Source organism: Ascidiella aspersa, chromosome 5 (assembly GCF_963924565.1).
Source record: "Ascidiella aspersa chromosome 5, kaAscAspe10.2, whole genome shotgun sequence".
NCBI classification, from domain to species: Eukaryota; Metazoa; Chordata; class Ascidiacea; order Phlebobranchia; family Ascidiidae; genus Ascidiella; species Ascidiella aspersa.
The window spans coordinates 21,818,643-21,962,821 of NC_139451.1; the positions used below are offsets into that span (position 1 = coordinate 21,818,643).

The 144,179-nt window shown below is 38.4% G+C and overlaps 6 protein-coding genes across 6 annotated transcripts; 2 read left to right on the forward strand and 4 right to left on the reverse strand.

Annotated features, from left to right (window-relative positions):
* Positions 1 to 1,428: 1,428 nt before the first annotated feature.
* On the forward strand, positions 1,429 to 29,384 carry LOC146145400 (uncharacterized). The gene is made up of 27 exons (XM_083389889.1): positions 1,429 to 1,608; positions 3,186 to 3,396; positions 3,753 to 3,846; positions 4,087 to 4,156; positions 4,274 to 4,386; positions 4,515 to 4,638; positions 4,969 to 5,075; positions 5,556 to 5,660; positions 6,010 to 6,118; positions 7,165 to 7,240; positions 7,798 to 7,878; positions 9,127 to 9,283; positions 9,882 to 10,004; positions 12,792 to 12,860; positions 13,760 to 13,899; positions 15,853 to 16,019; positions 16,242 to 16,315; positions 17,465 to 17,553; positions 18,260 to 18,435; positions 19,239 to 19,312; positions 19,675 to 19,784; positions 20,633 to 20,921; positions 21,130 to 21,209; positions 23,987 to 24,226; positions 24,851 to 24,974; positions 26,211 to 26,363; positions 27,622 to 29,384. The coding sequence occupies exons 1-27, from the start codon at positions 1,483 to 1,485 to the stop codon at positions 27,677 to 27,679; spliced, it is 3,339 nt and encodes a 1,112-aa protein (XP_083246015.1). The 5' UTR covers positions 1,429 to 1,482; the 3' UTR covers positions 27,680 to 29,384.
* A 402-nt stretch (positions 29,385 to 29,786) lies between these two features.
* Positions 29,787 to 34,600, reverse strand: LOC146145401 (uncharacterized). The gene is made up of 5 exons (XM_083390263.1): positions 34,296 to 34,600; positions 33,366 to 33,551; positions 32,219 to 32,547; positions 31,491 to 31,592; positions 29,787 to 30,569 (listed from the first exon to the last, which is right to left on the reverse strand). Exons 1-5 carry the CDS (start codon positions 34,558 to 34,560, stop codon positions 30,393 to 30,395), a joined length of 1,059 nt encoding a protein of 352 aa, XP_083246389.1. The 5' UTR covers positions 34,561 to 34,600; the 3' UTR covers positions 29,787 to 30,392.
* A 3,668-nt stretch (positions 34,601 to 38,268) lies between these two features.
* On the reverse strand, positions 38,269 to 44,215 carry LOC146145402 (uncharacterized). The gene is made up of 5 exons (XM_083389794.1): positions 43,820 to 44,215; positions 42,897 to 43,082; positions 41,744 to 42,072; positions 41,039 to 41,140; positions 38,269 to 40,107 (listed from the first exon to the last, which is right to left on the reverse strand). The coding sequence occupies exons 1-5, from the start codon at positions 44,082 to 44,084 to the stop codon at positions 39,880 to 39,882; spliced, it is 1,110 nt and encodes a 369-aa protein (XP_083245920.1). The 5' UTR covers positions 44,085 to 44,215; the 3' UTR covers positions 38,269 to 39,879.
* A 9,202-nt stretch (positions 44,216 to 53,417) lies between these two features.
* LOC146145403 (uncharacterized) lies at positions 53,418 to 56,768 on the reverse strand. The gene is made up of 2 exons (XM_083390287.1): positions 56,169 to 56,768; positions 53,418 to 54,502 (listed from the first exon to the last, which is right to left on the reverse strand). The coding sequence occupies exons 1-2, from the start codon at positions 56,682 to 56,684 to the stop codon at positions 53,945 to 53,947; spliced, it is 1,074 nt and encodes a 357-aa protein (XP_083246413.1). The 5' UTR covers positions 56,685 to 56,768; the 3' UTR covers positions 53,418 to 53,944.
* Positions 56,769 to 83,160: 26,392 nt separating this feature from the next.
* LOC146145404 (uncharacterized) lies at positions 83,161 to 87,143 on the forward strand. The gene is made up of 3 exons (XM_083390551.1): positions 83,161 to 83,481; positions 84,201 to 84,453; positions 86,650 to 87,143. The coding sequence occupies exons 1-3, from the start codon at positions 83,161 to 83,163 to the stop codon at positions 87,141 to 87,143; spliced, it is 1,068 nt and encodes a 355-aa protein (XP_083246677.1).
* A 39,454-nt stretch (positions 87,144 to 126,597) lies between these two features.
* On the reverse strand, positions 126,598 to 131,533 carry LOC146145405 (uncharacterized). The gene is made up of 2 exons (XM_083389989.1): positions 131,301 to 131,533; positions 126,598 to 128,425 (listed from the first exon to the last, which is right to left on the reverse strand). The coding sequence occupies exons 1-2, from the start codon at positions 131,479 to 131,481 to the stop codon at positions 127,575 to 127,577; spliced, it is 1,032 nt and encodes a 343-aa protein (XP_083246115.1). The 5' UTR covers positions 131,482 to 131,533; the 3' UTR covers positions 126,598 to 127,574.
* Between the last annotated feature and the right edge of the window lie 12,646 nt (positions 131,534 to 144,179).

The window sequence follows — 144,179 nt, forward strand, 5'->3', positions numbered from 1 at the left end:
TTTACTTTTGTAAAAAGACTGTTTCAAGATTTGGCAGAATGTCCGGATTTACGCCATAAGCATGCACAAGTACTGCATTAGTTAATGGATTTTTGCGTCACAAGGACTTTTTTATCGCAATTAAGGAGAGGGGTTGGTAGCCGAGGTCGCATATACGGGCGTTTATGTCGGGCGGTTGTTGGTCAATTAAGAAAAACAAGTTGTGCGCTTACAACGTAACAATGGCAAATTGTTTTTCTGTAAACTCGCAATGAAACTTAAACAAAACAACAAATGACCACCGTTCATGCATTCAATGAAATTTAAAAAAATTGGAAGAAGTTACTTCTCTTCCAGGGGATTTTGATTCGCATAAAGTTGTACCGGACAAAATGTTACCATGTTGGACAGCAAAATGCGCGAACATAACAAAAGCCGATGTATGAAAGTCGGTTTGTAGCCATTTAGGTCTTTAATAGCGTGAAAAATTGAGCTCGTTTCGTGTGCGGACTTCCTGGTTTTAAAGTTGGGTCGCTCTCTTTACGAAAGGAAACTCTCGCGGAATCAAAAGCGCTTTCCATTCTGCCAGAGGATCCCCTGCTGTTCCTGCAGCAAATAGCGTACTTTTCAACGATTTCAACTTGATACAATGCCTTTTTCCCAAACGCAGGGAGCGAACGTAGTTACCACCTACCTATAAGACGCACTACACTTGCACATGTCATGCACTGACTACTACAGTTGATGTTGCCAATCTACAGACTTGGTGCATGTGCAGGTTTAGCGAATTTGTAGGTTTAGTTTAAATCTCATGCGCACCTGTTAACAGCTACGTCACTGTATTTCGTGTAGTGTCACCTGAAAATGTAATTTCAGTCGACTAAAAACTTCTTGCAGATTTTAAAAGCTCTGAATAAAATGAGCTGTGACGTTGAACAGCACGACGACAGCACGTGTAAGTGCACCTCCCGTTAGGTGATTCCCCAGTAAATTTCCAATTATTCACTTTATTGTGACTGTGTTGTGACTCGAATTTCATTTTCCCAAGTTCCCGTTGCCAAGCAAGTTGATCTAATGAAACGAGAAATGCAGAACCTCTGCTTTAGCTAAAACGCAGATGAACCTTTGCTAGTGTGTCTTGCAGGTTACTGTTTGGCACTGGCCTAATATCCTATCACGGCGTTGAAACAATTAATTAGGCAAGGCACAAAATTTTGGTTAGGTTGTTGGTTAGTGTTTGGATGAGGATGGGTCAAGTATTATTATTTAATAATATTGCTCAACTTACTCAAAACCAAACGCTAACCAGCACCCTAACCCAAATAATGTTCACTGTGGTAGGATTCTAGACCAGCGCCTACTGTTTTATTAGTGCAACTATATAAGTATGTATATCTTGCTCATGTTGCAATAACCGCTTTAATATTATTATTTTTTTCAAAAGCCTATTGATACAATCGTTCTTAAACGCATTTAAGTGTTTTTCAACCTGCTGTCCAAAAGATGGAGAATGAAATTGTTGAAATCGTGGTTGCAAGACTTCAGCGAGAGAGAGACCGATCCATTCGTCTAAATTCTCTGGGAAGTTTTGTCAATAATCTAAGCAAAAACAAAAAGAAGTTAATTAAGGTGAGCAAATTTCTGTGTAATGTGGAAAAATGGGTAATTTTCTGTTGAAATATAACTAATTGTGATTTGTGTACCACTTTAATTACCTCTAAATTTGTATGCTTCCTGCCTTAATTGCATATATTTTGTGACCGCTAAACATTTGTTTAACAAATATTTTTTTTGGCCAAGTCTAACCCATAGTTCTGTCATAAAAGCTCAAAAAAAAGGCTATTTTTAATTGTAAATTGAATAATAGGGCAACCTTTATGTCATTATGCTTTTAAAAAGCTATTTTTCATTGTTCATTGAATGAGCCAAACATATTTTACACTACACAAGCAGGGTTTTGGATAAGATTCAGTGCCAAAGATGTTTTTACAAAGAAAATTGGATTGTAATCGGACTTCATGCTTTTTTTGGTACTACTTGTTAATTTGGGTGTGTCGCTTTAAATTTGCAGGTTTGCAGTGTGTGCAATCAAGACTTTATGCACCACTATAAGTCGGTCTGCATTTCATGGCTCTTCATGCCAAGATTGCCAAGATCAGGTGTTCAGAACCAAATTTCATTATGCTTTTATGCACACCTTAGGTTAGAAATCCTGCCACAATTTAGCTTTTTTTTTTCTAAATTTAAGTGCGCAACCAATTCAAGTGTGCACATGAATTAAAAATATATTAGATGTGCACCTGCCACGGAATGCAGACTGGCCTATTGGGTTGTAAATCGTACATCCTAACACATGTAAACTAAGTTTAAATTTTTGGAAATTTAGTTACGTAATAAACTGATTGCACACAAAAAATTAATGTGCACCTGCCACAGAAGCAGATTTGGTTGTTTCCCAGTCTGCATTCGGTGGCACCGGGAACCCCCAAGTTTTTTTTGACAACATAAATGCACAAATAAATTTGTCCTCAATTTAGGAAAAAAAGTTAAGGTGTTCTAACATTTTAAAAGAACATGGTGTGCGGCAAAACATGGTTGCACACATGCACACCTGAAAACGTGGCGCTGCACATGGAAGATGTAAAAAATGCCATGAAATGCAAGCTGGGTTGTTTCTACAAAAAATTAGAATTTTTTAAAATATTTTTTGCAATGTCCAAAAATAGCCCTACTTAAGTTTAAATTTTGTGCTGTTAATTTATATCTCTTGACAGGATTTTTACTTCATGTCTAATACAAATACTTCTAAACTATGTCTTGAATTGAGCTTATTGTCGGGCTCTAAAGTTATATACCTGTTTTTTTGTATTTATTAAATGGAAAACCATTCCTAATTAGCAGTTTTGTTTTATAGTGTTGTAGGATTTAATATTGGGTTAATTAGGCTGTGAACTTTGATATTGATAAGCTTTACTTTTCAACCATGCATACTCTATCAATTATAAATTTTTAAGCAAGGTGTTAACATCAAAACAAGACTTCTTTTTGAAGTCCTGAAGAAATAACACTATTTTTTGTTTTGTTTATACTTGTGAGGAACACAACAATTACTTTGAGTTGATAATAAAATTATAACCTTAGATCTAAACCAATATATGAATTTTAAAATATGCACCAAACTAAGACTTTAATTTATACTTGAACAGAGAATCGGGTTTGAGAAATTTATAAACAAGTATCCGGATAAGTTTGCTATCATAGACGACAATGTAGTCCTTCTGGAAACTGCAGATATACCAATCCATATTAGCCGAGGTCATTCTAGTCATACTCCGGTTGATCTGCCTCTTGGGTCAATAATTGAACATACTTCATGCAAGCCGAAAGAGCCACCGGAGTCTGCTGTTATAAGTAGAAGTATGGATTTGTTGCTATAGAATCTATAATTTTTTTATAAAAAAAATGGTTAAAGTAATAAGTACCTAAAGCTTTGTATCCCTTACAATGTGTGATTTTTGGGTAAATGCTTCATTATTCACATACGTACCTTGATAAGAAAAAATATTTACAACAACTTTTTTCTTCCAACAGTCTTCAGTTGACATTTGTTTATCCGTAGTATACAACAATCAAACTATACAATAATTAACATTTTTATTATATTCATCTGATTTATTGTAATTATCTCTCAGTGTAAGTTTGGTTTAAAATACCTTTTATAACAGCATTTCTCCTTTTTGCAACGATTTGAACTAATTTTTTGTTGTACACAGTACAAGAACTAGAAATCACCAAGTCCTGTATGATTTGTGCTGATATTATAGAGGTATTTTCTTATGGAAAATGCTTTCATCCTATATGCTTTAGGTAAGTAAACTTCTAAACACTTTCGGCAGATAAAAATGCTTATAGGACCAATGCAAGGTTGATCATATTGCACTGTATTGTTTTCTTTAATTTGCCTATATATATATATTTAAAAAAAACTATATGACCATAATATTTATTAGCACTCGAGTTAGTATGTCCTCCAGGTAGATTATAAGTGAATGGTGTTGGTTTGTGATATATGTTAAACCATTCAACATTAATTTTGTTGTTTTGCAGATGTTGTACTAAGCTACGAGTTCTATGCTTAGATCGCAATTGTCCTGCATGCAGGGCCGAACTAACTGAAGTAAGTAGGCCTTCCTTGTTTGTAGCTGTTACCTATTTTGTAATACTTACTGTATCTAATTGCAAAATACAAAAAGAGTAACCATACAGTATAAAATCATTCTTAATAATTTTTTAGGTAGTGTATACATCAGTTCTAAGACCATTTAGTAAATTAGACCTTGGAACTTATATCAAAGAGCAACAATATGGAATATACTTTGAAACTCGTAGAATAAATAAACTAAACAGGTAAGTAAAAAACATTTCTTACTATATATTTCAATTTATCAGGTGAAATGTTAGCATTTAAATAATTTAATTTGATTTTAATTAGCTGGAAAATTCACAGAATTCTATACACGTTAATTTTTTTTCAGAGAATTATTAGAGCACAAATGTTGCCACTGTCCGTCTTGTTTCGATAACTTCGACCGACTTAAGAAACATCTTAAAGAGAGACATGGAGAATATTTTTGTGAAATATGCGTTCAGCATGTAAAGGTACCACTCACACATTTAAATCATTAGGGTACATTTTAAAACTTACAAGCACCTTTTAAATACCTTGATATTTGTTTAAAGGTTTCTCTTGCCAGTTAGGCGAGTTACTGTCAATCAGAACTCGCCCCGAGCGAATTTTACTAGCATTAGCGAGTGAGGAGTACAAAATCTTAATCCTTAAAATGCAAAATCGACTTTTTAATTTAAGAAGGATTTTATTATCTTTTTTAACTCTAACCTATTTTGTCTACTTTCGGCATTGATGGACTATTTATGCACATAGCACAGATGCATGATGTATCATATTTTCATCTAGTCATGCTTTGGCAGATATTCACTAGTCATCGTGAAACGTTTACAACCGAGAAACTAGAGGAACATAAGGGCGAGGGAGATGACTGCCATAACCCGGCTTACAAAGGCCATCCATTATGCAGGTTATAAGTTTAAACTAGCTTTATGTGTGGCAAACTGTTTCATCCATGTATACATATATCTTGGTTTCGGAGTATTTTGGACACAAAATCTAAAATCTCGTTTAAATATCACAGTTGTCTCATTTTTGTTTTTTAATGTTCACTCCATACTAATACTAACATTAATAATGGAAATGCTCTATTGTCCAAGCAGCCATACTGAAATTCAATAATGACTAAACTTTTCTTCTCCTGATTTACACACGAGAAATATAATGTAAACGCAACCCATAATTTATGCAGAAAAATTTGGAAATCTTTTGTGCATGTTTTTTGCATTAATTAAAAAAAATGTTTGGTAAAATGTACGACTTGCTTTTTTGCATTCGTATGTCTCATATTAGACCAGTGTCCAAGAGTCGATTTTTTTGCAATATTTTACATTAATACCCCCATGTCGGAAATTTAGAGGCTGAATTTTAGCGGAGAGTTTTGTTGCAGATTTTGCGACACTAGGTTCTTGGATCGCGATGAGCTATTTCGTCACCTTACTATGAACCACATCACATGTAAGCTGTGCGAGGACGCCGAGGGAATATTCTACGCGTGAGTTAAAGAGTTGTCCTTCCTTGGTGAGGTGTATTGCTGAAAAACACATTTTGGCTGTCGTCTGCTTAAAAGGATTACTTTTTCTTATTGTTTTTTAGCGGGGTACGGATATATTTGACTTTCTTAAAAATTGAACATAGAAAATAGCATTTTTCACCAGTCAAGGCAAGACTTGAATGTTTTTTTACATACAACATTCTCCCAGTTTAGCTTGATTTTTAACAGAAAATTCATTTTTTACATTAATTTCTGTGTTTTTGTATATAAGCGAGAAAAAAATTTCAAAAACGGAACGAAAAACTAACCAGATCTTTCCAGAAAACAAGTAATGCTGTTTTGTTTGAAGTGACGTGGAAAACCTGTGGCAGCACTTTCTAGATATGCACCACGCGTGCGACGAACCGGAATGTAGACTAGACATGAACGCTGCCTTTCGCGATCCAATGGACTTGCAGGTATCAGTCAAAAAAATTTGAACTTTTTGTCATTGTGTTGACAATGGAGTTGATACTGTTATTGTTTTTAACTATATTCAAAACACGTTTCATGATGTAAGTTCAGGACTTTCAAAAATCGTTAGATTTTTCTTAGAAAGGTCTTTCAATGTCTTTGAATTTATTTTATAAAAATGTGTGGCAACCCTGTAAAACACAACATGTGACGATTTGTTCCAATGAACTTGCAGGTATTAGTCGGTCAAATAATAGCTTTAACACCTTGATTTTCATGGGAGTCTCGTCACATAAAAAATCTTCACCTCACTGAATATTTAAAGATGTTTTGTAAAAAACAATGTAACAAAACAGGAATCAGTGCCGAGACAAAACAGGGACTTATGCTTTAAGTTTTAAACAAGTCTCCTAGTTATTCGAAATAGCTGCAAGTGTTGTAACCAAGTCAATATAAATAACTTAAGTCAAAGTTCAGTCTTTTTTAATAAATAACAAGTCAATTCTTTTAAAACTGGTAAAATCGTCCCATTTTGAGCAATAACTCCAGTAGAAAATAGCATTAACGCAACATATAGCAAGCAAATTGTTTTATGGGCACATTAAAGTTAAAAATACCCCAGTTTTATAAAAAAAAGCCTAGTCATTTGTCCAAAAGACTTGAGTCAAGTCAAGTCATTGAAAAACAGTGACTTATGTGCACTTGAGTCAAGTCATTTCTACAATGTAAATTTGGTAAATCTAACTTACTTTTTGTAACATCGCAAAAGAGAGAATTTGCATTACCAATAGGCATACACGCAAGCTTTTTAGAATTAAATACGCACTATTCATTACAAATTAATAATTTTGAGACATTTATAGTATGTCTTGTGTTAACGCTGAATTGTAAAATTACTCTATTGCTGTACTGTTAACAGTGTGTCGCGAAGTGGTTAAGATTTTTTTAGAGTGCTGTGAGCCAAAAGAGTTTGGGAACCACTGCGTTAGACAATAGTAGATGTGCACAAAATTAAGCAGTCCCTCTTAAACTGTTTTATTTGCGCATGCAGAGCCACCACGTTCAAAGGCACCCGAACATGAGAAACAAAGCTAAACGGAAGGAAGACCGTCGCGTCAAGTTACAAGGTTAGGTTTTTTACATTCAGCCAGCTTTCAGCTGTAGATGAAAAACGATGTAGCGCCTTTTAAATCAACCGTTTCTATTTTCCGAAAGTAAGAGACGCAATTTCATTAATGTTGCTTGTAAACACAAATCTGTTTAGAAATCGTCAAATTTCGGTCTAATGCCGGGGTCCACCTAGAGCAGGGGTGGGTAATTGTTTTTTTCAGTGGGCGCATGAGAAACAGAACATGTCTAGGCGTGCAGGATTTGAAATACACATATTACAATGTGTTATTCATTTTAATAAAATCTCTCAATATCCTTGTTTTGACAAGCTGGTAAGATTAGGAATGTGTGAGGATACCTTACAACAGTATCATTTTTCCCACAAAAGTTTATTCGCAAATGAGCGGGCTTTAGTTTGCCCAGGTCTGAATTGGAGTTTTGTCAAAAAATGACAGTTTAAAATTACGCGAGACAAGCTAATCGCATGCAGCGCTTTCGCCACCGCCCAGCTTCGCGAAGCAAAATCCAGCGAAAAATATAATGCCGACTCACTCGTTTTGTTTTGCCTTGGCAGATTTTTCATTCAGGTCACCGCCGAGGGAAGTGCACGGCTCCGACTTTCAACGGCAAGCAGACGGCTCGGTGTTGTGCTATGGTAATAACAAGTTTCGGTTTGTTGGCGTTAAGTCGTGTGTTTGTGCTAGACTTGGATTTCGATAACGTGAATTGCTTGTGTACTTTTACTTTTTAGTTTTAATCTAAGTTCCGTGTTCCCCCAATTACCCACTTTGTTTAACGTCATTTTTCAGTTTCTCTTTTTTATATTTACTTGTCTCTGAGAAAACATTGGAATTTTGTCAAAAATGATTGTGATTTGTTTAAAGGTAATTCTTGTTCAGAATTTAGATTAATTTATAGTTTTCGCGAAATGAGAAATTCTAATCTATATTCATTTTAAATTGTAAAATATCTTCGCCCTTGATTAAGAGTTATTATAATGAAATGCTGAAAAATTGCGCGTTTTAACAACAAAACAGATTTCTTACGGTCTGTCGAGACCTTTCCGATTTAGGCACAACTAAACAAAGGTTTGCCTGCGGCTAGCTGTTGAATCAAGGTTTTTTTTTATATATCTTCAGACTTTAATAAAATCGTAAAATTCTATAAAAACGTAAGTTTCTGTAAAATCGTTTATTTGGTAACGCTGCGACAGTAAACAGCCAAAATTAAATCATTCGCTCAACTAAGTTAGAATATATTTGTTTTGATCAGAGTCTTCGCATTGCTTGGAAGTTTTTTAAATTTCAAAGAAATTTTGCTTGAAACTTTTCTAAAAAAATACCATGTGAACTACTGCAATCTGCAACCTAAACAAGTCTAACGACGATCCAATTGGGGTATAGGTTAAAAAACCATAGGTTAAAAACTGCACTATGGTAATACGCGGCCAGACAAGGTTGAGAAAAGGAACACACAATGAGGCCTAAACAGCAACAATATACCTAAAGCAAAAAAACCTTTAAAGCCATAGTATTAAGACGAACGACAAGCTAAATACGCAGTAATATCCACGACCGAATAATGACTTAATCGTCTGAATAAGATATAAACATGTCGGAATAAATCCTAAATTCATCGGAATATGGCCTAAATGGCCAAAATGACCAAAATGGCCAAAATAACGTTTTGGCTCTGGAGTTTTTGGCCCTGCTTGGGGTTAGTGGTTGGTAATGGGTGGGGTTAGAAAATGGAGTACAGTTGAAATTATTAGGGGAGTTAGTGATGTTCTTTAGGTAAAGTATTGTATAGGCCCGATTCTTGCCATTTTAGTGTTTTATTCCGACGTTGATGTTGTTCTTATTTCGGTCTTATGGCTGTAGTCTAACAAGTCGTACTTTGACAGGCACGGTCTTGCGGCAGCACTTGCACTCCTACTACGGATTTATTCAGCCCGACAGCGCCGACGACTTCAACGAGAATATATTCTTCAACCAGCTAAGCTTGATCGGGTTCGGCGACGACAATGATGACCTACGCTCGGTGTTCATGCACGGCGACAGGTACTTTTCTTGGTTATAGTTTTGGTCGTTGTGTGTTTTTTTAATAATTTTGAGATAAGATCCGGTCATTAAAATTGTGTTTCCCAAGTTCGTCCGCAAGTATTACATCTCACGTTTTTTTTCTAATTTACCGACGTTATACCCCGACTGGAATTTTCGTAAAGTATTTCACTGAAATTTTTCTATAAATGGAACTGGAACAACACAATAAACTTTAAACATGTAGGAAAATGTCATTTTGATATAATAGATCTCTAATCACCGAAAAAATAGTTCTATCAAGATGCTTACCAACTAAGCAAAAATCAGATTCTTAAAAAAATCTCAAACATCTCTCGGCACCCTTGAGGATTGGAAATGGCACCCCGGTGGAGAACAACTGCTCTAATGCTTCACGTCTCGTGATATAAGTTTAGGTCCTTCGAAAATTCGTTGAAAGGTCTTTCAATGAATTTATTTCATAAAATAATTGTGACAATCCTGTGAATAAAAACAAAACATGTGATGAAAGGTGTTTTTTAATGATATCAAATTTTGTAATTTTGAAAACCTCAAAAATTAAACTTCAAGCAATTGGTATCCTCCCATGCTTCACCAGGGTCAGAGTTCGCGCCCAGAATGACACCCGCGGCACCAGATCGAGGTGGCGCGCCCTCACCGTGGAAAGGACAGAAGAACATCGCTCACGCTTTCACACCACTTCCGAATCTTCCGACATGTCGTAAGTCTATTAACTATCTAACTCACGAGTCGGGAACCAGCCAAATATTCTTGGTTGTATTTCCATGAGAGCCATATATACTTTTTTAACATTTAGCAAAACCTAGTAAACCGAGCAGGGCCGTCTATTTTGTTCCCATTTAAAGGACAGTACATGCTATGCAACAAAATTGAATTAGCTAAGTTTGTACAACTTTGGTTACTAAGTTTCGTTGAAAGAATAGGGGACAAAACTAACAGGATTCGCGCGAAGCGCCAAAAATTTGCCACCACATTTAATAAAAAGGCAATATAAGGTTAGAAAATCGGCCGTGGCCCCGTACAGTTTTAGTTGAGATGCTAAGAAATGATAGCTTAGTATTTTCTGCAAGCAAAATTTCTTCACCAAAACAGCCATAGGTTCCCGACCGCTGGTCTAACTGGTGCAATTTTGTGTCGCAGTCAGTTTTTCCCTACGCCAAAGCTAAGTAGTAAGGACTGTTTGTTTTTTTACTCGTGATTTAAACAGGAATACTCGTGCTAGGACAGTGGTTCTCAAACTGGGGTCCCATGACCCCTAGGGGTCCGTGGGGAGGTTTAAAGAGGTACGCAGACTCCGCATAGCATCTCTTTTTTTATAGGCTAATTAATTCTATCAGGCGCGACAACATTGTTTTAAATGAATTTTATTAATAATAAATCTTTTCGCAGTTTGTTTGCAGTAACCAATAACCATAGTGAGCATTGAAGTGAATGTTATAGTAATTGTTGTGCCGTAGCATTTCATTTTTCGCTGCTTTAAACCTTAAGGGATCCGCCATTATTTCATTGGAGCGTAATGGGCCGCAAAGTAAAAAGGTTTGAGAACGATTGTGCTAGTTAGACCCGGGGTACCTACTGTGTTGTACTTAAACTGAATCAAATCAGCACTTTATAATCATTATTTCTGAATTACTTGAATCGAAATATTTTGTATAAATGACTTGACCGGGACGATTTGGCAAAGGACTTATATAATCAAGTGTTTAAATTAATTTTTTTTTTAAATAGAGAAAAATAGAAATATACATCATTTTATTTGCGCTTAACAGTTGGCTTGCTGTTTTTTTGTAAGCGTTACGTAAAATAACGCTTGAGATAGTTTAAAACATGTCATTTTGATGCTAATGACGTTGGTCAAATAACAAAAAGGAGAATTGTAATACCGAAATGTGAGTTATACCTGTGCTCAGGTGTGGGAATAACTACACCGAGGGTTAAAGCCGTTAACTCTTTCCCACTTTAGGTTCGTGGTGCAAGTCGTAAATACAGCTTTTGCGCCACTAAATCAAACATAGTGTGCGAAACCATGTTTACAAGTACCTGCTATTGCTGTAGTGTAAATAGAAGTAACTCCATTGTTACAAAGCGAGCGACGAGTTTCGGTTCCTCTTTTCTTGGATGGCGCAATGCATCTCCTAGCAAACGTCACCAACCCAACAGTTGTATACACTCGGTTGCGCCAACTTTTGTACTTCTTTGTCACTTGCCTAAATCATTTTAGTCAGCAGCCCACGCATACCTTTTGTGGTTTGGGTTTTCGTTTAGGTGAATCAGCCTCAATAGTTCTATGGTATTGGCGGAATAATACGCTTAGTATAGGCGTAGAGTTGCCGACGGCTCTCGATGTGTAGGATAGGGCTGCCGACTCATGACCCCTTCAAGGTCGTCTGACGTCAAGCCGTGTTCCGCTTCCAAAATCGAAACTAACTTTTGCCCTGCTGTGACATAGTGCGACGGCGACCTTACGCGGGTTCTGATTCGTCGTAGAGGACAATTTGCGGCGACAATGCTTTTTCCTTTTTGCTCGTTTGCGTTCTATAAATACAACCATTGTTTTAATTAGGAATTTGTGAATAAGCATTTTTTTCTGTATATTTTTTCTGAATAGCATTAATAATTTTCACTGATTGGTATTGACACTGTTGATTTTACGTCTTGTTTGTATTTGTATTTTCCCGCAAGTTTATTTTTGGTTGAACAAGCGTTCCTACCCTGGTATAAATTTTAAGCTCTACATGTGTTGCCTAACGTTGATGAAATGAAAAATCAATGTCTTTAAAACCGACGCGATTGTAGGATTGCTTTGTGCTACATGATAATTCTAATTATTCATTTTTTTAAACGGAAAAGCAGTGGTAGAATAAGTCCGAAGGCATTAGTTCGATTCTTACTCGATTAACATTGAACACCTATTAATAAAAGATATTCACGAACATATCAGGCGACGTTGACTGTACTATTAGTATACCTGGACTAATAGGAACTTACAAATCAATCTATATACAAACGATAAAAACACCACTTAGATTATTCGGTTGTATTAACGGACAATGTCAGGCCAGGTCATTTTTGCTAAGCATGCTGATGTCTTTACAAATAATATTAACCTTTGCTGGCGATTGGGTCTTTGAGAAGATTTAATTTAGTCGCAAAACATAGGATTAGCGCGAATATTAACAGCAAAAAAGTTCTACAGCAAAACTTTTCATGTTATCAAACGAATTTGGCAGAAGCACACGCTGTAACAAATGTTTTTTTTTCTGTATAGTTTAAACATTAGTGAATAACTATACATATATTTGGTAAAGCACTTATTCTTTTCCTAAAAAAATTGGTTATAGAAATATAATGGTCAAATTGTAACCCGCGTACCAGTGGATTGCCATCCTTGGCCTGGGATATAACAATTACCAACTTCACAGGCCGATGCTACCTCGTCGAAAAATGCTACGGCGATATTTTCAAATTAAATCTATTTTCTCCCCAGGTCTGCGTCGCTGGTTGCCTCCGAGTTCCCAGCCTTGGAATCTTCCTCTATGCCAAACCCTGGGACATCGTAAGTTTGACGCAATTTCTGTTGGTCTGCGTAAAAATCTTCAATAGAGTTAGCTTTTTCTCATGCCGCGCAATGTCGGATTTTATATGTAGCGTCGATCGAGTGTTAAGGTGAATGCGTCCGACACGTTCAACGCGGAAAAGTACATAGATTTTTCTAAACACGTTCAGTAAAAAACTGAATCGGGGTTGCCACTTGTCACACTGCCTTTGATTGTCTTTGAGATGATTTAAGTTATTTGTTACTGTGTTGACAATTGCTTTTATACTATGTTTTCAAATTATAGTTAAATCATATTAAGTGATTTAGTTTTAGGCGTTTGTTAACTTATACATTTTTTTATGAAATTGTTTTTTTTTGCTTTTTTTATGTAAATATGACCCTGCGAATGCAGTTTTCAACAAATGCAATTCATATATGTTTAACAGCGAACAAGTTTCTCATACTTGAAACAAAAGTCAAACTTTGCAAACCCTGCTTTAGGAATAAATCTTGCCAAAAAAAGGATAAAAAATAGTTTTCTCTCGGTAGTTGTCGCAGACTGGTTAGTATAAGGCATAAACACATGAACATCAAGTGCTCGCATTAGGCTACAACTTGTCGTTGTCCAAGCGGTTCTCGAAATGCGTTAGATCCATTCGGCATACGACGCTAAACAACGGAGTATAAAAAGCGTTAAAATCTCGGCGCTGCGTTGCATTAGGTTACGCAAGTCAACACAACGTTATCTTTAGGGAATTTGAAGTCGGCGGGTGACTGTTTTGATATTTCGGTTTACGTGGTCAAACGCTTTTCTCAAAAGTTTCGGCATAGAGGGAAACGATTATTATATTTGTGCCTATAAGCATGATTTAAAAGCAAGTATCTTGCCCTATCACTCTTCATGCGTAATGCTTTAGAACCTGGACGTCTCTAAGTTCGAGCGGAAAAGCCAAGCCCGTCTACAAATCCAGCATTGTGCCGGCCGCTTCTGCTTCTGCTTCTGCTGTTCCTACGACTCCAACTAAACAGAAGAAAAAAACGGCCGAATGCCCGAATGGTAAGTTTGGGGTCGCCCAGCGCTATTTTGTGTTTTAGGTCCATGCCTTAACAGGTAAATGTGCCTTCTATTAGGAAATCAGAACTGTATGGGATTTGATACTCGTCTTTAATTTCGCTAAATACGTAAACAATTTCAACTAGCTTTAACTTCTGTTACGTTCTTTAATTCCAGCTTTGCAGCGCAGACACAAGTGGTGCTTTTAGAGAACTATATATATTTTTCCTTTATTAAACAACTTCTTTTGGCAAAATGTATGCTTGAAGGGTAGTCGTAAGTTAGCGCACTTTAACGTTTAAAAACACGCGTAAGATTAAATATTTGTCGAGTTGTGTAGGGTTAGTGTAAAGCGAGCCTTCGTTATGTGAACAAGTTTAGTTAAATACAAAAATAATTTTATTTGGCCGCCATCATCTAGAATAAAACGTCAGCCTGTAGTTGTTAGTTCGAATCTCGCATCACTGTTTTGTTTTAGGCGAAATAGTTTTATTAAGCAGAGGCAGATGTCGGCATTTAATTCCCCGTGCAGGCTAATATTCTGCTTTCAGTACCCTTTAAATAGAAATATTTTTTTAGAATTGATTTATTCCTATATAATTCGTATGTTTTTAGACCTTAGATATTATGTTGATTGTTGTCTCAATTTGAGCTACCCGGCATTAATTATTAAGCATTAGGCTAAACTACGGAAAATTTGGTATCTTTTTTTTTTTTAGTTTTTTTAACCTACGTTGTCCGAGTTAATATTGGTATTTAGAATTCGCACAGACGGACTTCATTTTTAATAAATATTAACTTTAAATAATAAAAAAAATGTGTTTTATCGGTGATAAAGGTACGGTTCGCAGCGTATGACATAAATTAGAAAAAAATCATCAGCCGTGTTGTATTTAGTTTCCGCGGAGCACAACGCAAAGAATAAGAAGCAGTTAGATGTGGAAGAAATCTGGAAAAATATTGAAAACTGTCGAGCCAGCAGCCCCCTGTTTGAAACAGGTTGTCAGGAAAGGCTAAACTAACATTCAGCTGTAAATATATTAACGAGTGAAAGTATGTTACAAGCTTCGATGAGAAAAATAGCGGTGCAACTGTAAACGATCATGCTTATATTGGATTTTAACAGAGGTGATAGCACAGAAATATATTAACTAAACAGAAGGCAGTGCCAGAAATTACTTCTTTGATTGAAAAAAGGAAGAATAGCCAGTAGATTACAGTTAATTACCATTATCGTTTAACAATCCTAATTGACGTCTTACTTAATTCATAACCTCAGTTAAATCAAAGTAGGTCGTAGTAAACTAATTGGAAAATGTTGTCCAGGGCAGTTTAGTTTAAGTTTAATGTATACATTTATTGAAGGCAATGAAGTAGTTGATATTTTGAGCTGGTGTTGTGGTAAATGAATGATTACCATAAATAGTGTTGGGGTCTGTTTTCAAAACGTCAGTCAAGAGGAAAACATGAATATTGCATAATCGTTAGACACCAGGACTTATTTATAATATTGTTTTATCCGCGGTTATTAATCGAGGTTCAAAATCCTCGTCATAGAAAATTGAGACCGTGTTGATTAAATTGTTTTGTCGCTGGGCGATTTTAGATTAACCAAACAACAAAACAACAATTTCGTTGTTTATGTATTAAAACTTTTTCTATAGGTCGTGCTTTCGTGGTATGGTGTTTTCGTTTTTTCCGGATTTCTTTTTGAAGAGCACTTAAATTTACCATACGAACTCGAAACTTGTCGTTTTTTTCACATTTTGAAGTTGGTGCTATCATAATTGTTTGGCAAGTTTTGAATAGTAATCTCTCAGAATTGTCCCTCAAAATATTTTTTCCCGCCTTTAAAGAGAGACCCTATCTGATGCTACACACACGCGTCAAAGCGGCGGAAATTAGTCCAACACAGATTTTAAATTACCTTTTTTATATTCTTTGGCATTTTTGAAGAGGGTCAGGGTGTTATTCACGGCAACCTGATGAAGGACTTCGGCTTCATTCAGTGGGATGGTGCCGAGGACTTTCGCGATAACATCTACTTCTCCAGGAGCGTTTACGTTACGAAGAACGGACTGAGTTGCCAGAATCTGCTGGCAGACCTGAAAGTCGGAACCAGGGTGAGAGGAAAACGAACGTTTTGTTTTGTTTTCTTTAATGATACGTTTTGCCTATTTCAATGGAATATTTTTAGCCCGAAGGCGCTGTTAGAAAGTTACACTATGCTAAATGTTTTTTTTTAGTCTTTTATCTCAAATATGTCACTTTATTTTAGTGATTAATAATCGTTTTTGTATTCTGGTAAATGATGTTTTCTTCTATTTATGTTTTCTCTTGGACAGGTTGGATTTAAGTTGGAAGCCTTCGCCCCTAAACAGGGGATTAAATCCAAATACCGCGCCTATAAAGTTTGGATGTAAGTAGCACACTTTTCGTATGTTTAGCAATTTTTTCTTTTAAACTTGATTTGCAATTATCATACTATTTTGACAATATCGTAGTCGTTTGTTAATTTTTCTTACCTTGTATTTCAACTAAACTGTTTACTTAACCATGTTTCAAAAATAACCTGCGTCTTGTTTTTCTTTGGCATTTTTATACATTTTGGCTTTTTGATATGCCAAAACTATCAACTAAGCATTTTTAAAAGACTTTCTTTTTAAACCACCCTGATTTGTGTTCAACCGGTCTTCGGTAAATCACCAAAAACGAGTGACTAACGAGCAACCACGCCAATTCACTACACTAATGCAGTACTGTATACAACAAAGCGTTGTTGAATAAAACTTTTTCCTAAAACTTGAAATTTAAAAAAAAATAGGCCAAAATACCTCACTTTTTAGAACACTACACTAATGCAGTACTTTATACAACAAAGCGTTGTTGAATCAAACCTTTTCCTAATAGTTTAAAACTTTGTAAAAAAAAAAATTAAGGTCAAAATACCTCACTTTTTAGGTAAAATAATAATCGCCCTATTTTTTGACCAAAAAAATAAGAAATTTTGACCTAAAAAAATTAAAATTTTAACAAATTTTGACATAAAAATAAATTATTTTGACAAAATTTTGACCTGTTAGAAATACATCGATTTAAACAACATATTTTTGTTTGAAGTACTGCATATAGTGTCTTGGCGTCGTCAACCATACGTTTTTGATGTTTTACTGAGTACAAATCGAACACAAAAATCAGTTATTTTTTTTTGGATTAATGCAAAACTCGTGAAAAGAAATTTATTATTTCAAAAAGACAAAAAAAAACAACTATAAAAATGCCAAATTAAAAAAATGTGCTGTAAACGCTTGAAAGGCAACGTAAAAATAATTTAAAAAAAATTAACAGAGACCTAGTTTATGTGCTTTTTATTCGATTCTGACGTGAAACAATCTTGACAAATTTTGACCTAACGTGTAATTTTTGACAACATTTTGACTTTTTTTTTAAAGTCAAAAAATAATCGCCCTACTTATTAGATAAACAGCCTCAACCTAAAACACCAAAGAAGTGTTTTAAGTGCTTTAAAATACTCCGATATTCTTACTTACGGCCACGTTTTTTTCAGCATCCCAGAAAAAAATGCGTCGATTGTTGCTCCAAGCACATCGAACGCCGCCGCAACTAATTCTGCGAAAGTAAAGAGTCCTCCGTTGGGTATGCAGTGTGTCGCATGACGTAATAGTATATAAAGAGTCTACTAATGTACACATTTTAATCAATTATAAATTTGTACTTCCGGCAGATATGTTGTGCTGGATTATTTCAGTAAAGAATATCGTGTTTAGCTTAAATTGAAAAAAAAATGAGAAAGTAATATCAGACTTTTTCTAAGTATAGAACTGCCACTTGAAATTTACATTATCAGCAACAAATGTCGAATTCAGTTGAACTTTTTTTTTACTTTTACTTTCTAAGCCGCAGGGTTTCCAACTATATATAGCCTTCGACAACCCCTAAGGGGCAATGAGCATATATTTTTTAAAAAGTTATTCAACGGTTTGTGTTTTTGTTAACGGACAAACCCAAATTGTGACGTTTCATGGGAAAAGGTGGCACCAATCATCGTGGTTTAGAATGTGTACATTGTGCAAAAATTTTGCCCTAAAGAAGGTTGTCCAAATAGGAGGTGGAAAACGTTGGTACTTTAATAAAATTTTGCCGAAAGAACAATTTTACAATTTAAACCTGACCGCAACAGTATATTTACTCATTTGCGAACCTTTGTCCTAAACAACGCAACTAAAAAAACACACTTGAATTGATGGTTACGAACAAATTGCAATCGCTCATATCACGTGATTTCACGTGTCGCGTCCAGAGCATTGTATGACGTCACTCAAATGCTTTTTTTTGCCACCAGAGGGCGTAGGCAGGGTTCATCAAAAGCTGTTTTCCCAACACGGCTTCATAGAGTGGGACGGCTCGGTGAAAGTTGAGCAGGCCATTTACTTCAGTAAGGCAGCTCTTCTTAAGGGCGAAGGAAAGACTACAAAGGAAGTCAAGGACCTTTTTTGCGTCGTTTCGCCAGGAACCAAGGTACAGTACTCTACTCGAGTTATAAGAAAAAACTGTTTTGTTATTTACAACCTACTGAGCTGCGTTTGTCAACTTTTAGGATAATTTTTCAAATCTATAAAATAGTTTGCCAACAAGTGATCGTTAACTTTCTCTGGGATCATTTTCCAAATCTGTGAGATAATTTGCCAGCAGGTATTCGTTACTTTCTCTAAATTCATTTTTCAAATCTATAAGATAGTTTGCCAACAGGTATTCGTCACTTTCTCTAAAATAATTTTCCAATTCTATGAGATAGTTTGCCATAATCGTTAACTTCCTCTAGGATAATTTTGTTTGAACTCAACCTAATTATTCAATCAACAAGTGAGATTTCAAAGTCTTAACGCGAGTTAACATCACGATTTTAAAGTACCCACAGGAAATGCTTTAAAAAAAAGATTCTTTCAGTTGGAAAGTAATCAATTGTCTTAGGACTTTATTTCACTGCATATAGTATTTACAACTTTTACCATAAACACGCCAGATAAGGTTCAAACTGTAAGAATCAGGCCAATTAATTTTGGTGAAAGCTTTTCCGGAGTGACCCGGTATTGAGTATGCCGTTTAGGCATTACAACTGCAGAAATGTTAAACCTCAGTAATTATCAACATGAATTCCATGGCTTAGTTCCTGTACCAAAACTTATTTTATGTCCCCCACCCCACACACACACACCAAAAAATATACATATATCCGCCGCGCTGGTATTTGTGTCTTTGGCACAGAAATTTCGTTTATTTAATTATCGTGTATTTACAGACGGTATATGTTTATATAACAGGTTCGTTACACGCTGGAGACCAATTCAGCTTCAAACCCTACTTCTGCAAAGTATCAAGCAAAAGAAGTTCAATTGTAAGAAGTCGTTCCAATTTCGCAGACCGTAACTTAACGGTTGAAAAATGTAGTGTAAATCGATAAATGCGGACTACAAAAATCTATTACAAATGACATCTTTAATTAATAATATTGCTTAACATTTGATTGTATGTTACTGTGTTCTAGCTTTGCTTTTATGCAATATCGATAAATTATACCACGATAGTCATGAATATGTTGAAAGTGTTTTTTAATATAACACAGTTTCCTACTAGTCAAAACATTTTTTTGACCGTTTCTTTGTTGATTTAACGACAACCATAGAACAGTCGCGCCCAGTGTCTATCTGGCTGCCGTTAACAAAGACTAAAAACACACTGAAATCCATTTTTTTCAAGGATCCGTAAGCAACCTTCGCCCAGCAAATCTAAGAAACGCAAGTCGGCTGGAGCATCGAACGCTGCCTCAAGCAGCAGCAACACCAGCAGCCCAAGGCCAAACTCTGCAGGTTTGTAACGTGATGTTTTTGAACAAGGGCGCCGCCGTGCAAAACAACAGTAACACTGGCGCTCTGCATCAATTTTTTATTAGAGCAGTGCTTCTTAAACGTTTTACCAGGCAGACCATGCTTGCATCCTTGAACTCACAAATGATCTCATATATCCCACAACAAGCAAAAAAATTAAAAATTATTTTTAAAATTTACCCCCAAAGTTAAAAACTACTGGAAAGCTTTTCTTCTATTTAAATCCGTTGTTTACACTAAGGTAGAAGACAACTTATGGCTCGATATATAACAACAAAAATAATATTTTTTTTGTTTTTAATTTACTAACTTTACCAAGGGTGGAATGGTAAATTATGATATAAAGTTTCCATCAGCGCTGACTGACAATGTAATTTAGACGATACCTTCTTTTATATCAGCAGTAATTTCAACGAATTTGTATTCGTCCGAAATATTTTGTACCCGGCATAAAAGTTAGTTTACAAGTTATGTAAAATTGTGCGCTTTAATTCCACCTAATTACAGTGACCGTGGTATGCAATCCTTGTTGTACGCTACTTTGTGTTAAATTTAACTCAACTTCAGGTTTTAAATACATGTAATTATGTATACATGATTTTTATGAAGTCCATTTGTTTAAACTCTAGTATAGACCAATGGCTCACCCTGACATCAACTAATTATTAAAATAACTTATGTTTGTGGTCCCTGAAGGGGCGAGGGCTGCGCTTAAGAAACGCTGCTCTAGTCTTTCGTGTGTTTTTTACTTCAGGCATTTGGTTTTACGTCTATAGGTTTAAATTTCATCATTTGGTTTAATACCTCTAACCCCGTTCCCACTATTTTAGAGAACAAAGAAAATGTAGACTCTATGCCAGATCAGAAACGGGCCGTTGTTCAGAAATCGATTTTACCCCAAACACCCAACAGCAAGGCCGAAGCCAAAGTAAAGAATCCAGCTCCTATCACCCAAAACAAGGATGCGCCATTATCCTCTGGCGCCACCAACCAGGGGAGCACCGACTCTTTCAACGGCCACATGATGGGGCTAAAGCACGTCCGCCGTGTTGGATCCTCGCTGAGCTCCGGCACATCTTCGAGTGACTCCAACGCCGACCACCGCTTGCACGAAAACAAGTGCGTTGTTTTATTATGCGGGTGGCGTATTACCACATTTGGTGTTTCCGTATATTTTTTTAACTCGAGCCCGTAATGCGAAAAGTGTTTCCGAATTTTTCCTTCTAATTTTGCTGTGAAAGCTTCGTTTGTGCTGCGAAAATTGCTACATACATTTTTTTTGAGAAATAAGTGACAAACACCGAAACACCGATTTTTTTTATTCTAGTACCGATCAAGAAAACGATGCGGATTATATCTACGACTCGTCTGACGAAGATTATGATTATGAATATGAAGACGAAGAAGGTAATGACCAAATTTTTGCCGCGGATAAAAAGTAGAAACTTAAATTCGTTTAATTCTACTCTGGACTTTTTTATAGCAAAATGGCTAAGTCAATGGGGCTGCTGCCTGAGTTCTAATCATTTTAAGAGATAATTGAATCAGAGATAATTTTGCCAAATTACCAGTTACTAACAGGAGGTCACTTCATATAAATCCATAGAGAACCCAATACTATAGTACCGTCGATAGTGTCATGCGTATATAAAGTCATGTTTGCACAAAAAATAAAAAATCAGCCTTGAACCTCAAATACCAATATTTCCATTAATTAAAAAAAAAATTTAAAAGACCATTCAAGGGAAAAAAAGAATATTTACACAAATATTGAAAAAATAAAGAAATGCAACTTTGATAAAGTCTTACTCAACTTGGTTTAGCAAAGGCCCACATACTAAAGTACACATTTTTTTGATCCAGGCAAGTTGCTTACAGTTTAAAAAGTGTGCGATTGCAACATATCTCGGAGCGCAAGGCGTTTTATTGTGAAACTCCTGAAACAATCTTTCATTTTAAGCTAAAATACGGCAGTTGAATCGTAACAATTAGTTAATCCTTTTTCAGTAAACCGGGCATTTGTCTACGTTAACATTCAACAGTTTAAAGCACTTATCGCTATGTATGTCACTAGGACTGACCAGCTGTTTCATATTGTCAATTTTACCGTATTCGATGTTGCGTCCAAAAGCTAAAAATGCATATCTACGCAAGGAAATAAAGATGCGGTAAGGAAACAAAAGTTAACAACTGCCCTATTTCATTAGGTCCTGGTATATTATCGTCTGTCTATTAACTTTGTTTAATAAAAATGTTCCCCATTAACACTCAAACAACACCCAATAAATTTAGAGTTAGCTCCACTAGGCAACATATGAATAGATAGAAATCGCTCTTCTGGTGTAAACTCAAGTATAAAACGTCGTTTCGGCAGCAGATAGGCCGCATCAGGATTGACCGCATCAGGATTAATAAAATTTGTCCTAATTTTTGCCGAAAAAAACACCCAATAAACTTTGTCTTAAATTTTACCAAAAAAAACTTGCAACAAAGTTTCAGAACCACAATACTTTGTTTGCAGGCCATTAAACTTAATAAATTAGCAAATTATCACTCAAAATTTTCCCTGACAGACTCGGAAAACTATATAATTCCAGTTTTCTGATTTAATGAATTAGAGAAAAATGCGAGTAATTCTAGTTCTATAATTTAATTTGTGAATTGCTTGTGTGCTGTTCTATATGTAGGTGATGTTTAGAGTCGGAAAAGCATATTGTTTGCTTTACGATCCCTGTCGCGACGTCTTCCAACCTAACAACCTGGAGCCAGACTTGAACAACTAGATCAGGGGTCGGGAGCCTTTTTAGCTAAGGGAGCCATAAAAGCCAAATATTCTTGGTTTTGTTTCCACGAGAGCCATAGAATAGTTTTTTAACATCTAGTTATAGCTTGGAAAAAAATTGTAAATTGAGCTGGGCCGATTATTTTGTTCTCATTTGAAGGACATAACATGCTATGCACCAAAAATTAATTAGCTTAGTTTGCGCAACTTTGATTACGTGGTTCCGTTGAAAGAATAGGGCCTTTTGGATGTTAAGAGATTCCTTCAAACGGGATAACAGTCTCGAAATGTAATAGGATTTGCGCGAAACGCTAAAAATTTGCTATTATGTGTGGTGAAAAAGTAAAATTAAAGTTAGGAAAGCGGTCGTGGCCGCGTGCAGTTTTATTTAAGACCATGCTGAGAAATGATAGCTTAGATTTTTCTGCACGCCAAATTGTTTCACCAAAAGAGCCATGGCTCGCGGGCCATAGGTTCCCGACTCCTGAACTAGATTTATTTTAGCTTTTTAAAATTAGATTAGAATTAAAATTAGAGCATTTCAGTTTTTCCAAATTAGATTAAAATTAGAATTAGATCATTTTGAGTTTTCTCAACTTAAATTCTTAAAAGAACTATCTTGAACTAGAATTGGAACTAGAATTACATTTGATTATTCACAACCAATTTCATTTAAATCGAGAAGTATTCTACTAAGAATGTTAATGGTAAATATATGTGTGCTAATTTTGATGTATTTTAGCATATAGCATATGTTTTTCAGACTGTGAGTTTGAATTCAAACTTTTTGTTTTGACTAAGAGACTAAAAATGCTGTTGGACAAAGTACCATTTTTGGTAAAATCCGAATTAGATTAGAACTAGAATTAGAGCACACAAACAATTCATAAATTAGAATTAGAATTAGTCGCATTTTGCTCTAATTCATTGAACTGGAAAACTAAAATTATCTAGTTCAGTGCCTTTCAACCCGTGGGAAGGTACGCACTTGTGCGGATAAAACAAATTGTAATGCGGATGACTAACGTCGTGCGGAAAATGTGCGGATGAAAATGGCACATAATTATTTATCATTATGTGTAATAAAGTAATCAAACAAGCTGGTGAGCCCACTTATTCGTTACAGGTACCTAATACAGGTACGTTACAGGTAGTAATAGACTCTCTGGTTCATTGCAGCTTAAGCTATCGATTTTATACTGGTCAAGACTTACACAAACCCTTTTATTGTTATTTCGGAAACAAAACTAAAGGATGCGAACTTACTGGGCTTATTTATGGCGGATGGAAATTTTCCGAAATAAAAAAGTGCGGATGGAGATTTTAAAGGTTGAAACGCACTGATCTATAGTTGCCCAAGTCTGCCTGGAGCTAGCTAAATCGTTTTTCTTCCGTTTTATAGAGTCCATACAGTCGTCGGCGGAAGCTGGACAAAGACAGTTAGAGGGAATCCAATGTGACGACAACGCCGTCATTTACTCGGGCGTACTGCCAACCGCTTACCATGAAGGGACGTCACACGAAACCGGCTATTACGACACGTCGCATGACGTCAGTTGCGGTGACGCGCCCTACAATGACGTCATCGATAGCGCGGCGCAAGCTTCGGACGAGGCCGACGCTTCGTTTGCGAGTCTTTTAAGTGAGTTTTTGGTATTCGATTTTTTTGTATTATAAGAAAGTGTAATCTGACTGCCCTTCAAAAATACATTTTTAACAGGTATTTGGTATAAATACCTCACATAAAAAAATCATTTTTTTTGTTTTTTTTTATGTCTTTTATAACTTTAAGCAGTGCTTCTTAACCGGTGGGTCCATTTGATGGGTCGCGAAGCATTCCTAAATATTACAGTTTTCTATTAGATCGGGAATTTTTTGCAATATCATTACGTAACATTTATGCAACAATGTAACAAAAGACGTAACAATTAGATGTGTTTTGTCGCATTAACTATTTCTATTTCAGTACGTGCGCCAGTAGTAAAGATGCAGGTTTTATGTAACGGTTAATCGTATTTCCAATTAGTTGCGTTTTAAATTGTTGCTAAACAATTTGGTCATATCTCCTTATGGGTCGCACAATATAGGACTTGCGTTAAATGTGGGTCGCGAACTAAAAACGTGAAAGCACTGACCTAAAGGCAATTTTTCTGCATTGACTGCGTCAAACTTTTGAAATAATTTAAGTTTCTTGACACAAGTAAGGACGTATTTGAAACTTAACAGTTTTCAAATCTTTAGTTTAAACAATTTGACTTTTTTTAAGGTGACATCTGCCCGAACACGGACAAGGTGCTAGCGGCCCTTGAGGACATCGCCTCACCCAACGGTGCCTATTTCGGGAACGTTTTCTTCATAAAAATGTCGCACAAGGAACCAACCATTGTTTAGTAAGCTCGTTTAAATATATATATATTTGCGATTTTTTTAAGTTAAGTATTTCGCGTTAATGTCTAACCTTGCAGTGTCTTGCGGATTTTTTAAAAAAGTGACTTAAAAGTAATTTTGCTGCAACGAAAGCCGTTAAATTTTGGCATATTTGTTTTAGTGCATCCCGGCATTTTTATTATTATTATTATTTTAACAAAACGGCGCATTTTTTTCGACCGCTGTTTTTGGATAATTTTTTTCTGTTTTGGATGACGTAAAAGTCGAATTAGAACGCATACATTATAACATGTTTTTAAAATATTGTTCCGAAATATTTCACTGATTGTTGTACAAACGCCTTTTTTCTAATTTACAAAGTGACTATTTTTCAAGACAATGCATTAGAAACGTGTTTTTAACCATATTTAATAACACTGTTTAAACCGGACTAAAATTTGCGCTTTTTTATCATGACACTTTGTTTGCGAAGCGGTCTTACCAAATCGAAGACGCTCTTTTGAAATGCTCGATTTGCAGCAATTTCAATACACTATTTCAGGGGTTCTTAAACTTTTTTTACCGCGGAACCCTTAAATTTTCTTTGATCTCGCGTGGACCACTGTAGGCAAAAAAAATTAACAAATGACTTCATAAATTGACGTCATAATATAAATAGACTTCATAAATTCGCTGATTTTGGTCCAAAAATATGAAAGTGAATTGAAGTATAAAAACATTCAGTGCAAAACCGTTATTTTTGATGAAATTATTTTCTTTAATAATCTGATTACTTCTTAAATATACACTAATATTTTAATTATTCCTTCATGGACCCCCTAAAACTAGTTTACGGACCCCCAAGGGGTCCATGGACCCCAGTTTAAGAACCCCTGCACTATTTGTTTTAGTGCATTTGCGATTTATTGAGCGGCATTTTTTGCCGATTTTTTTTCTAGATTTAAAGTTGCAAAAGTCGGTTTAAAGTTAATGTAACATTTTTTAAATATTATTTTTGGCGAAAATTTCACTAATTGTTGTACGTTTTATTCAACTGACAATTTTTAAAGGCAAAGAAGTGGAAATGTCTATTTACTTATACTTAATAACGCTGCTTATTCATCAGACTAAAATTTGCGCTTTTTTATTATGACCATTTTGACTAAATCGAAGACACGCTTTTTAAATGCTTGCTTTGTAGCAATTTGAATACATTTACGAAAGCAGAAACGTTTAAACTTAAAGTAAAATTCTCGTAGCGCAATGGGCCCTGCTGAACAGCGAACCACCGAGATCCGGTGCGATTGCCAGGGACTCGATGAAAACGCTGTCGGCGGCCTCATCATTAAAGGCAGAGTGACGTCAGTGACCCGGAACTTTCTTCACGCCATCGGCTCCGGACACTACATCATGTGAGTCGCGCCTGAGATCAGATTCAGATTCAATTTATTTTTGTGCATCCTCGCTAACTTTGAAAAAACAAAATAACATAAAGAATAACACAAGGGCAGCGAAAGGTAGATAACAATTATTTAGATTTTAACGTTTTAAAATAAATTAAAAAAAATATATATCAAAAAAAACGAATAAGATTGTACTACACGAGGGTTACGTACTGCAGGTTTTTTTTTAATCTGTGCGGCTGGCAATTATTAGTAATAAAATTATTGGTTTTATTGGAAAAATTGAACGGAAATTGTAGCTTAGGGAGAAAAATCGAATTTTGCGGTGTTGCTTGAGATATCTCTGAACTAAGAAAAGTCATTGCCATCAAAAATATTGGTGAAACAATTTTTTAACTGCTGAACTTCTAGTATCTAAACTTTCGCAAAATTTTCATATCAAACAGCCGAACTTACTTGCACAAAATTAAGAACATTTAAACTATGGAAAAGGTTAAGTCATTTGCATTTGTACTTTATGTATGGTCATTTAGCACCAAGACGTAAGTTAAGGTATTTGAAAACCAGACCTGCATTTGCCGCTTTATTGATTTAGTTATGTCAACAAAACACTAATACACGATTTATATTGATTTAATCAAATGTTAGATGAACTCCGATATGACACGGTGTTGGATTACTCGAATATAATGCTAAAAACTCTTCGGCTGAGAATGTGATTTGAGAAAATAGTAGGAAAATTTACTAGATAAAAACTACTACAGATCTGTTAGTCGCAAAATTAACTTGTGCTTACGTGACGTTATGGTCTAAACTTAAAGCAGTGATTTGCAACATTTTTGGCTTGCGGAACCCTACAGAAATTATAGATAGTTCGCGGCAGTCTTGCTCGTATTTTGTTGAGTGGTTAACTGTAGCGTTACATAAACGAGATTAAAACAACACATCAACTGTGCAAGAATGTTGAAAAAACCTGTTTATTTTTTGAAAAAATTTGGAATATTTCTAGGCAACCTTGAGCGTTAAAAAGGCATCCTAGAATGCCGCGGCACCCCGGTTGAGAACCACTGATCTAAAGCGACCTAAAAATAAAAATAAAATAATCAATCACCCGTCGACTCTTTCGATAACTGCGTTTCTTCATTTAGTTTTAGGGTAACAAGGGTACTATTTACACTTATTTTTTTACATTTATTAGCTAAACCAGTTGTTCATTTTCATTAGAAAAAACTATATAGTTTTAGATCTTTTGTATTGTTTTTTACAGGCTTCACCGAAATCCCAAAGGCGCCGTTCAGTCTCTCACTCTTCACTACCGCAAGTGACGTCATTATTTTGTGTCAGGTAACGTCACGTTTTTCCCACGCGACGTCCCGCGCTTTTTTTTAATTTTTCAACGGCGGAATAGCATTTGTTTAAATCCATTTTTTTCAACATTCTGTCTTTTTATATCCTAAAATAAACACTCCTGCTTTTGGTTCTTCTAGTTTTGTTTTACTGGTCATTCATCCTTCATGATAACTTGGTGCGGCTAGTTTGCGATTCAAGTTTTATCGTTTTTTTACCAATTTCTCAACTTTGTCTTTCATTGGAAGCTTTTGTGTTGTTCGTGTGTCATTCTCGACTTATCCGTGTTGCAAGATTTTTGCTTTTATGGGAACAGTAGAATATGGCTTGCTCTGTGTTTAACCCCGTTTGCATTTCGGCCTTACAATCCTCAAAAAATCCTGCTGTTTTTGCTTAAACTTCACTTCCACTCGTTTTGTTTTCTTTAAACAACATACACTTTGTACAAAAATCAACCCTTTTTCCGTGTTTCTATACGCTTTGCAAACTGCGTTTTTTCACGGTAAAATTATTTTGTCACGCCCAACGACACGCCTTTCGTTTCAAAATAGAAATTCCCGATGCATTTGACGAAAAATTTTTGCCGATTTTCAAGCTTCGTTAAATTTCTATTTTTATTGTTCTGTTTTTTCTACAAAACTTTGTACATAATCCCACTTTTCTGTTTTTCCACACGCTCGGTTTTCACAAATTTACAAGACAATTGCCTAGCCACGTCTTTTTACAACTCGTTCTGTTCGTTACTGGCTGTTTTCCTATACATACAACTCGACGCAAGCGAGATTTAGCGTCTTCTGTAAAGTGTACTCTTCCAAGCGTGTACTGGCGAGGTTCGAACCCTGTAAAAGTTTAATTTTGGTTTCTCTAGATTGGGATTCGCTGTTTGGCTTCAGGTTTGTAGGTTTGTCTCTTTCTTAGCAAAATTTGCCGTTGCAGGGTGTACAGAGGTGTGCTTTCATTGCCCTAATATCTTTCCTGACGACCGGCTGGTAAACTTTTACTCTTTTTTGTGCCAATAAATCTAGTTATTCGTAAAAATGCGGTTTATTTTTCTCGGTCAACCAATGGAAACAAATATAACTTTAGTTTGTTCATACTTCAGCCATCGAAACGAAAAACAAGTGCGTGTTTTTTTCAAGGAAAATACAGCAACAGCACAGAAAAACGAAATCCTGTCAGTTGCAAGCGGTAAAATCACACGTGGACGTAAAGAGTTGAAGAAAAGATGCCGTTTTTTTCTTTGGCTGAAGTTTACATCATTTACTATTACTTAAATAAAATGTACAGCAATAAATTTGATCCTTAAATTGCACATACTGTCGACATACATCAATTTTATTGTACGAAATAGTTCTTGAATGGAAATATCTTTGGCTTTTCGACACAATAAAAAAATTGGCGGAATATAAAACTTTCAGGCAATATATAAAAACGTTTAATGATAAATGCAGTACGTTTAGTGCATATCGGAGTAGATGTTCGTAGTGTGTTAATTTATCGTGGTACATTTATTACTCCTAGTATGCTCCATTGCTTCACGCTTATAGTACAAATATAATGCGTTAATATGCACATGTACAACTTAGCATAAAAATAATACAATAACAGCAAAAACGCAGAGATATATGGACATTTAAACATAAAAATAATATTCTTACACATAAAAAAGCTCGAAGATATTGAAAGGATAGTACGAATATCGGCTAATGCGTGATATGCACAGTTATAGTCCAAACTGACCATGAAATACACCTTAAAAACTGTAAAACATTGGCGGAAAATAGAACGTTCAATATAGTACGTTTAACGATAAACCTAGTACGTTCAACTGCTCGTATCGCGGTAGATGATCTTATCAAACTTAGTGGGTTAAATAATCGTTTTTTTTTATTTGATCATCGGGGGCCGGACTGTTAGGATTTACGATTGCGGGCCGGCATAACATTTTTGTCCAACTTTATTACCTTGATTATCCTTAAACGAAGAAAGTAAAAAAAAACTATAGTGAGCCCTAATAAAATGTCCTACAATTTAAATTTTTTATGAAAATTTAGTTTAGAATTGAACTTGACAATATTTCTGTAGGACACTTTCATCATTAACTAAGAAAATATGCCAAACTTATTGAACCGGGGGGCCTGATCTGGCCTGCTGGCCGTAGTTTGGTGACCCCTACTTCATGCTAATAGTAAATATGTTACGATATGCACAGTTGCAGTCCCAAATAACCCAGTCAAACTGGTCCCAAACAGCTCACCTCCTCCATGTATTCAATAAAACATGCACATATAGTTTGTTAACAACTGAGATCAAGCCCTTCTGAAGATGTTTATCTATGGTACTGTGGATCCCCTTCAATCTGAAGTTGCTTGTACTAACAGATTGAGCAAGCATTGGTTGTTTATCGACTCGTACCTCTTTGAGCCTGTATAGCCCAGTTGGTAGAGCGACGGTCAGGTTTGACTGAATGTCGTGAGTTCGAACCTCACTGCAGGCTAGTTGTTTTTCTAGCCTGCCCTGCTTGCATCATAGATCAACAGATTCAGTGAGTCTACAATGGCTTTCGGTGTACTCATGCACTCCGGATATTTGCACGAAAACAAAGGAGGGACACATCTCCTTTCAACCTTGAAAACTGGCCGTATCAAACCACGGAGCCGCGGGCGGTGCGAGTCGACTTGGTCGAAACCTTCATATAGTTGCCTTATTTGAAGAGACGGTGGAGCGGGGTCCGCGCTGTTGAAACCGTGTCGACTCGAGGCAGAAGGGAAACAAGCGCTCGCGCCAGTCGGCGAACGACAGTAGCAGCGCAAAGAGGTTAACCAGCATGTTGCTGCCGTACACCACGTGACGTACGTAGACAATGACCTGGAAAAAATATGCCGATGCTGCAGTTTTGCTGTATCTATAAACAAAGTGACGAGCTCGCACCAAGAGCATTTCCGCGTGTGATAGATTTGCTGATTTGCCCAACCAGTGATGTACTACCGGTACTTCCAGCGAGGGACAATTAATATTACAACAGAGACCCCTTGAATGTGTCTACAACAGGGCTGCGGAGTCAAAGCCGGACTCGGGACTCGGGATTCCAGTGAGACAACGTACAACTACTAGAGTCCGACGTGCGCATGCGCAGTGGCAAGTTCAAAACCTACAGAGCTGCCAACTGTAACAGTAAAGGTGGACACATTTTTAAGCGGTCGGATAATTTGTATAACACCCAAGAATGTAATTCTGTGGTATACCTTATTTGGTTACGTAAATGAGTGTAAAACAGGCTGCAAAGTTGGAGCCGGATTTGGGACTCGATGGATTTGACGAATATGTCGGAATCAGGGTGTTTTTAACCGACTATGCAGTTCTGATCTACAGTACTTTCCTGTCGTTTGAAACGCTCGATAATAAAGCTGTTATCCTACAATATGAAATTTATCCGACTATGCCCTGTGGAAGTTCATTAACTTAAAATAAGAGAAAACGCAATTGTATTAACTAAGTTAATATTAAAACAGACTATGTCCCGCGTTTATTTAAAAAGCAAATTTAAAATTTGTAAACATATCTTTAAGCTTTTCGTTAAAAATTTCCTCGGCGGACAGACGTTGAATTAATTTCAGTTATGTTTAAAGATTAAGCGCTTTCTATTTACATCCCAACTTTTTCATTGCAGTCATTCTTATCACGTCATGGATTAGCAAACGCCCAATTGTCCAACCTGAAGCCTTGTGTTTCCATTAGTGCTACATTATCGCTCAAAATTGAACAAACAAATATGATTTGGGGCAATACCTGTTTGTTGGTAAGCGCGTAAACTGCGTTCGTTGTGTCGGAGAGCATGCAGATCACTGCCGTAATGGCGGCACGACGAACCAGCGGCATGATGGAGCGACCCTGAGTTAAACACAGTAAATTTTTAGCTACCCAGGCAAATAAACAGATGAATGTGCAACACAAAAACACAAACATGCAAGAACAGGCGTAATTAAACATACACGGGCAGTCGAGCACACAAGAACATTAGAAAGTAAACACAGGAACGCACAAACGTACAAGAGAACCCAAAACTAGGACGGAAACGCAGACAGCATAGACACGCAAAAACAAATATAAACACGGAGAACACAATCCAATAACTAAAGCACACGAAAATAGAAGCGCTGAATCTTTGAAGCAGTGGTTCTTAAACTTTTTGAGACATACCCCCCTTTTACAATTTTAACAAAACTCGCGCCCCACCTTATTTAAAAATCAAAAAAACAAAAAGCAGAACAGCAATTTATTTCCAGGTAAGTTGCATTAATTCTAAGGATGTAACTGTTTTTTAGATACAAAATGTTTAATTCGAGTATTACTAGCAGGGACATATCACTTTTTTTCTTAATGTTTAGTCATAATTCTACAGAGTTTGCCATTTTCTCGCGCCCTGCTTGTGAAACTCACACGTCCCCTAAGGGGGCGCGTCCCCCAGTTTAAAAACCACTGCTTTAAAGCATAAAACCACAAACACAAAATCGCACCTGCATTCCGCGCTGTCCCATCTTTCTCTGGTGCGAGCATAGCGGGTAAATAAGCGAGAAGAGAAGAAGGATCTGGAAGGCCAGGGTGCTGCTGACCAGCAGGCCCCACTTCAGCTTCGCGTCGCTGCGACTCTGCACCTTCAGGCACCCGACCGCGGTCGTGACGTACGTTGGTGACGTCAGAAAGGCACCCACGTTGGCGGCCGCCATGAGTACGAGCAGAGCGGGCGTGAGCTTGTTGAAAGTCTGCGCCACGCCACTTACGTTCTTGCGCAGCAACGGGTTGAGGTAGAAGACGTTGTTGACGCGGTACCACAGCGTGAAGTATACTGCGAATCGTTTAGTAATTGTTGTAAACTGATCTGCTGGTGATTCTATTAGCCAAATTGTTTCTTTTTGATTTTGTATGACCGTATTTGAATTGTAATACTTTAATATATTTAAAAATATTATCTGTTAACTTTGCTGGAAAGTCATTCTGTATCGATTTTGTTTAAGTTTTCTTCATCGACTTCATTAATAAAGAACCTTGATGTGGATACATAAAAATCGTTTTAGTCGACAGAGTTTGAAAGACATTCTGTATCGACTTGTTTGAAAAGTTTTCGTCGATTGTAAGTAACTAAAACGCACCACACAAAAGGTCTCCGTCCACGATACTGATACATGCTATATATCTGTAAGTTACATTGATGGTGTTATTCAACAGCCTATACCTTAACCCAACAGTGAACAGGCTGAATATTTTACAAGCAATATAAAAACAATCTTGCCTTGAAACTGTATTTTATGTTAGGGCGCAACCTGATATGCAATACGCATAACCTCTCCCTTTTATTAAGCACAATGTATTGCAAACCTTCAAAGTTATTTAGGAGTGGCGATGGCGGCCCTGAGGCTGTGAACTACATTGTAGCCTTTAAAACTACTTTCTATAATATTACGTTGTGATTTAATGTTCCAAACTCAATATTCATTTAAATTAGTCTCTAAACTAAAATCTAAAATGAGAAAAAAATAACTGCAAACTACTGACCTGCGGACGCAAAATAAATAAATATAAACAAACATGAGGAAACGATTACATGTCTGTTAGGTCTCACATTTTTACTGAGCCATAGACAGAGTAGGAAAAAAGCTTAATCACCTGTGAAAAGTCCAAAAGCGGTGCAAATAATTTTAGTGCGGAGGTACCAGTTGCAGTAGGGCGGTTGCATCACCCAATATAGCGGTATCTCGATGGCCATGTAAATCAGCACTGACAACGCCGTCAGGATGGTCAGGGCCTGCAGCAAGGCCTGGTCGTTGCTCTTCGATGTTCCCGGCGGCCCAGCTACACAAATGTCGGCAAATTTTTAAGCTAATTTAAGCGGAGATTGCAAGTAACTTGCAGTATACCACAACATAATTTGTAAGTGTGACCTAAATTTCAAGTTTGCAATAAGCTCCCTCTCCTCTATTACAGGTGTTCTTAGAATTTTTTCTACTGTGGACCCCTAAAGTTTTTTGCTTTGCGTGGACCACCGCAGGCCAAAACATTTCAAAAATAACGCCATAAATTGACGTCACAGACTTCAGAAATCCTGTCAGTGCTGTTGAAAGTCGAGAAATTGCCGTAGCAACGTTGTCTGCGACATACTATTCGTAAAACTGGCCTGTGACGAGGTTCGAACTCACGAACTCGGCCATACCGGTACAACAAAATTTAAAATTTTATAAATCGACTAGTCGTAAAAGTATTTCATAAACTAATCGACCTTTTTAAATGTGCCCAGCGTAAAAATGAATCTATCTTTTTCCAAAGTTCACCAATAATATTGAGTATACAGTTGGCTTGTAAAGCATTTTTTAGCTTTTACTTAAATATTACTTAAACGCTCAAATTTTTGAAGGGGATTTTTTACAGCGTATAGACTGAGGCGAAAGACAGCGTAGACTGAGGCGAATTGCAGGTATTTTTTGCGTGATTGGCATTTCAGCGGCAGCTTAAGGAATTTCGACCATCTTGCAATATTTGGATGATTCCGCTCCTTAGCGTAAGGCGAATAACTAAAAACTCTGCGTTGTATAAGAATACCTCTCGCGCAAAGACACAGGCGATTCTTTGCCGCAAAGAAAACCAAAGCGATGATCACGTATGACGTCAGAGCTGCTGAGGCCCAAGAGAAAGAGACGGAAATCATTTGCTGCACTTCAACTTCGCCAAGGTCCCACTCATAGCTTGTCCAGTTTTCCGCGGCTGTTGTGTATTGAGTTTCATTGAGTGACCCATTGCTCGTGTAGAAAGGAACTGAAGTGTTGAGTATTGACACGCTCGTGGATTCCGACGTCATTTTGTTCATTTTAACTTTCTCGTCAGGCTGAAATATTGTAAAATCTCTAGACTGCGCCTGTACAATTGCAAGATCTTAAGGTTAATTTACAGGAGATTGCTGCGTGAAAAGTACTGCATACAACTTTTTGGCAGATATTTTATTAACATTAGATATTTTTTTCAGCAATTGGTCGCTACGTGCCATATACACAGCAATAAACTACCTTAAATGTACTGAAATGTTTTCGTGCCTAAACTAACAATTTAAGTAAAATACCTTAAACGATGCCCCTTAAAAAGGTTGCTATTTTCGGCATTCATATGATTTTATCCACTGCAACTAAATTGCAAAGCAGTTAACAAATCGTCTCTCATAATGGTTGGTTAATAGCTTATCAAATTAATATCTAAGTCCGATAGGTCTTTATGCTTGTTTAACTGGCCTACCAATTACATAGTGCTGTAAAAGTATAGCTTTTTGGGAGCCTTTAAACACATAAAACCTGCGGACACTTAGCAATAGACTGAGCAGCCACTAGGTTGCAAAGTACAACTATTTGGCCAAGCCACATATTGGGATCAAATATATTCGTCGACTAGACAAATAAACACCGAGTTTCGCTTTTACACAATAGCACCACAACGAGTCACGTAGACTTAGGGAGTTTTGCCGGTGAGATTTGCTGACGACCACTTCCTAGAGTTGCGCAAGCGCTTTACTGTATGTTGCTTTCTGATGATCGCAGAACTTTCGGGCTAAAACACGCGCAGAATTTCCCCGCGGTTTTGTCGGCAAGGCAGTTTATTCGAAAAAAAAAAAACAAAAAAACACGTTGCCGTTGTAAACAATGTTTCAAGGTGGGGGGGGGGGGGGGGGGTGCCTTCATCGAAACTGCACGCGTCGCGAGTGGTCAATAGAAAATTTGTTATAACCAGTAATCACCTCATTGATTAATAGAAAAAACTTCTAAAGCGTACCTTGTGTAGTTCAACTCTGGGCAACAAGCCTCATCATTAAAGGCAGAGTGGCGTCAGTGACCCGGAACTTTCTTCACGCCATCGGCTCCGGACACTACATCATGTGAGTCGCGCCTCAGATCAGATTCAGATTCAATTTATTTTTGTGCATCCTCGCTAACTTTGAAAAAAACAAAATAACATAAAGAATAACACAAGGGCAGCGAAAGGTAGATAACAATTGTTTAGATTTTAACGTTTTAAAATAAATTAAAAAAATATATATATATAAAAAACGAATAAGATTGTACTACACGAGGGTTACGTACTGCAGGTTTTGGTTTTAATCTGTGCGGCTGGCAATTATTAGTAATAAAATTATTGGTTTTATTGGAAAAATTGAACGGAAATTGTGGCTTAGGGAGAAAAATCGAATTTTGCGGTGTTGCTTGAGATTCTCTGAACTAAGAAAAGTCATTGCCATCAAAAATATTGGTGAAACAATTTTTTAACTGCTGAACTTCTAGTTTCTAAACTTTCGCAAAATTTTCATATCAAACAGCCGAACTTACTTGCACAAAATTAAGAACATTTAAACTATGGCAAAGGTTAAGTCATTTGCATTTGTACTTTATGTATGGTCATTTAGCACCAAGACGTAAGTTAAGGTATTTGAAAAGACCCTGCATTTGCCGCTTTATTGATTTAGTTATGTCAACAAAACACTAATACACGATTTATATTGATTTAATCAAATGTTAGATGAACTCCGATATGACACGGTGTTGGATTACTCGAATATAATGCTAAAAACTATTCGGCTGAGAATGTGATTTGAGAAAATAGTAGGAAAATTTACTAGATAAAAACTACTACAGATCTGTTTGTCGCAAAATTAACTTGTGCTTACGAGACGTTATGGTCTAAACCAGGGATGTCCAACCTGCGGCCCGTCTGAAATTTTTGTGCGGCCCGCTAGTCATTTTCATTCCCAAGTAGTATTTTAAACGTTCAATATTAGCCTAATTAAAATGTTCCAGTCAGCTTTTAGGGGCGCACTAATAGTATAGTATGGGTAAAAATATATACATAACTCTGGCCCGTTATAACTCTAAAGAGCAATACTTTTTCTTGAAACGTAATAGGTTCTGCGGGCCATTAAATTATTTCAATTGTCAATGCGGCCCACTATAATAAAATGTTGGACATCCCTGGTCTAAACTTAAAGCAGTGTTTTGCAACATTTTTGGCTTGCGGAACCCTACAGAAATTATAGATAGTTCGCGGCAGTCGTATTTTGTTGAGTGGTTAACTGTAGCGTTACATAAACGAGATTAAAACAACACATCAACTGTGCAAGAAGGTTGAAAAAACCTGTTTATTTTTTGAAAAAAATTGGAATATTTCTAGGCAACCTTGAGCGTTAAAAAGGCATCTTAGAATGCCGCGGCACCCCGGTTGAGAACCACTGATCTAAAGCGACCTAAAAATAAAAATAAAATAATCAATCACCCGTCGACTCTTTCGATAACTGCGTTTCTTCATTTAGTTTTAGGGTAACAAGGGTACTATTTACACTTATTTTTTACATTTATTAGCTAAACCAGTTGTTCATTTTCATTAGAAAAAAATATATAGTTTTAGATCTTTTGTATTGTTTTTTACAGGCTTCACCGAAATCCCAAAGGCGCCGTTCAGTCTCTCACCCTTCACTACCGCAAGTGACGTCATTATTTTGTGTCAGGTAACGTCACGTTTTTCCCACGCGACGTCCCGCGCTTTTTTTAATTTTCCAACGGCGGAATAGCATTTGTTTAAATCCATTTTTTTCAACATTCTGTCTTTTTATATCCTAAAATAAACACTCCTGCTTTTTGGTTCTTCTAGTTTTGTTTTACTGGTCATTCATCCTTCATGATAACTTGGTGCGGCTAGTTTGCGATTCAAGTTTTATCGTTTTTTTACCAATTTCTCAACTTTGTCTTTCATTGGAAGCTTTTGTGTTGTTCGTGTGTCATTCTCGACTTATCCGTGTTGCGAGATTTTCGCTTTTACGGGAACAGTAGAATATGGCTTGCTCTGTGTTTAACCCCGTTTGCATTTCGGCCTTACAATCCTCAAAAAATCCTGCTGTTTTTGCTTAAACTTCACTTCCACTCGTTTTGTTTTCTTTAAACAACATGCACTTTGTACAAAAATCAACCCTTTTTCCGTGTTTCTATACGCTTTGCAAACTGCGTTTTTTTCACGGTAAAATTATTTTGTCACGCCCAACGACACGCCTTTCGTTTCAAAATAGAAATTCCCGATGCATTTGACAAAAAATTTTTGCCGATTTTCAAGCTTCGTTAAATTTCTGTTTTTTACTGTTCTGTTTTTTCTACAAAACTTTGTACATAATCCCACTTTTCTGTTTTTCCACACGCTCGGTTTTTACAAATTTACAAGACAATTGCCTAGCCACGTCTTTTTACAACTCGTTCTGTTCGTTACTGGCTGTTTTCCTATACATACAACTCGACGCAAGCGAGATTTAACGTCTTCTGTAAAGTGTACTCTTCCAAGCGTGTACTGGCGAGGTTCGAACCCTGTAAAGTTCAATTTTGGTTTCTCTAGATTGGGATTCGCTGTTTGGCTTCAGGTTTGTAGGTTTGTCTCTTTCTTAGCAAAATTTGCCATTGCAGGGTGTACAGAGGTGTGCTTTCATTGCCCTAATATCTTTCCTGACGACCGGCTGGTAAACTTTTACTCTTTTTTGGGCCAATAAATCCAGTTATTCGTAAAAATGCGGTTTATTTTTCTCGGTCAACCAATGGAAACAAATATAACTTTAGTTTGTTCATACTTCAGCCATCGAAACGAAAAACAAGTGCGTGTATTTTCAAGGAAAATACAGCAATAGCACAGAAAAACGAAATCCTGTCAGTTGCAAGCGGTAAAATCACACGTGCACGTAAAGAGTTGAAGAAAAGATGCCGTTTTTTTCTTTGGCTGAAGTTTACATCATTTACTATTACTTAAATGAAATGTACAGCAATAAATTCGATCCTTAAATTGCACATACTGTCGACATACATCAATTTTATTGTACGAAATAGTTCTTGAATGGAAATATCTTTGGCTTTTCGACACAATAAAAAAATTGGCGGAATATAAAACTTTCAGGCAATATATAAAAACGTTTAATGATAGATGCAGTACGTTTAGTGCATATCGGAGTAGATGTTCGTAGTGTGTTAATTTATTGTGGTGCATTTATTACTCCTAGTATGCTCCATTGCTTCACGCTTATAGTACAAATATAATGCGTTAATATGCACATGTACAACTTAGCATAAAAATAATACAATAACAGCAAAAACGCAGAGATATATGGACATTTAAACATAAAAATAATATTTTTACACATAAAAAAGCTCGAAGAGATTGAAAGGATAGTGCGAATATAGGCTAATGCGTGATATGCACAGTTACACTCCAAACTCACCATAAAATAAACCTGAAAAACTGTAAAACATTGGCGGAAAATAGAACGTTCAATATAGTACGTTTAATGATAAACCTAGTACGTTCAAATGCTTGTATCGCGGTAGATGATCTTAGCAAACTTAGTGGGTTAATATATTGTTTTTTTTATTTGATCATCGGGGGCCGGACTGTTAGGATTTACGATTGCGGGCCGGGCATAACATTTTTGTCCAACTTTATTACCTTGATCATCCTTAAACGAAGAAAGTAAAAAAAACTATAGTGAGCCCTAATAAAATGTCCTACAATTTAAATTTTTTATGAAAATTTAGTTTAGAATTGAACTTGACAATATTTCTGTAGGACACTTTCATCATTAACTAAGAAAATATGCCAAACTTATTGAACCGGGGGGCCTGATCTGGCCTGCTGGCCGTAGTTTGGTGACCCCTACTTTATGCTAATGGTAAATATGTTACGATATGCACAGTTGCAGTCCCAAATAACCCAGTCAAACTGGTCCCAAACAGCTCACCTCCTCCATGCATTCAATAAAACATGCACATATAGTTTGTTAACAACTGAGATCAAGCCCTTCTGAAGCTGTTTATCTATGGTACTGTGGATCCACTTCAATCTGAAGTTGCTTGTACTAACAGATTTAGCAAGCATTGGTTGTTTATCGACTCGTACCTCTTTGAGCCTGTATAGCCCAGTTGGTAGAGCGACGGTCAGGTTTGACTGAATGTCGTGAGTTCGAACCTCACTGCAGGCTAGTTGTTTTTCTAGCCTGCCCTGCTTGCATCATAGATCAACAGATTCAGTGAGTCTACAATGGCTTTCGGTGTACTCATGCACTCCGGATATTCGCACGAAAACAAAGGAGGGACACATCTCCTTTCAACCTAGAAAACTGGCCGTATCAAACCACGGAGCCGCGGGCGGTGCGAGTCGACTTGGTCGAAACCTTCATCCTTATAGTTGCCTTATTTGAAGAGACGCTGGAGCGGGGTCCGCGCTGTTGAAGCCGTGTCGACTCGAGGCAGAAGGGAAACAAGCGCTCGCGCCAGTCGGCGAACGACAGCAGCAGCGCAAAGAGGTTAACCAGCATGTTGCTGCCGTACACCACGTGACGTACGTAGACAATGACCTGGAAAAAATATGCCGATGCTGCAGTTTTGCTGTATCTATAAACAAAGTGACGAGCTCGCACCAAGAGCATTTCCGCGTGTGATAGATTTGCTGATTTGCCCGACCAGTGATGTACTACCGGTACATCCAGCGAGGGACAATTAATATTACAACAGAGACCCCTTGAATGTGTCTACAACAGGGCTGCGGAGTCAAAGCCGGACTCGGGACTCGGGATTCCGGTGAGACAACGTACAACTACTAAAGTCCGACGTGCGCATGGGCAGTGGCAAGTTCAAAACCTACAGAGCTGCCAACTGTAACAGTAAAGGTGGACACATTTTTAAGCGGTCGGATAATTTGTATAACACCCAAGAATGTAATTCTGTGGTATACCTTATTTGGTTACGTAAATGAGTGTAAAACAGGCTGCAAAGTCGGAGCCGGATTTGGGACTCGATGGATTTGACGAATATGTCGGAATCGGGGTGTTTTTAACCGACTATGCAGTTCTGGTCTACAGTAGGCTACTTTCCTGTCATTTGAAACGCTCGATAATAAAGCTGTTATCCTACAATATGAAATTTATCCGACTATGCACTGTGGAAGTTCATCAACTTAAAATAAGAGAAAACGCAATTGTATCAACTAAATTAATATTAAAACAGCCTATGTCCCGCGTTTATTAAAATAGCAAATTTACAGTTTGTAAACATATCTTTAAGCTTTTCGTTAAAAATCTCCTCGGCGGACAGACGTCGAATTAATTTCAGTTATGTTTAAAGATTAAGCGCTTTCTATTAACATCCCAACTTTTTCATTGCAGTCATTCTTATCATGTCATGGATTAGCAAACGCCCAATTGTCCAACCTGAAGCCTTGTATTTCCATTAGTGCTACATTATCGCTCAAAATTAAACAAACAAATATGATTTTGGGCAATAGCTTACTTGTTTGTTGGTGAGCGCGTAAACTGCGTTCGTTGTGTCGGAGAGCATGCAGATCACTGCCGTAATGGCGGCACGACGAACCAGCGGCATGATGGAGCGACCCTGAGTTAAACACAGTACATTTTTAGATACCCAGGCAAATAGACAGATGAATGTACAACACAAAAACACTAACATGCAAGAACAGGCGTAATTAAACATGCACGGGCAGTCGTGCACACAAGAACATTAGAAAGTAAACACAGGAACGCACAAACGTACAAGAGAACACAAACACAAGGACGGAAACACGGACAGGATAGACACGCACAAACAACTATAAACACGGAGGACACAATCCAACAAGCACACGAAAATAGAAGCGTTGAATCTTTAAAGCAGTGGTTCTTAAACTTTTTGAGACATACCCCCCTTTTACAATTTTAACAAAGCTCGCATCCCACATTATTTAAAAATCAAAAAAACATAAAGCAGAACAGCAATTTATTTCTAGGTAAGTTGCATTATTGCTAAGGATGTAACTGTTTTTTAGATACCAAATCCTTAATTCGAGTATTACTAGCAGGGACATATCACTTTTTTTTTAATGTTTAGTCATAATTCTACAGAGTTTGTCATTTTCTCGCGCCCTGCTTGTGAAACTCACACTTCCCCAGTTTAAGAACCACTGCTTTAAAGCATAAAACCACAAACACAAAATCGCACCTGCATTCCGCGCTGTCCCATCTTTCTCTGGTGCGAGCATAGCGGGTAAATAAGCGAGAAGAGAAGAAGGATCTGGAAGGCCAGGGTGGTGCTGACCAGCAGGCCCCACTTCAGCTTCGCGTCGCTGCGGCTCTGCACCTTCAGGCACCCGACCGCGGTCGTGACGTACATTGGTGACGTCAAAAAGGCACCCACGTTGGCGGCCGCCATGAGTAGGAGCAGAGCGGGCGTGAGCTTGTTGAAAGTCTGCGCCACGCCACTTACGTTCTTGCGCAGCAACGGGTTGAGGTAGAAGACGGTGTTGACGCGGTACCACAGTGTGAAGTAGACTGCGAATCGTTTAGTAATTGTTGTAAACTGATCTGCTGGTGATTCTATTAGCCAAATTGTTTCTTTTTGATTTTGTATGACCCTATTTGAATTGTAATACTTTAACATATTTAAAAATATTATCTGTTAACTTTGCTGGAAAGTCATTCTGTATCGATTTTGTTTAAGTTTTCTTCATCGACTTCATTAATAAAGAACCTTGATGTGGATACATAAAAATCGTTTTAGTCGACAGAGTTTGAAAGACATTCTGTATCGACTTGTTTGAAAAGTTTTCGTCGATTGTAAGCAACTAAAACTAAAACGCACCACACAAAAGGTCTCCGTCCACGATACTGATACATGCTATATATCTGTAAGTTACATTGATGGTGTGATTTAACAGCCTATACCTTAACCCAACAGTGAACAGGCTGAATATTTTACAAGCAATATAAAAACAATCTTGCCTTGAAACTGTATTTTATGTTAGGGCGCAACCTGATATGCAATACGCATAACCTCTCCCTTTTATTAAGCACAATGTATTGCAAACCTTCAAAGTTATATAGGAGTGGCGATGGCGGCCTTGAGGCTGTGAACTACATTGTAGCCTTTAAAACTACTTTCTATAATATTACGTTGTGATTTAATGTTCCAAACTCAATATTCATTTAAATTAGTCTCTAAACTAAAATCTAAAATGAGAAAAAAATAACTGCAAACTACTGACCTGCGGACGCAAAATAAATAAATATAAACAAACATGAGGAAACGATTACATGTCTGTTAGGTCTCACATTTTCACTGAGCCAAAGACAGAGTAGGAAAAAAGCTTAATCACCTGTGAAAAGTCCAAAAGCGGTGCAAATAATTTTAGTGCGGTGGTACCAGTTGCAGTAGGGCGGTTGCATCACCCAATATAGCGGTATCTCGATGGCCATGTAAATCAGCACTGACAACGCCGTCAGGATGGTCAGGGCCTGCAGCAAGGCCTGGTCGTTGCTCTTCGATGTTCCCGGCGGCCCAGCTACACAAATGTCGGCAAATTTTTAAGCTAATTTAAGCGGAGATTGCAAGTAACTTGCAGTATACCACAACATAATTTGTAAGTGTGACCTAAATTTCAAGTTTGCAATAAGCTCCCTCTCCTCTATTACAGGTGTTCTTAGAATTTTTTCTACCGTGGACCCCTAAAGTTTTTTGCTTTGCGTGGACCACCGCAGGCCAAAACATTTAACGCCATAAATTGACGTCACAGACTTCAGAAATCCTGTCAGTGCTGTTGAAAGTCGAGAAATTGCCGTAGCAACGTTGTCTGCAGCATACTATTCGTAAAACTGGCCTGTGACGAGGTTCGAACTCACGAACTCGGCCATTCCGGTACAACAAAATTTAAAATTTTATAAATCGACTAGTCGTAAAAGTATTTCATAAACTAATCGACCTTTTTAAATGTGCCCAGCGTAAAAATGAATCTATCTTTTTCCAAAGTTCACCAATAATATTGAGTATACAGTTGGCTTGTAAAACATTTTTTAGCTTTTACTTAAATATTACTTAAACGCTCAAATTTTTGAAGGGGATTTTTTACAGCGTATAGACTAAGGCGAAAGACAGCGTAGACTGAGGCGAATTGCAGGTATTTTTTGCGTGATTGGCATTTCAGCGGCAGCTTAAGGAATTTCGACCATCTTGCAATATGTGGATGATTCCGCTCCTTAGCGTAAGGCGAATAACTAAAAACTCTGCGTTGTATAAGAATACCTCTCGCGCAAAGACACAGGCGATTTTTTGCCGCAAAGAAAACCAAAGCGATGATCACGTATGACGTCAGAGCTGCTGAGGCCCAAGAGAAAGAGACGGAAATCATTTGCTGCACTTCAACTTCGCCAAGGTCCCAGTCATAGCTTGTCCAGTTTTCCGCGGTTGTTGTGTATTGGGTGTAATTGAGTGACCCATTGCTGGTGTAGAAAGGAACTGAAGTGTTGAGTATTGACACGCTCGAGGATTCCGATGGCATTTTGTTCATTTCAACTTTCTCGTCAGGCTGAAATATTGTTAAATCTCTAGACTGCGCCTGTACAATTGTGCGATCTTGAAATTAATTTAAAGAAGATTGCTGCTTCAAAAGTACTGTATAAAACCTTTTGACCGATATTTTAATAACTTAAGGTATTTTTTCAGCAATTGGACGTCACTTGTCATATACACCCCAATAGACTACTTTAAATGGACTAATGGTAAGTAAAATACCTTAAACGATGCCTAATAACAACTAAATTGCAAAGCAGCTAACAAATCTTCTCTAACATTGGTAAGTTAATAGCTTATTAAATTAATAACTGAGCCCGATAGGACCGTATGTCTGTTTAACTGGCCTACCAATTACATAGTGCTGTAATAGTATAGCTTTTTGGGAGCCTTTAAACACATAAAACCTGCGGACACTTAGCAATAGACTGAGCAGCCACTAGGTTGCAAAGTACAACTATTTGGCCAAGCCACATATTGGGTTTAAATATATTCGTCGACTAGACAAATAAACACCGAGTTTCGCTTTTACACAATAGCACCACAACGAGTCACGTAGACTTGGGGAGATTTGCCGGTGAGATTTGCTGACGACCACTTCCTAGAGTTGCGCAAGCGCTTTACTGTATGTTGCTTTCAGATGATCGCAGAACTTTCGGGCTAAATCACGCGCAGAATTTCCCCGCGGTTTTGTCGGCAAGGCAGTTTATTCGAAAAACAAAAACAAAAAAAAACACGTTGCTGTTGTAAACAATGTTTCAAGGTGGGGGGGGGGGGGAGCCTTCATCGAAACTGCACGCGTCGCGAGTGGTCAATAGAAAATAGAAAATTTGTTATAACCAGTAATCACCTCATTGATTAATAGAAAAAACTTCTAAAGCGAAAAGTAATTACCTTGTGTAGTTCAACTCTGGGCAACAAGCGTAACTTTCGACAAACATTCCGTTTCTAAAGATCTATTGATAAATAACCTAAGTTTAACCTCTTATGACAGCGACCTTTAAATTGCGCCATATATTCACCAGATTTCAATTTGAATTATTGTATACGTAATTCCTAAATAGGTGACATGGTTTTCAGCTGGGTAAATTAAAGAACCAATTTTATTACATTGCATATATTTAGTCTAAAAGTCCTGCTCTGTCCATTATTATGTTGCCTTCTTTTGTTATTTCTACTTCGATTTTGCAGTCTAACAATGTCATTTGCGTTCCACTCGTCTAACTAGAGGCCAGAGAAAGCTGGAAATTTGTACTCAAATAGCACCAAGCCCTTAACTTATGTCAGCAAAACTTTTTTTCTATTTATTGTGTAAACAGTCTTTCATTTTTTTTATAATTGAGTCAGTGTTTGCCAACCTATTGGGCGCTTAAAAGCACGAGACTCGTAAAAGCTGTATCTCCCGCTGTGAAATTTTATACAACACAGCCCTTACCTCACCGTAGGCTTTGTCAAAAGACTGGGAAATTTAATAGAAAAGCTGTACAAGTAGTCGAAGTTGTAAACAGCTTTGTGAATTGGGAGTGTGGTAGACATATGGGCCGAAAAGTGGATTATAATAGCAAACGCACAACACAAAACACGTGAATAGTAAAAACTATGTATCCCAATAAAGGTTTTGCCAGTCTATCGTAAAAGTGATTAGGTATGTTTACCTAGTTACTGTTTTAGGCCTTAAGTTAACACAAGTTTTCTGTTTTTACCATATTTGGAAATAATTTACAGGGCCCGTTTACTATGACTCATTGTCAGACGCGGTTTTATTTTGTTTTTTTCATGGTTTTTGTTTGGGGGAGGGAATGAAAAATTTTTGAGCGTGACGTAACAATGGTACGACATAACATGACGTAACGAAGTTACTTAAAAACGAAACTTCACAAAGTTACATCTTTGCGTGACGTCATAAAAACTTAAGAAAAGTGAACTCCAAGAACACGAAATAGTTCGTTTACTTTGTTAAAGTTGAATATTGCAGAGGTGATACTTTTAATACAAAATCTACGTTTATAAAGATGTTATCGATTCGCGCAAAGCGAAAAAACGCATTTTTATCCTTTAAACAAGACTTTAATTTCTTCAAGGGTGCGATGAGTTGCACAAACCCTTTAGGCTGAATCTAATTTACAAAATACGTAAACTTAATAGAAATATAATTCCCAAAGTTGCGCGAAGAGCCAATTTTTTTAAGTAGTTAATATAGGCAAAAACACAAGTTTTGCTGGGGACATGCCCCCCCTCATTCGTAAAAAAATATTTAAAATTTTAGGTGTAACTTTTTCAGTAATATATTGACATTTAGAATTAATCAAACATTTCAATGCTATTGATGTCATCAAATAGAATATATATTTAAACAAGCAACATTGTAGTGCTAAAATCACGATTTGCCAGCTGTGACTTAAATGCCTTTCATTTTCCGATATTGTATGAATAATAATATATATTATGTCAAAATAAGCTTTTTTATCGATGGTATAACTTTAGTTAATGTTAATATGTCCATAATATCTGTTACGAATCTTTACATTAACCCTAAAGTTTAGCGCCTTTAGTTTGGCTGATTTTGGCCTTGCTGATTTTGGACATAGCAATTGCATGTAACTAGTAACAGTGAGTTCGCACCTACTTTATAAGTTTGCACAAACTGTCCAGTGCCCAGGTTTTAGTTGCGAACTTTACTGTGATATAACAGCAGTATAGGTTGATACAAGTTTGCTTGGGACTATTTTCCTCGACCAGCACTCGTATTAAAAAAATATTATTTAAAATGGTTCTCAAAAATACGCACATTTATTTAGCATCAAAGCTAGATAGATAATTGTAAACGGCCCTCGGCAGATTAACGTAATAAAGATAAATAAAGTTGAAACCCTGTGGAATGTAACTCCGAACAATTAAACAAACTTTTAAACTGTACGATATTTTATAAGTTATCCGGACTTAGTATAGTGGCCCTTGTTACACTTTTCCGGCCTTAATATGGTGGGTTAAATAATACCGCTGGCACTTTTAATCACAAATGCGTTAAACTGCAAAACGTTTTGAATGACAGCTATCTAAAAATTACAAAACTTAAGGAGTAATATTAATTTTCTTGCGAAAAAATAATGGTAATCGCATGCAATGCAAGGATATAGGCGAAAATTTCATAACACAAGACAACTCAAAGCAAGATAAGAAACTCTAAATAAGGTCAAAAAGCGTTGATTGATTAAGCGCAGAAAATGTGGAACGAGCTTTTGTGGCGTTTGTGATGTAAGAGGGCGACAAAATAGTAGGCTATACAGCTGTTTGCTAAATAGTTGGAAAATAGCTGGTTGTTAAAGGCGTTTTTAAATAAATATTATGTTTTTTTAAGTTTAAAATAACATCGTATAAACCTCCAAGAAAGAACTGTATTTTTGTGGATTTCAAGAAATGTTGGTTTTTCATGCACCAAGTACAAGCAGGCAAGGTAATATAAAAAGATTGATTTTTTAGGCTTATAAACTATAAAGTTATTACCTGTAAGTAGGTTTAGGCCTACATAATATATTTTTTCATAAATGCCATGGTTTTGTCTGTGTGTGGTAAAATTAAATATTCATGTCAACGCAGCAAAATATATAGACCAGCTATATTTATAAGTTACACAGAAAATAGAAAATTATCTATTTTTATGTCAAGTCTATTACAGAAGTACGTTTTACTACATGCCAGAACTTCCCAAACATTACTAAAAGGACGGAAGGCAATATGAAACATGACACCCTGGCGGCTGGCCTAAATAGTGTTTGTCATCAATGTCATTGACATACAAAAATATACCTACCTACAACATTTATAGCTACAAGCAAGAGCATCCTATTAAAAGGTCGACAATTATGTTCCTTTGGGCACTTGGCTAAACAACAGGGATGGCGAACCAATGACCCGCGGGTTACAAAGTGACCCACCACAGATTTTTAATGACCCACTTGTCTCTCAAGAAATACCCAAATGTTATCAATCATTTTCATGAAAGTTTATCTTCAAAAAAATCTTCGTTAGATAGCACTATACTTCCCAGGGGTCCGCAAAATGTGGGTCGCGACCCATATTTGGGTCGCAGGGCCATCTAGCTTGGGTCGCGAAAGCCCTAATGTATATATTTTATTTTGTGTGTGCCAAATGCCTAAGTCTGCCTATTTGAACCAAAAAACTCATTTTTTTGCTTCCTGTTGTAGTGTAACCTCGTTTTCAACTGGATCAAACATTTAGGTCCGTCCCTGCTTAAGAGTTATAATATTAAAGTGCTTAAAGGTCAAACGTTTTTATACCAAACTTTTAGTGGAAATTTAAAACGGCTTGCCGACAATTTTCTTAGTTTGGTTTGGCCCGCGACTAGGTAATGGTTGCCGACCTCTGTCTTGAAATTTGTATTGCCAAGGTAAAAATATCCTTAGATCCGCGCCTCATAATGTTAAGCTTATGTTGAGTTTCCTATTTGGATTGATAGACGTCGGGCATTTCTAGTGAGTTGCGCCAAAAATCATAACACGCTTTGCCAGTATTGCACTAATTAGGCGACGGGGTTGAACGGGTTATGGTGGGCAGTTGCAACCCCAGAAACACATATTGGTTGCTAAATCATATTTGTCATCCGAACTACTGTGATGTTTTTAGCAAAAAAAAAACAAACTTTTATTGAAAACAACTCGAAGTATTTGGGTCGCGAGACCTCGGTACTAGCAATTTTGGGTCGCGCCAAAAAGTATTTGCGGACCCCTGCTCTAAACCAGGGCTGCCCAAATCGGTGGGTCATGCAAAAGTGTTTTAAGGGTAACGAGTAGGCCTACAGTAACTGCACTTTAACAAATCCGTGCAGAAAAGGCAGACAACTAAAGGCATTTTGTTTATCGCTGTATTTTGTTTATCGCTGTATCCTTTAAGGGAAATTAAGTGCTTGCAGACTAAAAATTCTGAAAACCCTGGTTAAATTATACTGAAGAGCTTTCTGCTAAACTCCTGTAATCCCATAAAAATGCTGCAGCATTTCGTACTATTTAGGTTCTTAATATTCGTGAGAATCCAAATTTGGAAATAGTCCAAAAACCTTAAATTACCAACCCAGACAATAACACTTAAAACGACGCAGCAGCAAAATTTCACATATAATTAGCATAATTAAATATATGACCCAGTTGTTCATTTTGAAAGGATTAAGGTCGTGTTTGTGACCCACGCGATAAAAAAGGTTCGCCATTCCTGCTATATAACGACTTAAATTATGAAAACACGGGAATATAAAACTTTATTGAGTTTGTTTATGGATTTGACCGAAAAGAACAAAAAAATTACCACGCCATTAGACTGAATGCCACTTCCACATTAGGCTGTACTGGAGGCATTTAGTTGGTAAACATATAGAGGCGCCTTGGCATGTAAATACTTTCATCTAACCATTTTTTGTAATTTTGTGTATATCTGCAACTAACAAACATTTCCGTTAATATACTGATTGTTAAACATGTTTTGTTTAAATTAAATTTTGAGAAGTTGATTATAGCATAATTATGCGATAAAGCTTTAGTGAAAAGTAGTAAACTATCAATATAACATCATAAGTAATTTCAATTTACACAAACAGGCGGCTATAGGCTGGCTTCATTTATCCAAGATTTTCGTCAAACCGTTAGGGGGCACTATATGTTACGATTATAACGAAAAGCAAAGTTCCCAAACTATAATTCGCGACCCTGCTATAGGTCACAAGGGATGAATGATGGTTAATTTGATAAAGAAAACTCTAGGTTTTTGAGGTTCCGACTATAAACGGTGCGATTAGTTTGTCAATTATTTTTTACTTTGCTTCCCAGAGAAAGGATAGACCCCAAATCATAAATGCCAAACTTGCCTGGGAACTATTTTAGTTATTTTTTACAAAGCCTGTGCAAATTTCCAAAGACAATTTAGCTGTCACTCCTGTTTTACTTGTGAATAAATAGTGAGTTTTTGTTATTTTGTAGTAAATAAACCGTTTTGAGTCGTTTGTGGGATATGTTAAACATGACATTGTATTTGATTGTAACAATCTCCAAACATGCATGATGCACGACGAACATGTTAAAAAGTGTAAATGCGAATGGATTTAGACTACCCGCGGGCATATATTTTCAGTCATCTTTTTGATGCATCAGCATTCGATGTTGCACTCAAATGCGTTGCGCGCTTTTGCAAATTATGGTGTTAAGCGGAAAATGTAGGATGACGTAATGCGATGTGCTGGAGCTGCCAAGCCCTTTGTTTACATCCGTAGTTTGTGTGCCTTTGCCGAGCAATGAATATGCACACATATAGGCACAAGGCAGACTCCAACAATGCCCGAAAATGCTGCGTGGACTTTTTTGACAACACTCTGCCACTTCACAAAGCATATTTGCATTGCTACAGTGATCGTTCGGGGAACCACTTATTAAGGAGCATTTTGACGATCTTTGAGTAATCTTAAAAGTAATCTTAAATGCAGAAAGTATAGTAACTGGCATTACCATTGGTAATTTAAACGTTAATTTGTTTCAAACTATTACATCGTTCTGGTGATGTTTTAATTATGTGCAGGTCATAATCTTTTAAATTGAGAAACCAATTTGACAAACGTAGTTTGATTGTCAAAGCCTATACAATTGGAATCATTTTTAACGTTTCAAATGCATCAGCATTCGATGTTGCACTCAAATGCGTTGCGCGCTTTTGCAAATTATGGTGTTAAGCGGAAAATGTAGGATGACGTAATGCGATGTGCTGGAGCTGCCAAGCGCTTTGTTTACATCCGTAGTTTGTGTGCCTTTGTCGAGCAATGAATATGCACACATATAGGCACAAGGCAGACTCCAACAATGCCCGAAAATGCTGCGTGGACTTTTTTGACAACACTCTGCCACTTCACAAATCATATTTGCATTGCTACAGTGATCGTTCGGGGAACCACCTATTAAGGAGCAGTTTGACGATATTTGAGTAATCTTAAAAGTAATCTTAAATGCAGAAAGTATAGTAACTGGCATTACCATTGGTAATTTAAACGTTAATTTGTTTCAAACTATTACATCGTTCTGGTGATGTTTTAATTATGTGCATGTCATAATCTTTTAAATTGAGAAACCAATTTGACAAACGTAGTTTGATTGTCAAAGCCTATACAATTGGAATCATTTTTAACGTTTCAAATAACTAATAAACTCTTTTTCGTCATTCTGTGTGGGCTTTGTTATTCTTACTATACGTCTTACTATCACCTCCAACCAATTATGCTTCAAAATAAAATATAAAAAAAAGGTTAATGGAAATTCATAAAGCTCTTCTCGGGAGTAAAGAATAATAACACGAATGATTCTAGGAACCATTCATATTGTATATAAACAAAAAAACAAAAAAACGGTTGCTTCGAACGTGTACATAACCTTCTCAGTATGTACCCCTTCGATTAGATAAGCCAACCACCACTGTCAGCAGTCGCGTCAAAAAACGATTTCGACCCCCGTTCACCAGTGCAATGGGCAATGACATTAACTTGCCTAAACAGAGGGCTATTTTTCCCGTGTGTCTACGGGTCTACTGTCAGGGAAAGTAAGCAAAATGCGCGATAGAATCGATTGGCCAATACTGCGGTGTAGGAAAAATTCAAGCACATCGCTACTCCGATGATTGACAGTCGTTTCTAGACCTTCCAGATCAGGATGCGGAAGTAAAAACAAGTGTCGACTGATTTCAATGGCGCCATCAACGGTTTTAAGATTGATTGTATATACGCCCGGGCACGGCCCGTAACCCTGCTCTCACCAGCGTTCTAAAACACTGTTTTTACATCTCTTTCGAAAAATAATAATCCCAGTTTATGGTATGTGTTATTTCAGTTGCTTTTTTGACCTGGTTCCCCCCAAATTTTCCTAATCTCTTGCGGCTCCCTGTCTAAAATATTTGCCTACATTTGGTGTATATGACGAACCGTTATAGTCCAAAGCATGCGTTTTGTTTTCGACATATTTGTGCTCTAATATGGAATGCACATATTTTTTATGCTTCGTTTTCAAATAATTAATAGATCATTGGTGCTGTGTAACTCTGCGCTGTATAAACTGCGACTTGGCTGTACTAAATTTATCAGTTTTTTATTTCGCGTATTGGTTAAACGTAGTCGCGAACACAAAATGTTTTTTACATAGTTTTCGAACACAAATTTAAAGCGTTCTCTGTAAATGCATGGACAACCTTGACATGATGTGATTTCGCGAAGTTCCGAAATTAAGACATATGTAAAATATTATCCGCTTTCAAAATTCATGTTAAAAGGAGTCAGAAAGTTGCTCAAGGTAAAACAAAGGGATATAGGTTTAGTCTTAATACGTTTGTTCGAAAAACCATTAATTGGAATGAGTAGTCGGATTGCAGCGTAAAATCACAATTTTTTTTATTCTCCGCATTTTATTTTTTTACGATTTTTAGTGCAAAATACGCTAAGCACAAGTTAGTAAGCCATGCGAAAGACACAACAAGAGCACCGTTATAATCTTTGGAGCAACTCAGAAAGCAAAAGAAACCTCACAAAGCGATAGAAGTGGAAAAAAAATTGGGGCCGGGAATAAAGTAAAATGTTAAACACTGTTTTGTCCATTTTTTTGTCTGGCGTACACAGTTGCAAGCAGCAAAAAAAAACAATACCTGTTGCATTACAATGTATACATATCTCACAGAAGCCGGCGTATACGAACCATATACACACTTGATCATAGAGGCAAGTTGACTGACTGTTGCGAACGTGAGAGCTAAAAGCGACGAAATGGTCGTCTGTTTACTGTTTCTCACGCGTCCGAACAGGTTACGTTGTGAGCGATCGCTTTACGTAACGAAAACATCCTGGAAAATCGTCTGCGTTTGGGCGTTTTCCATTAAATTTAAGCGGGTGTCGTGAACGATTTTGCTTTGTTAGGCGCACACGAAAAAACGGCGTTTTATACAATCGTTTGTCGTACTGCCGGAAGACCCCGACCGGGTTGTCCGTTTTGGAAGCAGGACAGTATTTGAAAAGAAAGGTGGTATTGGAAGCACTTAAAAAAGAAAAATATAAACCAAATAAAAAACTAAACAAAAAGCAACGTTACGTTTGCAGCGCATCAAACCCAAACAATTGCCAAACAAAAGGCGTGGTTCGTAAACCGGCATCTATCTCAGCAAACCAACACGCAAAACGCAACACAAAGGCTTGAAACTCGAATCGTCTTTGCCCGTTATTTGGATACGGATTGCAGTGCCAGTCGGCAGTCATTATGATTGGGGTCGAGTTTAAGACATGGGCGCAGGACTATGAGCCAGCATCAGCTATTAGATCATTTTCTAAGTTAAATAAATGAAAAGGTGTGATCACAATTATATAAAGTAAACGTTTAACAGACATTAGTTTTGGAAACCAAAGCTTTCAGTTATAAATTGTTATCATTCCATTCAAATACTTCGCCAATTACAAAGTAGCAGTTTTTTTAGAATGGCATAGCACAGGGCCAATCGTTTTAGTTTGCGATTTTTTTTTGTCTTAGAATTAGTGAAACCTTTTCACGACATTTTACGTTTAAAAATGACCTGTTTGGCATTGTTTAGAAGAAACTTAAAAAATACAATTATATACATGTACCACTTGTGTGAAACAGGGGCATCCCTCTGTAGGGTGTCGAACCCCAGTTTTGAAAGCCCTGGCGTAGCACGTTCGCCGCATGACAGCTATAACACGCTTGGTTGTACGCGGGGATCTTTCGCGGCATCCCACTGTAACTACACATTTGCGCGCAATCCAACCGAGATGATCAGCATAAACCAACCGCCGCAATGTTTCCAGGCCTCCAACCGTCAGTGTCCGTTTTTCATCGTCACGGCAGCCGCAGTACCGGCAGCTGTGGACGAGGCGGCGGCGATGGCCAGTGAGGTGTGGGAGGGAGAGGAAAATGAGGAGGCGCAGCAGAGCGGCGAGAGCAGGATCGTGTGCCAGAACTCGAAGGACAGCAGGACGCCGCCGAGGTTGACCAGCATGTTGTACTCGTAGGCTAGCAGCACCATATGGCGTGTAAAGTGTCCGATCACGGCGAACTCGAGCACTGTGAGCGCCAGCACGTCGGACACCACGCACACCAAGGCGAAAAGGGCGGCGCGGCGGAACATTCGAGTAACGCGCTCGGTGCGACAAGACTCACCCTGCTTTCGCAGCGGGTAGACGAAAAGGAAAAGCATCATGAGCTGACCCATTGTGAGCACAGCGCACAGAAGCACCATGGGCCAAATGGTGAAGGCCTCTGTTGGGCGGGCCACGCAACCGTGAGGCGACGCCACGAAGTTGACCGACTTCACGAAAATGACCCCAGCCACCAGCACGCCGCTGCATATAAGTGTGATGCTACTCCAGCTGATCACCTACGTGAAAACAAACGGGTCACGCGGTCACGGGTATGCACGGAGCTGTAGCTTGAGTATGATTAGCAAGGGCAAATCGGTCGAGTAAATCGACATAATCTTAATGGAGACGTTTCGTTTTAAACTTGTATCACCATCAGTTAGAATGCAAATGTTTTCTCAAACTATTTGGCTTATCATATTCATAATAAATCGATCACGGATTGATTCACGAATAACCATATGACGCGCATAAGTATCGGTGAGAAGTAATTTCTATAAGGTACAGTTTTGGTCTGTTCCCATTAGGCCATATTTCATCTTTTTTGATACCACAGTTTCGTGACTAAAATGGTTTGTTCACCATTTCAGTTTCACGGTACAATTGCGGAATAAATGTGATGCGTTACAATGAGAAATGATTTACACCATCAGCAGCTAAAATCATTATTCAGACCAGTTGTGCGACAAACAACAAAAATCCAGTAGACATAAAACACTCTGCAAAATTTAAGTGGTCACAAAACCAGCTCCGTCTAGCAAATGATAGATTGTTATAAAAAAATTGTCAATTTCCATCACATATTTTTGTCTTTTTGATGTCTGAAAAATAACATCATAAAATATTGTTTTCCCCAAGGCAGGCACTTGTTAAATGGGAGCCTTAAGAGCTTTTTTACACCTGAATAGAACGTTTTTAGTGTCCGCATTCCATTATCAACAATATTGCTTTTCAGCCACAAAAGTAGAAAACCATGGAGTTTTAAATAAATAACTGACGCCATAAAGCACGCACCATGACCTGAGAACGTCCTTCGCAAATGGCATCCGTAAACCGTTATATGTTCGTAAAATAACACCATGAAATATTTATATACTTTTGTTTCCCCGACCGCACGCATTTGCTCAACGAGATCTGTTCCCGAAAATTTAACAAATTTTTTGACACATATATGCCAATAAATTTACCATCATCGGCTGTGTTGATCTAATACAGTGGTCGACAACCGCGTTATGCACCGTCCAAAAAACTGCCCTTTATTAAATCGTTTGAGGCCAAAGACACTGTAGGCATATGATGGCATGTTGTAAGACTTATAAACGCAAAGTAATTTTTTAATAAATGAGACTATGCACTTTTCGCACTACACGCAAGATTTTCAAAATGAAGTGTTTTATGACGTAACTTTGTAACGTCATTCGTTTCACGTAGTGAGCTTTTTAAAAACATGTTGGGCCGCGACAGAAACGTTCGCCGACCCCTCAAGGGTGTCAATAATGTTGTTTTACAACAAACAAAGTGACCGTAGTTGTTGTAAGGGTATAGGCTCGTCTCAAACGCTGCTATAGTTTAGTGCGTTTAATATTCCGGGAAAACTCATACCGTTTTTTATTCGAATCCTTCATCACAGATAAAGCGATTAATTAATTGAACTAAAATTTGAATTTTGAGTTTTGTTTCTTTATTATTGTGTTTTTTTTTATTGCAGGAAATAGACACTGTAAAACAAAAAAAGTCTTTGTTGGCACACTATTTTAGGCACGGTTTTTAAGGGTCTCTACAAGAAGGCAGCGAACCCTTGAGAACTCCGCTTTTTAAGTCGTTTTTAATCCCAATTTATTTTAAAATCCTATACAAGATGGCCACAATGGCTACATGAAGGTGCTGGGCGAACTTGCGACTCACCTTCAGCCAGATGAAGTGGGCGCGTCTGAGGCCGGGGTGCTGGTAAAGCGAGCGCTGCTTGAGCCAAAGGAAGGCGTAGACGCAGATCAGTGAGAGGAAGTAGCCGATGGCTGACGCGTCCAGGGCGATCTCACAACGGTGGTCGTCGCCCGGGTCATAGCCGACGTTGAAAGCTGCCTGGTCAGCAAACAGCCGTACGTAGCTGGATAGTAGCGCGACAAGGGCTGCCTTGTACACAGGACCCGCGTTTGCCTCGCATCCGCACTTCTTGTGCCGGTGTGACGCGAACTTGCCAGTCTTTAGGCCGTAGTGTACGAAAGAGACCGACACCCAGGTAACGGCCAGTAGCCCTGCAACGTTGCACACCTCCGCGATGATCCAGACCGGCTGCGTAAAGCGCGTAAACGGCGCATCCTCCTCTAGAGGAACAATTGTGGAGGAGAAGTGAGAGGGGTGGGAGGAATTTGCTCCGTAAGGTTCGGTGGCGTTGTAGGGTTGCACGCGCGGCGAGGGCATCTTCGTTAGAGAGATTGCGCCAATTTTTTATCACTTTAACAGCGAGTGCAATTCTTTCGAGTTTTGACAGCGAGTGCAATTCTTTCGAGTTTTTTTTTGCACAACAAATTTTAAAACAAACGGAAGAATGTAATGTCTTCTGCAACTTTCTCCTAAAAATATCTAAAAATACGGTATGCATTACAAAAATGCACGCTACTGACATTGGTGATACATGAAAAGCAAAACGCGACCTGTTAAAAAAGCCACATTGTAATGAAAGAAACGTGCAGATAAATCAAGCTAGGTGTCTTATTAATAAATTTTTCTGCAACGTTATTTTACGGCTATTCCGTAAGCTTACCAAGTCCGTACACATTTTAAAGGCGTTTATCACTCTCCAAAATAACAAAATACATTTATTTTATTTTAATGTCTAAAGCGTATATTCGATTATCATTTCAATATGTTGCTACAATATATTTACTAAACTGCCTCGAACGAATACTCAAATATTCCAGTTTTGTTTACCCAACCCAAATTATAATTTCTCATATGCCTGTTGCCCGCGTGCATTTAAAAAACTTGATGCAGAGCTATTTTATCGCAACGTTGAATAATTTAACCCAATTTTCCTCAAAACTTTACAATGTAGTTTAACAAGACCGGTAAGCCGTTAGGAATTCAAAGCACCTGCATGCTGCTCTTGCGTTTAAAACATATTTGTGCATTCTGGGCTTTGCCAATTTGCGCAAACCTTGCAAGAAATGACAGTGGCCAGCGAATCGGCCAAATCGGTTCATCCAAATTATGAATAACTATGTTTTTTTCTTTCTTAGATGTACAAATTGACAACAGATGCAGAACAAAACCCTAAAAATTCAAACTACCTTAACAAACTTGCACCCATACAGTCAACCACTAATGATTTGCCTAACACTGATAAACCTAAAGGGTCGTCGAAAGTTTCGATAAGTTAAAATGAATCGCAGACAAAGAGTTTCGGAGCTTTGCACTGTTGGGGGAAGCCTAGTGCAACTAATAAGGGCGCTGCTATAGGGCTCCTGCTGTATCCGCGGCGTTCGTATTTAGCCGCCCTACGATAGTGTCGAATTTCTTTCCTTATGGCACGGCGCCGCTCTCTGTCTATGTTGGGCTTCCTTTTTTGCAACATCAATGATGCGACCCAATGCCAAATCTATGCTCAAGCTAGTTGTATGGTGGTTGCAGGCATGTTTTTTACTAATTTATTACATCATTTCGTCCAAGCCTGCTCTATTAGCTAGCGTGGTCCGCATGCTGACTTTTGGATTGTTAAATGCAAATGTCAAGTATCTGCACAATTAATTGAAAAATTGCTTAACAAAATTAGAAAGCAAATTTTCGAAAAATACATTTTCGAAATGAATATAATTACACTAAACGGTATAATAAACTACTTTGCTCTTTAAAACCGATTTGCGTTTGCAATGTTTTAAAATAGTTCAGCACAGTAGAAAAGACCTGCACAAACTTTCGTAACCGAGCTTGTGGTATATAGCCAATTAAGTATAACTGTTAGTTAAAAGTTACTGGTGATAAATGTATTTCGTGAGTAAACGTTTACGGGCGGATGGTGAACTTTTGACACTCTTTGCGATCCAATTATTCACCTGACAAGTGGATCCAGTTTGCCAAATGCACGTAGGCTATACAGAAGGTCGTTACTGTTATTATTTGTCTACAAACTACCGGCGACATGAATCTACCATTTTGATTACCTTTGATTAGGAAAATATTATACAATTTTGATCCTTTTGATTAAAAAATCTTATAAAAAAAAATAGAATTTTAATTTCTGCATCTGCATATGTTACCCTAACCGAGGGACAAATAATTTTAAAGGGTTAGTAGAAAAATTGCCAAGCTTGACTAGTGCGCAACAGACTTTTATCCTTTGTAACAGGAAGATGACATTGCATTCTACCAATGGTAAAAATTCTCCCCAAATAAATAACTGTTTGGAAAGCATTTAAGCATTGTATGTTAAATGGCCTTGCTTTTTCCGACCTATGCTATAAACTAAGCCAAGAAAGCTCTTAATATTCTTTTCAAAGCATCCTAAAAATTGCTGCTTTCTCAGTTGTATCAGCGCCACAGTCACATGTGCCAAGTTCATGCCCATCCACCGCAAATGAATCAACATCATGGTCGCACATTGCAGTGAAGGCTACACGTTTGAACCGCTTTAAGGAAATTGCCTCGTGCTTTATCCCTGCTATTGTTTCCTGTAAGTCGTCGCGCTATGCTCTGTTCTGCTTGCTATCCGCTCTATGTGGTTGATGTCTAAAAATATCTCATTGAGGACAAAACCAAGAGATATTATTTTTTGGCCTAAAATTTTACAAATTTTGATACATAACTGTTTTACTTTGAGGTTTACGCGCCTTCCTCACCATTTATCACTTTACCATCTACAGTTTATAAAACGAAATCTGAACCTGTTTTTCGCCGAAACTAAAAAAGTGTTAACGGCCAAAGATATGAATTGTTCCTGGGCGTTCAACTTATTGTAGTGACATTTTTTTGTTATAGGCAAAAAATGTATATTGCTACCCCGTTCTGCAACTTTAAATATTGCCATTTTTGAGTATTTACTAAAGTATTAGGCTATCATTAAAGCTTTCCAATAAGCAAAACTACCGCAAATCTTAACACTTTCTGCCGTTTAAATGCAACGCCCTTGTACTTAATAAATAATCTTGCGGTATGTCGTTTTGGACAGTAGGGAGTTTAGTAAGAATAGAAGATAAACACATTTGTTTACTTTGGCAGGCCTACTTTCGATTAAAAGCAGTCCGTGTCCTCTTTTTCTTAGCGGATCGCATAAAAATTTTCATAGTTGACGTCACAAAGTTACGTCATTACGAGACGTCTAAAACAATTTACCCTATAGGACACCTAAACGTTTTTTATCGTGACGGCGTTCAGTAAAAAAATATTTTACCGGACGCCGTTTTGGACCATTTCGGCCTACACCACTGTTTCACACCCAATCCATTCAGATCTCAATTTTCAAAATGCATTTCACGCCGCGGAACATTGCCGCTCTGTATAGATCGAATACCGCAAGTAACTGCCGACACACGCATGGTACGAAGGTTTATAAATCGATTTGAATATCCGCTTCCAATGTTCCACGTCTGGGCCACGCGGTGTCATTTAGCAGCAACGTTTAGACCTCGTTTTACCAGGAATTGCCGTAGTAAGTTCTAAATAAGGATCAAGGCGCCATGCCGCCCGGCACAAATACATTATTCATATACCTATACTCTGTAAGCGACCGAGTTGAAATATATGACGGCGGTTAACGTCATACTAGCGTGTTGATCACTGGCAACTTTTTGTTCCGTCAAAACACAAATTGTAGGCTGTTATTTTTGAAATTAAACTATAGGGATTTCAAGATGACCATTCGGATTTCATTGATACGCCAGGACCAACACGTACAATCCTACATACATTGCCTATAGTAATAGACTTTTGGTCTACATTTTCCGCGTTTTGACTTACGTTTAGAGCAGCGGTTCCCAAACTTTTCTAAAAATTTTGCCTGGCGGACCCGTTGCAATTATTTTGATGTTTCGCGGCCCTATAAAATTTCAAGTGTCAGTTGACCCATATTTCTTGTAGTACACTAGTGCAGTCACGATTCTTTCTAATGTAACAACCTTCTAACTCAGGGTGGTCCACGGTTGACTGCATCGCGGGCCACAATATTTCTTGCATATTCTTTGCGGGCCACATAAAGTAGGCTAAATGCGTACCAGGAGCGGATTAACGTTTTTGGTTTGGTCGAGGCATGAAATGTTTAAAGATAACGTCATAAAGTAATATCGAAAGACGGATACGCTCCAGAAACTTGCTTCTGTCGTCGAACTTGTGCGCAAATGAAATGGAATGTTATGAGACTGGGAAAACTGGTGTGCGCGAAGCGCGAAAAATTTTGCGTATTTGACAAAAATTTTAATTAGAAGACTGCATTTTATAAGCGTAGAATGTTCGCGTAAAAGAGATGTTGCATACTCCCCAATCGCTAAATTACAAAGACGTTATCATTTCGCGCAAAAAGGTTTAATTAACCAGATCAATTTGGCTGAAATTGCAACTGGGTTTGGACCACCCTGTTCTAATTCTGACTAATGCGAATGATTCACTGATAGCAGGTAGTACAGCATAATAGATGCTTTGTGATGTCACAATAAACATCATAAAACACGCCCTATGATCGAATAATAAAGCATAACTAAAGACAATAAAGATGACAGATAATGTTTAAAACAAAGACTAATGTTTAAAAACTTAAAAGACTAATTCTCCTTGCGGACCCTCTGAAACTGCTGTACGGACACCATTTGGTCCGCGGACCCCAGTTTGGGAACCGCTGGTTTAGAGTTAAATAATGTAATTATTGGCCAGGGGATAAAATACCAGTCTATCACCTTTTCAAGACATGGCTTAAACACTTAGCCTTCGATGAAATATAAGGTGATGGCCTCGGTCACACAGGGACAGTCACACTATCTCATCGGTCAAAGGTATTTAAAAGTGCACCAGCAAGACTGTCTGCTGTACACAAGCAACATAACTAAAGGTTATCACTTGCCGAAGAGAAGGTAGTTAGTTTTTATGAACACCCGATGTAACAGATCTAGGCATTGGTTTGATGAACATCAGGATGCTGGACGTTTTACGTATAATAACAATATCAAACCCCCATACTCAAGTAGGCCTAGGTGTCATTTTGAACGTTTCGAATACCTCTTTATTCATTTTCAACATAGTGAATGATAAATCGGTATTCGAATAATTCAAAATAATACCTACTTCTGTATGGGTTTTGTTGTTCTTATTACGTCTTACAACCTTCAACCATTAGGCTCCAAAGGATGTTTTACTATTTTAATGCCTTAACGGTTTTTAGGCCTCCATCACAAGTAGGTTTACTAATATGTATTTGCGCGCATCAGACGATCACCACACATAGTTCATTTGGGTTCAATCGATTACCAGAATAGACAAAGCAAAATACTGTTATCATGAGCGAATTTAGGGCAAGCGATTGCGCTTTATTGATTGCCAGGAAGTAATTCTTGGACATCAATTCGACACTTCAACGATCCATTCTACTTTGTTTAGCGTGAAAAAAGCGTATGTGTGCTTCATATGTCGACCTGCCGTAATCTAACTGTAATACTATATAACGCGAAATACGTTAGTCACTGGCAAAATAAACACTAAATATTCATTGAATCCAATGTTGCATTTATCGGACTACTGATGAATTGTGTCGTTTTTTAGTACAATGGTTAACAACATGTTAACAGTTAACCTTTTGATGGGCCCAGGCGCGTAGCGTGACCATTTCAAAGGGGGGTGTCCCGCAATTTCAACTTAGGGAATTCCCCTATTTTCCGTCTGACTGTAATGAATAATGACGTCATAAAAAATAAGCAGAAACACTTAACGTCCAGCAAAAGCGAACACGTGCGTCGTATGAACACCCGTACCCGAAAAATTTTACGTTTCATGTATTCTAGACGCTAAAAACGGCGATTATTAGGAGCATACGGCTTTTTAAATTTGTCTATTTGACGTTAGAAAAGTACAACACTCCGTTGACTCATTCACGTCCGATTGGCCCGTGATTTCAATTGTGCGCGAAAATTATTAGATTGTGGTGTCAGAACAGGCTCTTTGACGTGTCAATCACAAACTACAAATCTGGTGATATTTGTAGTTTAGTTTCGCCGATTGTATGAAACTTGGCTTCAAAATCGCCCTTTTTAAACTCGGTATAATTAGTAAATTATTCAGCTGAAACTGTACAAAACGAAAACAAACAAGTAAGATGGCCATCTATTATCAGTTAAGCAGGAAGCTATAGTTCGACGACGTTTTAATAATATATCTCCTCAGCGGGAAATGTTATTTAGACGATTCATCGTGAAGGGAAGCAGAAGTATCTAGGTCATTAATAAAAAATAAATCGATTGCACAGCGTGGATTCGAAAGGAGTTAAATGTTAGTGAAGCGATAGCAATATTGTTCTAGTGGACAGTGTTTTTGAAAGTTTGTCAGTGTAAGCACGAGTTTTATCCAAAAAGTATGACATCTCCAGAAAGAAAGAAGCAAAAAGTAAGAAAAATCATATCGCATTTTGACACAAGGAGTGTCAGTGGTCGATTAGAATTGCCAGAAACGACCCATGAAAAAGATAAAACACAAATCGAATCAACGAGTATAGTGTCACCTCAACAACAATCGTCTGGAATTGGGTCTCCAAATGACATTGGAAATTTCGTTGGAGCTAATATTTCGAGGGAGACAAAGCGGAAACTTTTGTTAAATCCGTGGATGCCAGACGAAACTTGCGTATTTCCAAGACTAGAAAGAATGAAAAAAAACAAATCTGTTATGTGTCCTTCCATGCATCATGGCTTAAAGCGCATCCTTGGCTTGTTTACAGCGATGTAGTGCAAGGTGCATTTTGCAAACATTGCGTTTTGTTTGCACCGGAAAAGGCAGGAGGGTCATCCCTAAAGCAGCTCGTCAAAACTCCACCACGGAGTGCGGCAGAATATGTAAAAGGGACTACGTTGTTGAAAGATCACGCGTCGCTCGAATATCATAAAACAGCAACCGTAAAAGCGGAATCATTTCTTCAGGTATTAGAGAGGGGAGACGTTTTGGAACAAATGGATAGAGATCAACAACGATTGCTTCCTCTAAAAAATGACTTTCTTGTCTCTGTGGTAGAGAGTATAATATTCTGCGGCATTCCCCTTCGCGGGCATCGCGATTCTGGTCAGCTAACTGCTCCTGCAAACTTTCGAACTGAAGAAAACGAAGGAAATTTTTGCGCACTTTTAAGATTTCGAACTTCGGCAGGGGACACTTCAGTCACAGATTATTTGGCTCAATCCAATCGGGCTGCTATGTATTTCCACAAATCCGGAATGAAATTATTGATATTGTCGGCGATGTCATTCGTCAAAATATAATTGCACGAGTCAAGAAGTTCGTTTTTATTTTAGCGTTTCAGCCGACGAAACTAGTAATGTTTCTGACATCGAGCAACTTTCGCTAGACAGCTTAAACAGGTGGGAAGCTTAGACAGCTTAAACAGGTGGGATTTAAATTCAGATAATATGCGTGGCCAAGGTTACGACGACGCCGCCAATATGTCCGGAAAATTTAACGGCGTACAGGCAATTATTGCACGTAAATGTAGTTTACACGCCTGTTTTCTCTACGTCGTTGAGAAGTCTGTTCGTTTTACCAATAAAATACATATGCGTTAAAAGGCCTGTTTCAGATTACTTGAGTCGGTGACAGGCGAAATGCCAAATGAAACAACGATAACAAGCGGTGATTAACGGCGATGAGCACCGACCTGATTAGGCGGCCGACGTGTTTTCAATGCCAGGTGCAATGTTTTCCGATGTAACATCGCAGCAATTACGGTTTGATTTTTGTGATCATTGTTTACTGAGATTTCAAAGGGGGGTGTCAAGACTCCTAAATACCCACGCTACGCCCCTGGATGGGCCCATCTATATATATGATAAGTCAAAAGCTTTGAGGTTCCAAACATTGGGTTAATTGTTTGGAAGTTTAAATAAGAGTTCTTTCATTAACAATAGAGAAAAACAGTGCTGTCAAGGCTTACGAAAATACTGGATGCCTAAACAGTCCTGCTACCCACCTATAACGCTAGATGCAGCACAGAACAACAACAACAACACACTTAACAACATGGTTTTCAGAATAGGTTACTTAACCAACAAATTTACTTCATTTTACTCAAACCAAACAGTTCTGAATCATACAACACTAAACATTAAAAAAATAATTTTTATTGAATTTTTTTATATTCGAAAATTATCATTTGCCGTGACTGATATTCCTAGGTCAATTCAACATTTGCAACCTGTCTATACAATTACTTCTAGGCTACTATGGACTACTATGAACCGGTATCTCGGCTTTAAAACAATACTCTATCAAACCTGCTTGGCCAAACACGAAAAAATAGTCAACCCTAAACTCTTTAAGTCAGTACAGTTCTCAACACTTTCTCTGGCGGCGTATTTATATTTATATTTTACTTTCGCTGCATATACATACAATTAAGTTTGAAAAAAAATTGCTCAAATTTTATTGTCTGCATAAAAACCAAAAAAAGGATAGAAACACGCTTTCAGCGCTAGCTACAGGTTGTAAGATTGTGGATCGATTTAATGTGACAAAAGGAGATATATATATATATATAATACGGTATCGGCAACAATATCACACTTTCGTTACATTTTCCGAAACCTCGCGTAAGACCTCAAAGCTGCTCTTGTACCACTTGATAAGCCATTGCCTAAGCCCTATATCACACAGCGTTTAGTGTACCAAGGTTGAGGACAGTGCCTGCCATCAAATCCGAATTGAGGCAAACGCGACATCAGCAGTAGAAGGCGCAGCACACAGCGAGGAATAGTGACGTTGAGTTCCCAAAAAAGGTCGCGGTGGGCGTATTTCCGCAGCGGGGGCCCGTCGAAAGCAGTTTGACAACGGCGGGCCGGGATATCAGGCTGGGACCCGCGTCAGGCCGCTCACTATTCTGGCAGGCGCCGCTTTCGCGAAATGCATCAACGGCAACGAGCAATGTTATGCAAATGCGGCGCATCCTAAACGCGTTGCAAAATATCGGTTCTGACAAATTAGGATCCCCTTCTGACAATTAGGATTCACTGCGATTGTTTCTAAATTAAGCACAGGCATTTTAACGTTACATTTTACGCATTTGCTCATTTGGTTTGGATTGGAATTGGAGCAAATTATAACTTGAATTGAAACCCGACCAAGCTTTACATTTAAAGTGATTAACCTATGTTGAGAATCGTTTGTAATGAGTTTTAACACTGTTTAAAAAAATAATTAGTTTGATGAAAATGCTAAAGACATTTAATCCACATTGGCCCCGTTTCTCACTTCACATTTGGATTGCATGTACAGTGTTGGACGACCCCGTTTCTTACTGGCTTGCATATACAGAAAATAGGTTGTTCTAGAACAGGGGTCGGCAACCTACGGCCCGCGGGCTGGATCCGGCCCGCCGATGTAATTCATCCGGCCCGCCGCCTCTTTGACAAATTAGACACCTTTCACATGAGTCCATTTCACATACTTTTTGACTATTTTAACTACGTAAGTGCAAAAAATTTTCGCGCTTTGCGCGAATCATCATTCTACCTACGCTTTGTTTAAGTTTTGATGCTGTCTTTTGAACTAGATCAGTCATTCTTCACCGTTGCGCCGTGGAAGGCTGCCAAGTGCGTCACGGAAAAACGAAAAACGTATTCAAAATATTGGACATATATTTTTTAACATTTTTTTTATTTTCGGCAATGTAATAAAAACTTGCAAGAAATTTAACCCCCAAAATACCCAAAAAAATCTCGCTCGCTTCGCTCGCCAGGGGTTTTGCCTTAAAACGTTAAAAAACACTCAGCTAGATTAACTTTAAATGTTGACGCATTCCCTCAAAGTAGTTTTATTGCACTTTTTAGTAGTATGGATGGCGACATGTGAACTCAAATTTTAAATCAAACAAACGCTTTTTTTTGCGCTTTGCGCCAACGCGTTAGTGCCTCCTTAACGTAATTAAACACGTTTTAAGTGCAAAAACGAACCGAGGTCCGCCTGATTCACAGTTGTTCTAACATGAAAATAACACAATTCTTAGTTATCATGTTTTGCGGCTCGCAGAGATCTTTCCGAGTTTCGTTTTGGCCCGCGACTAGAAAAAGGTTGCCGACCCCTGTTCTAGAACCTAGATGTTTAATACCAATTCAATGAATTAGAGCAAAATAGGCTAATTCTGTTGCTAATCAAAATATTGAATGGCTCGTGTGCTCCAAACAATGAAGATTTAAACTAACTTGATTTCGAATCGAGTTGAATGTTATTCTGTTTATAGAATTGTAGTTTATTTTCTATTTTCCAGATTTCGCTATTTCTGATTCTAATCTAATTTAAAAACGAAAATGATCTAATTTTTGTTCTAATTTAGTTTGAAAAACTTCAATGATTCAATTTTATTTGTCACCGTATTATCATAGACTGAAATTAATTTAGTTGTACAAGCTAATTGGATAGTTAAAAACGTCCCCTTTTGTCGAATAAACTGAAATATTTACAGGGTGTTACGAATTGAATTAAACCCACAACACGGATAACAAATATGTTGATTTAACCCTAAGTATTTATATTGTTTAAATTTGATAGTAGTAATAAATAACAATTACTACTATTTTAGATTAAAAGTAAAACAGGTTTGGGCACAACTTTTATAGAGATTAAACCGTATTAGGCTGTTCGATAATGTTTCCGTTAAAAGTTTAATTTCAATGCTTATCCTGGAAAATCCCTGATATTCTTGTTGTATCGTAACTTTCAGACATATTGAACTGTAAATTTAATAACATCAAATAAGATATTTCTTAGTCAAAGGAAACTGAGTCTAAGATCTGCAAACATTGTGAAACCGTCCAAAATTTATCTTGGCGGAAGCCAAAAAAAGTTCATTTGAAGGCCAAGTTCTCGGCATTTCGCGCTCATCGTTGTACAGAATCTTAATCAAGACTACTAACTATATCTTTAGGCAATCCTATACATATAACACAAACCCGCATCAACTGATATGCAGAAACGTGTAGACATGTGCCACCGGTTTCAAAACAAGGTTAGAGGTGTACCAGATTTCCTTAACTGTATATGATTGAGCGGCGAGATTTACCCGATGCTTTCATGGCACACTATAGAAGCAAGAATACTGTGTTCTAGGGCACGCAAGCACCGCATAAGGTGCTCTAGAGGCCACGACACCCAATTCTTTGGCCATTACAACCATTACGGCCATTACGCACAATATTTGTGCAGTAAAAATAGGATGTGCCAGAGTGATTGATAACTTTGTTCACCGGTTTTTAAAATGTCCGAGATTAAGTATTTTTCTAAATCTAGCTAAAGGCCACGAATTCGCAGTACTCAATTGCTATTATTTCAACTCACTGCAAATATTAACAGGTCCAAACCTTTTTTTAAGTAACAAATCGTGATGCGGAATCAATGGGTTTCACTTGTTTTTGGACACCCTGTATTTAGTTATAGGAAACCGCAGCCAGAACTAAAAGGATCCCTGGAACCACAAAGCGAGCTAATGGAACTGTTACTGCTTTCCTGACAACTGAGAATTCAATCACGGTGGATTGTATCTATAGTTTAATGCTTAAATTGAAATCGCGGATTTTCACAACGCTTTTTAAAAACAAACTAAACCTAAGAGTGTTTTTTCAAGCAAAGATACACCCGCTTATTTAGAAAGTACAAAGCAAAATACGTCTACGATAAGCTGATATAGATGAGTAGCTAAACTTATTTCTTTCAAGCAGTCAAGTTTTCACGTTTGATCACACGAAAAAAAAACATACGAAAGCTCATGGCAAAAAGGAAAAGGCGTAAAAAAATCGCGTTTATTTATTTTTTTGGATTTGTGTGACTTAAGTTAGCAACATTATTTCATTGTAACCTCTGTAATATTTCGTTTTTCGCTTTCGCATATGCACCTCTGTAAACAAAAATCACCGTAATAGAAACTACAATGATTGTTGTAAAATATAATGATTTTACTGGACAAAGAAGCAACTAGAATATGCTCATTTGCACTCTAAAATACTTTATTAAGCCTAGCTTAACCAAAAAAAAAAATTACAAACTGAAACGAAGCTAAACTTGGCAACGACAGAATTTCAAAGCTCGTACCGATTTGGCTGCATATGCCGGTTGATTCTTCGTCGTTTTAAACTAGGACCTTTTATCCACATCCTGCCTTTATAACAGATCTCGGTGGCCTTGAACTTATTTGCAGGAATACTGACAATGTAACTAGTCATTGCACTTTACTTCAACCGTCGTAAAAAAGGGTTATACGGTTGTCCTTGTTAGGAGTTGCTGTGTCACAGCGGCGCACGGCGCACACCCATCTCCCTTGTTGGCATACAAACTTCTCGAATCCATTAGTGTCGACAAGCCTCGGAAAGTTTCGGGCCCTATGCCACATTGACGTCTAAGGCCAAGCCTGGCGGCAAAGTTAAAACGCATTTCGTTGCAGCTTTGCAGAGCACATTGCCAAGATTGTGACACACCCGTATGACATGCTGAGTTGTCTAAAGGCCAATTACATTTTTAAACGCGGTAAGGTAGAGCAGGAAACATTCGTGGCTCATTTATATTTGCTAATGGTCCGTGGTTAAAAAAATCGAGTCATTCGTTTAACACAAACCAGATCTCCAGTGCTATTTTCTTGAGGAACGTTTTTATCCCAATTATAAAGCATCTGGTTAGGTCAGTGGCTGATTCTTTTTTGGGTATACGGAAGACGAAGGAACATACAAATCATTCGCGACACACTTTCTATAAAACATTACTGCAATAACTTGATAATTGCTTCTGATACGGGGCAATGCAGTATAGGTAAATACCAGTGTATAACTAGGTGTTTTTTTAATAGTAAGTGTGTAGCCAGTCTCGGGTGTTTGCTTATAGGCTTATAGGGAACACGAAAATGAGTATTTTACAAAAAAAAAACAGAATCTCCAGTTCCTGTTTGCCGAGGAACACAATTTGAGAATTACTGAAGTTTAAAGCTATTTCGGGCTGCGGAAAGAAATAATTCAAGGCGAAAACATTTGAAGTAATACCAATTTTGAAAGCAGCATGAAACATTACCGAATATGTAATATGGGATGGGAGAAATTGAAAGGTCGCCGTGCTGTTTTCTATTCTGGCACACACCGTGGTATGCCTAAGGTTATGTGTCCGTACTGAAATGTGCGGAAAACGAATTTTTCATCAACAGGGACTGATGTCTGTTTGCCAAGAGCCGCATCGCTCATGGCACTTTGGCATCGAGGCGAATACAAGCATTAAGTCTGTATGTTATCGATTTCCTATTGTTTTGCGGTTGTTTAAATTAGCGGAAATTTATACCGTTTCGTTAATGTACACGTTTGACATGCACATGTCAATATGGGGTTTTAAGTGTCTGAGATAACTGTGATGTTTTCTATTTTATTAATGAAACAAACGTAACATAAATTGACTGTAATTGCGGTTGGCTGACATCTGGTAGAGCCAGGGTTTTTTTAAGGTTTGGTTTGGGTGACCGCTAAGTAGTTTTAAGCGACCGCAAGTGTTTCATTTAAATACCTAAAAGTATAAGTCCGAAATTTGGGACCGTTTCGGTCTCCCTAAACACCTTAAAGATCACTGGGTAGGGCTACTTCAAATTCCGGAATAAATATATACACATAATTTAACTTCAGTACCTATTTTATAAATATATGTAGGCTTACAAACGATTTTATATTATCCGTAGACCCGTTGTCTAACTATCCTCTATTCGCCCGCTTCTGAACACCAAACGGCAATATCTTTCATTTAAGTCTGACTTCACCTGTAAACATTAAGTTAATCGGAAATAGCGCAAATTGCGACAAATAACCATTGAATACTTTATTTGAACTCGCTGCGTGTTGGTTATGGATGTCAAAGAAAAAATATTGCATGATCGCCAAGAGTAAAGTGATTTAATTAAGCCCTAAAGCTCAGTATTCAGCACTTAAGCGCATCCCTTTGATTTTAGTAACTGATACGTTAACAAAAAAGGCCGATGAGATTTGTATTGATTCTTTAACATCAAATTTAAACGTGTCATCTGCGTAAATGCAGGAGGGGTAAACCACACTGCCCTTGTCAGCACTTGTTTTTGCTATATTGACACATGAGTATATTCCGTAATCTATAGCCCTTCTAAATATCAGCATATGAACGTACAAAAATATTTTTGCCAGGTCACCGTTTAAACAATTCCGCTTGATATATTCAAATGTCTCTTTATATTTGTGGTTTCTGTGTCTTTTAAAAAGTATCTGTTTTCGTTGAACTGACTTATGGTAATGTGGTGTACTTCTCTCGCCGAAATACTGTTTTTATATAATTATTATAATTCAATGGACGATGGAATAGCATCCATCCTCATACCGAATAAGCAAAAAAAATGAAAACATGTAAAAACGTTCCTAAAAGTCTCTGGAAAGATCTTGGAGGCAATGTTCGGCAAGCAGTTATGATGGTGAAAAATTATGTTTGTCATACATATTAAAAAAATGATAAAAATCCTGCCAGCTGGTTCACAAGGTATTTCTTCTCTTTGCAATATCAATAGGTAAATTTGTTTGAATGACTGACGTTAGGAGTCGCGTTCGACCAAAAGTCATTTTAAACTTTGCCAAAATTAGTTATTAATTGCGAAAAAGGACGCGACCCTCGCGTTTGGCGATATGCAAAAACGCGCGCGTCGATTATGTACAGCGAATGTCACGCTGATGGCAGTAAGCTAGTTGAACCGGGTCAATTGTAAGCCGTGCGTTACCTTGCTCACGTATAGCAAGTTATTCAGTAAAAACTGTCACCACCGAAGGCCACAGTAGTCATATCGTGGTCTGAACAGGTGCTTATAGAGTTGCATACAAAAATTTCTGACGTTGGTTAACTGGCAGATTTTGACTCAGCTCGCGTCTTATCTTTTTACACAACCCTTGACGTTTAACGTGGATCAACAGCGTGAAACAGAGAGGACTATACACTCCGGTGTTGAGCCGCCATCATGTACAACCTCAGCACTCACACATCGGAAAACGCAACTATCTTGCGATTTCTCCACGCGGAGTGGCTGATTGCCGAGCTGTTCAACTTCGGCGCCCTGTTTCTCGTAACCTGGATCGAGCTGTCTTTTCTGCTGTACGGAAAGCGAAACGGAAAGTTGCGCGGCAAAGCGGACCGTCTTCAAATCAGCGCCGGCGCTGTGTACAAGTGGGCAATGCTGGCTTTCGTGTTTAGCTACGTGCGCCTCCTCACAGACCAGGTAATTTTCAACATTGGGTATATCGGCGATCAGGAGCGGCTATGCGAGATCCTTATGGACTTATCAACCGCAGGGCTCTACCTGACCGGCATCAGCTGCTATTTCTTCCTCTGGTATCGCCAGCGCGCCCTCTACCAGCACCCAGGCCTGCGCAAGCTGAAAACAGCCTGGCTGAGCTGCGCGGACTTCGGCAGCATATCGATCATCCTTCTCGGACTGGTCTTTTCGGCGCTCGCGACCATTTACCCGCGAAACTACAGCGCTTCATCGCGCGGATGCGTTGGCAAGCCGTCCAACGATTTTGTCCTGTGGCCTTCCTACTTAAGCACGGCTGTAACCTCGCTCGGACAAAGCCTTATGCTCTTTCTCTTCATTTATCCTCTGAGGAGGAACGAAATTGCGTCCGGACGCGTTTCGCGGATCATGAAGCGCTCCGCCTACCTCGCGTGCCTCTTTGTCGTCACTGACGTCACGGCTCTGGTGATGTACGTCTTCGTGGTGCCCAGCCACGCGACCCGCCACGTCACGCTCACGGTGTATGACGTCAATCTGATGACGAACCTTCTCAGCGTTCTCTTCTCGTTCGATTCGTGGCGACAAATCGTTCTTTCGCCAATCAAAAAGAGCGCCGGCTACAGCGTGAACTATTCCATACGCAGCATTGTGACGTAGGCATTTGGTGACGTCAAGCGTTTGGTGGCGTCTTGGTGTTGCGTTCATCTAGTTTAGGCCAGTTATTGGATTATTTGTAGTTCACGTAATTGTGGATTCAATAAGTAGCATCCTCGATTTAAAAAACCTTGCCTTTAGTGTTTCTTCATTGAAAACTGACACAATACTTTACGTTTGTTCAAAACGTTAGCTGTATTTCTTACGAGTTTTTATCAGTGTTGTAATGACTTTGGTCATTAACTTTACTTAATTACACGTAAGTCACTGTTGTCAAATGCTCGACTTTAGTCTTTCAAACAAATGACTTGACTTGGCCTTAAGTCATTATTTCAATCACTATAATTTTAAATTAATTGTTTTCATATCTATTTTATTATAAAATCGCGTTATTTATCTTAGTTTTTGAACGTTTAACAATTCGCTCGTTATATGTTGCTCTTTTTTTATTCTTTAGTTTAGTTATTGGTTATATTTGGATGTCGACGTCTTATTTTTATGCTAATCACTTGACCTGGAATTTTCTATAGCTCTATTATTAACTTGACTTGTACTTGAATTGGGCAAATGGAGACTTTGGAATGAGAATTTTTTTTGCAAAAGACATGACTTAATAAAAAAATAACGTAGCACTTTCTTATTTTATGGTCGCACTTCTTCTATTCATTTTATGTGCTAGGCCTATATGTTTTACTTATTCCGCTCGTGGTAGTAAATTTTGTGCAATAAAATATTTTGAGGCATGGCATCATTTATTAAAAGACTAACATACATAGAACTTATTACAATATTCTGACTCAAACAGACATTACGTATACGTAAAGGAGGAATGTGAAATTATTTAAAAGTTATAGGTTGCACATGTCAATAAAACTATTACAAAATGAAATAACCAAAATAATAATTTTATTTTAAAACATTTAGACAATAGCTGCAAAATACAATGATATTTAACATAGCGAGTCCTCTGTAAACCCTAACCCGCAAAACAAAACACCTTTTGCCAAACATTATATTGGTATATTTGAAAAAAAAACACAACAAAAAAATTGTATGTCTTCCGTGCTTTTAACTTGTCATGTCTTGCTAACTTTCATGACATGGGAGTCTTTTTTTTAGAAGGGTGAAAAGTCCTAGTAACTTTTTGCTGATTTTATTGTACTTTAACATTACACCTAGAGTTCAGTTAAAATAATTTCTTAAAAAGGGTTTCTTCTCGTACTGTTTCTTTCAATCCAGGCTGTTATCGTGCTCATTTTATTTATTTGGGCATAGTTGGCAAGCTCGCGTGTTTGAACAAAAAAAATAACTGTTTCTATTTAGGGGTGAAAATTATAAAAATATTTATTCTTGACTCATTGCTTTAAAAGTTGAAGCTGGGTTTCATAACTGTGAATTACTTACGGAAGAAATATGTATAAGGCTTCAGCTAAAATATATTAACTACTGGAAATACCTTGGCGAAGCTAAAAGAAGAAACAAAAGTAAACGCCAACAAAAACTGCAATTATAATTACTTTATCAGTTCCGGCCGATAGTAAAGGGCGACTTTAAGATTTCCGGCCAAGTTTCAAAGGAAAACAGAACCGCTAGCAGGTTCGTCATTAAGTTGACGTCATAGACAGTGACGGTGATGTGGCGCGTGGCCTGCGCCGGCACCAGAACGGCCAGCAGCACCATGGCGCCCAGATCGGATGATATGCAGACCGCCGCCATGCAACAACACCTTTTGGTAAGGGCCTTTACGCGATGCATGAACATTCCTGTTGAAGACGCTCTCAGGGGTTGAACAAAAAGCAGCAGCATCGATATTTGACCGGTCAGCAGGACCACTGAGCTTAAGTAAAGCGGCCAAATAACAAAGTCGCCTCTCGGCCTGCTGATACAGCCCTTCGGTGAATGCATGTAGTTGTTTGGCACGGTAAACGAGAAGAGAAACACAGTGAACCCAGCTGTAATGAAAGCCAAGCTGCCGACGCTTAGGTAACGCTGCCAACCTGTTTTAACAGCGTCGCAAATAGCAGGGTGCTGGTACAGCGTACGGTGCCGCAGCCACAGCAGATAGTACGTGCAGTACATGCTCGCAGTCATACCCACGATTGAAATGTCCATTAAAAGCTCGCAGGCTGTGGGAGTGCTGTCCTTGTAACCCACGTTGAAGGTAACCTGGTCAGCCAAAAGTCGTATGTAGGAGGTTGAGTAGGCCAAAACGGCGGCCGTGTAAAACTGCCCGCTGCTCAGCCTTCCATGCTCCTGTCACTTCCATTTATGGTGCTTCTTTCCGTAGGAAACAAAACCGATCAGAATCCAAGTGACAGTCGCCAACGCTGCGACGTTGAAAAGCTCGGCGACGATCCAATACACCTGACAAAACCTGTCGACTTCCTGGCTTGTGTTAGAGGTGTTTCCCTCCATAGTACTTCAATGTTGTCTTGCTATGCGCGGGTATAACTGTCAAATATATGTCGGGTGGCGGCTTGAAGAAATAATTGACCCAAGGTTGTCCCATTTTACATAGAACTCTGGATACGCGATAGACTGCTTACTTATGCAAAACAATCGAACATGCAAATTAGGATTACATTGTAAAATCTAAATTTAGAAGTTCACCTGTTCGCCTTGCGTAATGAACTGTGTTGCACAATTAATTTGCAAGTGAAAAATCATATTTATTCAGATCATTGGTGAGGTCAAATATTCAATACCTTGTGATGACTCGTTGAGTGTTCAGTTATTTTTAATGACGTAGTTGTTAACTTGTATGATCCAAAAACAAACGCTTTATTTGTTTCTTTCTTATGGCTTTTTAGTATGATAATATAGATCACTTTGGGGAAATCTTTATTAGTCCTTTGCGCAAATTTCTGAGTATTAACACACCATCGTAATTATTCTTCCATTCAAATTATAATTTTTGCCAACCTGAACTAGGTAATTTTACGACAAATAGGTAATTTTACGACAAAATTTACGCTTACGTAGAGCAGGCGACTTCTAGAACTTCCATTGCACATTTGCGCACGAGGTTGACCGGGAACAGGTTGTTACTTGAGATTTTTCGTATCCCGACGTAGCGCTATGACGTAACTTTGTGACGTCATCTTTGAAAAAAGAAATATTAAACATGGCCGTTTGGTTTCATTAATTTGAAGCAATATATTCCACAGTACATTGATTGGTGCCGCCACATGCGGCTATCCAACCTGTCATGATTATTCCCGTTAAAAATTTACAATCATACACGCTAACCAATCTTTAGCGTAATTGATTTTATTGATACTACTAAACCAGTGTAAAGAACAGGGTTGCTCGGCTTGTTGTGATTGGAGCAAAACAGGGTCACCCACGCATCTTACAGGATCTCTCGTTGTACGCATTTAGAATTGGACAAAACGACTGAACGATCTGTGAGCAATAACGCTTTGTTTATACGCCAATAATATGTAGCCTACATAAAGTGTGACAACACGGTTGCTACATTTCAACACTTACTCAGTGGAAGTGTTGCGTTGTTTCGGCTTTGCGTTTTCACAGGACTTCGGCGTGCAGTTTGGGAATTTAAAAATATGTGATTCAGGTTTTGTGCATTTCAGATTTTAAGTTATCTGTCATTCGTGGCAATCAACGAAGTGATACCAAACTAGTGTGTTTGTGTCAGGTATAAATGCCTCCACATGCTGTAATAGTAACAAGGTAGTATTTATCTGCTGAAAAAACTTTTAAAATCGTTCGAATAGTAGACGGGTGACCAAAGACTTGTTTTAATGCGTTATTTTACTTAAGATGCGCCGCAAAAAACAATTTGTTGTTTAAAGAGGTGGTTAATAGATGCCAAGAAACAAATAATGAAGAACTATCAAAGCTGTATTTAAGTTACTAAAACGTACTCCATTGTCCTTTTTCTATTTAAATCGGTTAACATAATTTTTGCAAGCAGGCATGTTTTTTATGGGCCACTTGTTATCTTCGTGAAATGCGTCACTGTTTGCGCATGCGAAATAGGTTGGCCAACCCTGATGTAGAAGGTTCATAAAGAGTATAACTTTTCTTAACTGCATTATATTTGGGCATTTTCGGATATGTTTCCTTGACAATAATTCCAAAGTGTGTACCGACAAGGAGTTAAGAGAAAATACTCCAACAATCTTGATAACCTATCTCAGGTTGTATAGGACTAACGTTACATTTTTGAAAAATAATTTAAAAAAGAAATTGACGCGCAAATCGCGTTTATTAGTTTGACGCGCAAATCGCGTTTATCCAGCCGGTCAGGCAAACCAGGATAGTCATCTTAACCGCATTTTTGCATTCATACAGCATTCTTGATGGAGTTTTCAGTTATATAAACCGTGCTTTTGCAGTCATCTGACCCGCATTTCTTCGACACAAAACCCTTTGCATTAAGCTGAACATACGAGCGGACATTGAACATCGCAATCCAAAAGAAACAACATGGAGATTGGCGCCGGAGTCAGCAACATGCCAGCACCGAACGCCAGCGCGTCACCATCGAACCACTTTACCCACCCGGAATGGATCGTGGCAGAGACTTTTGGCGTGTTCGCCATTTTCTGTTCGCTCTGGATCGGAATCAGCTTCGTGGTCTACGGGATACAGAGCGGCAAGTGGACTGGTAACGGCTGCGGCGGCGGCAGCGAAAGCGGCGACGGTTGGGTGTGCGCGGCAGCAGTGGTCGCCATGTGCTTCACCCTGCTGCGTTTTATCGCCTGCCAGGTAGCTTACAATGTCGGCTATAACGAGCTACGGGAACCTTGCGAGCAAAGCGTGGACGCAGCTGCCGCGCTTTACGCCCTAGCAGTCCTCAGCCTCTTCGTAGTGCTCTGGCTCAAGCTGCATCACCTCTACTGTCGCATAGCCGCCGTACGGGCGCTGCAACGCCGCCTGATCGTGGTCAAATGGGCTACGTTGTGCGTTGTGTTTTGCAGCGGCGTTGTAGCTCTGGTCGCTCACGCCTTACCAAAGAGCTTAACCGGGTCCGCGCGAGGCTGCGTCACGCTGGATACTTCGCAAGGAACCAACTGGGCGCTTTACTTCGGCTTCGCAACGCAGCTGGTCGGACACGTACTGCTGATTTGCCTTTTCGTCTACCCGCTTCGATCGGAGATGCGCGGCAACGTTGCAAGCGCCGTTCTGCGCATTCTTAAGCGCTCGACGGCCGTAGCCGCCACCATAACGCTCTTTGACCTGGTCACTGCCGTAGCCCTGTCGGTGGTTATACCCAGGCAAGCTACTCAGCACCTGAGGCTGACCGTGGTCGACGCCAACCTGTGCGCAAACGTGCTTTGTGTGCTGCTGTCGTTTGAAAACTGGCGTCGGATTTGCGATAGCTGCCGCTGTTGTTTTGAAGCGAGGCGCCGCACTTCCACGATTGATGTGTAGTGATTGAGTCTGCGTTGTTTTAACTTCTCTCGACTTTTGAGTTGTCTGCGTGAACCGCGCAGTTGTACAACCGTGGATTTGACGTTCCGCATTTACTCCCTGACGCGTAACCCTAACGGTCATTTTTTGTTAGCGTGGACCGAGATCAGCCTTAAATTGTTAGAGATGACATCTAAAACAAGTAGACTCAAGAAGCGTGCTGCTTTCGGTCAACTAAATGTAAAAGTGAAATAATTTACACAAATATTTCGTACAGGCCTCAATGGACCCCTTAAACTAATCAAAGTACCCCCGAGAATTCTAGTGACCCAGTTTAAGGGCCCCTGCAATCTTCTTCTGTTGAAGATTAATTCGTATTTAAATACGACCACGCACTTTTCTATTAAACTATGTTCTTTCAAAAAATAGTCCAATTTTTTAAATTATACACAAATATTTCGTCCAGGCCTGAATGGACTCCTTAATGCTTAAAACTAATTAACGTACCCCCAATGATACCAGTGACCTAGTTCAAGAGCTCATGTAACCTGCTTTAATACAGATTATGCTATATGAACACTGAACAAAACCTACAAAGCAACGATATCTAAAGCGGATTAGATATAATACCGGTTTTAGACCAATGCCATAATAAAACCAGATACGAAATAATATCAACCATAGGGAATAAAACCGAAATTTTGGCGAAAATATACCTAAACCTGCACGAAAAGTTCTAAACCCATGACAATAAAATCTAACCATAGTCAGTTTTACTGAGGACTTAAGTCTTACTTAGAGTCCGCAGGAGATTACTTAAATACTTCAGCGGCTGCACCAACAACATAAAGAAGTTTATATAATGAAAAAACTTTACAGTGTAGATAAGAATACGGAGGTTTTAGCAGCATTTTTAAATACAAAGAAATACAGTGAAAGGGCGACGGATCAGTTTTTTAAGAAGTCACTTTGAAAAAACTTAAGTCGAGTCAAATCATTTGCAAAATAAGCAAGTCAAGTCCAAATACAAGTCATCAATTGTCCGATTCAAGTGTCAAGTTATCAAATAGAGCAAGTCAAACCATGAACAAAACAGAACTATTAAATTGGCGAACTCGTCCGTTTATGAGAAACATTTCCACTAAAATATAAATGCTATACTGGAGACCATACAAAGTGGTTTGGCAATAGAACAAAATTTTAAGCACCAGCTAGCTTGTAGTTTGTATTTTGCAAAAGGCTTGTCTTGGACTTAAGTTATTTTTCAAATTACTTTACTGAGACTTAAGTCATTTCAAAATGACTTGTTTACAACTACGATTAAGAGTAGCTAATTCCAGTTTTGAATCACGTATGTTGATTACATATTAAACATAACGAATTCGTTACTTCTGAATTGTAACAATACGCGTATTTTTAAAAAGAACCTTTAAAGTTCAGTAAAATACTGCTTTGTTTCCCAACATTAAAAAAGCCTGTCAAAAATCTTATTTAATTTGTTTAGGTTTCAGTGATTTTGAACCTGCATTTTGTCACTCTGTCGCGTGAAAGTTGAATGGTTGAAACAAGGGGCGGATCCAGTCACAAGGCCACATCCCTCCGCTGGAGACTGGTCAGAATATATAGTAAAATAACTACTTGTGCCCTGTTGTTGACGTTGATTTTCACCGGGGTTTCTAGCTACCTGACTCAGTTCACAATTTTAATTTAACTGCAGAAAAAAGTGCCCCCCCTTGCCCTTCCGTGCGGGCGCCCATGACGTTCGCATATAGTGAGTAATTAAATCGCTCTATAAAACTGCCGAATTAGCAATAAACACAGTCATGTTATTCAACAACGTTAAATGAAGTCGTAAATGTTTTATGAGCTATCCAACGTAGACTACATTGTTCAGTGCACCTTGCCTGAGTCTTTTCCGATTTAATTACAAGTACACATTTATGTAAAAGTCAGAAATTAGCCTAAATAGCTTTTATTGTGTTGGAATAGTAATTCATCATACGAGGTAGTTTTACTAACCTCTGTCTTTGCATTTCGCGCCCCTCAAATAATGAAAGACTCACAATTTTCCACGTTCACTATAGGGAGTGTCATAGCCCACGTTGGGAAACCCTGATCTAAAGTTGTCCAAAAAAATAAAGTTGCCAAAAATGTAATTTGAATAGGGCCAAAATTTCGAGAATTGTTTTCAACCTATAGGTCGCCACCAAAAAATTGGGTTACTTTTAGATTGGGTCGGGTGGGTCGCCGGAAGTAGTTCAAAGTTCAATAGAATAAGTTTATCGAAATTGTTCTAACCAATAAGAATATCAAAGCCCATACAGAAGTAGGTATCATTTCGGACGTTTCGAATAACTCTTTATTCATTTTCTCTTTATTCATAGCCTATGTTAAAAATGAATAAAGAGTTATTCGAAACGTTCAAAATGATACCTACTTCTGTATGGGCTTTGATATTCTTATTACGTCTTACTACAACCTCCAACCATTATGCTCCATTGTTCTAACCAAGATTTCTCCAAAATTTAAGATTTTTAAGCAAGCAATAAGATTGACTCATCCTAATTAAATTAAAATTCATTAATGCTACGTAACTGTACGATAATTGGTTCACCGCAAAAAAAAGTTAAGAAACACTGGTGTACACAGAGATTTTGTGCTCCAAAATATCTTCAACACTGGATAAAACGAAACTTTTCGACGCTAACACTTAATGATTACAAATATTTTCATCCAATTAATATACCTGTGTACTTGTTTTTTTCTATTGGTAATAAAAAACACAAAAACTTGCAGTTTAGTTATGTGTGTATAACCCACAGAAACCAATAAACTATAAGAAGTTTCATTTAACCCGTTATTGAAAGACTATACGTATAGGTTAAAAGTTGGGCGGATTATTGATAAAACTTTATTCAGTTAAAGTGAACGCAATACAGCTGGGTAATTCCTGCCTCACCAAGAGTTTAGGCATTCGAGCATTGTTTAGTAAACTGGGGTCTTTGAGGAAGTTTCATAGGCCCGCAATAGATATTTTTAATAAAAAATTTTAGACCCTGTGTAGAATAGTTTGTATCAGTAGTGATTTGAGTTATTAAGTAATTAATGTCCCGTGATTAGTTTCATTTTACTGTTTGTTTTAAAATCTATAGGGTCCGCCGTAAGTTCAACGTAGCAAAGGAGATTGACAGATAGAAACGTTTGAGAAACATATAGAGACAAGCTGAATGATTTATTAGAAAAATGGTATTCACCCTGTTAGGGCGAAATTCGTTAAATACAATACGAGTCCGACATCGGCTTAAAATAAAATCGACTCTCAAATCTGGCTTCTAAAACACTTGTTTCCCAACCGTATTTGTAACTGAAATAGGCTTGATTTACACTAGCAAGCCTGATGTGCGTGTGATATAGGCCTACCTTAACTAGCGACAATACGTTGGCGGAAAAGTATTCATCCTGTATCTATATTTACACTACAGAGTGCGGCCTTGTTGATTCCCAAATGATACCGGAAAGTAGCAAAATAAACCGACTCCGTCGAGTCCTGAATTCCAAATCGGGCACTGATTTCCTCACCTATCCATTTAGGTACTATGTACACTGGTTAAAAAAACGCGGATTGAGAAAAGGCAAGTAAATTAAAATTTGCTGAACGGCAAAGCTGTTTTAGCTGGTGCCTAATTCCGCAACATTGTCCAATTGTATAAACCCTTAACTGGTTTACAAGGAGTGAAGAACCGAAGTTGCACTACAAAGGAGTTATTTATCAAAAAAGCTTCGTATAAGAGTTTTAAGCCTACATCCAATCTGAAATTATTTGATAAACGTATATTATGGCAATAAACATTTGTTGTGAATTCAGATTTTAACCAGTGATGTAACTGTAGCACTACACACAATAAACTTTCCGTGACGCCCTCCAATATAATGCCCCCTTTCCGGTTTATAAAGCTACTATAGTTTTAGTTGATGTCGCCATTTACTTAGCATCTTAGCCACGCGTATTTTGTATTCGAGAAAGTATAACGTATTCAAAATGTCGATATGTTCAGCGTAACATAGTTCGGGATAAGGTACGTTTGCCTTACAAGATGTTTATATTATTGAGTGTTTTATTACGTACACGCTACGGATAAATATAACCCCATGTTGGTCTGCTCTAGAATTAAGTGTTACTAACCTTCATTTGTGAAATGAAAAAAGTAACACATTTGAAACACCTTTAAAAACCTTTATAAAAAGGTGATACAAGATTTATAAGATGTCGGACAACTTTTAAAAATAAAATTACAATGATTTTATTTTTCAAGCAATTTCTAGTGCGAGAATTGGTTGGTGATTTGATAGGGTGTGTATATTTCAACAGGGAGACATGACCACCGTGCTATAAACTCCACTAAATCAAAACTAAATAAACTGTCTATGCATTTCAAAGGACATACTGTCGGGTCGCTTATAAATTCATTGTACATTCGAAAAATTTAGCATAACTCCGCTTTCAATAAAACAGCTTACAGCGCAGTAAAAACACGTCTCGCCAGTTAAGCATGCATATAGATGAAATAAGCTATTGCTGCCAGGCATAATATATAACGGAGTGTTGTTCTTCCAGCAGAAGAGCAACACTCCGTTATATGCATATAGATGTTTATCCGGGAGCCGCGTGACACTGTATAGCACAAGAGAGAAATGCGTTGGGATTAGCTAAGTCAAAATGCCAACTGAATTTGCCAGACAGGCCAGAAAAGGAAAAGAATATCGAGGTAAAATATTTAACACTTCACCAGGCAAACACGCTATAGGTTACAAGCACAAACAGACATGCATCGTTTCTCTACAGGTGCAGCAAGGAAAAAGGTTAAGAACCACCGGTTTAAAGTGTAGTAAAAACAATCTCAAGTTAAAGGTTTTTTTGTTACAAGGAAAGTGAGCAACAGCTTTCACATGAGTGACAATTAGCTGCCAAGAATACTAAAACATAAGCAAATTAAGTTAGCTTTACGGTGTACTTTTTCCAAATGTTTGGTAGCTAAGTGGTATTTTTGTTAGATTTTGAAGGTGTTGATTTACATCTTTGATGTATTACTACTAGGTAATCGACGTGAAAGTAGCAATACTGTACTTGTTACATCTATGCTAAATAATTTTCAAGGGTAAAATAAGTCAGTTTTGTGTACCGGTACGTGTTTAGCCAGCATATTGCCGCTTGTCTATGTTACATCAATAGGTGCACTTATCAAGTCACACGAAACAAAAGTATCAGCCAAATGGATAAAAAAAGTTTTTTGTATAGGTCTACATTGTGTGTAACTTATTGCACCTTGTCTATTAGAGATAAATGTTACTACTGTTTTTGTCAATTACTAAACCTATTTGTTTGAGGCTATTGCTGGTCAGATATCAGACATCAAGAAGCAGGCTGCAGTTATGACCACAACTGAGGTAATTGGCAGCAGCCTCACCACCACAACTCCAACCCAAGCTCTTACGCCATACAACAGCACTAAACCTGTCCAAGCCGCCGTGAACCGGTTCCATCAGCCGGAGTGGGTCATCGCTGAGATGATCAGCATAGTCACGGTACTCTCTGTAACCTGGGTCGTCTGGTGCATGGCAATTTACGGAAGGCGGACTAGCAAGTGGAGAACGGAAAATGTGCGCGACGCCACGAAAGTTAACGCCGGGGCTGTTTACACATCGGCAATCGTTTGTATGCTGATGAGCTATGCGCCTTTGCTGACTTCGCAGGTAAAAACTCTTGTGATAAGTTGCCATTTTAATATTGTGATCCATATAAGATCACCTTTTTGCGTTGCACGTAGGCTACAGTAGGTAAGAAACGTCCTCAATCCATAACAACTGTATAGTTGACTTTAAAATTTAGAAGTTAGGAATGGTTTACCCAAGTAAAGCTACCTAAGTCATTCCCTGCAGTAAAACTCTACGTTAATCTAATGACAAGTATCCAATTAGTTTTACAACCTATGGTTTTGCTTCAACCTTCAAAAGACAAGACGACTCTTTACATAACGTGCCTGAGGTTTACAACAAATTAGATAATACTTGACTGTACATCGGTTGACTTTTGTATGAGCTTTGACATTTCTGCTACGTCTAGAAGCCCTATATCTAAAATCTACACCACTATGCTGCAAACTTCAATGTTCTTGATTGTGTTGCACGTTTCCATAAAGCGTTACACCCGAAAAGAAACTAGCATTACAGAACACACATTAGGTTGACTAACTTCTCAGTTATTGTTGTAGCCACTATCAGTCTGCAAACGTCGAAGTGGTCGCAGATTTTAACAACCATGTTATGGTGTAACTACTCCAAAAGAAAAGTATATAATTATGGAAGCATGTTAATTGATCACATAACGACATGTGTTTTCCTGTTTAACTTACACCTCTTCCGTCATCCGTAAAACTCGCCAACACACGTGTTTTATCCTGGAAACTTTTAAGGCCATTTTCAACCTCGGTTACATGGACGACGGCCCCGGTCCTTGCGACACCGCGCTTGACGTCTACGTCATCGCCTACTCGTTCACGATTGTCAGCGTGTATACCTTCCTCTGGTTCAGACAACGCTCTCTCCACCTTCACCCGGTCATGGCGGCGGCCACAGGCGGCACGTGGTTGCGGCGGTTGAGTTGGATCAGTATTAGTGTGATAGCTGGTGGCATATTCGTTGCTTGCGTGGCCTTCGTGATGCCGGGTAAGTCAGACCAATAGATATTGGTTCGAGAATAAATACCCTTAAACCAGTATAGTTCCAAACCAGGATGCCTAAGGATACTGGGGGTTAGTTTTGATTCTTATTCTACTACAGGGCTTTGCAACTTGCTTACGTCACTGTAGCACAATTGCTCAGTTTGCACCCCCAGTACATTCGAGTATTAGGCATAATCCCAGAGCTACATGCTTAATGGGGAAGGCAGTTTGTTTTTTGCGAGCAACGAAATTGATTTAGTCAATGTTTTAAAAGAGAATGTACTTTATCGCCCTTTAGCAACAAAATTACCTTTTTGTAAGAAACGTTTGTGGACTTCTTCGATATATAGGTCACTACGAACCCTAAGGGTCCCATGTACCACATATAAAAAGTCCCACTCAATTGCTATAGGCTTCGTGATAAATTTATTTTTGTGCGATTAGAGCAGGGGTGGGCAAACTTTTTAGCTCGAGAGCCGCATTCAGAATCTGAATTTGTTCGAGGGCCGCACCGTATTATAATTGAGAATCTAAAATAGTAAAACCACTGAAAATCAGTACTTGCCGTTGGTAGCTGTTTTGCTTCTATTTTCGATTCAACTTTAGAGGACACACAACGCTGACAGCATCAACCATACAATCTTTAATACATTCCGCTTCTACAAATGGCTTGTTGTGTTTTGAATTTTTATTGGCTAATGTTGGCTATTGTCTCAAACATTTTTTTAATTCAGTCGCTTCATTTTGACACTCATGATTTGATAAATTGTGCCAAAATTAGGATGCTTGGTTTCAAAGTGACGTTTCAAATTTTAATCTTTAAATACAGCAACGCTTCAATGACAAATCAAACATATTGCTTTACCTCCGACATACTTTTCTGTATATTCTTTCCAAGAATAAGATAACACTAGTAATGCGACATGCCGTACTCATAAATTTCCATTGTGACGTAATAGGCTGTTTAGCAACCTAAAGCCTGGTGCACACATGTGTCGTACGGCAGCTAACACACTGCGGGCGAGAAATTGAAAATTGTCGCTCAATGAATGCAATTAAATATTTAAGCGAGCAATTTTATTAATATTTTTTATTCAAATCTCTTCAGACTTCCGCGGGCCGCACAAAAAATTGTCACGGGCCGCATGCGGCCCGCGGGCAGTAGTTTGCCCACCTCTGGATTAGAGTGTAAAAATTTGGCAAACATTTACTAGTTAGTTGTGTTTACTAGTTAGTTGTTGTATTGTTATCAATGTAAACGACTAGACGAAAATACTAGTATGCTGCCGCTGTTTTTATTAGCTATTTTGTAGGGCGCCGCTAAAGCCAAAAACGTTGGAAACCACTGCCTTATTGGGGCATAATCGTTGGAGGTTATAGTTAGACAAAGAGGAATAAAGAGCTATTCAAAACGTACGAAAAATGTCGTGTATACCTAAATGAGCTTTGATATTCATACTACCGCTTATACCTTTCGATCGAAAGAAACTTTTATAAATTATATTAAAACGTTGGAATAAACTGGTCAAGATTTTACACTGCCAATCGAAACGTTTAACACTATAGGTTCTTGTTACAATACTTTTTCTATGTACCGAAAGAAGCTCTTTTTTGTGTCGTTTTGCTTTGCGTGGTGTTGTTTATTCCCTGATGAAGATATCCTGAATAAGTTCTGGTATCAACAGCATATTTATACTTTCTCTATTTTATTTGAACTTAGTTTTACTTAATTCCTCTTATTGGGTGAGCCAAGGGTTCAATAGAAGGATTGGAGTGTAATATTCGACAGCTTAATTACGGAGCACGGAATGGGGACCTGGCCAGTCAAATTAGAAACTTAACACATAATGGAATAAATAATGTAATACGGTTAACTTGTTTTGTGAAACGTTTCAATCGGTACACAAATTTGCAGATAAAGTAAATAGGACATGTTTTCACCTAAGTATTTCTACGTGCTTGTGCATAGTCATCACCCAACTCATGTTTCTTCAATCACACGAACTGCTGTCGAAAAGTTCATTTGGGACCCAACCTTAACGTAAAACTTTCTTAACGTATGGCCAAGTGAGGCATATTTTCTCCTAAAATGCGTATGTTACCAAGCAAAGCTTTGTTTCCACATTCGTCAGCCCACGTTTTAGCGCGATTGGGCATGTGATATTAGGGTTTAACTTTAACATAACCTTCCTGTGCTCAGAAAACTACGCAAACTCGAGTCGCGGCTGCGTGTCGAAACCTTCGGGCGAGTTCGTGATCTGGCCGATCTACGTTAGCACAGGGATCGTGTGTTTCGGACAGGCGATCATGCTCCTCCTCTTCTTTCAGCCTCTTCGCACCCGGACCTGCCGCCAGAGGGCAGCACGACGCGTTCGCCGCATCCTGAAGCGTTCGGCTTTCTTCGCGCTGCTCTGCGCCGCCTCGGATCTCGTCGCTATGGCAACGCTCGCCTTTGCTGTTCCCGAGAGCTCGACGCGTCACGTGACCACAACCGTGTATAATGTCAGTATTGCTTTCAACCTGGTCAGTGTTCTATTAGCCTTCCAGTCGTGGCGCAAGATCTTGCGAGCTCCCTTCATGCGGCCGGGCGACCAAATCTCGGCTTCTTCCGTTGGTGTTTCAGGCTCTGTTGATTCGCTCGGAAATTCCAACGACGCGCAGCTGCGTGTTGTACTTCCAACCGGGATTCCGTAAAAACGAACGCATAGTTCCCCTTTGGTTCGGTCGTCGATTTATGGAAGTTTTAGCAGTCGTTTGCTCTCAATGATAAAATCTGATCGGAGCCAAAATCCGATATTAAGTATCAGTGTGATTTGTTTGCCCACACTGATATGGTTTCGACTTAATTAATTTTTGGCAAATGAGCTTTAGGATTAATTTATTGAATCAAATGAAATTAAGTTTATTTATTAAAGAAGACTTGCCTGGGATTTGAGTCGTTTGAAAATGACTTATAAAAACAACACTGCAGATTATGCTCGGCATTTTAGCAATTAGTTTGCCATCGAACTCGGTTATTTTCACCTTCAAAGGCACCTCTTAAAAATATAGCATATAAACAACCAACCGTAACTAAGATGATTTTTCATCTATCAAACAAATTTTGCCCCAACAATCTGTGTAGCCCTATGCTAATTATAATGTTATCAATAACGCCCATTCAACTAAAGTATAGTGACCTTATTTGGTATCACATCACAGGGCCACACTTTTAGGCTAAAATACCAGAAATCGCTCTCGGCAGAAATACGAGGTATTGTGTTTTTGTTGGACTGTAGCGAACCGTTGTTAAATCTGAAGCAAGTTAATCTCAAATGACAGCTGTCTAGATGACGACGTTTCAAGTACCACAATTAGTGACCTAGTTCCTCGATAAAATTTCATTCGTTGCCTTAAAAATAAAAAAACAGAAACCGTCATTGCTTGCTAAACGTATAGCTACGTTCTGAGTCAGACGTCGTAAGGTTGTAAAACAGGCTTGATATTACTAAATAACCTGACGTCAACTCTGCATGACTGCGCTGCGTCTTTCTAAATATATATTGTCCTATACACAAAACGGCTTATGGTAATCTTAGTTTAATAAACCAAAAAGAATACCGTACTAATAGATGAGTTACTTGAATGGTCTCTTCATTTTAGACAACCTATAGTGAACACGTGGTAGAGATAGTTCAACCGCTGTCTGTTATATTTTTTACTTTGCTGTGAGACTCTAATACTTACAAGCTATATTACATGTGACGAAAATTGTAACAAATACCAATTAGTAAATCAGGTATATATTTCTCACCCAGTGCCACACAGAGTTGCAGCAGTTCATAGAAAACAATTTTACCTTTTTGTTACAGCTTCGACAAACATTTGTAAAATTTAACAACGGAAATATCTAAAATACACTTAAACGATAAAAGGAGCCAAGTTAAACTTCATAGCGCAAATACTGTATCGTAGCTGTTTTTTTTTTGTTTGGCTTCTCGAACAGTGCTGTTATTTCCGCACTAGCATACACGAGATGATTTTGCGCCACGAGTCAAACGATAAAACCACGCAGAACAGGTTGCAGCACACGTTCAAGTCGAACACAGTCAACTTCAGTTGCTGTGTGGCTCGTGCCGGGACCACAGTCGAGCTGACCACTGCCAGTAACAGGTCACTTATCGTCATGGCGGCAGCAACGGCTGCGGAACGTTTCAGAATCCTCATAGCTGAACCGGCGATGCTAGTTTGCATTTGAAAGCGAAGAGGGTAAACGAAAAGGCCGATCAACAGCAACTGGCCGATCATCTGGGTGCCGAACGCCACGTATAGCGGCCAGTAGACTGTGTTTTTGTGGTAGAAGGTAATACAGCCTCTGGTTGACCCGGTTAAGTCGTCTGGGTAAACAAAAGCAACAAGGGCGACCAATCCGCTGCTGAATGTTAGCAGCAGGGTTCCCCACTTGACGTACGACAGCCACCGGTCAAGGACCTGTATAGCGGCGATATGGCGATATAGGTAGAACTGTTTGAGCCACAGAACCAGAAACGCGCAAAATGTCGTTAGAGCGTAGAATACCGCCGAAGCGCCAATGGTCGTTTCGCAAGGCTCGCCCAGCGTTCCGTAGCCAACGTTGAACGCCGCCTGGTTTAATGCTAGTCGTACAAGGGCGCAAAAAACGGCAGTAACTGTAGCGGTGTAGACCGACCTCGCGTTGATTTCTGCAATGTTGGTGACGCCCTTGTGCCACTTGCCGTTCCGTATTCCGTAAACTACGAAGCTAAGGCCGATCCAAAGCATGCAGAAAATAGCCAAGACGTTGAAAGCCTCGGCGACAATCCAGTCCGGTTGGTGAAAACGATTGGCTGGACTTGAGACATTGTTCGCTTCTGCAACAACAGGCAAGCTTCGGTTCTCCATCCTGCTTTATCTTACGTTTAATTTGAGCCTAGTTCAGAAGTTAAAAATTACGAACATGTGCTCCTAAAGATTAAACAAGTCTGCGCAAAAACGCGATTGGATATTACATCAACGTAAAAATACAACTTCGAAAGCTTGTTTGCGCCTTTTTGTCGAAGTCATTTTCGCAGGTGAGCTTAATCGACTTAAAGATTTTATAGAGACAACAAATAATAGTTGATATCAAAACCTATAATTTTTCAATCACAGCCTTATCTTCCAAAATTTCATCAACCGTATCCAACCATGGCCTTTCTAAACCTTATTGCAAAGTCTACATCAATCCCACTTCAAAAAGCGACACCACATCTTGTGTTGACAAACACTATGTAACCTAGACGTTTTACACAAGCGGAACTGAGCGGTTTCGATGTGGTTCGGCATCGTTTTAGTGGCAAGGGCTATTCTGCGATGACGTCATAACGCACTGTTTTCATTTCAAAGTGACGTCACGCCGTGGTGGTGACTGAAGTTGTGGCGTACTTTCGCATCGTGCCCTATCGAGGTTGTGTTTTAAGCGTCCTGCATTTTAACGCAAAATGCTTATCGCGGTGGTGACCAGGGCTGTGAAGTCAGAGCCGGACTCGGGACTCGGAACTGGACGGAGTCATTTTATTTGGGTAAAGTCGAACTCGAGAATGACTACTCGAGACTACTGAAGTCTCGAGACCGACGTGCCCTTGTGCAGTAACAAGCTCGGAACCGTTAAGGCCGCATACTGTAACTCCTAAAGGTGAAATAAAATAGAGTAAAATATTTTTACCCATGGTACATCGGTGGGTAAGTTGTACGACGTCCTTATGAGAGAATTGCTGTATATCATCTCTATTTTATAAAATGGCGTGATGATGATACAGGGCTATCTAGTCAGAGCCGACAGCTCTGGTTGTGACCGCATCGGCTTAATATAGAAAGTCTGGAGCAGCGGTTCTTTAACTTTTTTGGACGCGCCCCTTTGACTCAATTTAACGACACTCGCGCCCCCTTTCTAAATATTTTGTTTCGAAGCCACGAAGCCCGTGTGCTCACACTGTGCCCTTTAATGTACTCTTTATTCATTTTCTCTTTATTCATAGCCTATGTTAAAAATGAATAAAGAGTTATTCGAAACGTTCAAAATGCTACCTACTTCTGTATGGGCTTTGATATTCTTATTACGTCTTACTACAACCTCCAACCATTATGCTCCATTGTTCTAACCAAGATTTCTCCAAAATTTAAGATTTTTAAGCAAGCAATAAGATTGACTCATCCTAATTAAATTAAAATTCATTAATGCTACGTAACTGTACGATAATTGGTTCACCGCAAAAAAAAGTTAAGAAACACTGGTGTACACAGAGATTTTGTGCTCCAAAATATCTTCAACACTGGATAAAACGAAACTTTTCGACGCTAACACTTAATGATTACAAATATTTTCATCCAATTAATATACCTGTGTATACTTGTTTTTTTCTATTGGTAATAAAAAACACAAAAACTTGCAGTTTAGTTATGTGTGTATAACCCACAGAAACCAATAAACTAAAAGAAGTTCCATTTAACCCGTTATTGAAAGACTATACGTATAGGTTAAAAGTTGGGCGGATTATTGATAAAACTTTATTCAGCTAAAGTGAACGCAATACAGCTGGGTAATTCCTGCCTCACCAAGAGTTTAGGCATTCGAGCATTGTTTAGTAAACTGGGGTCTTTGAGGAAGTTTCATAGGCCCGAGCATTGTTTAGTAAACTGGGGTCTTTAAGGAAGTTTCATAGGCCCGAGCATTGTTTAGTAAACTGGGGTCTTTAAGGAAGTGTCATAGGCCCGAGCATTGTTTAGTAAACTGGGTCTTTGAGGAAGTGTCATAGGCCCGAGCATTGTTTAGTAAACTGGGGTCTTTGAGGAAGTTTCATAGGCCCGCAATAGATATTTTTAATAAAAAATTTTAGACCCTGTGTAGAATAGTTTGTATCAGTAGTGATTTGAGTTATTAAGTAATTAATGTCCCGTGATTAGTTTCATTTTACTGTTTGTTTTAAAATCTATAGGGTCCGCCGTAAGTTCAACGTAGCAAAGGAGATTGACAGATAGAAACATTTGAGAAACATATAGAGACAAGCTGAATGATTTATTAGAAAAATGGTATTCACCCTGTTGGGGCGAAATTCGTTAAATACAATACGAGTCCGACATCGGCTTAAAATAAAATCGACTCTCAAATCTGGCTTCTAAAACACTTGTTTCCCAACCGTATTTGTAACTGAAATAGGCTTGATTTACAGTAGCAAGTCTGATGTGCGTGTGATATAGGCCTACCTCAACTAGCGACAATACGTTGGCGGAAAAAATATTCATCTTGTATCTATATTTACACTACAGAGTGCGGCCTTATTGATTCCCAAATGATACCGGAAAGTAGCAAAATAAACCGACTCCGTCGAGTCCTGAATTCCAAATCGGGCACTGATTTCCTCACCTATCCATTTAGGTACTGTACAATGCACACTGGTTAAAAAAACACGGATTAAGAAAAGGCAAGTAAATTAAAATTTGCTGAACGGCAAAGCTGTTTTAGTTGGCGCTTAATTCCGCAACATTGTCCAATTGTATAAACCCATAACTGGTTTACAAGGAGTGAAGAACCGAAGTTGCACTACAAAGGAGTTATTTATCAAAAAAGCTTCGTATAAGAGTTTTAAGCCTACATCCAATCTGAAATTATTTGATAAACGTATATTATGGCAATAAACATTTGTTGTGAATTCAGATTTTAACCAGTGATGTAACTGTAGCACTACACACAATAAACTTTCCGTGACGCCCTCCAATATAATGCCCCCTTTCCGGTTTATAAAGCTACTATGGTTTTAGTTGATGTCGCCATTTACTTAGCATCTTAGCCACGCGTATTTTGTATTCGAGAAAGTATAACGTATTCAAAATGTCGATATGTTCAGCGTAACATAGTTCGGGATAAGGTACGTTTGCCTTACAAGATGTTTATATTATTGAGTGTTTTATTACGTACACGCTACGGATAAATATAACCCCATGTTGGTCTGCTCTAGAATTAAGTGTTACTAACCTTCATTTGTGAAATGAAAAAAGTAACACCTTTAAAAACCTTTATAAAAAGGTGATACAAGATTTATAAGATGTCGGACAACTTTTAAAAATAAAATTACAATGATTTTATTTTTCAAGCAATTCTTGAAGGGGGTGCGAGAATTGGTTGGTGATTTGATAGGGTGTGTATATTTCAACAGGGAGACATGACCACCGTGCTATCTAAACTCCACTAAATCAAAACTAAACAAACTGTCTATGCATTACAAAGGACATACTGTCGGGTCGCTTATAAATTCATTGTACATTCGAAAAATTCAGCATAACTCCGCTTTCAATAAAACAGCTTACAGCGCAGTAAAAACACGTCTCGCCAGTTAAGCATGCATATAGATGAAATAAGCTATTGCTGCCAGGCATAATATATAACGGAGTGTTGTTCTTCCAGCAGAAGAGCAACACTCCGTTATATGCATATAGATGTTTATCCGGGAGCCGCGTGACGCTGTATAGCACAAGAGAGAAATGCGTTGGGATTAGCTAAGTCAAAATGCCAACTGAATTTGCCAGACAGGCCAGAAAAGGAAAAGAATATCGAGGTAAAATATTTAACACTTCACCAGGCAAACACGCTATAGGTTACAAGCACAAACAGACATGCATCGTTTCTCTACAGGTGCAGCAAGGAAAAAGGTTAAGAACCACCGGTTTAAAGTGTAGTAAAAACAATGTCAAGTTAAAGGTTTTTTTGTTACAAGGAAAGTGAGCAACAGCTTTCACATGAGTGACAATTAGCTGCCAAGAATACTAAAACATAAGCAAATTAAGTTAGCTTTACGGTGTACTTTTTCCAAATGTTTGGTAGCTAAGTGGTATTTTTGTTAGATTTTGAAGGTGTTGATTTACATCTTTGATGTATTACTACTAGGTAATCGACGTGAAAGTAGCAATACTGTACTTGTTACATCTATGCTAAATAATTTTCAAGGGTAAAATAAGTCAGTTTTGTGTACCGGTACGTGTTTAGCCAGCATATTGCCGCTTGTCTATGTTACATCAATAGGTGCACTTATCAAGTCACACGAAACAAAAGTATCAGCCAAATGGATAAAAAAAGTTTTTTGTATAGGTCTACATTGTGTGTAACTTATTGCACCTTGTCTATTAGAGATAAATGTTACTACTGTTTTTGTCAATTACTAAACCTATTTGTTTGAGGCTATTGCTGGTCAGATATCAGACATCAAGAAGCAGGCTGCAGTTATGACCACAACTGAGGTAATTGGCAGCAGCCTCACCACCACAACTCCAACCCAAGCTCTTACGCCATACAACAGCACTAAACCGGTCCAAGCCGCCGTGAACCGGTTCCATCAGCCGGAGTGGGTCATCGCTGAGATGATCAGCATAGTCACGGTACTCTCTGTAACCTGGGTCGTCTGGTGCATGGCAATTTACGGAAGGCGGACTAGCAAGTGGAGAACGGAAAATGTGCGCGACGCCACGAAAGTTAACGCCGGGGCTGTTTACACATCGGCAATCGTTTGTATGCTGATGAGCTATGCGCCTTTGCTGACTTCGCAGGTAAAAACTCTTGTGATAAGTTGCCATTTTAATATTGTGATCCATATAAGATCACCTTTTTGCGTTGCACGTAGGCTACAGTAGGTAAGAAACGTCCTCAATCCATAACAACTGTATAGTTGACTTTAAAATTTAGAAGTTAGGAATGGTTTACCCAAGTAAAGCTACCTAAGTCATTCCCTGCAGTAAAACTCTACGTTAATCTAATGACAAGTATCCAATTAGTTTTACAACCTATGGTTTTGCTTCAACCTTCAAAAGACAAGACGACTCTTTAAATAACGTGCCTGAGGTTTACAACAAATTAGATAATACTTGACTGTACATCGGTTGACTTTTGTATGAGCTTTGACATTTCTGCTACGTCTAGAAGCCCTATATCTAAAATCTACACCACTATGCTGCAAACTTCATTCTTGCTTGATCGTGTTGAACGTTTCCATAAAGCGTTACACCCGAAAAGAAACTAGCATTACAGAACACACATTAGGTTGACTAACTTCTCAGTTATTGTTGTAGCCACTATCAGTCTGCAAACGTCGAAGTGGTCGCAGATTTTAACAACCATGTTATGGTGTAACTACTCCAAAAGAAAAGTATATAATTATGGAAGCATGTTAATTGATCACATAACGACATGTGTTTTCCTGTTTAACTTACACCTCTTCCGTCATCCGTAAAACTCGCCAACACACGTGTTTTATCCTGGAAACTTTTAAGGCCATTTTCAACCTCGGTTACATGGACGACGGCCCCGGTCCTTGCGACACCGCGCTTGACGTCTACGTCATCGCCTACTCGTTCACGATTGTCAGCGTGTATACCTTCCTCTGGTTCAGACAACGCTCTCTCCACCTTCACCCGGTCATGGCGGCGGCCACAGGCGGCACGTGGTTGCGGCGGTTGAGTTGGATCAGTATTAGTGTGATAGCTGGTGGCATATTCGTTGCTTGCGTGGCCTTCGTGATGCCGGGTAAGTCAGACCAATAGATATTGGTTCGAGAATAAATACCCTTAAACCAGTATAGTTCCAAACCAGGATGCCTAAGGATACTGGGGGTTAGTTTTGATTCTTATTCTACTACAGGGCTTTGCAACTTGCTTACGTCACTGTAGCACAATTGCTCAGTTTGCACCCCCAGTACATTCGAGTATTAGGCATAATCCCAGAGCTACATGCTTAATGGGGAAGGCAGTTTGTTTTTTGCGAGCAACGAAATTAATTTAGTCAATGTTTCAAAAGAGAATGTACTTTATCGCCCTTTAGCAACAAAATTACCTTTTTGTAAGAAACGTTTGTGGACTTCTTCGATATATAGATCACTACGAACCCTAAGGGTCCCATGTACCACATTTAAAAAGTCCCACTCAATTGCTATAGGATTCGTGATAAATTTATTTTTGTGCGATTAGAGCAGGGGTGGGCAAACTTTTTAGCTCGAGAGCCGCATTCAGAAGCTGAATTTGTTCGAGGGCCGCACCGTATTATAATTGAGAATCTAAAATAGTAAAACCACTGAAAATCAGTACTTGCCGTTGGTAGCTGTTTTGCTTCTATTTTCGATTCAACTTTAGAGGACATACAACGCTGACAGCATCAACCATACAATCTTTAATACATTCCGCTTCTACAAATGGCTTGTTGTGTTTTGAATTTTTATTGGCTAATGTTGGCTATTGTCTCAAACATGTTTTTAATTCAGTCGCTTCATTTTGACACTCATGATTTGATAAATTGTGCCAAAATTAGGATGCTTGGTTTCAAAGTGACGTTTCAAATTTTAATCTTTAAATACAGCAACGCTTCAATGACAAATCAAACATATTGCTTTACCTCCGACATACTTTTCTGTATATTCTTTCCAAGAATAAGATAACACTAGTAATGCGACATGCCGTACTCATAAATTTCCATTGTGACGTAATAGGCTGTTTAGCAACCTAAAGCAACCTGGTGCACACATGTGTCGTAAGGCAGCTAACACACTGCGGGCGAGAAATTGAAAATTGTCGCTCAATGAATGCAATTAAATATTTAAGCGAGCAATTTTATTAATATTTTTTATTCAGATCTCTTCAGACTTCCGCGGGCCGCACAAAAAATTGTCACGGGCCGCATGCGGCCCGCGGGCAGTAGTTTGCCCACCTCTGGATTAGAGTGTAAAAATTTGGCAAACATTTACTAGTTAGTTGTGTTTACTAGTTAGTTGTTGTATTGTTATCAATGTAAACGACTAGACGAAAATACTAGTATGCTGCCGCTGTTTTTATTAGCTATTTTGTAGGGCGCCGCTAAAGCCAAAAACGTTGGAAACCACTGCCTTATTGGGGCATAATCGTTGGAGGTTATAGTTAGACAAAGAGGAATAAAGAGCTATTCAAAACGTACGAAAAATGTCGTGTATACCTAAATGAGCTTTGATATTCATACTACCGCTTATACCTTTCGATCGAAAGAAACTTTTATAAATTATATTAAAACGTTGGAATAAACTGGTCAAGATTTTACACTGCCAATCGAAACGTTTAACACTATAGGTTCTTGTTACAATACTTATTCTATGTACCGAAAGAAGCTCTTTTTTGTGTCGTTTTGCTTTGCGTGGTGTTGTTTATTCCCTGATGAAGATATCCTGAATAAGTTCTGGTATCAACAGCATATTTATACTTTCTCTATTTTCTTTGAGCTTAGTTTTACTTAATTCCTCTTATTGGGTGAGCCAAGGGTTCAATAGAAGGATTGGAGTGTAATATTCGACAGCTTAATTACGGAGCACGGAATGGGGACCTGGCCAGTCAAATTAGAAACTTAACACATAATGGAATAAATAATGTAATACGGTTAACTTGTTTTGTGAAACGTTTCAATGGGTACACAAATTTGGCGATAAAATAAAGTAAATAGGACATGTTTTCACCTAAGTCTTTCTATGTGCTTGTACATAGTCATCACCCAACTCATGTTTCTTCAATCACACGAACTGCTGTCGAAAAGTTCATTTGGGACCCAACCTTAACGTAAAACTTTCTTAACGTATGGCCAAGTGAGGCATATTTTCTCCTAAAATGCGTATGTTACCAAGCAAAGCTTTGTTTCCACATTCGTCAGCCCACGTTTTAGCGCGATTGGGCGTGTGATATTAGGGTTTAACTTTAACATAACCTTCCTGTGCTCAGAAAACTACGCAAACTCGAGTCGCGGCTGCGTGTCGAAACCTTCGGGCGAGTTCGTGATCTGGCCGATCTACGTCAGCACAGGGATCGTGTGTTTCGGACAGGCGATCATGCTCCTCCTCTTCTTTCAGCCTCTTCGCACCCGCACCTGCCGCCAGAGGGCAGCACGACGCGTTCGCCGCATCCTGAAGCGTTCGGCTTTCTTCGCGCTGCTTTGCGCCGCCTCGGATCTCGTCGCTATGGCAACGCTCGCCTTTGCTGTTCCCGAGAGCTCGACGCGTCACGTGACCACAACCGTGTATAATGTCAGTATCGCTTTCAACCTGGTCAGTGTTCTATTAGCCTTCCAGTCGTGGCGCAAGATCTTGCGAGCTCCCTTCATGCGGCCGGGCGACCAAATCTCGGCTTCTTCCGTTGGTGTTTCAGGCTCTGTTGATTCGCTCGGAAATTCCAACGACGCGCAGCTGCGTGTTGTACTTCCAACCGGGATTGCGTAAAAACGAACGCATAGTTCCCCTTTGGTTCGGTCGTCGATTTATGGAAGTTTTAGCAGTCGTTTACTCTCAATGATAAAATCTGATCGGAGCCAAAATCCGATATTAAGTATCAGTGTGATTTGTTTGCCCACACTGATATGGTTTCGACTTAATTAATTTTTGGCAAATGAGCTTTAAGATTAATTTATTGAATCAAATGAAATTAAGTTTATTTATTAAAGAAGACTTGACTGGGATTTGAGTCGTTTGAAAATGACTTATAAAAACAACACTGCAGATTATGCTCGGCATTTTAGCAATTAGTTTGCCATCGAACTCGGTTATTTTCACCTTCAAAGGCACCTCTTAAAAATATAGCATATAAACAACCAACCGTAACTAAGATGATTTTTCATCTATCAAACAAATTTTGCCCCAACAATCTGTGTAGCCCTATGCTAATTATAATGTTATCAATATCGCCCATTCAACTAAAGTATAGTAACCTTATTTGGTATCACATCACAGGGCCACACTTTTAGGCTAAAATACCAGAAATCGCTCTCGGCAGAAATACGAGGTATTGTGTTTTTGTTGGACTGTAGCGAATCGTTGTTAAATCTGAAGCAAGTCAATCTCAAATGACAGCTGTCTAGATGACGACGTTTCAAGTCCCACAATTAGTGACCTAGTTCCTCGATAAAATTTCATTCGTTGCCTTAAAAATAAAAAAACAGAAACCGTCATTGCTTGCTAAACGTATAGCGACGTTCTGAGTCAGACGTCGTAAGGTTGTAAAACACGCTTGATATTACTAAATAACCTGACGTCAACTCGGCATGACTGCGCTGCGTCTTTCTAAATATATATTGTCCTATACACAAAACGGCTTATGGTAATCTTCGTTTAATAAACCAAAAAGAATACCGTACTAATAGATGAGTTACTTGAATGGTCTCTTCATTTTAGACAACCTATAGTGAACACGTGGTAGAGATAGTTCAACCGCTGTCTGTTATATTTTTTACTTTGCTGTGAGACTCTAATACTTACAAGCTATATTACATGTGACAAAAATTGTAACAAATACCAATCAGTAAATCAGGTATATATTTCTAACCCAGTGCCACACAGAGTTGCAGCAGTTCATAGAAAACAATTTTACCTTTTTGTTACAGCTTCGACAAACATTTGTAAAATTTAACAACGGAAATATCTAAAATACACTTAAACGATAAAAGGAGCCAAGTTAAACTTCATAGCGCAAATACTGTATCGTAGCTGTTTTTTTTTTGTTTGGCTTCTCGAACAGTGCTGTTATTTCCGCACTAGCATACACGAGATGATTTTGCGCCACGAGTCAAACGATAAAACCACGCAGAACAGGTTGCAGCACACGTTCAAGTCGAACACAGTCAACTTCAGTTGCTGTGTGGCTCGTGCCGGGACCGCAGTCGAGCTGACCACTGCCAGTAACAGGTCACTTATCGTCATGGCGGCAGCAACGGCTGCGGAACGTTTCAGAATCCTCATAGCTGAACCGGCGATGCTAGTTTGCATTTGAAAGCGAAGAGGGTAAACGAAAAGGCCGATCAACAGCAACTGGCCGATCATCTGGGTGCCGAACGCCACGTATAGCGGCCAGTAGACTGTGTTTTTGTGGTAGAAGGTAATACAGCCTCTGGTTGACCCGGTTAAGTCGTCTGGGTAAACAAAAGCAACAAGGGCGACCAATCCGCTGCTGAATGTTAGCAGCAGGGTTCCCCACTTGACGTACGACAGCCACCGGTCAAGGACCTGTATAGCGGCGATATGGCGATATAGGTAGAACTGTTTGAGCCACAGAACCAGAAACGCGCAAAATGTCGTTAGAGCGTAGAATACCGCCGAAGCGCCAATGGTCGTTTCGCAAGGCTCGCCCAGCGTTCCGTAGCCAATGTTGAATGCCGCCTGGTTTAACGCTAGTCGTACAAGGGCGCAAAAAACGGCAGTAACTGTAGCGGTGTAGACGGACCTCGCGTTGATTTCTGCAATGTTGGTGACGCCCTTGTGCCACTTGCCGTTCCGTATTCCGTAAACTACGAAGCTAAGGCCGATCCAAAGCATGCAGAAAATAGCCAAGACGTTGAAAGCCTCGGCGACAATCCAGTCCGGTTGGTGAAAACGATTGGCTGGACTTGAGACATTGTTCGGTTCTGCAACAACAGGCAAGCTTCGGTTCTCCATCCTGCTTTATATTACGTTTAATTTGAGCCTAGTTCAGAAGTTAAAAATTACGAACATGTGCTCCTAAAGATTAAACAAGTCTGCGCAAAAACGCGATTGGATATTACATCAACGTAAAAATACAACTTCGAAAGCTTGTTTGCGCCTTTTTGTCGAAGTCATTTTCGCAGGTAAGCCTAATTGGCCATAAAGATTTTATAGAGACAACAAATAATACTTGATATCAAAACCTATAATTTTTCAATCACAGCCTTATCTTCCAAAATTTCATCAACCGTATCCAACCATGGCCTTTCTAAACCTTATTGCAAAGTCTACATCAATACCACTTCAAAAGGCGACACCACATCTTGTGTTGACAAACACTATGTAACCTAGACGTTTTACACAAGCGGAACTGAGCGGTTTCGATGTGGTTCGGCATCGTTTTAGTGGCAAGGGCGATTCTGCGATGACGTCATAACGCACTGTTTTCATTTCAAAGTGACGTCACGCCGTGGTGGTGACTGAAGTTGTGGCGTACTTTCGCATCGTGCCCTATCGAGGTTGTGTTTTAGGCGTCCTGCATTTTAACGCAAAATGTTTATCGCGGTGGTGACCAGGGCTGTGAAGTCACAGCCGGCATCGGGACTCGGAACTGGACGGAGTCATTTTATTTGGGTAAAGTCGAACTCGAGAATGACCACTCAAGACTACTGAAGTCTCGAGACCGACGTGCCCTTGTGCAGTAACAAGTTCGGAACCGTTAAGGCCGCATACTGTAACTCCTAAAGGTGAAATAAAATAGAGTAAAATATTTTTACCCATGGTACATCGGTGGGTGAGTTGTACGACTCCCTTATGAGAGAATTGCTGTATATCATCTCTATTTTATAAAATGGCGTGATGATGATACAGGGTTATCTAGTCAGAGCCGGCAGCTCTGGTTGTGACCGCATCGGCTTAATATAGAAAGTCTGGAGCAGCGGTTCTTTAACTTTTTTGGACGCGCCCCTTTGACTCAATTTAACGACACTCGCGCCCCCTTTCCAAATATCACTGTGCCCTTTAATGAATAACACTGTGTCCTTTAATGTACAATTATCTGCATTACACAAGCAGTGTTTTCATATCAATATAAACATCGCTTAGTGAAATATAGAGGTTAACTATTAAAGTGTAAGATTATTCAAACTTTATTTGATATCTGTTGCATTCTTTAGCCAAAATTAGGCAATGTAATCGTGTAAATCAGCATCTATATATAGCACATTAAAGTTTGTCATGTGAAAATTATGAACTGTACTGCGATAAGTTGCAGACGAATAATTGTGCAGAATTGAAAACAAATATATTAAGTGAATTTTTTAGGTAAAACAAGTGGAATGTGTGGAGTTGGCTCTAATGTTTTGAGTCCCACGAGCAACATAGCAACACCCTCAGGGACGGGTCCAGGATTTCTATTTAGTGGGTGTTACAAAATGTCATAGTGCGTGAAATCATAAAACAAGTAATCTTTGGAAATCTTTTTTTTTTAAATATATCTATATTTTTAATTGCAATTAAACAATATCAGTAAGTGTAAAAAAATGTATTTTTAAAAAATAAAATCCTGCTTTTAAAGCTTGATACTAAATATATATCAAAAGTTTTTTTTTCCTCGGTGAGTTCTCCGCATTTTTTCTATTAGCATTTTTACTATTGTTGGTTGTAATTAAATTTAGTCGTCCAATGTCAACCCTTAATGCACACACATATCTACATGATTTAAAATAAATAGCCGTTCATTTCGAAAGGAGAGCAAGGCTTTAGTCAGGGTCTGATTCGGGAGCAAGTTAAACCCTATTTATGCCTATTTTAAAAATGTAAATGCCAAAAAAACTTTTCTAATATACTTTTATCTTTTTGTAGTGCATTTAATTGGTTGTGGGGTAATCTGCTATACTAAAGTCGCAGTTCATACATGATATGGTTTTCTTTTTTAAATATGCCCTTAACATCAAAAGTTTAATATCCTTATTCTATAAACATATTTAGGAGTTTCTTCTCGGTAAAACCCTATTTTATTTTTGCGAAGACTTCATCTTGATAACATTCTGTCAAAACTGATGACTACATTTTGTGATATGCGTGGCGTTTAAATGTACGCTTTTCTATAGTAAATAACTGAACACGACAATAACCTGTATTAAACTTTAGAAAGCTTATTAAAAGTGCCCTAAGAGTTAAGTCTCTTGTGCTCAATTTACCGAGCATCGACGCTTTAACAAACTCGCTCCAATTTCAGTATTACATAATATGACAAGAAGCTTAAAACAGTAGACGAAACGCAACATTTTCTTTAGCTTATAAAATATTTCTGATTCTATTGATAAGACACGAACGACACTCGGACGGGAAAAAAAATCAATAAACAACGACCACTTCCTGATGCCAAAGATATACTCAGTGCACTGAAGCCGCACAACATGTGTTTAGTCATCTTGACCGTCCGTGAATCATTGGAAATCGGCGCAAGACAAAGAACAGTGAGGAAAACCAACGGTGCATCGGAGTTTACCACGCGATTACCTTTTCCGGAAAAAATATATGCTGTTTTGGAGAACTAACCTTTCTTGGCAGAACAGCGCTGTTGTTTTCTGACGGTTGCTCGTATTTTTTCTTTTTCTCATAAACAAATCTGCGAATCAGTTGCAGCAACAACCGCTAGCCATAACGATGTAATTAGCCAAAATTCTGAATGACGTATTTTTTACTTAAACAACTGGATTTATTTTAACTTTTTGAAATTAGATTAGAATTTAAATTGGAATTTTTTATTTTCTTAAATTAGATTAGAGTTATAATTAGTAAAATTATTCAAAACCAAAATTTAAACCAGATTTAAGAAAGTGAATGTTAATTTTTGTGTGCTAATTTGTATTATGTTTTCGCATATCCTATGCTTTTCAGGTTGTAAAAAATCACCCACCAGTCTTCCGGTCAAAGGGTATTAATTTAAATTTTTTTGTTTCGAGTAACTAAATATGCCATTAAATAAAGTGGCATTCTTGGTAAAACCCGAATTTGATTAGAATTAGAATTAGCCACATTTTGCTCTAATTCACTGAATTAGAAAACTATAGATAGTTGTCGAAGTCTGCTTAGTGCACCGTGGGCAAGACTGTGTCATATCTTTGTCACACTTTGACGGATTGGAAACAGTGCTTTCCGCTTGCGGAGAAATGACTTTTCTAGAAATTTCTTTTTTTTCAAATCCGGCGTTGGCGTACCGCTAAACAACAGGTGGGTATGATTTCTAAAATAAGTTCCCTGTTGTGCGCAAATGGCCATATATTTATTGATGCGTTCCGACTTATTAGTTGGGATACATGCAGTGGTAGGATTCAATTTTTGTTGTCAGCCGGTTCTATTACAAAAGTCATTGGATGCAACCCTAGTTTACAGCGAATGTTGCGAACTGCAAACCGGCTGAATCCCATCACTGCTAATAGCCGCACTAAAAAGCAGCCGTCGTCGCACGACCTGTACCTTATGACGCAACAATTAAATTTTAAGACAAACAATCACAAAAGGAAAATTACTACAATTATAGACATTAACACAATGTGCGACTGTTACGCGCGACCTTGACCATTGCACATTATGAAAAAACAAACACGCGAGCTACTTGGATCTCAAAAATTAATGTATGGAAGGAGAGGCAAAAATCCTTTGACAGTTACCAGTAATGCTAACTGGTTCGCTGATCTCGTAAAATTCCGCGAGACGGTTCTGTAGAACCGATGCGAACTGGCTGAATCCCACCACAGGATACATGCTTGACGCTTGTTGACTTATTCTGCAATAAGTTAAGCATTTTCATGTTTATCTTCGTTGCTCGTGATGACGGTACAGTTAGGTTTGTCTGCGGGTAAGATCAATACATCTTCGTTTGACCTATAGACGTGTGTTTACTTGATGCCAAGTTTTATTTACCTATAGTCTTCGGTGTTTTGATCCATTGTAACAGTACACTTCGATGTTGTTACACTGTGGTTCCAATGCTAGGGGATATTTTAATGTTCTGTGAAAATATCTAGTCAAAAATTGTTCCTGTTAACTTTGTATATTAATAATATGAAATAATAATGATGACCAACCATCAACCAAACACTATCTGACACACTAACCCAAATATTGTGCGTTGCTTTAATAATTGTTTTAACTTTGTGGTGGAATTTTAGACCAACGCGGATTTTTCTAACTTTGCATTATAAACAATGATTAGAGCAGTGTTTTTTATCCTTTTTCACTTGGGAGCATACCTAAAGGAGACATCTAAACCTTGGCGGCGCACCTGGCGAGCGAAGCGAGCACTATACATAGTCGTAATAATGACGAGGTCTGAATAAGACCTATAGCCAAAATAGGGCGAACCTTTCATCTAACCCCAAACCCCAAATCCCACCAATGACTATCACTAACTCCCATAATATTTTTAACCCCAACCCAATTGCTAACCCACCGATTATACCCTATCAATAACAGGTCGAAAAATCCGTGGCCAAAACGGCGGTGCCGCTTAAACTGGGGCGCCCAAACGTCGACAGCAAAACGGCGATGCCAGACAGGTGTCCTCCAGTCGCTCCATGCCTTCTCCCCACAGTTTTAGGCGTTATTTTTTCCATCGGGGTTTTATTCTGAAATATTTAGGACTTAACTTGATTCTAGACTATTTTGGATATTATTCTGTCGTGGTTACTACTGCGAATTCGGCGTTATTATTTCGGAGGTCTTAATACTATGGTATTTTAAATTATTCTGATTTAAATATTGTTGCTTTGTAGGTCTTATTGTGTGTCCTACTTAAAAGTACTGTGGAATCAGTACGCTATAATAAAAAAAAAATATATGTTTTTGAATATTTTTTTTTTATATTTTCACCATTCTATGGGCTTTGATATTCTTACTATGTCTTACGACAACCTCCAACTAATATGCTCGGAAATTTGTGAAACAGTAATACACCGTTTGAGGCATATGTGCGGTAAATAACGTATTTCCGTCTTTTGCTAACTTCATATACTAAGGGTGTGCAAATCGCGGCTCTCCGATAAGTTTTTTGTTACTCCAAAATTTATATAGAGGAATAGTTCATTTAAAAAAAAAAAAAAAATGTGTTTTCATAACCCGTCGTATTGTTTTTTTATAGAACTGCATTTTATAACTTTGTTGTGTGACTGTTGACATATCAAAACAAAAAACGAAACAAAAGTTATTAGAAAGCACCGGTTGTTAAAACTTCGTAGTATTGTTCATTTATGGATGTTTTTACTTTTTCGTGGCCCTCGCAACAGCATACTTCCGCATGCTCTGGTATGGTTGCACACAAATTCATCAACCGTTAATCCACTCTGTGCGACTATTATGATACTCTACTGAATTTGAAAGGCGGCTCACGAGAAGAAAACTGTGCCCACCCCTGGCCCACAGCGAGAAACTTACAGAAAATCAGAAACGTAAGAGTTGAGCAAGCAGAACGACATAAATATTGTTTTTTCTTGTTGATTTAGTTATCATTCTTACACAAGTAACGCGTTTGAAGGTTTTAGTGACCATTAAGGTTTACTGTCGCAAAACGTTGCGAAATCCGTTATACTTGGATCACAGGGCGTATCTGGGATTTATGTTTGGGGCGCGATCAAGATTTTAGAGATGACGTCACAAAATTGCGTTATAACATGATTTAATGAAACAAGTAGAAGTTTTAACTTCCTGTTCCAGATCGGACTTTTAAAATTCGGTCATGCGCTCATGAAGATTGTGGCAAAACGTTCGCGTAAAATCCTTGAAATGCGTTTATTAAGTTAAGATAGACAAATATTTTATTTTATAAGAAAACAGTAAAATTACTATAATTACAAGTCGATTTGCGCAAATAAGTTTGTCATTGGCCCACAGCTGTATGGCTAAGCAGACACCACATAAAATTTCACGCAAAATGCAAAAAGCTATGCGTTTCACCTGTTAAAGCTTCAAGCTGCTGGAGAGATGTTATTTACGTCACATTGTCGTATCGCGTTACAGTTTGCGCTATAGGCGCTATAATACTGTAGTGTGAAAACAATTTCCCCAAAAGAAGCAGAAAGACAAAGTAGACTCACACCAGCATTTGTGACTTACGTAAGCTTTAAGTAGGGTGATAGGTAAAATAGGCTTTTTTAAGTTTTGTGGGGCATGACCTCGTGTCCCTCTCAATCCACCCCTTAGTTGGATTCGCAAATCACCTTGCGGTGTTTATTTCCACACCAACATGCACGTAATGATTTTGCGCCACGATTCAAACGATAAAACGAGACAAAACAGGTTTAAGAACATGTTCAAGTCGAACATTGTTAACTTAACGTGTTGCGTCGCGTTCTTTGGAATCGCAAACGAAATGGCGAAGGCAAGTAGCAGATCGGTGAATATCATGGCGGCGGCAACGGCGGCCGAACGTTTCAGAATCCTCATTGCTGAACCAGCGATGCTGGTTTGTATTTGAAGGCGAAGAGGGTAAACGAAAAGACCAATCAAGAGCAACTGGCCGAACAACTGGCTGCAAAATGCCAAGTAAAGCGGCCAGTACACAGTGTTTTTGCTGAACAGGGTTACACAGCCCCTTGGCGAACCGCTTATGTCGCGAGGCAAAATGTAATTAATTAGAGCCACTATGGCAGTGCTATAAACGAACAGCAGAGTGCCCCATTTCACGTGGGAGAGCCATCGGTCGAGGACCTGTATGGCGGCTATATGGCGGTAGAGGTAAAACTGCTTCAGCCACAGAACCAGGAAAACGCACAAGTTCGTTAAGACGTAGAAGACAGCAGACGCGTCGATGACCGATTCGCAGGGCTCGCTCATCGAATTGTAGCCGATATTAAAAGACACCTGGTTCATAACGAGGCGTATTAAGGCGCCACACACGGAGGCAACCGTTGCCGTGTAGACGGACCTTGCGTTGATTTCCGCAATGTTGGTGACACCCTTGTGCCATTTGCCGTGCCTTATTCCGTAAACTACAAAGCTCACCCCAGTCCAAATCAGGCAGAACATGGCGACGGCGTTGAATGCCACTGAAGTAATCCATTCCGCCTGGGTAAAAGGGTTAACTGGCTGCACTATGCCAACTGGAGCTTGACTTGTTCCATAGTCCTTATTTGCCACTCCTGCTGATATAGTTACGTTAACCATTTTTTACATTAGGTATCAGTACTACAAAAGTTAAACGATATTCAACCCTAAATCGGATATTTAGTTTAATTGTTTTTTACACGTATTTTGCCCTTGAGATTATTGTACTGCCTATAAACAATGTAAAACATTGTCAAGAGTTGATATTTTCTCTGTGAAAATTTAGTTGGTGTAATACTGATTAATTATTAAACAATAAATATACATATACAACAATAGTGATCTAGCTCTTTAGAAGTCGTTATTAATTAACGCTAATAGTTAACTTAACATACTACATAGTGAGCCTTCTAAAATGCCAACCGAACTAGTCGATCGTTTAACGGTTTTCATTTATTTATTTTATTTGTTTCGGCCAGACTAGAAAAATTAGCCTGCGGTAAGGTTCGAACTCACGACTTGGGTTCAAAGGGGTTGAAGTCGAAATTCGACACAAGAACCGTCTTTATGCTTACCTACACTATACCCCATACTGTTCACATATATATATATATACTTTGCAAATTTGTTAGGTAGGTTACATAGTTGAGTTAAAAGCTGTATAACAGGTTACACGAAAGAGGTTGTGAATCCAATTTTACCCCATAACTCACATAGGGTAATAGTTTAAGACATCATGCCAACCGCAATATTGTGCAAGGACTGCAACAAAAAAAATATTTTTCGCTGGCCTATCGTTGATATAAACATAGCGTATTTAATCGAATGAGATATCGCCGGTTTAGAAAGCGGCTTAAAAGATAGATTTAGAAGCAACATACTACTATACCTCTCGCTAAAAACATGCCAAACGCAAGAAGGTTCCACTTAGTTAAAATCGAAGTAAAAAACATGCATTAAAAGTCTTTGTAGTCCTGGTTTCAACATGTTATCCACAGAAAAATCTCCCAACTTAAACTTAAATAATAACCTAAAATATGGACATAATATGCGCTTAAAATCTGTAGGATTTATATTGTGGTTAAAAAGGTAAAACATGGAGATAAACGTTGTTGATAAACTCTAGTGTTACAATAACTACATGTCTCAAAACCTTTTCACTCATTTTTCACGTTAAACATTTTTATACATAGGCTACGAAATGATTAATTATCTTATAGCTGGGATGCAATGCAAGCCGCCCTACAGCCAAGTGGGCTGCGCTGTAATATATTTGCTTCGTTTGCTGTCTTGTGATATAAGTGTGGCTTGCTAAACTAACGCTGAAGAACGGAATCGATAACACACCCACGGATTTCCGTTTTCGTTATGAGGCCCATTTCAGTAAGACTGCGAAATGCCATCTCCAGCACAAGACGTCATGTTTAAAAAAAACATAAAACCCCCTTACTTGTAGCCGAGTAACAGACAATGAACGTCAAAGCCAAAAAGGTCTAACAAATCGACGTTATTCTAATAAAGACGTTTCGATATTCACTTGTAACGTCATCAGTTGATAAGTCACAAAATGTAACATTTAACCGATGCTAAGTGGGTATTGAAACGCCTTAATTAGGGTAATGTTTTGGACTTTGACATTTATTTTCAGGCTACATTACATATCCTTCCATAGTGTACCTATATGTAACAGACAAACTAATTGAAGGCCAAAATTTTTAATTGGGTCTAATATAGAAATTTTATGACTAAACCATTTCCAAAAAAGGTCAATAACGCTTTCCTTGAATTGATGCGCATAGAAATAAAGAAAAATGCATTTTGTCAAACCAGCTATTGTTCCAGCAGTTTCTTTTATGACGAATATACCGTTTTCGGGGCTCTTCACGCGCCATATTGGTTCCGAAGGCGAATCTTATGGCAACGAATAGGCGACTGACCATTTACACGCGTAATGACAACATCGATAGACTACCAAAATTCAGTTTCGTATGATTTTTATAGCACAAGTAAGTAGCGACTGTACGTGACGAAACATCAACAAACAACTGTCCATTTTCTACCACTTTGAGTTCACCTGGTTTAACTTATGGATAGCAACTTTCCAGGGCGGAACACAGAAATCCATCGAATATAGTTTATTAAATTTGGCTTAAATAAAACGAAATAAAAGCGTAAGGAAGTGTAGTTCACTTAGACAAGTGACTGCAAACCATTGTATATTAGACAAGTGACTGAAAACCACTGTACATTTTGTAATAATGAACGGTGCTGAGGTATATTTAGGATTTAAATTAATCTCTATTGTTAAGTTTCTGGATACATTAGATTGTATATTAATAGAGGACAATAAATCAAGAAATTTAGACAGTGTGCGTTGTTCCAATTTCGGATATTGCTTAAATGCTTGAAGTAAACGACTTTAGGCGAAAATACTTAGGGTCAAAATGTAATTGTGTCACAATTGTTGTATCTTTTCTCTCGATGCTGTACATAAAAATACCGCTAACGTAAGCCTTGGAAACAACAAACAGTCAATCAGACGATGGCGGTATGCCTATATCTGCTCCAGGCCTCTTGCAAAGGCAGGTAGCGATTTCGCGCCAGTACTCGAACGACAGCAGGATACAGCCAAGCGCCACGCAGGTGGTGACGTCATAGATTGCGATGATGGCGTGTCGCGTGACGGTCCTCGGCAGAAGCAAGGTGGTCAGTACGGTGACCAGCAGGTGGTTGAGCGCACACGAGACAGCGAGCACCGTAGAACGCTTGAGAATGCGTAAAATGCGGCCGGAGTTGGTTCCACCAAGCTGAAAGCGTAGCGGGAAGATAAAAAGGAAGATTAGAAGGACCTCCATCAGGAGCATGGATCCGGATGCGAGGAATAGCGGCCAGTAGTCGCTGTACCGGCGTTCGGCGGCCACGCAACCCTTTGTAGAGCTTGAGAAGTTGGCAGGGATTATGTAGGCGGTACAGCAAACCAGTCCACTGATGGCTAGTAGAACAAGGGTTGCCCATTTGACTGCCACCAACCACTTTGAGATGGCTCGCAGCTCGGCGATGTACTGGTACAGGTAGTGCTGCTTGAGCCACAGTAGCAGGTAGAAGCACACGAGGATCAGGGCAAGTGTCGCGGTTGATACGTCGATCGACACTTCGCAGCTTGTGGACGTTTTGTCGCCGTAACCAGCATTGAACGCCACCTGCATAGTTGTCATAGGTGATATTTGAGATTCCTTTTTTATCTTATAGTTTAATATTATTCGAAAACAGTAGAATCAAGCCCAATATATGGACTGCATTAAACAAATTAATTCTATTGTGTATTTTTCAAACAAATTTCGATCTCTTATCCATTTTCAGGGAAATTGCAGTTATCCTCAATTTTAAAATAATGTTTTTTGCGTATATTATGACAAATTTTTATTATGTAAGAAAGCTTCGTTCATTGTTTAGATTCGTTCATTGTTTAGATTTTTAGCAAAGTTTATTATCTTTTACTTTAAATCTTTGGTTTTGTTGAAAATGTACCGGTATAACTTTTGTTCGATTCACAAAGATCTTCAAGTTGAAACACTACAAGATTCATTTTTTATGCAAAAATATCAATATTTAAAAACAATGTTATGTTAATTTAAAACGGCGATGTAGTTTGTATGGTCTAAAGCAGGGGTGTCCAACTCAAACATGCCGGCGTGCCAATTTTTATCTTATAACTTCTTCCCGTGCCAAAGTTTCGTAACCGAACCAATTCTTTTTAATCATAAAAGCGCTTTTTTACCAAAAATAAGAACGTTTATTTAAACTTGAAAAACAAACTGTCTATTTAGACCAGGGGTGGGCAATTATTTTTAGCCGCGGGCCGCATGAGAAACCTAAAATATTGAGGCGGGCCGGGTCAAATATAGGATCTAAAATACATACAATATAACGTCATACTCTGACGATGTAAAACAAATAATCAACCAATGTGTTATTACGTTTGGAGTTGTGCGAAAATGTACAATTTAAGTCGGATTTAAAGAAGATCACGAAACGTCGCGCGAAGCGCGAAAAATTTGCGACTATGTTTGTTTGAAAATGCAAACTTTAATTTAGATTTAGATGGTACGCGAAGCATTGAGCACCGTCTAAAAATGTATATTGCTTGATATATTAACGTTTATTAAGTTGTGGGGCGCGTTGACCCAAAACTTAAGATTAAAATACGTGAAAATGTCGTACGAAAAACTTACCTATATGTTTTTTCTTCCTTTTCAAAACTTTAAGTTACCGATGTGTTACAAAGTTTAACAAACTTAGCCTAATATTTATATATATTTTAAATATCAGGCTAAGTTTGTTAAACTTTCGTTGGAGAGAGTGCCACTGAGCAGAGGACGCTATTTTTTCGTAAAGATGCAAAAAAAATCGCGTGAAACGCACGAGAAAGACATAAGAGATTCGCGCGAAACGCGAAAAGAATTTCCGTTTTAGCATTTAGAACAGGCTAAAAATCGAATTTGGCGGGGTCTTGACAAGATCTGTCAACTTGCCCTGGTTTCCGCTTAGCCTATGTATTTTATTGAAAATAAGCCGCGGGCCGATTTAGACTCTAGTAGAAATGCGCATCACTACATCAAAGTGTCTCTCGGTGAGCTGACTTCTTGTTTCTTCACACCAAGCTATATAATATTATGTGAATGCTAGCCTCCACACAGTATAATGTTACTTTATCAAAAGTAACAATGACAATTGGCTTTATAACAAACTTTTAGTATTTTCTGACAATTGGCTGAATAACAAATTGAGCTTTTTTGGCAATTGGCTAAATAACAATTTTAGTATTTTTTGGGGAGGGCTTGCGTGCCATTTTTTATTAGGTCGCCGCTTGGTGGACACCCCTGGTCTAAGGCTAAGCTATGGTAATACAGCTAAAATATGTTCGGTTTGTAAAATATAACACAAATGGTCAGAAACAAACAATTGCCAAATCGTGCTTTTGCTCATGTTTTCCTTTCATAGTTTTTCTTTGTTTTTGACATGCATTGTTTTAAAAGCGTTTGATGTCTTCCCCCTGAAGGAAGCGACCTGAATTGGTCGCACAAACGTTGGTTGACAGCTATATCAGCATAATGTCTATTTATTATTAAGACAGCACCAATAGTTCAGGTTGTGCCACACAAACAAAAAACGCGACACACTCTTTATACAACCAACATTATAACTTGATTATAACTTGAATTACTCATAATACACGACAAAGCAATATATAATCAATAATGATCCTAATAGTAATACATTCAGTTACTGTAGTGGTTTGCAATTTTTTTCGCCTTTGGAAAAGTTTGTCGACTTGCGACGAGCCCAACAATTTTCTCTTATTTTTATTTTGTTAATTCATATGTTATTTCAGAAAATCATAATCAACTTGTTCAGTTTGTTTCGCACAGATAAACTACAATGCAATCGTTATGGAATAGTACCTTTAGCATTTTATTACCACAATGAAAACAAATCATTGTGGGAAACACAATCATTGTGGGTCGCCCCTAAAAAATAAATCGACGCACCAGGGCGTCGTGGCGCACAGTTTAAGAACCACTTATAGTTAACTGGTGGATAGCCTCTAGTAAGTGATGGATAGCCTCTTAGGAATTGATATATAACCTTCTATAGCAGTGGTTACCAAACTTTTTCGAAATTTTGCCTGGTGGACTTTTTGCAATTGTTTTCCACGTTTCTTGTAGTATAGTAGTTCAATCACGATTCTTTCTAATGTAACAACTTTCTAACTAATGCGAATGATTCGCTAATAGCAGGTAGTATGGCATAATACAGGGGTCGGCAACCTTTTTCTAGTCGAGGGTCAAAAACAACCTCAGAAGGTCTTTGCGGGCCGCACATAATCTTAACTAAGAATTGTGTTATTAAAGTGTTATAACAACTGTTGATCTAGCGAGCCTCGGATTGTTTTGCGCTTAAAAACATGTTTAATAATATTTGAGGATGCATTAAAGTGTTAATGCAAAGCGTGAAAAAAGCGTTTGTTTGGTTTGAGTTCACACGTCGTCATACATACTACTAATGAAAAGTGTAATAAAACTACTTTGAGGAAACGCGATAACTTCAATGGGTAAACTTGTTTAGTGTTTGTTAAGTTCGGTCGCACCTGGCTAGCGAAGCGAGCGCGTTTTTTTGGTATACTGGCATTTTCTTCATTTCTTACATGTTTTTATTACATTGCTGATAAGAGTGAAATGTTAAAAAATATATGTGCAATATTTTTGAATACGTTTCCGTTTGTCCGCGCCGCCCTTATCTGTCAAGCTTTCACGGGGCAACGGTAAAGAAGCGTTAACCTATAGTTTAAAAGATAGCTTCAAAACTAAACAAAGGGGACGTAGTATGACCATTTGCGCGAAGCGCTAAAATTTTTCGCACTAAGGTAGTTAAAATTGTCAAAAAGTATGTGAAATGGACTCGTATCTAGTTTTCCTAAGAGGCGGCGGGCCGTAGGTTGCCGACCCCTGGCATAATATATGCTTTATGATGTCACAAGAGACATAATAAAACACGCTATGTTATCGAATAATAAGGCATAACTAAAAACTAATAATGATGACAGATAATGTTTAAAACTTAGTCTAACCCTAATGTTTAGAAACATTAATCGCTAAAGCCTAATGTTTAGAAACATTAATCGCTAAAGCCTAATGTTACAAAACTAGACTAATTCTTATTGCAAACCCTCTGAAACTGCTGTACGGACCCCAGTTGGTACGCGGACCCAGTTGGTACGCGGATTTCCAGTTTGGGAACCACTGTTCTATAGCGTATTTTTCAAAATTACAAAGGGTGTACCTGGTTGTCGACAAAGTGTATCAGCGCGAAGAACACGGCCGCCATCGCAACACTGTAGATGGGCCCGCTGTTCAGGTCGGCAATGTTCTTTCCCGTTCGTCTTTTCCATTTGCGAGTTCGCACCCCGTACACCACAAGGCTGACCCCGAGCCAAATCACAAGCAGGGTGGCTGCTGTTGTGAAGGCCTCAGCAGCGATCCACTCGGCTTGCGTGAAGCGGTTAATGCTGATTTCCGACTGGTTAGGCGTTGCTGATTCGCTCTCGTTGATCATGTCTTTCGCTTCGCTCGGCTCGGTTCTGTGGCGAAAATAGACCAATACCCTTACGCAAGACGAACAGATGTTATGAATTACAGTAAAATAATAATAAATAATTGGTCGAAAATTAAGTCGATGTTCATATGCATGAATTTAAAAATACAAAAAAAAACAAAGCTTAATAGACGATTTTCAGAAGAAGTCTAGACGATTTTCTATAGTGCAGGCGTGTCCAACATGAGGCACGTGAGCCAAATGTGGCACGCAACCTAATAAAAAATGGCAAGCCAGCCTGCAAGAAATACAGCCGATTGTCAAAAAAGCTAAATTTGTTATACAGCTAAATGTCATTGTTTATTCACAATACAAAACAATCCCAACAATTACGACAACAAACAATTACTTCTGATAATTATTAGAACACTATATACTGTTTTTATTTTTTGTATAAAAGCGCTTTAATTATTAGAAAAAAAATAGTTGCTGAACTTTGTCATTTGAAGAAGTTATAAGATAAAATTGGCACGTCGGCATGTTTGAGTTGGACATCCCTGCTCTAGTGGATATCGTCAATTTACTAACTTGATTTTAAGGATCGGCACCTCTTGGGGTCGTATAAGTAACACCAAGACTCTCATAAAATGTTACTGATCCACAGTCCCGGCTGGCCAACCCCAAAGAGTCCTTTTTAATCAGACTTAACAAAAAAATATACAAAATATACTTTATCATCTTACCTGCTCTGGTTGGAACAGTGGTATAAACCTAATATCCATACAAGCTTGCTGTTTCTAACAGAGCAAACACAAAATATTCAGGTTAAAATAGTATAATGAGGAGGCCTTTCCACCTTTGTTTTACATGAGACGGTGTCTCCACGTAACTTCCGAAACGTAACGGCGATTCATGTTTGCCAATGAGAGATTCTCAGGAAATTCGCGTGTATTCTCAGGAAATTCGCGTGTCTTATTTCAGCCTTGCAAAAAAAAAACACTGCGACATTTCTAGATAAATCACCAACAACACTCAGAAAATGTGCCACATTTTTTATCTATAAGCAATTAAGCATATTAACCTGTCTTCTGGGCTTTGTCGTTCTCAAATTTAAAAAATCGAATTTTGCAGAAAAAGTCAAAACGTTACTCCTGGCTGATTTCACGGACTTCAGTTTAGTCCTAAACACCTTTCACTTTTTAAGTGTGCCACTATCTGTTATTCATGACATTTTTCGAATAATATTGCTTTTTTATTGATGAGATAAACATTTTTTTTATTACATTCCTTGATCCTCTGATTTTGCGGTTTTACAGACTTTCTAAAAATTTCCAGCCAAGTCCTGAAAAATGGAAATTGTAGTCCCTTGCAGTGGCTGATTAGAGGACAGAAGGTTTTTAATAGCTTTTGTAAAATGAAACCGGACATTTGTGTTTTGTATTTTTTAGCTTTAGTATTTTTTTTAATTATGCAATCACGAAAATGCCAATAATATATTTACAAGTATATTAAATGGGTTTCGAGCGTATGGTTAATCTCCTTTTTCACTTTGGTGTATAAAGTTTGAACAGTATTGTTGTATGTTTAATTATAGTTGTGGCAGTTAAGCCAGTCAAAACACTGTTTTGATATTCGATTGATGACAATAGATGGTAACATAGGTTTAAAAAAGTTTTAAATATATAGGTTCATAAAATTGGGAGAGCCAACAAAGGACACGCGTAAATGATAAAATACCGCCTCGTTTCCGTTTGAGTAAATGGACGTTAATGGATGAGGTCATTAAGCATATCACGCTATAGCCAAACCATAAACTCTAAACTCTAAAAAAACACGACGACCAGTTAGGCTTAGTCATACAAGGAAGTATAAGTAGTTTGCACAAAGCATTTATAATGTTTGCTGTTTTAAAGTATCCATAATATACATAGGTGGACTTGACCCGTAGACTTTGTTGAGCCTTTATTTGTTTGTAACCCATATATTTTAATACATTCAGACAAATTCGGACACAATTAACGCAACACGGCTATCGCCGTGTATAAGTTTAGTTTAGGTCGTTTACAACAGTTTTTTTTCGTTAATCAGCCTTGATAAATCCAATTTTGTTTGACGGGTCGTTTGTAATTCAATTATGTTTCCACTAACATGCTTCCGTATCAACAACAGGGAAACTGAAGATTTGTAAACAGTGACGTAGAGTATATCAACAGCGTTAATTAAACGTACATCGTGAAAAGCTTTATTTATTAAACGGCGGTCTTAAAATCGTTGGTATGTGTTGTTCTTATGTTATTTTCAATCTTGTTGTTTCCCACTTCCGTATCACTTGTCAGCTCTTCACTTCTGCGCCTCACCTTTCACGTTTTATGTTTCATCTTTCTGGTGACGCCTTATCATATATGTTCATTCGGCACTGGTACCATTTCAAAATTATCGAAGTCATGTTTCAGGAATTAAGAATCACTTTAGATTTTTACAACTTTACGTTCGAACACGCTTTAAACCCCTCTTTTTTACACATTTTGTGGATTTGCTTCTGTGTTTGTCTTATAGACGCCTCGTTTATCGATTGTCATCCGACTGGCCGTGAAGTAGAGGCCCAAGTTTTGGCATTATAAAGTAAGGTGTGATCGGACATAATATAGTGGTACGGCGACAAAGTTAACAAAAACAGCTACATTATATTTGGTAATTTGATCTGAGTAATAAAATAAAGCATATCGTATTGTGTATACGGCTGCCTTTTTAGGCCGTATACAACGGATTTTTGTATTTTCATAAACATAATAAAAAAAACATAATAAGAACATCAAAGCCCATACAAAAGTAGGTATCATTTTAAACGTTTCGAATAACTATGAATTTGTTTTCAACATAGTCATGAATAAAAACAAATACCACAAGCAAAGGAACCACCGTTCAAACTTGAACTGGTTGTATCGTAAATGTTTAAGTTGGCGTATTGCAATTAACGCTGTCGCTCGTTCCGACAGACAGGGGCGTCGCCTTGCTGTTTTTCGCTCTGCTCGCGCAGAGGCACGTCGTGATCTTTCTCCAAGACTCGAAAGACAGCAAAATCAAAGCCGTGTTAACGATCAGGTTCAAGTTAAACACGGTGAGGCTGATATGGCGTGTGTCTTGTTTGGGGATAGCGGCTGACACTACGATAACCGTTAGAAAGCCGCTAAGCGTAGTGGCGACCGTTATGGCAGTGGATCGCTTCAGTACGCGCATTATCTTGCCCGAGTTGGCGCCGTGTAGCTGAAAACGCAGCGGGTAGAGGAAGAGAAATATGAGAAGCGCCTGTCCAAAGAACAACACGCCGAAGGCCAGGTATAGCGACCAGTAGGCACCCGTTCTCAGCCTGGCGGGATCGCCAACGCAGCCTCTTGTTGAACTGACATAATATGAGGGAAACGTGTACGTTACGCTACCCGCCATTCCGCCAAAAGCGACCAGCGCGAGCGTGAACCATTTAAGACACTTGGTCCAGGTCCGAAGCCTGTGTATGGCCGCAATCTGTACGTAAAGAAAGTGTAGCCTGAACCAGAGCAGCACGTACAAGAAGATGACCGCTGTCGTGCAAAAAACCACCGACAGGTCTAACGCCAAGTCACAAGTGTTGTCTGGCTGGTTGTGGTAACCGTAATTGAACACCACCTGGTCGGCGACCAGAAAACCAAAAGCGAACACCAACGCGACCAGCATGCAGTTGTACTCCGCGCCCTTGTTGATTTTCCAAGGGCGTCTTTCACCTGCAGTTGTCTTCCACTTTCCTGTGCGAATCCCATAAACTACAAACGAGGCTCCGATCCACAGCAACATAAGGACTGTGGTGATATTGACCAGTTCTGCTACGATCCACTGTGGCTGCGTGAAACGGTTTACTGGTTCTGTTGACTCAACGACAGAGACGTTTACGGAAGTATTTATCATGTCGTACAATTATACCACTAAAAGTAAAAAAACTTCGATTTATATAATTTCGGAAATAGGTACTTCTACATAGTTTGGTCATAAGTGTTTTGTATGATTATACCTTCGTTACTAAATTCTGTGCTTCTTGAATGAAGGTTCAAATTCCCTAAACGTTATTTTATCGTTTGGAGAGGTTGCGAAATATATTAAAATCCATAAATATTTCTATAAGCGCCACTTCATCGCCAAATCAATGATTTCAGTTGAAAACTGTTTGGAAAAATTGCCTGTACCTAAAACGTTTTAGTAATTTTTTAATGATTGGCTTTAATAAGCTGACTTTAACTTGTGTTTATCCATTCAAACCAAAGTTTCATAATAACATAATGTTACAATGTGCAGAAACACGAAATAGCGATATTGCATTAACATTTAGTTTAAATTTGCTTTTTTTACAGGGATTTTGTGAAAAGCCACTAGAAAAAAAAACGTTCAGGTAAAAGTGAATTAGGCACAAAATTTCCAAAAGTAATAAGCACTGTCTTTAAATTCTTTAACTTGCCTGTACACTGAGACACTTTATTTAATTTTGCACTAAACAAGATGGTTTTCGGTGCGTAATATTTTCAAAATGTACCTTTGTGTCTGACCCATAATATAACTAAAGCATTTTCCTAACTTTTGTTAAATCTGCAAGCTCTAAATAAAAGTTGGAAAGGTTTATATAGCTCAACATTCGGACCAAAATGAAAGCAACTCGAGTTTATTTTTATTTACGTACGAACGCACTTGCGTCAAACTTCAGTTTCCTGAGCAAAACAACGCTTATTTGCGTGTGCTGACACCCCGAATACGTCTATAGCATTACGTTCAATAGAAAATGAGTTATAGATGTCAGACGAGTTCTATATCCCGCGATAAAATATAAATATAATTAGCTTTTCAATTTAAACAAATAAATTGCACAACTTGCCGGCGCACAAAGAGATTAAATTTGACAATCATTTATGCTAAAAATAATAATGCAAAAAAAAATACAGAAAACTAACCAAAGACAACTTTAGGCATAACGCTCTACTGGCAATATAAACAAATACAACTGAAATTGGTAACATGAAAAAAAAAAACAGAAATCGAAGAACGGCAAGTGATGTGATTCGAGTTCTATTGCACCACCTATTCATATTGAAGTGTCATATTAAAAAATCCCCTATAGCTAAAGTAGAAATATGATGAGGATAAAAACGTATTCGGTTAGGTGGAAATAAGGTCTGGTGAGGAAAGTCCCAATTGCGTATATGATGACAACGGGATTTAAGGTCATGAAGCAATTTCAACAAACTAAAAAGTTACGCGGTAATACACAATGTTATCAAACCGTAGACTATATAGGCGGGGTTCTACGCAGCGACACATTTTACAACATAAGCTAAAGCGAAGAAACTTGTCCGAAAGTTGCACCTCATAATCGCGATTTATAACACGTTCAGTGTGAATCAAACATAAAGATTTACGTTTTACTGCACTTTGCCCACCAAAAGCTACTTGTATTGTTTGGTTTCCTTGTGTAAATGTCTTAGACGGTTCAGGAAAGTAGAAACGTGAAACACTAATCTTTTATACGAACCAACATCAGCGCTACACAAACAGTTGCCAAACTAAGAGCTCTAAGCTTGGAACATTTTAATCGATAAGAAACTACCTGATAAGTCGTACTGTAGGGTGAGAAACAATAATTTACCGTGCTGAAATTCGTTAGTAAATGCTCTAAGTTCGGAGTTCGAATATACATCAGAAATTGTAAAGAAAAGGGATTCTATGAGTGGATAAGTATGGCTCGCGTAGACCTTGTGAAGTTGGTTTAGTTGATAGCGAACCGTTTTGCCAAGTTTACCCTTTTTTATTTCGGTGACAGTTTTTTCACCTCGGCAAAATACCAAAGCAAAATTGTTTTCAAAGTTATAGCAAATGGCAAAAACCGTTCATGGGTTAGATAACAACTTGCAAAAAAGGTATGTTGCTTCGTTTATTTTCGATGAACAGTCAGCTTTACCGGGCCTTTTCGGATGAAGAATGAAGTTCAAACCAGAGTTGGACCAATTGTAATTTGTAATTGTAATTAATGTAATTAATTACAGTTTTAAATGTAATTGTAATTAAATGTAATTGTAAATGTAATTGAGGCATTTCTATGTGTGTAATTCTAATTGTAATTGATATTTGCTAAAATTTTAGCTCAATACTTTGATATTGAGAAAATTAAAGTTTTAATAGTGTTCCACGTTGTTTATTTTCATTGGGAAGCGATGATACGTAAACTGTTTTCCATATTTCAGTAGCAATAGAAAACTTAGTAGATTGCAATTTTGTAATTGTAGTTGATGTAATTAATTACAGTTTTTAATGTAATTGTAATGTAATTAAAACATTTAAGGGAGTAATTGTAATTGTAATTGAACTGAATTAATGCTATTGATCCAACTTTGGTTCAAACCGGGACGAACACAGGTCCGGGGTTTCCGCGACATTTTAAAAGGCAGGTGACGATCTTGCGCCACGGCCCGAAGGCTGTCAGCACGCAGACGTACGTCACAAACAGTATTGCGTCGAAGAGCGTGTAGCTGACGTGGCGCGTTGCGTGCTTAAGGTCGGCGGCGAGGTAAATCGCCACAAAGGAACTGACCACGACGACCGTGGCGGTGGCGGCCGAGCGCCCAAAGACCTTGAGGACGCGGCGCACATTCTTGCTCTCCTGGAGCTGGAAGCTGAGCGGTAAAAGTAATAGTAGAACGAGGAGCAACTGAGCAATGAATGTGGTGCAGAAGGCTAGCTTCAGACTCCACGAGTTAGCGTTAATATTCCCGTAACTTGGCACGCAGCCTCGGTTGGAGCTAGCTGTTTCGATCGCTGCTGTGTAGGACACGACCGACCCCACGCCGCCCACAGTAACTACGAACAGGGTGGACCACTTGAGGGCCTGCATCCACTTGGGGACCGGTCGTAGCTCGGACACCAGCTGCAAGAGACGGTGCTGTCGGAGCCACAGCACCAGGTACATGCCCACGATCGCCACCGTGTACAAAGCGGTGCTGAGCTTGGCCAGAGCGCTGCAAATGGGTGTGCCGTTAGTGCCGTAGCCCACGTTGAAGACCACCTGTTTTAGACAAAAAAACATAAAGGTAAAAAATAGATCTAAAACAATGGTTCCCAACCGAGGGTTCGCACGGCACGGGTTTGTCTGGGGGTCGCGTATGTATTATTGGATAAAGGAAAAACTTTATACGAAATAAGAATTTTGAACTAAAGGTTTACCAGTATAGAAGGAGCAAAAGCAACCTCCAGTCTAACATTTGTGTTTGTTTACGTCTTTACGACGTCACCTTTACACTTTTTAATTAATTAATCAAGGATAGCTTCATTCAAACAAAAAAATAGAAACGAATTGACTCTTAAATCGTAACTTTAGCTTGTTGTGCACACTTAGATCCGGATATTTTAGCCAAATTTTGATACAATCACTCTTTTTTCCTAATTTAAAGTTTGCCAATTTTGAGATGTGTTTTTGTTGAGTTCATTTTATGTATCATACACTATAATTAGGGCGTCGCGCGAGAACAAAATAGTTGGGAACACTTGAATTCGAAAACAACCTTAATTCAAAACATAGAATGTTGCAGTTTCGCCAAAAGCGGAATCCTCAGTTTTGCCAAAATCAGCAAACACAACGAAAACACTAAGCATGTTTTAAAAGTTTTTCAACGCTTAGGTTCCTTTCGGATCTTGCGATATGAATAAAAGATTAACATCTGGCAGTGGTAGAAGTATAGGCACCAAACGTGGGTGTGTAGAGCGTTTTTAGACGTCATGGAATTCTCGCAGGGCGTCGAAACTCCCGATGGAATTCGACCAAGTTATCAATGAATGTGCAAAATAATTTCTGCATAGCACTGTCATAGTTAACCAAAAGTGTTTAAAACTTTCCTTGGTTACCATATTTGTACGATGCTATATAATTCCAAAACTAACAACTTGTTTTTTCAAATTATTGTTAAGTTTAGGCCAAAAGTGCGAAAAAAGATTTTTAAAGGCGAAATGGTTTTCTTGGTGGTACCAGGCAAAAGCTGTTTTCTAAGAATACATTTTTATCTAATTAATAAGTAATTATAGAAAATAACGCCCTTGAATTTTGAAAGATCGGCGCCTATGGTTTGAACAGGTCTGGATCCAAATAGAACAACAACCAAAATATTAATAACAGTAATAATTTATCAGCAACCTGGTTTACGACGTAGTGCAGCAGTAAGGGGAGGGCGCAAAGGAGGTAGCAAGTGTACATGCGCACGCACATCAGACCGTCGTTGGCGCGCGGCGTATCCTGCCACATTCCGGTCCGCTTTCCGTACACCAGAAAGCTGACGCCCACCCAGGTAATGCAGAGCAGCGCAAAGCAGTTAAAGACCTCGGCCGCTATCCATTCTGCCTGCATGAAGCGGTCGAACGGTATTGGGTTGCTCAGGTTGCTCATTGTTAAGGCAGTTGTTCTCAACCTTTTATGGCTTACTGCACCCCTGAAAAATCATAAATCGTTTTTCGGCAACCCGACTGGAATTTTCGTTGAGTGCTTCACTAAAACGTCACTATAAATGGAACTGGAACAACGCAATCAACTTGAAACATGTTGGAAAATGTCATTTGATATAATGGTTTTTAATTGTACCCAAATAGTTGAATCAAGAAGCTTACCAATTGAGAAAAAATCAGGTTCTTAATAAATCTGAAATACCTATCGGTACCCTTAAGCACTATAAATAGCACACCAGGGCGTCGCGGCACCCCGGTTAAGAACCACTGTTTAAAGAACAACCCTGGCCGACCGAGTAGTACTTAATCGAACCGCAATGACTTACTTTAAAAATGCACCTGGAGCAGTCTTATGCGTAATCTAAATCCCTACTAAGGGACTTTCACGACCCAGCTGTATTTTATCGGTTGTTATCACTGAAAATAAAAACGGACAGGATTAGACAATTATTACAATCCGTTATTAACGAAAACACTTGGAGAAATATTATATTTTGTATAGGCGCTGGAGAATATTATCTTTTGTAGTTGCAGTTTCAGTAAGTTTTCGCCTGAATCACTTGTGATTTTTCTTTAATTTTGCGTATACTCAAAAGGGTTCAAAAGTGGTTAGGCTGCCATATATTTTTAAGGTTCGTGTGAAAATCAGTTTAAGAACCCTTGCACTAAAACTACGTAACCCCATTGGTCCGCGAACACAACCTAAGTACCACTTATCAAGTTTTAACAATATTCGACTTAAACAAAAACCCTTAGGGTACCGTAAGCGTCTGCACTCAATGGTACTGGTTCAATGAGGTAATAAAGGAAAATACGTAACAAGGAATATTAGAACCAGCGGACAATGGCACAAAGACAATAACAACAATAGCTGCTTTTAAAGCATTGATAGTAGTGGCTCCTGTTTGGACTCCAGCTATAAAACCAAAATCAGGGTTGCCAGTTAGGTATTTTTTAAAGCCAAATTTAACACAAAAAGAGAAAAAATGCCCAAAAAACTACAAAAAGAGAAAAATTTGAGATAAATTGCCACAAAAAGAGAAATTCATTGTACAATTTACCATTTATTGCAATTTTTATTTATTTTTTTGGCTTAGTTTGGCTTTTTTTTCTTTGCAATCTGGAAACCCTGACCAAAATAGGACTAATATACCTAATAGTCGTAATATCCTCTTAATCGGAATAAGTCCAAAATCCGTGGGAACAAGACCTAAATAGCCAGAATCAGGCCTATATCGTGTGTGGCGAAACCAGATATTTTGTTTTACGTTGGGCGCTATAGGATGTTGCAATTCGTTATTTTTAACTATAGCGGTCTTCATAAGTCATGTCAAACACTTTTTGTAGGCCGTGAGGTTATTTTTACTAAAATTAAGTACCGAAAAGAGAACAGTTTTTCAGGTACATGTAAGATTATATGAAGGTCCTGCTTTTTGAACAGAAAATACATCTATAGGTTTCAACAAACTTTTAATGATTAGTAAAATAAAATATTGTAAATTTTATAGACTTTCTTGTGTAATACATCTCACACCGGCTGAAGGTATTATCAATAGGCCCAGGCTTTGAACAGACTGAACCAAAACACCTTTTCACAGCTATAGCTTTTTATAATTTCGAACTGAGATTCCTCTTGAATAAAGAATTCAAAACGCAACAATTTACATAGAGTATACTTTAGAATCTTACCTGCTCTGGTTAGAACTGTGGTTTAAACTTAAGTACCCTACAAAGTTTTTTTTCTAACAGAGCTGGCACAAGTACAGGTTAATATAGTAAAATAGAATAACGAGGAGGCCTTCCTATACTTAAGTTTGGTGCGAGACGGTGCCTACACGTAACTTCCGAAACGTAACATGATTTATGTTTGCCAATGAGCGATTCTCGGGAAGTCCGAGTGTAACGTAAACTACATTTATGGACAACTTGCGAAACAAAATGCTTCCATATTTGTAATGGATAATCACCAACAGGGGGGAATTCAGAGAGGGCACCAGGCCATGGACTCTTCAAACTATTTTTTTGCCAACTTTTGCTATATACAACATTTTGTGTCTTACGGCACCCCTCAAAAAGAATAAATAGATTTCGACTGGGAATATTGTTTTTTTAACGGGAAATACAATAAATGGAACTGAAACAACCTAATCAACGTGAAACGTGTAACAAAAGGTCATTTAATACAATACACAAATCGTTGTATCAAGAAGCTTACCAAATGAGCAAAAATTAGAATGGTTAAAAGTTCTTAAATACCCGGCGGTACCCTTGAGCATTAGAAATGGCACACTAGGGGGCCGCGGCACTCTGGTTGAGGACCACTGGTCTTCACAGTGCAATTTTTGCAACTTTAGGCTTTAAATACCGTTGATTTGCGCAATACTGAAATATATTTTTGCCTAAAAACGACACGTTCGTATTTAACAACTGAAACTTTTATATACATATATGTGTGCCGTTAAAGTTGGCCAGAACGACTCCAGAAGGGCTTGATCACAGTCAGTGGTGTATAAAAGTGTTTTGTTTAAACGTTGAAATACATGTAATCCCATGCATATAAGCACGGATTTCTGCGTATTTTAAAACACTAATGAAAAATTCTTGTTTCAAACGTCTTGAGATTGTTGTTATTTTTTGGCTGTCTCTTGCCTCTCAGGTTTATAAGTGGTTAATTTCAAACACCTTTTAGCTGTATGTTACTGTTCTAATTTTGCCCCTGCTGTCCAAGTGAAACCTTGACGCGTGAACCGTTTTAATCAGTCGGAATGGATTTCAGTTCAAGTTTATAGCTCACTGGATATACTGTCAGCATAGCCTGGGTAATTTTAAGCTTCGCTGTTTACGGAAAAAGTATAAAAAATTGGCGTGGGACGTAGCCAATAGAGCCACGAGGTATTTGTGCTCAGCAATGCTGGCTACAAGCGCTGTTGCCTTACTGTCTGCAAACAGGTGGCCTTTACGGTGGGCTACACAAGCTTCAAAGTTCCGTGCGAAACGAGCATTGACTAATCGGGGATCTTCTACTCTCAGGCCATGGTAGGACTTAATTTGTCGTGCTTTGAGACGGGCTTTCCTATTTGCACCGCCAAGGTTTCCCAATCCGTTAGCTGGACCCGAATCAGGCCATCTCCAATGTGCTCACCCTCATGCATTCGCTTACCGATTCGCTGGCGGCTTTGACCAGCTACGTCACGGCATCCGATTCAGGCGGCTCTTCGCGGGGCTGTATTACGGTGTAGTCGGCAAAAGCAGTCGTCTGGCCGCTCTAGGTGGCCTTCGGACAAGTGTTCGGTCAATTCGCGCTGCTCTGCCTTTTCGTATACCCTCTGCGCCTACGGTTACGAGGACAGGCAGTCGGCAAGACCCGACGCTTGCTGCGTCGCTTCGCCGCTGTAGCCGTCTGCCTGAGCCACTTGGTTTTGTCCGTCGTTGGGTAGCTTATTCCGAAAGGAGCCACGCAGCAGCATGTTAGGCTCACTGTCGTTGGCCTGAACTTGTGCTGATGCCGTTCGGCGCTTGGCGGCGCACGGTCGTCACTTGCTCACTCAAAGCCTGCTGAGGCGGACGACGCGCGCCTTTCTTAACGCTAACTAGCGCGAAAGTACCCGAACGAACGCAAATGAGTGCATGAACTTTTGCATCAGTTGGTGTTACCGACGCTCGTCATCAGGGCTGCTGAACCCTCTATTGGTCCCAATAATTGTCATATATGATATAACGAACTGAATTTTTAAAAGTTTATATTTGTTTTAATCTGTGAACAACACTTTTTGTGTAGAGTGTAGAACTTTATACTTTGTTTTAATTTTTTCGTGTTTTGAAATTTAGCATCATTTTATTTGGTTAATAATTTACATGCAAGATGCGATATTGGTTATGACTTTAGTTACAAAGCAGCGCGACTTCAATTACAAAATAAAAGTTCAGGAATATTCTTATCATTTCACTCCGTCGTACTCCTATCTAAAATCGCACTCGTTTTGCATTAGACAGTTTTATTTATAAAAATTGAAAATACAAATCAACGCCGAACGAGAAAGAACAAAACATATCACGGAATGTGCGAGTTTGCCACATTATCACACAGTGGTAAATGTTATTTATAAAAAGCAGTGCAATAAGTTGCCCTTCACAGGGTATTTCGACTTGACACGATATAACTTTTAAAATAAATCTTGAACTAATACGTCATTCCTCGTTGTGTCCCCATTTCAAAAAAGAAAGCTTGTGAGAAATTTAGATTTTCGATAAATTTTGAAAGGCGGTCTAGTCAAAACTAATAATATAGGTTTAAATAAAATACCAAAATTTCTACCTATATAGGAATAGTTTCAGTGAGTGAACTAAAAGTTTAGCATGTTTGCAATTTTGTTGCGTCGTCTATTGCAACGATTTTTTTTAAATTAGATCCCATGACGTATAAAAAGAAATCTCTTTACCATAAAGTTCAATGTTTGGCAGCCATGCCAAAAGGGCTGCCTAATGCTTTTACCAAATTTTGTGCATAAAAATTGGAACTTTATTAGGGGGTTTGCATAAACAATGAAACCCGTGGAACTTTTGAACGTAAAAAACGAGTAAAAATCAGAACACATTTAGCAAATGAAATATGGAACAAAATGCCGTGCGAACAGCGCAAAACAAAGTACGGTGGGTGGGCGACTGATAAAAAAAGCTATTCAGAAATGTTTTTAATTTTATATACATTAAAGAAGAGAAACGTACTAAGAGTCACTGAAAAACAAGCTTTCCTTTTAAGGTTAAATTTCGCGCTTTTTTACGTTGCGGCCATCTTCGTTTGGTGAGACAAGAAATTGAAATTGTTGAAGTCTTATGAAAAAATTTCACTCAAACCATAGCCGCCATTTTGTGTCCGAAAGTAAGACTTATATGTGCCTTTCTAAAATTTGCTTTTACTCTCGTCGCAAAGACTTCCGTAAGCGCGCCTGCTACAAGCCAAACCAAACCAAACCACACCGTACTGAATCCGTCTCCATATAAAACGAGCTCAAGTGGCCACGGCGCTCACAGAAGTGCCACGGCTTCGGGCGCTCGATCGGCGGCCTGAGTTGCTTTCCCCCTGACTGCCTCGCCTGTATCGACCAGCAGCTATGTAGGCTGCACAGCAGGGGAATGGCAGCAGCTTCTCGCGGTAGTCGGCGAACGAGCAGAGCACGCAAGCTACGTTAACCAGCAGGTTGCAGCTAAGCACGACGTGGTTCATATAGACGGCCGGGTACTTGTAGACGGCGGCGAAAATCGACGTGAAGATGTCTGACGCGATGCACACAGCCGTCATGAGCGCCGAGCGCCGAATCATCGGGATCACTTTGCGGGAGTTGAACCCGCGACCTAGCATCTTGCGGCGATGCAGATGAAGCGGGTAGACGAGCGAGGCTAGCATCAGCAGCTGGCAGACGATGGTGGTGCCGCCCAGTATAATCCACCTGTACTGCGTCGATTTGGTGATGACGGCCGGCGCGCACCCGTAGCTGGTCGTCACATAGGTGGGGCTGGACAGGAAGACGGCGTAGTTGGCCACGGTCAGGATGACCAGCGCCACCATGGCGGCCACGTTGATAACCTGCGCGCACTTGCTCGTGCTTCGCTTAGTGATGGAGTGCCAGTAAAAGGCGGTGAACACGCGAAACCAGAGGGTGAGGTAGACCGACACCACGCAGAGCCCATACGAAATGATCTTGGCGCGGTGGTAATGCGTGCAGATGCCAGGAGGCGGGGGTAGGGAGACAAGGGCAGCCTCCACGGAGACGTACAGCAGAGCCGCGAACGCGCTGACCACCAGGAGTGAGTTGACGATGCCGGCTCCACGCGTCTCGTTCCGTCCGGCTCGCGGGCGTTCTGCAAAGACACGCGTATGTTGAGATTGCTGCTGTTGTTGCTGTTGCTGTTGTTGCTGTTGCTGTTGCTGTTGCTGTTGCTGCTGTAGCGTCTGGGAACGGAGGCGTTGGCGACGCGGACCGGCGCCTATACACAACAGAGGCGAAAATACTCGGAAGGGGGTTACGCTTTTTGTTGGTCGCCGGGCGCAGTTGTGTTAGCCTATGAATTTTTAGGGTTTTCGACTGAGTATAGTCTGGGGCAAAATGACCTGACCCGAATACAACGACCTTGGTATATTTTGTACGGTAAAAAAATACAAAAACATTTCCCGCCCATTGTAAAAAATAAGATAATTTTGAGTAATTCTTGCACTTTCTTTAAAATTATTGGCAAAATACGTGTTACTTATTTTTATCTAAATGTTAGCCAAAATATATATGTTCTTATAAACCTGACACAGCTATTTGAAAATTAAAAATCTGTAAAAGGTGCTTTATTGAAATCAATTATATATAAAAGGCATATCTAAAGATAAAGGGTAATAACAACACAGTGGTATTTTGGTCGGAATTTATAATCACTTTCCTTTGCCTATGAAAACCCTATTAATGTCAACTTTTCAGTACTTTATTTTTAAAAACTGTGTTAATTACAGTTTAGTATAACTACCATAGTAAGCAATATATAATTTTTATTGCCACATAAATATCTCAACCAAACCTTGCGGCATGATTAAAAATTAATATCATGAGCGTTTTCCGTAACTTTTCATAGAAAATAAAAATTTATGTTGATTTTCAGGAATTGTTATATTTTTATTGCAATGGATATCAATATTTAATTAATTAATGGTCCGTCGTGTTAGTAGGTTAATTGCTTTATTTAGATCAATTAGACCTTATCACAATAGAACGTTATGGTCAAATAATTTACAGTGATATGTGTTTAATTCTTTCCAGTTGTAAGTAAATACTAACAATGCTAAACTGGAAATTGATCTTTTTCACCTTTAACAGTGGCAGATTTTGTGTGTCCAAGACCGAGTGGAAGAGTGGAGTTTATTGAAAACACATGGTTGACAAACTTGACACCTTTAGCGTGGCAGAGAGTACGAACCCTCGTCACTTTTTGAACCAAATTGTGTTCCAAGGTCATGACTGATGTAAATTATTCAAACGGCCTAACAACGACATAACTTATTTGCATAAACTTTCTGTATTTGTAATGTCAAATATTTTTCTTTATTTCGAACGCGTGTAATAGTTCACTTAATATTTTGGCGTGTTTGGGCCCTAAATGCAAAATATTACCCTTAGCCAATTTTAACAGGAAACGTTTTGTTTGACAGTGACTTGACTTAAACTTGTCTTGCTTTTGTAGTGACTATATGTGTTAAATTTAATTTGGTATTTGTTTTAAATGAAAACTTCTTAATTAAAAAACTTTGAGAGATCACACGCAGTTATTTCGCGAATAATTATACTTAAATCAATATTTTTCATTAATGACTACTTTACCAGAGATATGCGTAGCGTTATTGGAGAACGCTATGGGAAAAGTTTGACGTCATTTTAATAAAAGCGTTATAATAGGGCAGTGGTCTCCAAACTGTGGGTCGCAACCCCATGTGGGGTGTCCTAAACCTTTTTTGGGATGGCCATCACTCACCAATTCCTGCAGTTTTAGTGATTTCATTTCGCTTGCCGCTTAAGCGAGCGCAACAAATATGAAAAACGTTAAAAGAAATCAAAACATTGTTGTATTCATTTGTAACTTTTAATCAAAGCGGTAATTTAAACTTCTCATTTTGGTACACATGTTCATTGTTCAGCCACAGTTCTCTATAGACCTGTGTATAAGTTAATCATAATCAAACGTTCGTGTTATTTAGTTCAAGTATTACTTATCTGAAAGCAGATGTAAATGTCGATATTAGTTTGTTTAAATTGGAGTCGGTTAGTAAAAAGGTTGGATACCACTGTAATAGGGAGTATGCTTGCCCCCACGTTGTTCAGGTAGCACCTAATACGTACAGTACCAAAATCTCACACTCACATTTACGTTTTCCTGTGTCTTATACATAGCGTTAAAGTTACTCATTGGTGATGTCGAACACACTTTCATGACGCGTTACCCTCATTAATGCGATTGGCAACAACCGCTGCGTGCCGCGCTTATTCTATTTAAATCATGTCCTATTCCGCAATTAGTCGTGTCCTTTTCCCCTATGACGCTCGACACCGGAATGACATTCTTTGAAAACGTTTTTTATCCGAAAAGAGAGTAATGTTTTTCCACTGTTTAAAGTAGCAGGGTTTAATAAAAACCTTTCACAAACCTATGATTTGCAAAATCGTCATCAAAAACGTATGTGGGTACAGTTTTTATAGTTTTCCATTTTTAATGAAAGTGGTTTTGCTCTCCATTTGGGTTTAATCTAATTTGCTAATTTGCATTTAAATACCGGTATTTCGCTGTAAAACAAGGTCTGTTTAAAAGTGCGTCCGTATCGATATTATTTTCTTGCGTACATATTACAATTGTTTTAAGAACTCGAGGAGCTAAATCCTATACGTAAATCTTGACCTATTAAATATATAACTGTAAAGCTGTATATGAATAGTATTTACAATATATTGTGGCTACAATCTCTTCTTTCAAGCAAAGTTGTAAATGTTGCAAGATGGATAGAAATTGGAAACGGTTTTAAATTGGCACATAAATCAATAGCAACGAGTATTGAAAAAACCCATGCACGCCTCATACTAAAGCAAAGACCAAATTGGGAAAATGCGGTGTTGTTTTTTACAGCAATATCGCAGTTTAGCTCTTTCAAAAGCTGCCACGAAACTTTTAAAGTGCGCCAATGCAAATTCGCGGCAAAGTCACTTACCCGAGTTGCAGCAATAGAGGTGCTTTTTACAGCTATAGTAGATCAGGGCTGCGATAGCGTAGCCGAGGCACGGGGCCGCCATGAAGGTGAAGACCATAGAAAAGACCCACTGCCAGTGCCAGTTTACTTCTGCTTCGCCAATTGACGTTGAACTTTGGGGAATATCGGTGGTGTTATTCATCTTAAAGAGCGCCCGGTTTTCTTTTCAGTTTTCCTGTGCTATTTCATTTATGTGCACACTATCTGCCTAATCGGTTCCTTTAACAATGCAGCTGTGCTGAGAATGCAACGAAATTGAATTTGACTGTGGCTCAGGAAAATCAAGCGGTCTTTATTAATTTTACCTGTGTCAAAATGCAAAACGAGAGAAAGGTCTCAAACTGTGACACTCCCCATTTCAACTAACGCTTTTGTACAACCGCCGCGTCAATTTCCTGTTTCTCAGTTGATTAATGAATAATGCCTTTCCCCGGTTACACGTAGGACGGCGTCAACCCAAGTCAGATCGTCCCGTCGATTATTACGGATTACCCTACAAGTTTGCTTGTTCGTCATTGCTACGTTGCATCGCCGGGTGATACACGCAAACTGCCTCTTTCACAAAAACGATGCTCGGTGGATATCGAATTTCTAGATCGGTGGATATCGAATTTCTAACGGCGGGCATAAGACGTAAATTGCACAGCTTCCACCTTGCGTTTTCTAGATATTTACCTAATAGTGCTTTGAAAGAAAGCAAAATTACAATTTTAAACCAAACATGAAATACGTTTTGCGAAATTGTCCCTCTTCTATTAAAAAATATATAAAAAACGGCTGTATACAAATATAGCTACACAGTTCTATCAGGTCACGATCTTTCTTAAAATATATATCTACTGTATATCGTTTAAATCCCAATAATGTATCAATAGCCGTGTAAAACTTCCAGGCGCCTTTACACTGCCGTTTTTAATTTTTTTCCAATGGAAGCAAATATTCTTCCATCCTAAATGTCGTTCTGCAGCAAATTTAACATCGGCTTTGAGTTCGACCTACTTTTACACACAAACCACACTTAGAGATGCACAGTTTACGGCTTAATGCAGCTCAATCACGTATCGATTGTTGTAGCGTTCACTAATAAGCTTCCTCAACGAAATGGATATACCTGAATGCGGTTCGGTGGATCACGCATATAACGATCAACCTGTCATCGTTTTTTCAGCGTGAAATTTCCTGTTGTCGCAGTGAAAATTCGCGTGGGACCAGGCCGTTCCCTGCAGGGCATGATGACGGCGCGTTTATACGCTAAAAAAAGACATTCGCAACACATCGAATATAGCACCTGTGCGCCGCATTAAAAAACTCCTGGCCGTTTATCACGCGTATATGGATAAGTCTTGAAAGGTTTTCGCGCTATGAGCAATAGTGGAACTCGTGACTGCGTTCGGGTGATTTCGATTTTTCACGTATAGCGTTTTAGGAATGAGTCACGCCCGCAATAGGCGACTTACAGTTTACCTGTGGGTTGATTGCTGTAACTCAGCGATTTTCAAACTTCTGTAAAAAATGTGCCTGGTGGACCCTTTGCAAATATTTAAAAAATGTCGCGACCCTTAAAAAATGCAAGGGTCAGTGGACCCTTGTTTCTTGTAGTACGCTAGTGCAGGCACGATTGTTTCTAACGTAACAACCGTCTAACTCAGCGGTTCCCAAACTTTTCTAAAAATTTTGCCTGGCGGACCCGTTGCAATTATTTTGATATTTCGAGGTCCTATAAAATTTCAAAATTTTCTTCAGTTTACCCATATTTCTTGTAATACACTAGTGCAGTCAAACAATGTTTCGTTTTTCGTTTGGTCGAGGCATGAAATGTTTAAAGATAACGTCAGAAAGTAGTATCGAAAGACAGATACGCTCCAGGAACTTGCTTCTGTTGTCGAACTTGTGCGCAAATGAAATCGAATGTTATGAGATTGGGAAAACTGGTGTGCGCGAAGCGCGAAAAATTTGCGTAAAGGTTTAATTGCAACTGGGTTTGGACCACCCTGTTCTAACTAATGCGAATGATTCGCTGATAGCAGGTAGTACAGCATAATAGATGCTTTATGAATCACAATAGACATCATAAAACACGCTATGATCGAATAATAAAGCATAACTGAAACAATAAAGATGACAGATAATGTTTAAAACATAGACGAATGTTTAAAAACTTAAAAGACTAATTCTCCTTGCGGACCCTCTGAAACTGCTGTACGGACCCCATTTGGTCCGCGGACCCTAGTTTGGAAACCGCTGGTCTAACTAATGCTAACGATTCGCTGATAGCAGGTTCTTCAACATAATATGTGCTTTGTGATGTTACAAGAGACATCATACAACACCCTTCATTATCGAATAATAAGGCATAAAGACGATAAGAATGATGACCGACAATGTTTAAATCATAGACTAATCTTTAAAAACATTCGCTAAAGCCTAATGTTTAAAAACCTAAAGACTAATTCAATTCTCCTTGCGGACCCTCTGAAACTGCTGTAGGACCCCAGTTGGTCCGCGGACCCTCTGAAACTGCTGTAGGGACCCCAGTTGGTCCGTGGACCCAAGTTTGGGAACCGCTGCTGCAATTGAACAACCTTCGAACGTGCAATTAGATTTTTTAGAAAATTCTGGACGAACGAGCCAAGACAGCCCTAAATACATATACAAAGCCTTTCAGTTTCCCGGGATATTAATTTTTTTCTTAATTTAAAAACCTTATCGCCTTGCGATACGTCACTTAAATAAATGGCAAAAGACTTTTGTTTTCGAAACGTTTTGTGACCAATATTGAATGTGAACGCGGTTTCCACGAATTACGGCCAATATAAAGGCCTGTGCAATTATTTGCCATGTCCACGAAACAACATGCCCTCACGTATACGTCACAGATATCGATTTTCAGCCCTTTGACGACGTTGCAATAAAGTGAGCTTATATCGCAGGTAATTTTTTGGTTTTGGAATACATTTTTTCAACGTTGTGAAAAATGTAATGTATAGCTAAAGGTTTAGGAAAGATTAATATAAATATAAAACAATATGCATTAAGCTGATCATGATGCTTGAAATTGTTGACAAATATGTATAGCAATCAAGTACAAAAATTAATAGAAAAAGTAGGTGGCATTGTTTCAATGTTTTAATAAAACAACTCTGCATTATTGACGTCGAATATGCTTGGGTTGTATTACAACTAGAAAAGACACCGCCAATTTCCACCATTACTTTTTAAATATAGCTATTATTGATATTTTAATCGAACCCTTCGATCTGCCTCATCGTGTTATAATTTTTCCCGGCCTAGATTTAATATAATCCAAATATGGTTAAGTATATAAGTTGCACAGTGACGTGCAGTAAGGGAATGCTGTGTCATATTTCTAAATCATCATGAAACATAATAAGAAGTCAGGTAATGACGAAAAAGAAAAGTTTTAATAAATGTTAATTTATGAAAATATTGCTTTTTTGTCATTACCTGACTGCTTTGTCTTAGGTTTTAGAAAAGTATTTCTTACCACCTAAACAAATTGCCAAGCAAGCATCCCTATATTTCTTTTTTTTCATGTATAAATGCATGTATTACAAAACGAGGGTTAGTGGCCACTTTCATCGTTTCCGAGTCAAGTGGCTCTTAAATTAGCGCAATCATTACTAATTGGATTGCAGAGGCCGCTTGTTGTGCAATCAATCTCCATTCACACGGTATATGTCACCACCAATGTTATGCTGCTGTACGTACCCAGCACCGGCATTCTGTGTCACTCAACCTGTTTTTCGCCACGCATACGTTATGGTGAATAAGCAGCAGGAAGGCTCAATACCTTTGAATCATCGAATCGGATGTAAGAATGAGCATGTTTTTCCCTTGTTGTCATTGGGCGTGTTGTTCTCTTTGTGTCGTTGACACACGCGTTAATTGATGCCGTGTCTTTGACAGGTATGATGATCAGTATGTGATTTAAAAACGTTTCTAAAAACTACACACTACGCTTCAGCTTTACACATCACTTTTCGCGTAATCAAAACGTTTAACACAGCTTGTTTTCAATTTTTTTTAATGTTATACGCGCCGGATTTTATCATTTTTCTTGGCGTTCGCAAACGCTAGCAAAGCCACGTTGGTTTCGAAAAAAAACTGCCCAAAACCCATTTAACGGCATATGTTCCGCGCGGCTGTAAATCGCCATAAAGCAATATAACCCTTAAACGTAAGCGCCGCGACCGAAAAAGGAAATATTTGTTTTTCCAGAAGGTGTATCGAGCGGATTCGGACAAAATCGTCATCACTTTACGAGGGCAATTTCGTTTGGCGCGCATTAATCATTTTCGTAGCAAGCAAATTGCACAAATACAGCCCGCTAAAAATGGCTCTGCCTTTTCCGGGTCACAAAAACGACAGTTCTGTAATTCCTTTGGGCGCATATACACATTAAACAAACAACACTGGTTTAAAATAAAAAAAAGTACCCAGGACAGCAGGTATATTGCCGTCGAACAAAAAGTCCAATCAAATGCTCCATTAACTTTTGCGCGTAATCACAACCGTTGCACTGAGTATTTCATCGTTTGTGTGTGCGTTATTGTTCTCTGTTTAATTGTTTGTATGCGTGTCGTTCTGTTCAATCTTTCCTTTGCACTCACGTAAATTGTATCGCTTTTCCACTTTTGAACCTCACATTTCATGCTTTATTTCCTGTCTTGTCGCGTTTTCTGTTGGCACCTAATATTTAGTTACGTTTGGTACTTACACCATTTTTTCCTTCGTTATTGTGATTCGAGAAATTGAAAACCAACAACAGGCGGTGGGGTTTTGGTGTAGCTTGGAAAACATTTAGAAACCTTAGTAATTGATGCCACCTATTGAGGCGTTGGCCACTTTTAACTGTTTTACTTTGTTGTTTTTGTTTTACTTACAGTTCGCTCATATTAAGACAGGTTTCAGCACGTGTAGCGCTTGGCATCCGACAGGCCGTTAAGTAAAGATCCTACAACTTTGGCGTAACACAACAATTTTCTTTTTCGTGTTTCTATATGCCATTATATAAGGAATGAATTTACTTTTTCGAGCAAGACGTTTATTAGACAGAATAACAATCAGTATATGACAAAGACACCTGCACACCAAGTGCTCGCATTAGGCTACAACATTTCTCTGAGAACGAGATTGCAATATGCGCTCAAAAAAACGTCGGCAAAACCACACAATACAAAACTGCTAAATCGCACAAAAGAAACCACGTAGCGCTAAGAAAACGGAGGCTGCAAAAGTCACACAAAGCTTATAACCCAGGCATACCGAGTCGACTTGGGGTTCTCAACAAAATAGCCGCGATGATTAAAATTTTGACACCAATAAACTAAATTTTTGTAAAATCATTCGACAGATTCCACATTTTGTCAGCAGTATACGCTTTTTGCTGGGTCAGATATTTCCGATTGTCTATGTCATTGCCCCTATTCTAGACTGTTCTAAAGTACAATCGACAAAAACATAAAGCTCTTCAGAACTAAATTACCTTAAAGGCTCTCAAAACTTAAATCATAAACGTACATGCAACTGATGGTTGCGGTTACACCTGCAAAGCTGTCAGGCCAAGCAACAGTATTATTTATTCGTAACAGGCCAGATGCCATTGACAGTTACTTTGCATGCCGACTTGGCGGATATGGTCGCGTCGTTTCCGTGTCCCATGTAAATTGGCCAAACGGCCTGGACAAGGCTCGAAATTATCCGCACCCGGACGTCTTGTTTGGGCTTTCGTAAGCGCCCGGCATTTCGAGCGCTGTGGATGCCGTGTGATTAGGCCCACCACAAGTCTTAGTAAAGCGGACGTTTAATGGTGGCAGCGTGCCGCTAATCAGCCCCATGTTTAGAGTCACCTCCCGTTTATTCTGGGCTTAAGCCTGTTTTATTTGCCTTGGTGTGACTCAGGAAGGTTACACGCAAGACTGTTTAAAAAAAGGTTTTGTCCGATTTAACCAGATTCACATAACATACGAATCGATTTCTTATCTAACTGAAGTCGAACAACGGCTAAACCAGTGCGTCCCAACCTTTTTCAGTTCGCGACCCACTTTTAATGCAAGTTTTATTGTGCCACACAATAAGATATGACCAAACGAATAAAGACATAAAACCTGCATCTTTACTACTGGTGTACACACTGAAATAGTTAATGTGACACAAACTGTAACATTTGGAATGCTTCACGACCCACTGGTTGGGTTGGGAAGTACTGGACTAAACGATGTTCGCAAGTGCTGTAATGAATGAAGTAACCGTTTTTTTAAATACCCTTTTTACTTTTATTTTATTTTGTGTTTTTTGGACCCTCCCCCAATTGACCAACGCTGCATTTGGTTATCTCTTTGTTCAGTCTATATTGCGTGCGGCGCATTGAATGGAGATTCTTTTTTAGGCTATTTATTTTATCAGACTGGACGCTTCCGCTTATTGTATTGCGCATTTCAATAGCAGCATTGATTTTATGTTGGGCAGGGATGGCGAACCTTTTTCATCGAAGAATCTAAATAGTTGACAAATACTTCAGTATGTTTTGTGGGATTGCAGGAGTTCAGCACAAAGCTGTTTTCAGCATGTTTTTTTAGAATTTTTAGTCTGCGAGCTCTTAATTTTCTTAAAAAAAAGCCACCCTTTACGTTTTACAGTGATAAATAAAATGCTTTTAATTGTCTGCTTTACTGCACGCATTTGTTGAAGTGCAGTTAATGTAGGCCTTACTCATCACCCCTAAGACACTTTTGCATAACCCGAAGATCGGAAAACCCCGATTCAAACAGTATATTATGCTATCCCACTAAGAATTGATTTTTTACATCATCCTTTTCTGATAATGATTAATAACATTTCGGCATTTCTAGAAAGACAAGTGGGTTACTAAAAATGTGTGGTGGGTCAGTGGTTCGTCATCCCTGATGTAGGGTTACCATACCATTTTAGAATTTACTAGGCCCAAGTATGGTTTATCAGGCCCCACTATGATGGTCTCTTAATTTTCCTTTGTTTAACGATAATAAAGTAATAAAGTTCGACAAAAAGAATTATACCTAGCCCGCAATCGTAAATCCTAACAGTTATCCGGGCCCCGATGGCCAGGCCGTGCAATTCTCTGACCCTTTATGAAAGAAGTTTAGTGAACCCAGGCCGAAGGCATAATGTCTTTGTTTATAATAAAAGTTTTGCCAATTCAACCAAATAAAATGATTTCTTCGCATTTTACACGACTCTGTGGCATTTGGCGTAAGAGTTTTTAGGATTATTTGTACTTGGATGCCCTTAAAAATCTTTGATCCGTTCCGAGTTATTAGTATATAGTGTGATTATTTTTTCGTAGTAGCATGCTTATTTTTAATCTTAGCAGATAATAACCTTGATTATATCGCTTTTAAATGGTTCTAATTCAGGTGGTTTTGAAGGCAGCGCAGGCTCAGTAAAGAACAATAATTCGTCTGAAACAAGCCATAAGCTGTTAAAATTGAAATTGGACAGGCTCTCTGTCCACATTTGTTTTTTTTAAACACAAAGGTGTAACCATAGTTCGAATATAGTTATTTGGAATTACCGATTGTATGGTAATTTGGCAGCAAACATGTTTACTGTCTACAAACATAATTTAGTAGGTAACAGTGTGTAATTTTTGGTCAAACCTGAAATTACAGATGTGACACAAAACTTATCTCGAGAGAGGAACAACTATATAGAGAAAATAATATTGAAAACGTAATTAGCGTATGCCGAAACCTTCCTGTGGACTCAACGCGCGTTGCATGCGATTTTCAGTTTTTTTAATTGCTTGCGATATTTACGTTATGTTAATTATTCACAAAAATTGAAATCACAAATGAGCCTGGTATATATCAATTTTCTACTATTAAATTGAGCATGATAGTTTTACACCGAAGTTGCAACAGACAAGAAATGTAACTGGCAGTTAAACTTGACTTTTCTACTGTCTATTTGTCGTGGTAAAAATAAAAGTTCGCAAAACTGAAACAAGTATGAATCGTTTGTGAGAAAGCGCAGTGGTTCCCAACCTTTTAGGCTCCCTAAATGAAGAAATATTATTTTGTGATAGCCCTACGAGGAGAATCGATAAGTGGTTTACCGTAATGTCACAACAAACCAAATTGAAGCAACACAAACAAACTGTGCGAAAAATGTGAACTGCGTAAACGTGAAATCTAAACTGCGTGAAAAAATTGAAACAATTGCACTTTAATCTTACACAACCTACAGTAGCCTATAAAAAAGCTTCTCGGCAGTGTAAAATTAGAAGAAAAAGTTAAACTCTTGTTTTTACATGACAACCATTTCATAGTCAGTAAACTCGAAAATTTGTTGAATGCTTCAGTAAAGTTTAACTATAACTACCATATTAAGTATATAATGGTCTAATCGTGCACATAAGTTTGGAAAAGTATTGTTGATAGAAACGATGAGCTAATCTACAGTTGGTAAGAAGTCTTGTGAATGTTACGATATTTAAGTTAAAACTGAACACTTGCGGCGGCCCTGAACTTGTGACCTACAAAACTAACCTTTTAAAAAACAACTTTCTCCTGTTTTTTTCATTAGATTATTTTAGTGTACCCAATATGTATTCTCCAAGAAATGGAATATTTGTTACCAAAATTCCTATGCTGCTCATAAAATCAGGCAAAATGTAGGATTTTGATCGAATATGCTGATATAAGGCTACTTGTCCAGCTCTATTGTGCGCCACCCAGTACATACGGCGATTTTCCGAGCTTTACGTGTTGCTGCATGCTGCATTTACACACATAAACCTAAAACAACGTTTGAAATAGCAATCGTGGTGAGTTTTACAATTAATACGTTGACCAAAAGCGGTGACTTAATCGTTATTGTTTGGACGCTTTATAGTGGACGGGCGTCATTTTCGCAACTCTTGTCGGCACAACCGAAACCTGTTGTGACTTATTATTAAGCCATCGCTTTTTACCGAGACATCCCGCAGTTCAATATAGTAGATATCACACGACATTTTTATCAATACACTATAAATATTCAAAATTTATACCACTTTAATCACCGAAAATATGCCCAATCAAAACCGTTTTAGGTTAGCTGAATATATGGCGATTTACCTTTACCTATCTGTGGTTTCGACTCGTTGTTTAGTATCTGTACATTTCAACGTATAACAAATCCGATTAAGTGTTACGCCCTTATACTTTTATACTTACCTTCATTTAAAAACGAAAAAATACCTTATGTAAATACTTCATTGCAGGAGGCAAAACTCCGTCGACATAACGCAATATCTTTCTGACGTTAGTATTATCTGGCATATATTTTGTTACGATAAGCTTCCTGATTTAGATTTTTGTGCTATTGGTTGCAAAAAAACATGAACCAAATAGTTTATGTTGTTTGCAGCCAATGGCACATAAATCGAATTCTGTCGAACTTGCTCTAGAACGACTTAAACTGACATCAGTGACTAAAAGTTCAATTTGGAATCGACTCGACCTATATAATGTACCTGACCGTGAGAGTAAACATACGGGAAAATTTGGGGACATAAGATCCTTGTCATCTTGAAATCTGATATTTTGCCAGCGGACTCTTTTTATTGTCTGGCGATCTTATTTTCATGGTCCGATAATGAAATCCAAATACATCTTTTTTGAGCCGGTGACCAAATCGCCTGGCCACTCATTGATGCATTTGGACCTTTGCTGCAAGTGTCCCATGACTTTTGCCAAATTTACCAATGTAATCTAAAACTTATTAGATTTTATAGCATGTTTTGCATTATGGCATGCCAATGCATGTTATTTTTATCTTTTCTATAGTTCTTTTTGCCAAATATTGTCAGCTTTGTAATACGGTCATTGTATTGTGAGCAACACTTATTCAACTTAACCATAATAACGCAATGTATGGCTTATGCGCTGATTCCAAACTTTTTTCCTTATATCGGTGCAGTCATTCAGGTGAGGATGCAATACATTTATAAAACCATAGTGTCGAGTATACTCCTTAAGTTAAACGTTTAGCAATCTGAAACCAAATATACGCATTTTTTCGCGCTTGGTGCGATTATCTTAAGTTGCACATGTATACCAGTTCTTTTCGAGAACAATTTTTAAAATATTCGTTGAATTATTACGCAACTTGTAGCGTAAAATGTCCTTCCGAAAACAAATCCTGGTAACGTCCCTGTAATTAGGCCCTCTAACGAAATGCATCTGATGACCCGCTACAAAATATAGTTGAACCACCCTGCTCTTACTCTTTGCGCCTGCAGCGTTTTTTCACTTTTTGGTGATGCGAAACAACACTAAAATTTATTTCGCTCCTTCACTTCTTTGGAACAGTTTCTTATCACGACCTTTGAAAGCAAACCGTCTAGATATGAACCGTTTTTAAGAATCGGAAGTTTTTCGAAGGGTGGACGCTTGACGCTTTCGTTGCAATCATGGGTACCCCCACGGTGAACAAGGGGGCAAATACCATTTTCTGAATTTTTAAAATGCGATTATTATAATTGTTTATCAGTTTTACTAAGTTCCTAGTGGAATAATATTGATTTTTATGTAAATTCTACTGATATAAAATCTTATCACATAGTAATATCACAAATACTGAAGTTAAATTATGTGTATATATTCATACCTCCCCCCTCGTAAATTTTCTGCGGGCGCCTCTGGTTGCATTGGCGCAATAAGATATCCAATCGAGGAAGTAAACTTCCCCCGTCACGTATACGGGGGCTCATCCTTTTATCCTGAACCGTTTCAACTCTTACGCTATAAAGTCGTGCATTGCCGCATTCTTAACGAGGGAGCGTATACACCGGTGTAAGTAAACAAGATGACGAGCTTGTTGAGTCGAAACCAGTACTCGGAAAAACCCAAAAGGCCATGAAGTGTGTCAAAAACAATTTTTCTTCCCCAATTTTGACACTTTCGGCGTGAACACAGCATAAAATTATACAACAATTTTCCAAAAACGCCTGTAACATATAACAAAATTCACATGCTTGTTGGTGGCACCGGGCCAGGTCAAACAAGCGGTACATTTGACAAACTTTAATATGTAAACGTTCTAAATTTGATATAAATTAATAACTTTTTTTTTTCTTGTATGTTTTTTTACCGTTTTAGGAAAATCTTCTTGAGTCAAAGGCTTAATGCAAATTCTGGCATATTTCGGGTAAACTCATAAAAAGTTTTATTTTATAAATGCCATTAGATATGAAATTATGCAAATCTGTTCCAATATTGTATCCAGTTACGTTTTAGATTAAAAGTATTAAACTTTAATAAAATAGGCAAAAAATATTTTTGCGGGGCTTAACGCAATTAGCCTTATATTTTTCTTGCACATTTCCACCCTATAGTTTGCTCGAGAACAAAGCGTGTTTAAAGATTCCTTATGACGTCGCGTTTTGACGTAATTTTATGACGTTATCTATATGAATAGGTTTATTCTCCCCAAACGTGAATCACGGATCCACTTCCTAACAAAAGATTTTCTATATTAAGCCTCATTTTTTTTAACCTTATCATTCGCGATTGTTCTACGAAACTTTAATCGGATACTTGTGAAACTTTGCAAGCTGCGGTTTGATTTGTTCCTTCCCCTAATCCGGTGACGTTATGTACTTTCCTATTTGGCGTGCATTGCATTGATCATGAATAGGAAGAAAAAATAAAACTTGAAACTTGCGGTTTGCTCGACTAACGAAATTGAAACTGTTAACAGAAAGTAGTAAAAAAACGTTTCGGAAACGGTGTCATTCCGATTGTTGTCGTTTTGCTGACCATTTAACTCTTGGTATCTTCAGCACCGCGGTGTCCATGATTCGGTTGTTTTTGTTAATGCAATCAATAGTCGCCGCACATTTCCTTGTATAGCCGGATTTTTCGGCATTGAGACAAAATATTTCTACTGCATTCTTTGTTAGTCACCTATTTTATGGTGTTTTTCGCGCATTTCGTTGCATTGACTTCGCGCTGCTGTAATTTGAACTATTCAAGAATATCGCTTCGGTCGGCAAAGAGTAGAGCAACGCCAGGCGAATTATGTTTCCCGCTGTCCGAACTCCTGTCTTCAACTTGTCTCACAATGCCCCAACGCCAAACTATATAGCTGCGTAAGGGTTTTTGGGTGTCATTTTGCATGAGTTTTACGTGTTAGTCACGACACAGCAGGTGACAAATGAACGAAACCGCCGAAACCGGCGTCTTTCCGCGAGACTGCATGAAGGCAACCACGATTAACGAACTGGGGAATTTTCTCCTAATTGTGAGTTTAATGTTTGTTGCTACGAGCGATTATAAAGTAGTTAGTGAACCGTTTTCGGTATAACATGATCGTCAGGAGAGAATAAGGGTACATGCAGAGTGCAGACTTGGACAACTAGATTTATTATAGCTTTTCAAAATTAGATTAGAATTAGATAATTTTTGTTTTCTTAAATTAGATTTGAATTAGAATTACCAATTTCTTTAAAACCAAAGTTTAAACTAGAATTTGAACTAGAATTACAATTTGAATTACGTACAATTAATTTAATTTAATTGCAATTTATTTTTATAAGAATCTGATGGTATTTTTTTGTGTTCTATTCTTTATATGTTTTAGCATGGCCTACGATTGTTAGGTTTGTAAAATCACCTACCAGTCGTCCCCGCACCCCTACTAGTCGCCCCCCCCCCCAAAAAAAAAAACAAAAAAAAACTAGAATTATCTAGTTGTCCAAGTCTGGGTACAGGTAAGCCAATTAACAAGGCTAACGATCTCGGATGCATTTTTGTTATGGTTGTTAAGAAAGGGGGACATATATAAAAAATCTTG

Bases quoted from the DNA above. Each gene is read 5' to 3' on its own strand.
- LOC146145404 (XM_083390551.1), top strand. From the start codon at position 83,161: ATGACCACAACTGAGGTAATTGGCAGCAGCCTCACCACCACAACTCCA. The intron at 83,482-84,200 runs GTAAAAACTCTT...GAAACTTTTAAG, and splicing joins CGCCTTTGCTGACTTCGCAG to GCCATTTTCAACCTCGGTTA. The intron at 84,454-86,649 runs GTAAGTCAGACC...TCCTGTGCTCAG, and splicing joins CGTGGCCTTCGTGATGCCGG to AAAACTACGCAAACTCGAGT.
- LOC146145403 (XM_083390287.1), bottom strand. From the start codon at position 56,684: ATGCCCTCGCCGCGCGTGCAACCCTACAACGCCACCGAACCTTACGGA. The intron at 54,503-56,168 runs GTGAGTCGCAAG...GTTTTCACGTAG, and splicing joins CCCACTTCATCTGGCTGAAG to GTGATCAGCTGGAGTAGCAT.
- LOC146145405 (XM_083389989.1), bottom strand. From the start codon at position 131,481: ATGAATAACACCACCGATATTCCCCAAAGTTCAACGTCAATTGGCGAA. The intron at 128,426-131,300 runs GTAAGTGACTTT...GTGTCTTTGCAG, and splicing joins CCTCTATTGCTGCAACTCGG to AACGCCCGCGAGCCGGACGG.
- LOC146145400 (XM_083389889.1), top strand. From the start codon at position 1,483: ATGGAGAATGAAATTGTTGAAATCGTGGTTGCAAGACTTCAGCGAGAG. The intron at 3,397-3,752 runs GTATGGATTTGT...TGTTGTACACAG, and splicing joins GTCTGCTGTTATAAGTAGAA to TACAAGAACTAGAAATCACC. The intron at 12,861-13,759 runs GTAAGTTTGACG...GTAATGCTTTAG, and splicing joins ATGCCAAACCCTGGGACATC to AACCTGGACGTCTCTAAGTT.
- LOC146145402 (XM_083389794.1), bottom strand. From the start codon at position 44,084: ATGAACAAAATGCCATCGGAATCCTCGAGCGTGTCAATACTCAACACT. The intron at 43,083-43,819 runs GTATTCTTATAC...ACATTTGTGTAG, and splicing joins CCTGTGTCTTTGCGCGAGAG to CTGGGCCGCCGGGAACATCG. The intron at 40,108-41,038 runs GTAAGCTATTGC...TATTTTTTCCAG, and splicing joins ACGCGCTCACCAACAAACAA to GTCATTGTCTACGTACGTCA.
- LOC146145401 (XM_083390263.1), bottom strand. From the start codon at position 34,560: ATGAACAAAATGACGTCGGAATCCACGAGCGTGTCAATACTCAACACT. The intron at 32,548-33,365 runs GTGATTAAGCTT...AACGATTCGCAG, and splicing joins CGCTTTTGGACTTTTCACAG to TATACTTCACGCTGTGGTAC. The intron at 31,593-32,218 runs GTGCGATTTTGT...TGTTTAACTCAG, and splicing joins TGGGACAGCGCGGAATGCAG to GGTCGCTCCATCATGCCGCT.